The sequence below is a fragment of the Microtus oregoni genome, unplaced genomic scaffold (genome assembly GCF_018167655.1).
Source record: "Microtus oregoni isolate MIOR12 unplaced genomic scaffold, Mior012 000050F_005, whole genome shotgun sequence".
Lineage (NCBI taxonomy): Eukaryota > Metazoa > Chordata > Mammalia > Rodentia > Cricetidae > Microtus > Microtus oregoni.
In genome coordinates this window covers 1,012,326-1,156,504 of record NW_024543229.1, presented here as the reverse complement: position 1 = coordinate 1,156,504, position 144,179 = coordinate 1,012,326, and the positions used below count along the sequence as shown (strand labels likewise).

At 40.0% G+C, this 144,179-nt stretch overlaps 1 protein-coding gene across 4 annotated transcripts; it reads left to right on the top strand.

The window, feature by feature from the left end:
• The first annotated feature begins 62,646 nt into the window (after positions 1-62,646).
• LOC121436875 (long-chain-fatty-acid--CoA ligase 4) lies at positions 62,647-133,069 on the top strand. 4 transcript variants are annotated; one of them, XM_041636777.1, is made up of 16 exons: positions 62,647-62,865; positions 95,419-95,471; positions 105,027-105,557; positions 105,807-105,984; positions 107,906-108,015; positions 111,194-111,332; positions 112,735-112,885; positions 112,995-113,118; positions 114,562-114,633; positions 116,781-116,920; positions 117,982-118,154; positions 122,052-122,126; positions 123,352-123,543; positions 125,532-125,646; positions 126,458-126,615; positions 130,266-133,069. In XM_041636777.1, exons 3-16 carry the CDS (start codon positions 105,207-105,209, stop codon positions 130,421-130,423), a joined length of 2,136 nt encoding a protein of 711 aa, XP_041492711.1. In that variant the 5' UTR covers positions 62,647-62,865; positions 95,419-95,471; positions 105,027-105,206; the 3' UTR covers positions 130,424-133,069. The 4 variants fall into 4 exon arrangements, with proteins under 4 accessions (XP_041492711.1, XP_041492712.1, XP_041492714.1 ...); XM_041636778.1 differs by having other exon boundaries at positions 95,419-95,475; XM_041636780.1 differs by having other exon boundaries at positions 62,648-62,865; positions 105,321-105,557.
• The last annotated feature ends 11,110 nt before the right edge of the window (positions 133,070-144,179 follow it).

The window sequence follows — 144,179 nt, the reverse complement described above, 5'->3', positions numbered from 1 at the left end:
TCTTGAAAGAGTCTGCGAGACATTCTGCAGGACACAACAGATAGTGACTGAACTGACTTTGAATTTTCCTGCTTTATGGAAATGTCTGATGGATACCATGGGCCTGAAGGCTGAAGATGGATGCCCCAACGGTACAGAGGAACTTTGGGTGACTGTCCAGGTAGCGAGATGTCTCTGTCATTTCTAGAGTTTTAAAAGTTGCTTTATTCTTGTTTGCTTAGGTAGTATTGTATCTTTCTGGAGTCTTTGATGGAGTTAAGAATAGTTAGTTATAGTTATAGTTTTCCTTAGTTATGATAAAGATTATTGTAACTTTTACTTGATAACTGTTTTGTTATATGTAATTTTGCTATGTTAAAGTTAAAACCTTTTTTTTTTTTTGTTTAAACCGAAAAAGGGGAAATGATGGAGGAAGGTCATTGGTTAAATAAAAAGAAACTGCTTGGCCCTCATTGGTTAGAAGATAGATGGGAGGAGTAAACAGAACAGAATGCTGGGAGGAAGAGGAAGTGAATGCAGACTCCACAGCTCTCCTCTCGGGAGCAGACGCCTCAGAGAGACACCATGCTCCACTCTCCTGGGCAGATGCAATTCAGCTCTGACCCAGGATGGACCTAGAATCTTCCCGGTAAGACCGGTGCTCACAGATTATTAGAGATGGGTTGATCAGGATATCAGAATTAGCCAATAAGGGCTAGAGCTAAAGGGCCAAGCAGTGTTTAAATGAATACAGTTTGTGTGTTGTTATTTCGGGGCATAAGCTAGCCAGGCGTCTGGGGTGCCAGGGACACAGCCCTGCCGCCCTTATTTACTACACAGAGATCCACCTGCCTCTGCCTCCCAAGTGCTGGGATTAAAGGTGTGTGCCACCACTGCCTGGCTACATGCAGTATTTTTGTCAGTATTCTTTTTATGACAATTGTTACTGCTAATTCAAGATATTTTAGAACCTTGAATTATATAAAAAGCAAATTCATGAACACAGGAAATACTGTGTTTCAGTACTCCATGATATCGTAGACAAAAACACTCTTGTGGCCTCCTAATCTAGGAGTCCTAGCTTGTTTCAGGACCTCCTTGCTGAGCAGAAGACCCTTAAGATGGCTGATAACATTCAAGGAACTTCATGGCCTTTATTCAGGCCATCCTTACTTTTCACCATGTTGTGTTTCTAGGAATCACATCAAGGCACCACCATTATGAAGCAGGTTAGTGGGTTTCTCTATGAGTGACTTTCGGATTAGATGGTATGCTCCTGATTAAGCTTTAATTAAATCATAGCTATAGTGAGTGAAGCAAATATGCAACAACGATAAGCTTAATCTGAATTGTTCTTACGTAAATTATTTTTCAAAAACCAACGCGATGCACCTGTAGTAACAGACTAAGCAGCACAGACGATCTTCGGATGAGATGCAGTATTCCTCTTCCCTACACTTGGTGACCATAGCAATCCTAGCAGGTGTCTTTGTTTTCTTCTTTATTTGCTTGTTTGTTTTGTTTGTTTTTAAGGAGGAGGCCTGAAAGATTCACCATTAAATATGATATTTATTTTAAGGTTTAGGTTGATATCCTCTGTCAGTGAAAGTTCAGTTTTATTCACAGTTTTCTGAAGGTGTGGGCTGTGTTTTAATCAGAATTAAGTGTCAAGTTGTAGTAAATATTATTTTCTGCATATATTGAAATGTTTTCCATCTTTAACCTATTTTTTAACCTATTAATGTGATTGTGTTGGTAGACTTTGTTGTTGTTTAAAGGCAGGGTTTCTCTGTAGCTTTGGAACCTGTCCTATCACTAACTCTGTAGACCAGGCTGGCCTCAAACTCACAGAGATCCACCTGTCTCTGCCTCCCAAGTGCTGGGATTGAAGCCATGTGCTACCACTGCTCAGCTGTGTTTGTAGACTTTTTAATTCTTTACAATTCTGACATTCTCAGAATGAACACTACTTAACCATCATGCACTTTTTAAAAAAACTTATTTTTATATATGTGAATGTTTGCCTGTAGGTTTATATGTGGCTGCCTTGCACCTTCAGAGTCAGGAGCATCAAAGCCCCCGGAAGCAGAGTTACAGACAGGCGTGAGTTGCCACGTGATTAATGGGAATCAAACCAGGATCTTCTGGAAGACCAACCAATACTCTTAACTTCTGAGCCACCTCTCCAGCCACCAACAACACTATACTTTAAAAAATACTTCACCAAGCCGGGCGATGGTGGCGCACGCCTTTAATCCCAGCACTCGGGAGGCAGAGGTAGGCGGATCTCTGTGAGTTCGAGACCAGCCTGGTCTACAGAGCTAGTTCCAGGACAGGCTCCAAAGCCACAGAGAAACCCTGTCTCGAAAAACCAAAAAAAAAAAAAAAAAAAAAAAAAAAAAAAAAAAAAAATACTTCACCAATATGGTCTTGCTACCATTTCTTTTTTCTTCTTGTTGTTTTCTTCTTCCATTGATAAGGATCAGACCCAGAGCTGTGTGCATGTTAAGCACGTGTTCTACAACTGACCCACATCCCTATTGCCTGTGTACTTACATTTCATTCATGGATTGCAATGTCTCATTTTCATCTGTTTAACTTGAAATATAGCTTTTAACTCTGGCCTAAGTGTACATTCCCCTAGAGTCAGAAGAACTCACATAGTGAGATCTTCATGCAGCCATAACCCCTTTTTCCCAATGTAGCATCCTGAAATAGAGCACTGTTTCAACCAGGAAGTAGACAGTGCTACAGTCGAAATAGATCATTTCTATCAGCACCAGGTTCCACTTCCCTTCCTTCTCCAGCCCTTTCTGTGACTCATCATCCCTGGCAACCATTAACTTTCAGTACGTCTAAATCATTGTTTCAGGGATGCTGTACAGACAGGCACGGAGGCACATGTTTGTAATCTCAACACTCTGGAGGCTGAAGCTAGATAACCAGGAATTCGAGATCAGCCTGGGCTGTACAGCAAGACCCTGTCTCCAGAAGTAGAAATAATAATTCAATTTTTAATAGTCATATGAATGGAATTTTGCAGTATATATTCCTGGGGGAGGTTAGTTTTTTTTTTTAATTCAGAATAATTCTCTGGAGATTCATGTGGTTTTTTTATTTGTTTGGTTTGGTTTTGGGGTGTTTTTTTGTACGAATGACTCTTTCCTGAGTAGTATTCCATGATATGAATGGGCTGGAGTGTTTGAATATTCACACACTAAGCAGTATTTCTAGTGGGCTACTATTGTGAATACAGTTCCTGGGAACATTTATCTCCATGTTTTGGTATGGATGTAAGTCTTTATTTCTCTGGGATAAATGCCTAGGTGTGAAATTGCTCTGTCACATGATAGCTGTAATTTTGCTTTATAAGAAACTGTCAAACTGCTTTCCCAAGTGTCTACATTTTACATTTCCACTAATAATGTACTGGTCATCTAGTTTCACCATATCTTCATCAACATTTGATGCTGTTTTTAAATTTTAATCATCCTGCTAGTTGCAATATCTCATGGTGGCTTAAGTTTCTACCTCTATAGTGGCTAATGGGTATTAAACATTTTTCATGGCTTCATTCATTATGTGCATACTATTCTTTAATGAAGTATTTGTTTGCTTATTTGGCCACTTAAAAGTTTATATCATTATTTTATGTATATGAATGTTTTACCTAAATGTATGTCTGAGCACTATGTGAGCGCCTAGTTCTATTGGTGGCCAGAAGGGGAAGCTGGATACCCCAAAACTGGAGTACAGATTGTTGTGAGCCACTATGTGGGTACTGGTAAGCAAACCCAGATCCTTTGAATGCTAAGTCAGTGTTCTTAACATCTGAGCCATCAATTTAGTCCCTATGTTTTTTTTTTTACTTTTGCGTTTTTAGAGTTCTTCATACAGTTTAGCTAGTAGCCATTGTCAAACGTATAGTTTACAAATATTTTTCTTCTCTTGTGTAACTTATCTTTTTATCCTCTTCACAGGAATTTTAACTTTTTTGAAACATTTCTGACTGTCCCAGAACTCCCTATGTAGATGGTCTTGAACTCACAGAGAACCCCTGCCTCTGCCTCCCGGGTGCTGGAACCACCACGCCTGACCAAAACTCTTTGTCCCCAGAGTATACATTTTTATTTTTGCTGAAACATACTTGACTTCTAGTCTTATGAAGTGTGCTTTGATATCAAGTTTAATAGCTCTTTAACTAGTTCTCAATCCCAATGATCTTCTACTGTTTTTTGAAAAGTTTTATAAATATGCATTTTAAATTTAAGCTTATCGTCTACTTTTACTTAACTTACATAATGTGTTGAGCTTCAACTGGGATTTTTTTTTCAATATCTGGTACTCTGATATCATTTATTGAAAAAAACAAAACGGTATTTTTTCTTTATTGAATTACACCTATTCCATAGCCAAAGGTAAATTGGGCATATTGGGGGGGGGGGTACTCTGCTCTGTTCTATTAATCTTTGTGTCCATTACTTTACTAATACCATACAGTCTTTGTGAGTTTTTGTTTGTTTGCTTTGTTATGTTTGTGTTGAGACAGTCTCACATTAGACAATAGACTGGCCTGGAAATCTCAACTTTCTTCCTTCAGTCTCTCAAGCATTGGGATTACACATGGATACCACCATATCTGGCAAATCACATATTATTTTGAACTATTTATTATATATGTGTGTTTTGCCTGCATGTACGTCTGTGCCTGGTGCCCATGGAGGGCACAAAAGAGTGTCACATCCCTTGACAGTGGAGTTGCAGATGCTTGTGACCCATTACGTGGCTGTTAGGAATCAAACTAGGCTCTTCCGAGAGAGCAGCAAATGCTCTTAGCTGCTGAACCATCTCTCCAGCACCAAATCGTACACATGCTTCATTACTGTAGTATGGCAGGATGAAAAATGATGCCACTTAGATGTTTACACCATTACCTGGGAATATGTTACTTAACATGGTGAGGAAGACTTTACAAATGTGAAGAAGTGAAGTACCTTGAGATGGGAAGGTTGTCCTGGATTATCCGAGAGCTATGACATTCAGTGGGAGGGAAGACATTTAATGATGGGGTTGGAGAGGAAAGTGACAACACTGTGGGCACAAGCCAAGGGGCACAGCTGGCTGAAAAAGACAAGGAACCAGATTCTCCCTAAGAGCCTCTCCAAAGGGAATACTGCCTTGCCAACACCTTTAGCCCAACGACACTGGTCTAAGACTTCTGCCCTTCTCAACTGTGATTGTTGTTTAAAATCATTTAATTATGATAATTTGTTCCAGATGCAATAAGGAGTTAATAATACATGGAGCTATCCAATTAGCCTGTTATTAGACAGATTCATTTTTTTTCAAAATTATTTTACCTATTCTGAGTCTTTTTGTTCATATAATTTTAGGCTAACCATGTTTATATTACTTATATGTGTGTCTACAAAAAAATGCCTTGTTTGATAAACCAAAAACAAACAACAACAAAAAAACCCAGGGCCCTACACATGCAAATCCTTGTGTTAAGCTTCTCTTTGTACTCCTGGTTCCTAGTTGATAAGGCTGCAGTTTGTTTCTTTTTCTTCACTTTCAGAAGTGAAGTTTTTAATAATCCAACTTAATTATTAGGTACAAACTGACAGAAGGTTTGACCCTATCATCTTTCATACATTAAGATGCGGAGTGGATGAACAGGCTAGATAGTATTGTTAAATATTATCTCCAAAATAACTGAACACATTATAAAAGTATCTGAAGTCCTAGCTTTAAGGAGATATGACATAGAAATGCATTTAAAACAGTGCTTACCTTTTACTATATTGCATTGTTTATATTGTACTACAATAATTCTACAATTTGCTTGATTGCGTGAAAAGGACAATTGTGTATCATTTTCCCCCTGGACAAGTAGCTTAAATAACAGAATGTTTTTGTCTAAATCAGAAACCTAGCAACTCTTAAATAACAGAACGTTTTTGTCTAAATCAGAAACCTAGCAACTCTAGAACTACACTAAGGAGAGCCAGACCCACTGGAGCAGGGCAGGTGATATGGAAAGTTTCCAGAACTTTCAGTTCAATAGGTACTTGTGATCCAAGGAGAGGACCAGTGGGTAGCACATTCATAAAGCACAACAATATGCAATAAATAAAGAAAAGATTGGCACTAGAATGATCTCACTTGGGCCTAAGTATGGGCTCCCCAGCAGCTTTAGATAGTGTACTCATGGGAGTGTTGGGCTGTAGCCAAAACACTTGTAGGGATATGTGTATTAAGTTGCAAATAAAACAGATTCAAATTTCAGCAGGCATGCTGGAGGAGGAAGGCAGAAATTAGGGATCAACTCTCCCAGTTCTACTGTAACAGGGATGACTATCTTAACCAGGACGGTTGCCCATAGTTTTGAAACTTTAAGAACTTCAGAGACAAAGTAAATGCCTTAGATTACTTTTTTCTTTTATAGATTCCTTTTATCTTGAGAGTGCTGTGATCTTTCTCTAAATTTTAAGAACTCAACAAATTATCAGCTTTAGCTCTTCCCTCCCTTTATGTAGCTGAAAATTTCGTACTATAAATGTAATAAATGAGAATGAGCACATTGTTTGATATAAAATGACACTGTCCATGCAGCGACAGATATGAACTTGCCATAGCCTCTCTACATGTTTTGTGGTTGAACTGAAATGGGAAAAGAAATACTTCCTAATTAATACATAAAATATTTTCACATTAAGCAAAGACAAAATGTTTAAAGAGGACTGAGGGATAGTTTGCTTACACAGAGGTTCTGACTTTTGAGCCATTAATCCAGTGAAGGAAGCACTTTCATAAACTGAAAGGAACACGAGCATCCTCTATAGAGCCAGGGAAGGCTTAAAGAGAGCTGACAGTTTCACTAGCTCATACCAGTCCTGTGATAATCAGAAAAAACTTATTCTGCCAGGCATTTTAGTTTTGTTTTGTATCGTTTACATTAATATGAGCATGACTTCTCTGCTGTTCCAGGATTGTCCACAGAAAACTTTCTCATACCTGAATACTATGTTTGCTCATCAGCTTTCTATTGTGAGGACAATATACCTGAGAGAATCAGGCGTCAGTTCACTGTCACTTGGTTCAATTCTTTCTGGGTCTGTAAAGACAGAAGATCGCATAAAGTGTGTGTGGTATATGCTGGGCAGTGGTGGTGCACACCTTTAATCCCAGCACTCAGGAGGCAGAGGCAGGCGGATCTCTGTGAGTTCAAGGCCAGCCTGGTCTACAGAGTTAGTGCCAGGACAGGATCCAAAGCTATAGAGAAACCCTGTCTCGAAAACAAAAGAGTGTGTGGTATTGCAATGCTGTTCACCTCATGGCCACCAATGGGGATTGGATGAGCAGGAATAAAATATTCTTCTCAGGGTAAGTCCTGAAATAACCTACTTCCTCCAAAATGACCTGCTAATAAAGTTTCTACCACTTCCCAATATCTCTTTCAACTACAAATCCATTCATATCAGAGCCCTCATGAGTCAGCATCTCCTGAAGACCCAAACCCTGAATCCTTACACAGGGAAGGAAGCTTCTGTGTGGGAGCTTTTGGGGGATGTTTTGGATGCAAACTATTAACACTATCTTATGTTAATTGCCTAGTGGCTTACATAAACTCTAACAGATTCCTTCTGAGTTACTCTTCTAAAGACACAAATTTAATGTTTCTTCGCTCTAGAGCATTCAGAGACAGAGTGACTGCCTCTCACAGTCTATTTTAGGACCACAGGTGGCTGCAGGGCAAGGGTCCTCCAACAGAGTAGGACTCAGGAAGGTGAGAAATCAGCCACTGAAGTCAACACAGAGAAGAGATCAGAAGTCCAAGGAGCTAAACAAAGTGAGAATCTCTGGTAATTCTTAAATGAAAAGATAGGGAGGGATCCCAAATCAAGAATGATAAAGGGTTTGGAGGGCAGTGACCATGGGTTTTTTTTATCAGCTGTAAACCAGCTGGGTTAATCAGTTACCGAGTTCAGCTGTATCCTCCCAAAAGATGTGTTGAAATCCCAAGACTCTGATCAGCACCTCAAAATGTGACCTTATATTGGGAAAAAAAAGGCTCACTGCAGATGTGATTAGTTAAGATGAAATAGCAGTAGAGTAGGGTAGCTTCATAAAGCGATATGATTTATCTCTCTCAAAGATGAACAAGAACACTCTGTAAAGATCAACACTGAGATTGGAGTCTTGCAGATACAAGCCAAGAAATGCCTGGGGCTGCCTGACGCTGGAAGATGAAAGACTAGACCTTTCCTCAGAAGAGGAGTCTTGTGATTGTGAGTGCTTAGCCTCTGGAACTGTTGATTTAAGCCCTCTTGTGATGTGAGGCTTTGCTACGGAAGCCTTCTGAAAGGAGCCATCACCATCTAAGCTCTATGTCCACACTGACATTTCTGCTAGATGTTGTTTCATCACACAGGCATATATAAAACAGTAGCTCAGTGGAATTTATGTTGATCCTAAGTCGTCAACTCTTGCTTTGGCAAAAGCCACAGCTTGCTTAATAATTGATACTTCATTCTGATTCATGAAGAAAAATCAATGCCTCCAGTCCAAGATGCTGTGCTGTAAGACACTGCTCAAGGGTTCACAAAATTGATGCCTTTCAAAATACACATTTGACCCAAAGAGGACGCAAAATACCTACTTGCAGAAGAAAAAAAAACAGACAAGCAGCCTACATGAAGTAAAACAGGAAGCAAGCAGAGAGAAGTCGGTCGGCAGCTAGAAAGAGGAAATCAGAAGATGCAAGAGAATAAATAGTCTTGTTTTTAGAAGTATAGGACCCTCACCCCATATTCTCAAAGGGGTGAGAAGAAATTTCCTGGCAGAATGTTTTCCCAGGAAGATAGTGGCCTTCTCCTCTCCCACCCCGGAGATTCCAAGCACAAAGTCACTTAGCTCAGCCCAGCCAGCCACCTGATACAGGCTGATAAAGATGGCTTAACTCAGAAACAGTGGCCTTGCTCTAAGAACAAGGAAAAAGCTGACTTAGCAAAATGGGAGGGAGCAAAAGTTTTTGCAGCCGTGCCAAAGCAGCTTCAAAGATTCTCTTTGTAGTTAAGCCTTTAAAAGCTTATCTCGGGGGCTGGAGAGATGGCTCAGTGGTTAAGAGTATTGCCTGCTCTTCCAAAGGTCCTGAGTTCAATTCCTGGCAACCACGTGGTGGCTCACAGCCATCTGTAATGAGGTCTAGTGCCCTCTTCTGGCCTGCAGACATACACACAGACAGAATATTGTATACATAATAAATAAATAAATATTAAAAAAATAAAAGCTTATCTCACAGAGGAGATACAACTCTCTACCTCACTATAACGGGAATGGAGATGAGTTCCAAACATGTCTGTATTATGCTGATTAAACCTTGTTTATTACAGTCTGAGCCTCTCTAGTGGTCTCTCTCTGGGGGTTGTAATCTGGGCACAACAGAAACCTTTTGTAATTCCCCCCAAAAAACAAAGTCTGAAATAAGATAGAGTATAGAATGCATACGGATATAAATAGGAAAAGTAGATGAAGACTTCTTCTATTCTGGCTCATACAACTAGTTAATAATTATAATTATTTAGTTAATGTGAGATACAACCTGTCATGGCCTCCGAATATCCCTGCATAGCTTTAATGAGACTGCCAAGAATGCAAAGCCCTCACTTATCTTTAGCTGGGCCTTTGCTCAGAGATTTGGTAGGAGGCATATAACCAGGGCTGGAGAGATGGCTCAGTGGTTAACAGCACTTGTTGCTCTTGAAGGAAGACTCAGGTTTGCCTCTGTCTCAGTTAAAGTTTCTATTGTTGTAACAAAACCAAAAAGCAAATGGCAGAGGAAAGGGCTTAATCAGCTTACACTTCCACATTGCTTTTCGTCACCAAAAGGAAGTCAGTGCAGGGCAGAAACCTGGTTGCAGGAGCTGATATAGAGGCCATGGAGGAGTGCTGCTTACTGACTTGCTCCCCATGGCTTGCTCAGCCTGCTTTCTTATAGAACCCAAGGTCAACAGTTGGGCTCTCTACCATTGATCACTAGTTAAGAAAATGCCTTACAGTTGGATCTTATAGAGCCATTTTCTAAAAGGTGGCTTCTTCCTCTCTGACTACTCTAGCTTGTGTCAAGTTGACATTAAAACCAGCTTGCACAGGCTGCTGTCACCCACATGGCAGCATACAACCATCCATAAACTCCAGTTCCAGGGAATACAACACATACAATAAAAACAAACAAGTCTTTTTTTTTAAAAACCATATACCCTGAAAGAGTAGGCAACTTATTTTTCAAGACAAATAACTGGACTGCTCCTTACGTACTGTGTAGGCTATACATTTCAAAAGTTCTGTGTTCCTTGATTTGTTTGCAAGTTCACCGAATGTTCAACATCTCTTTGGGTTCCCACGTGTCATTTGCATGGGACTTGAGGGCAAGGAGAACCAATGTGAAAATGCTGAATCTTGTGATATTGGCTGTGTTCAAAGTAAAATCCTTTCATCCCATGACAGTTGTAATGATTGTCCTGTCTCTTTAAGAGACAAGACATGCCCACTCCCTCCCCCATCTGCTGAGAGAGGCTGATCTTCAGCTTCTAGCCTGAGTTCTCTCTCTTTTCCAGCTCCCTCTCCTAGAGGCAGCTTCGGTCTCTCTCTGTCTCTCTCTGTTCTTCTCCCCTTCTCCCTTCCCTTCTATAACTACTAAATAAATATTCAACCTCACTCTGCATAGTGTGCCTATCCGTCTGTCTCTCGCCCACCACAGCCACATGGCTTGCTCTAAGGGATGCTGCCAGCGACCAGCCACCTTCGGAGACCTAATGCATGGTCTCATGCTCTGTCCCTGCCTAGGACTGGCTGCTCTCGAGACCCCCTGCCCACTGCCTGCCACTGATGGTGATACTGCAGCAAGCTTCTCGGAAATCCTGTAGCAATTTTATTTCTCCATTACAACAGCAGTCTTGTGTTTTCTGCCACAATCCAGGATTTTGTGATGAGTTAGCTTCCATGGAGATAACAATCCCAGATGCTGAAAATAAAAACTCATTGCTATCTATTCTGACAAACATAGAAACAGATCATAATAATCTAACATAAAAACACTATTTATCAAGAACTTGCAATATGCCAGGCATGATGTACTTTACACAGATAATCTCATTCAATAACCAAAAAATTTTTCTTTCTTTCTTCATTACTTTTTTCTTTCCTTCTTTTTCATTCTCTCTTTCTATTTTCCTTTTTTGTTTTATTTTGTTTTTGCTTTTGAGACAGTGTCCATCTGTGTTATTCTAGGTGACCTAGAACTCACTATGTAGAACAGGCTGGCCTTAAACTCACAGAGATCCACAGGCCTCTGCTACCTGACTACTCAGATTAAAGGTATGTGACATTAGGCCCACAAACGTTTACTAAGAAGTGACATGAATTTCAAAAGGTCACATACTCTTAAAGTGACCATTATCATTACTACTCTAGTTCATGTTGTATTACTGAGAAGAGACACTATGATCATAGAAACTTTTATAAAGAAAAGCATTTAATTGCAGACTTCCTTAAAATTTCTGAGACTTGGTCGTTTACCATCATGGCAGGGAACAAGGAGTCATGGCAAACGTGGTACTAGAGAAGTAAAGAGTGACATCCTGGTCTTCAGTCAAGGAAGGGGGGGGGGGGGGGAAACTGGACCAAGAATGGGCTTCTGAATGGTCAAGGCACACCCCCACTGACACACTTCAAAAAGGTCACACCTCATAAAGCTCCCAAGGCTATCAAAGCATTCCAATCCCTGGTGACTAAGCATTCAAGTATATGAGCTGATGGGGACCTTATTCAAATCGCCACATTCAATCTCCAGTCCCCATAGCCTTATAGCCATATCATAATGCAGAAATGTATTTGGTCCAACCTCAAAAATCCCATACTCTATCACAGTTTGAACACTGTTTAAGAGTCCAAAGTTTCTTCTGAGAATTGTGGCTGTCTCTTAATTGTAATCCCCTGTAAAATCAAAATCAAAAAGCAGGGCACAAACTCCCAGCTTGCAATGGCATAGAATACACATTACATTATAAAAGAAAGGGGAGGGAACATATTGAAGAAACACTGGACCACAGTAAGACCAAAATCCATCAGGGCAAATTCCAAATTCTGTGTCTCCATGTCTGATGTCAAAGTGCTGTTCAGATCTCCGACTCTTTCCAGCTTTGTTGACTGCACACACTTCTTTCTCTTGGTCTGCTTCCACACCCAGTCTGTAACTTTCATTGACAGATATCACATGGCTCTGGCATCTCCACTATCTTTGGGTCACCCAATCAACCCATCCTTAACAGCTTCACTCAGGACTCTCTGGACCTTTGTGCAGGTACACCCCTGACTCACACCCAGCCTCAGTTTTCTTACAGAGGGAGATTCCACAACCCCTTTCTATCCTTGACTCTAAAGACAGAACCACATGACTGAAGCTGCCAAGTTCTGCTACTTACTGGGGCTGGAACTTGGCCTCTTTGTTCAAGTACATTTTTTTTTACCAGCTTTCTGTTTTCCATGGTTTCCTTTACTGCTTTAGCTGTTCTCTAATTCCTTTTCACAATTTGGAAGCTTAGCTGGGTGGAGTCTTGCCCTGACCTCACTACTCTCTTTATTCCATCTTTATTCCATTTAGCCTCAGGCTTTTCTTCAAACTTTTTATCTTCTTGAGCACTGGATTTAATTATGCTTCCTTGTGCTCCTTTTCTTCTCAGACTATACATTTTACATTTTTAATGATAATTTAATTTATTTACTATGTATATGGCATTCTGCCTGCATGTATCCCTGTAGGCCGAAAGAGGGCACCAAGTCTCATTACAGATGGTTGTGAGCCATCATGTGGTTGCTGGGAATTGAACTCAGGACCTCTGGGAGAACAAGCAAAGCTCTTAACCACTGAGCCATCTCTTCAGCCCGCATTTGACATTTTTCCTTGCTCACTGTGCTCCTTTTCATTGTAGATATGCATAAGAGCACTCCCTCATGACAGAGCCAATACTAGGCTGTTTTGAAATCACTTCTGCCAAAGCCATTAATCCAAAACCTCTTCAATTTAGTCTCACACAGATTTTTTAGACAAGTTCAGAAAGTAGTCACATTTTTTTTTGCCAAAATATCACAGATATGATCTCTAGGCTACTTGCTAATACCCTTCATCCTAAAACTTCTTGAGGTGGGTTTCCGCAGTTTAAATCACCCTCAGCACTGCCTCCCATGATTCTACTAGGATGACCCATTAAGCTCTGATTAAAGTGTCCAACCCCTTTTCTAATCCAAAATTCCTAAGCGTTTCCTATTCCTCTAAGAAACAGCATGACCAGGCCTGTCACAGCACTATCCCAGTCTCTAGTACCAACTTCTGTCTTTTTAAAATTTTTTATTTGATTTACACACCAACCACAAGTTCTCTCCCTCCTCTTCTCTTGTTACATCCCTTACCTCCTTTCTTATACTCCCCCATCCACTCAGAAAGGGTAAGGCTACCCATGGGGAATCAACAAATTTCCATCTTAGTCACTGTTCTATTGCTGTGAAGAGACACCATAACCACAGCAACTCTTATAAGAGAAAAAACATTTAATTGGGAGATTGCTTAAGATTTTGAAGGTTTAGTCCATTGTCATCATGGCAGGGAGCATGGCTGCAGGCTTGCCAGGTATAGTCCTGGAGAAGTAGTTGAGAGCCACATCCTGTTCCATAGGCTGAAAGAGAGACACTAGGCCTTTTCTAAACTGAAATGATATACTTCCTTCAACAAGACCAAACCTCTGAAACCTTTTAATCCTATCAAAGAGTTCCTCTCCCTGGTGACCAAACATCCAACTACATGAATCTATGGAGCCATCTTGTTTGAACCAACACACTTACTATTTATTCCTTCTTCCTTGAAAAATCCTCCATCAGGCTTTACTCATACCTTCTTATTGTTGTTCCTTAGTTCTACCTTCAAAAGACCACCATTTTTAAAAGGTGAAAGAAAAGAAATAAAAAAGATAGTTAAAAAAAATGTGAAACTTACTGAATGTTCCAAACTATTTCACATCTCATTTTTACCCCCAGCGCAGTAGTCAAGAGCCCAAACTCTAGAGCCTGCATCTATTCAGTAGCTGGATGACCTAAGAGAAAATCTGTCATTGTCTCCATTACTATTTTAATAAAATAAGCTTTGATAATAAGAGGTACCTTTTAGGATTGTTATGAGGTTCAAGTGGGTTAGTAAAATGTACAAAATTTACAGCAGCGCTAAACATGTAGTCCTAATCCAGCAAGAACTTGCTATTAACCTCATGTTTCTGAAAGCAGAATAGTTCTGAAACTGGGCCTCCTGCCATATAAGTTCCCAAATGGGGGTGATTGTGCCAGCCACATTCAATCTCATCATTATCCTCAATCGACTATTATCATTCAAAAAGAAGACAATGTGATTATAACAGAAGAATATGCCATTTTAATAGAAGAATCTACCCCATCAAGGACCTACCAATGCTAGGTGTAGCAAGTAGTCCAAAGAAAATTTAAGCACTGCCCTGAGCAGTAAAAACATTACAGTCTACCATAGGCAATATAACCAGTACATAAAGCATCAAATAGCTTCTTTATCCTTTATCTTTTTCAACCAACTGTTAATACCTGGAAAGGAGAACTTATGAGACCACACACTGAACTAACCACAAAGCAAGGTTATGTCATGCAGCAACTCTAGCTGAGACTGAACAAACTCAACCTGCAAAATCAGCTTATTGGAATCTCTGCCCCTTTTCATCCACCATCCTAAGTCTCTGTGTACAGACCAACTTCAACACAGTGTGACCTAAATAAAATGCACATCTCCACCTGATGGCCTCCACTGCAGGATCATAGCTACATTTCTTAGGAAACACCGTTTGGCGAAGCATAGTTTCTTCTAGTCCTCTATATTCTCCGTTATCACAGTTTTGTATCAACTCTTGTGCTTGGGAAACCCTGTTCCTCTCTACTTGGTTTCCATATCAGCAAAAGTGACCTGTTTATCCCCAACTCATGGACTGAGTATAAGGAAGTGCCGACCTCTCTATAATCACGTTATTATCAGTATATTGTTAATTCAGAGAAGGGTTAGACAAACAAAGTTTGTATGGTAGAAGTAAGAGTAAGGTCTTAAAGCACTGGCAACATTTTCTTGGGAAGAGGAGGAAAGGTTGAGAACTCTACTTGCTTAACACTTTCTGCTTTGCATAATTTTTCCCATAGACTCGTCCAATTTTTGGCAAGCCTTTGAGGCAGTCAAATAGGAATTCTTATTATTTTATCACATAGGTGTATCCTGATATAGTGATTCTAGAGCCAATAAGCAGAAGCTATTAACCATTCCACCTCTCCAAATCTGTCCCTGAAAGGAGCTTAAGCATGGCAGCCATGACTGCCATGCACACATATAAAAAATGAGCAGGGTTTAAAATTATATTTAGGGGCTGCAGATATAGTTTGCTGATAGGGAACTCACCTAATGTGAGTGAGACTGAGTTCAATGCCCAGCAATATAAATTTTAAAAGATTACATTTAATTACATTTAATTCATTATTAATGAGAGACCCAAAGAGACGTCATAGCCAGTTCATAGGAGTAGTTTGCAGTCCTCATGTGCATATGGAGACTAGGAAGGTGGAAATGAATTTGTAAATGGGAAGCAAAGTATCTTTCTCCATGATGGGGGAAAAGAAAGTCAGTTGAGCTTCCAGAAGTCTGTATTCTTCAACTTTTAGGGGTGTAAATTTGCTCAAATGAAAGGAAGTAGCAGAGTTGGATAGCCTGGAAATGTCTTCTTTGATCAGCTCCTGTTTATTCTTTCTCCCAGTCTCTTTCAACAAATCGTCCCCTTTACCATCTTACGATATAGCAAGAAGTCCTCCCCTGTGTGACAAAGTCATTCAGGGAGGGCTGCTCTAACTCAGGGTAATTCCGAGTTTAAGAGAGAGCAGATAATCAGGGTATCAATGCTGTTAAATGTTAGATGGTGGTGAGTACATTCCAGCTGGAGCAATTTCATGAGCCGCAAACCTAGAGATTTAAATCCCTATTTGTTTACGCTTCTACCTAACACACATTTTAAAATGAAACAGGAAATTGTAATTAATATTTTGAGATGAACTGGAATACATTTTTTTCTTACTCCCAGAAACTGTGAGTACTGTGTGAGCAGACAAGACACTTTACTGAGGTCCTGATGGAGGGTTTAAGCAGTCATTTATGAGTGTCACATGTACATACAGATACATGAATATGTGATGTGTCCTTTAAACTATAATTACTCACATGATGTGATGCACATACTAATACATAAAAGAGGCCTCCTCCGAATGCAGCCACCTATGTGGTGATCTAAAGCCTTCCTGCTTCCAGATGCCCCTGCTGCGTTCTGTACTTTCTGATACCCTCAACATTAATACTGCTGATCTTGGGAAAGAGCTCTAGAATGTTTTTAAAATGTAACAGACTCGCTGGGCGGTGATGGCTCATGTATTTAATCAGAGCACTTGAAAGACTTGTGAGATCAAGGCCAACCTGGTCTACAGAGCTAGTGCCAGGACAGACTCCAAACCTACACAGAGAAACCTTGTCTTTAAACAAACAAACAAACAAATAATTAACAGACTCTTTGAAAGAGCACTCAGGAGAGTGGGATATAAGGTTTAGAATGCAAAGATGAGGCTCATGAAAGATGCCCTGTAGGAAATTTTGAAAAGTCCTAGTAATGCCACGGGAGGGAAAATTACTGGAAAGTAGGATCAGGGTCAAGAAGGGCAGGAAAGGAAGCTTAAAAGGATAAGATGAAAAAGTTGACGATTGCACAAATTTGTGCTGGCCTTATGGCAGTATGTAATGATACAAATAAATACATTAAGAATTACCCTGAGTAGATCTCTGTGGCACACACCTGTAGTCCAGGCTACTTGGAAGGTTGAGGCAGGAGGAAAATTTGAGTCCAAAAGTTAAAGGCAAGTCAGGGCAAAAGAGCAAGAGACTGTGTCAAAAAACAAAACAAAACAAAACAAAAAACATACATACACTGTAGAAGAATGAGGCTCAAAGCGCCAAGTCACCAATTGTATCTGCTTGAAGAGTATTTGGTTAAGAATTGATACTCTGGAACCAGAGGTACAAATCAGGCATTACCTGTAGAAAAACCGGTTTATCATCCAAGATTAAAAACATAAATGCAAATAGCCAAGAGAGCCATCTTTAATGTCTTTTGAATCTTCAATATCTTTGGATCAAAGTGGTCATTAAATTTCTGGGGCACTGTGCTGGAGCAAATGAGCAGGCTTTGTCCACATGGCATTTATAATCTCAAGATGGAAGTAGAGAAGGCAAAGGCAGAACTGGAAAAACAGATACTTTATGTTAACTTAATAAGTTACATACTTTCATTGAATACAAGCAAGAAGGTAAGTGCATTGACCAAAGAATCCAGGGAAGAATCTAGAATGTGCAGTTGGTGGCCCTTTTCAGGCCATATCTGTTGGTGATAAACTTTTTTAAACTATTCAAATGATGGGAAGGAGCTGATAGAATCAACTTTTAGCAGAATATTCAGAGGTAGGATTTAAGTGAATGAAGCAAATGATTCATTTTAGGCAAACAATTCCATTTATACCACAGATATTTAAGATATTCTGATCACGTGCTAATTAAGCATAATTAATGTATCTAGCATTACTTTTTTTAAAAAACAGAAAGTCATAATTAATTTTATGGGATTCACATGCATACACATTCCTTACTGGCAGAAACTGGGTCCACTAGAAGAGCAGAGAAGATATTTTATTAAAGTCCTAATGAAGGGTTTGTGCTGGCATGCACCTATGAAAGTCCCATTTATATCCAAATGTGTGAATATGCTGCTCATCCCTTAAAATATAATTATATATGTATGGGAGACAATATTAGTAGTGATGCATAGACCTGGCTTGCCACGTAAGCTGCCACCTACATAGTGTCCCTCACATTTCCTTGGGGGAGCATATACTAGAGACTCGTTGTATCTCTGTGGCCTTGTCCCCCTTTCATACCCTACTGAGGTAAAGAGAGACACCTGAGTAATGGAGTTTGAGAGGGAGAAGAGAACGCTCTGTTCTGCCCTGCCATTTGTGGTTGTTGTCCCTAAGGTTTTTATTGTGGTCTGCTCTGTGCTTGTGGCACAGGCCTAGGCTTGTTCCCCAGGTGGGTGAGACGTCTTAATTTAAGGGTTAGGCAAGGTATCAAAAAGAGTTGAGGTCATACCCATTAGCAGCGTCCTCCAGTCATGATTTATAACTGATGACTTCACAGCATTATGTGACTCTGGTGTTCATGTCTCAGGTGCTTTCAAACTAGGAGGAAATGATGTGGTACTGATTGTTCTCTTACAATGCAGCGAAGTCATGAGAAGACTTAACAGAAGTAGAGAGAGCCGATAAAAGGGATGGGCAGAAAATTCCCACAAACATCATGGAGGAGAAGCACTAAGCTCACTGCTTCAGTTTGCTTACCATAGGATTCATCACTGGGGCTATGCTGTTTTGCCCACGGCTTCTCCAACTATTGTGAAGTAACACTTTTTCTTTTCTTTTTCTTTTTTCTTATTTATTTATTTATTAAAATGTCCATCTCCTCCCATTTCCCTCCCCCTCCCCCACTCCTCTCCCCCTCCCTCTCCAGTCCAAAGAGCAGTCAGGGTTTCCTACCCTGTGGGAAGTCCAAGAACCTCCCCGCCTCCATCCAGGTCTAGGAAGGTGAGCTTGATCAAAACAGACTAGGCTCCCACAAGGCCAGTCCATGCAGTAGAATCAAAACTCAGTGCCATTGTCCTTGGATTCTCAGTCAGCCCTCATTGTCACCCACATTCAGAGAGTCCAGTTTTATCACATGCTCCATCAGTCCCAGTCCAGCTGGCCATTAGATCAGTCCCATTGTCTCAGTGGGTGGACGCACCCCTCGTGGTCTTGACTTCCTTGCTCATGTTCTCCTTCACGAAGAAAACACACATTAGAGACTTAACAGCACACCTGAATCCTCTAGGAAAAAAAAAAAAAAAACAGAAGAAGACTCACTCAGGAGGAGTAGAAGACTGGAAATAATAAAACTGAGAGATGAAATCAACAAAATAGAAACACAAAAAGCAATCCAAAGAATCAATGAGACAAAAAGCTGGTTCCTAGAGAAAATCAACAAGATTGACAAACCCCTATCCAAACTCATCAAATGGCAAAGAGAGAACACGCAAATTAATAAGATCAGAAATGAAAAGGGGAACATAACCACAGACACAGAGGAAATTCAGAGAATCATTAGATCTTACTACAAAAACCTGTATGCCACAAAATTGAAAAATGTAAAAGAAATGGACATTTTTTTAGGTAAGTACCATATACCAAAGTAAAATCAAGACCAGGTGAACAATTTAAATAGACCTGTAAGTCACGAGGAATTAGAAGCTTTTATCAAAAACCTCCCTACCAAAAAAAAAGCCCAGGACCAGATGGTTTCTATGCAGAATTCTACCAGAACTTCCAAGAAGAGCTAATACCTATACTCCTTCATGTATTTCACAAAATAGAAACAGAAGAGTCATTGCCAAACTCCTTTTATGAAGCTACAGTTACCCTGATACCAAAACCACACAAAAACTCAATCAAGAAAGAGAATTACAGACCAATCTTAACTCATGAACATAGGTGGGTGGAGTAGACAGAATAGAATGCTGGGAAGAAGGGAAATGAGGTCAGATGTGATGGAGCCAGCCGCCAGGTCAGACATGCTGAATCTTTCCCGGTAAGACACCACTTTGTGGTGCGAAACAGATTATTAGAAATGGGTTAGTTAAGATGTGAGAATTAACCAAGAAGAGGATGAAACTAATGGGCCAAGCAGTGTTTAAAAGAATACAATTTGTGTGTTGTTATTTCGGGTGTAAAGCTAACCATGTGGGAGCCGGGCGGGATGAAAAGCAGGCCTGGCCGCAGTTCCTTCTACAGACTCCCCCTCCCATATCTCTCCCTTTCCCTAGTTCTTCCACTACTAATTTCATGTAATTCCTAAAATTATTTTTTATTCTAGCTCTCACATATGAGAGAAACCATGTAATACACTTTCTGCCTCTGATTTGTTTTGTTTAACATGGCTTTCCATCCATCTTCCTGCAAAAACCATGATTCCCTCATTTTATATGTAGATACCACATTCTTTATTTATCTGTCACTGGGCTCAGCTATTATTGTCAATAGTGCCACTATAAACACGAATATGGTGGTCAGTCTTGATTGTCAACTGATATGATTTAGAATGATCCAGGAGACACCTCTGGGTGTATATGTGAGGGCATTCTCAGAGAACTTTAATTAAGGAAAAGACCCATCCTGAATATGAGTAGTATGTTTTCGTGGATTAGGGTCCAGGACTTAATTGAAAGTGGAGTGGAGCACCAGCATGATCTCACCCTGCTCTCTGACTGTAGATGCATCTGTCTCATGTTCCCACTACTAAGTCTTCCACGTCAGGATGGATTATAGCTTCTCAAACCTTGAGTCAACAAATCTTCCCTTTCATAACTTGCTTTGGGTCATGTATTTTGCTATAGCAAAAACAAAACATAACTAATATAGAAAAATTAGCACCAGTGGGTATCTGTGTGACTGCCAGGCCATATCATTTGCAACCTTCAGAACTGGTTTGTAGAAAGAATTTGGAGGAGTTTGGATGTGCAGCCCTAGCGTGCTGTAAGCGAAGCTTCATGGGCCACTTTGTGGTATTGTGGAAGACCAGGTTGCTGAAGAAAGTCAGACACTGAAAACTATGCTTACAGGGTTTCCGAGGAGAGCGAGGTCTCTGCTAGAATTTGAACTAGAGGCTATTTTTTTTAAACATTTTGACAAAAATAAAAACAATGTGATTGCTTTCTGTCCATGTCCTGATAATTTGAGTGAGGCTGAATTCAAAAGTAAAGCACCTAGTTGTTGATTGAAAGAAATTTCAAAATAGCATAACATTCAGGCTTTGGTGTAGTTAGGGATCACTACTCCTAACTTGACAATGAGAGGTAGAAAAAGCTACAAAACATATTCACTTTGGTGAGTGAAAAAGTGTAAATAAGGTAGGAGTAGAAAATGGCTGTAATTGTTAAAAAGATTAGAGACATTTTAAAAATTTCTTTTGCATGTTTGTTTGTTTTATTTTTCTTTTGACAGGCTTCCACTGTGTAACCCTGGCTGTCCAGAACTCACTCTGTAGATCATGTTGGCTTCGAACTCACAGAGATCCACCTGCCTCTGCTTCCGTAGTGCTGGGAATAAAGGTGTGCACAACCACCACCACAATTCAGTAAGATTACTGCCATAAAAGAAAAACCTCTCTTACCTGAAAGGTAAGAAATGCACCCTGGGTACTGGAGAGATGACTCCTCAGTTAAGAGCACTGATTGTTCTTCCCAGAGGACCTGGGTTCAATTCCCAGGACCCACAAGACAACTCACAACATTCTGTAATTCCTAGAGGATCTTATGCCCTCTTGGCTTCCATGAACATGACACACAGACATAGATTTTGCCAAACATTCATACACCTAACATAAGAAATGTTTATAAATCTAAAAAAAAAATCTCTGAATGTAAAACTCTACCCGTTGGAGGGCCCAGTTCCTCTGCAAGTCCAAATTAACTTTTTCTTCTGTAAGTTACTTTGGGTCATGATGATTTCATCACAGCTACAGAAAAGTAACTAATATAATGTGATACACAATTTACTCCCTACCCCCCCCAAGCCATTTCCCACTGTGATTTTTTTATTCTCTTATATTCTGATAAGATACCAGAAATGACTATTTGTTTTTGCTTTTGTCAGGTATTTATTTATTTGTGGATTAAACATATAATCTCTTTTGGAGACTATTCTATGTGCTGATGAAGATAACATATTCTGTTTCCAAAGAGTCTGGAATGTTTGGATGGAAGCTTCACCCTAAACCACCTCCCCTGGAGCTGCCCCAGTCCAGACTCCACCCCCGAAGAAGCCAGCCAAACAATGACCAGTCCCCAGAAATGCTCAAAACCACTCCCACAGGGTATTTAAACTGTCCCCCAGAGAATGAACACATGCTTTTCTGGTCATCCTTTCTTATCTCCTATCTGGAGGGCTGGAAAAGCATTCAGAAGTGTGGTATCTATTAAACCTGGGTCTTTTCTAATTGATTTCTAATTCTTTCTGATTTGGATTACTGCGTCAGCAGAGAGGCTTATTTGGGTGCAGAAACTTTTCACCCCCTCCCAAGTGCTGGGAGTAAAGATGTGCACCACCACACTTGACTCTACCTCATTTTTTTTTTTTTTGAAACCAGGTCTGTCACTGAACCTTGAACTTACTGATTTTTATTATTAGCTGTTCAGTTTGCCCCTGGGATCTTTCTGCCTCTGCCTCCTAATTCTGAGATTGTAGTACACACCACCATGCCTTGCTTTTTACATGGATTCTAGGGATCCAATTTCAGGTCTGCATGATTGTTTGGTAATCACACTTTACCCAATTAACTATCTCAGCCCCTGGCAGATCTGTCTCTTGACGAGAGCTAAGCATTGGATATATATGGATAATATGATCTAAATTATCATATTAGTGTCTATCTGTCCCCTTAGGTTATGTTTATTTTCTCAAATTGGACTATAATGTTCAATGTGTGTGTGTGTTTAATATGCATAACAATATATATTATTATGTCTTCTTGATGGATTCTTTTCCCTTTATCTATAAGTAGAGAACTTCTTTTGCTTTTTCTCTTTTGACTGATTTATTTTTGTTTGGAATCTTTTTGTCACATCACTGTTTAGTTACTCAAGATTGTTTTTGGATTTTGTTTGCATGAAATATCATTTTTCCATACTTTCACTTTCAGTCTGGGAATGTCTCTGTGGGTGAGGTGACATTTTTTGCAGGCAGAAAATTGGTGAGTGTTTTTTTAATCCAATTATTCGGTTACCATTTTTTGACATTCTAAAAATATTTATTTCAAGATTCCAAATAAATGCAATGCCAACTTCAGCAATAGCAAAGTATAAGTACATACATCAAGTAATATCTTTTCAGTGTTGCTTTGCCATTTTTCTCCTTAGTTCTTAGTTTCAAATACTATCAAACTGAGCAGGACAGTGGTAGCACACGTCTTTAATCACAGCACTGGAGAGGCAGAGAAGAACTCTTTGTGAGTTCAAGGCCAGCCTGGTCTACAGAGAAAATTCCAAAATGGCCAGGGCAACACAGAGAAACCTTGTCTCAAAAAACAAACAAAAAACTCTCTAACTGATAAGGAATTTGAATAAATCAGACTGCATTATCATCCAGTAATTGGAATAACTAGGTATTTGTACTTTCTTTCATCCAGATACTGGTGAAATCAAGGCAAATAACCAGGGGCCTTGTAAACGTTGAACCTCCAGGTAGCACTGAGTCATCCTTGAGAAGCAGGTGTGACTCTCCCACGTAAATTGTAGAGCCCACACAAGCGAAGTAATCAAAGTCATTAGTTAATGAGTAGATCTCTGTGAACATCTGCAATGTTCCTTCGGAAAAGAAAAATTCTTAGAACTCATTCAATGCACTAGATTAACTCGGAGTTGGAGATGAGGAGGTGGAGGGAAGTGGAGGATGCCCTGGAGCACGGAATGTACCTAAGACTGGGAAGTAAAGCATGCCAAATGGTCTTGCAACAGGGTCAAGAAAATATTTATAATTGTCAGAGAAATGGCTAACTGTTCCAGTTTCTGCCCCTCTTGGCATTCTCTATTCTGTAATGTTCTGGCTCCAAATAAATCCACATCTTTTAATTAGAAAAATAAAAGGTCATTTTAAAATGATTGAATGATTTCTGAATGGTCTAGAATTTTAATTATTTCCCAGTATCTAGTGAACATGCTTCTCAATAAGACAGAGTTAATCAAAATTTTGCTCTCAGTTTTCTGAGCTGTTCTGTGTTAGGATCAAAATGGAGGCAGTTTGGAGCACAGGAGCTGTCTACATTTTGCCTCTGACCTCACTGGGGCATCGGATTTCCTTTTCTGTGGTAAACTGAACTGACCTTGTTTTTTCCCAGCTTAGTCTGTACAAGCTGTAAGTTTTATGTTCCGTATTTACTTGAAGATGCTACTGTAGAACTCTAAAATAACTCTAAAGCCATTTCTGACAACTCTGAGGCCCTTCAGCATTACTGCAACCCCCTTCCTGGGAACCAGGACCCTGGTAACCAACCAAGTGTGCACTGGAGCTTTGAGTACTTTCCATCCCCTTTGCAGTCTTTCTTCAATAGACCCAGACCCTAGAACTGGGGTGAGATGACCTGCAGATAACCCGCAAGTGTTTCTCCTTGCTCAACCCTGCAAACGCCATAGCACTGATTTAGCTGATCATTGAATGAACTAGTCAAAATAATTGACAAATGATTTCTGAACTCTCCCTTTTGATTCTGTACTACCCCCCTTGGTTCTGTGGCTTTTTCCTTTAAAAGTAGCCTGTACCAGCTATTTGGGGTCTTTCTGGCCTCTCTAATGCTGAAAGACCCTGTCATGACAGAATTAATAAAATCCTCATGCTTTTACATCAGCTGTGGTGTGAGAGATGGTCTCTTGGGGTGACTCCTTCTCAGTGATTGGATTCTAGGGTCCAACACTACCTCATCAGTGTCAGTTATGAAGGGAACACTATCTATTGACACGGAGGAACCCAAATTCTTCAGATATTTAATTTTTTCATTTCTTTTAAAAATTTAATTTTCTGAAATTAAAATATATCACTTCTCCCCTTCCCTTTGCTCCCTCCAACCCTTCACATGCACCCCCTTGTTCTGTCTCAAATTCATGACCTCTATTTCTTTCATTGTTGCTTATGTATATAAGTATATTATGTATTTACCTGACTATGTACATACAAGTTTCTTAGTATGTTTAGCATTACCTATGTGTACTATTTGCAGACTGACCACTGGTATTGGATAAACAATTATGGGATTTCCTGAGGGAGACTATGAAACCTGCTCCCAGCATTGCTTCCTGTAGTTCTATGTTGGTGTTTCTTTGGGGGTTCTCTTTTTTGTTTTTTAGACAGAGTCTCACTATGTCCACCATGTTGGCCAGCAAACCATAGAGATTCCCCTACCTCTGTCTCCCCAATGCTGTGACCACACACGACTAAACTTAGTGAAAAGTTTCTGTACCCCAATAAACCTCTCCACCAACGCAACAATCAAAATCAAATCAATTTAGAAAAAGCCCAGGTTTAATGGATCCAATGCTTCTGGATGACTTTCCAGCCCCCAGAGAGGAGACAGAGGAGAAAGACCAGAAAACTATGTGTCTGTTTTCTGGGAGGCAGTTTAAGTACCCTGTGAGAGTGGTCTTGAGCATCTCTGGGAGAGGGGTTATCATTTGGCAGGCTTTCTGAGATGCAGCAGAGTTTGGAGAGAGATGGGGGAGGGGGCTTGGAGTGGAGCTTCCCGTGAACATTCCAGACTCTCTGGATATTTGGATGCCAGGGGCTGGGGAGAAGCTTCCACCTGAATACTTAGTTTTTATGGGGGTGTATGCTAGATGACATTTAGGGGAGAAGGGTGTAAATTCAGGGCATCAATAGGTAGTTTATTTTGGTCACATATAATTTTAACAATTATGAGACGCTGTGATTTTTCATGGATGGTGGGTGGGTGGGAGGGACCAAATGAAGTCATAAGAAATAAGAATGGGAAGAGATTTCTTACACTGTTATATTAAAAAGAAAGCTGGGCTGGAGAAATGGCTCAGCTGTTGAAGGCTAGGCTCTCAACCAAAAGAGAAAGCTGAGTGATGAATAAGGCATTTTCCTCCCAAACCAAGGCCATCTGCCTGATTCTTGGCAGAACTGAGCATGGAGCAAGGATATTAAGTATAAAGTTCTCATTGTAAATTAAATATCATTCTTGTTCTTTAGTAATGGGTAAAAATCTAGAAATTTACTTAGTATAAGCTGTCAGTCCTTGGGCATTCTGAGGTGAGTAGGGAGGATTGTTAACTAAAATGAAATGATTTTCTTGCTACTGTCAGCCTCCTGCTGTGTGCTTTATATGCATTTGCATTAAAATGATCCATCTCACCTGGAAAATCTGGCTCGCCCCAGCCACAGATTTAAATAGAACTCCAGAGACAGAAAATGTTAGCATAGCCTTTCAAGGGGAAGTTAGCCTTTTAATAAGACAGTGGCAAATGGTTTCTATCTGGAGGTCACATTGCTGTGTTCAGTTTCTAAAGTATAAGACCTTGACTCTGCTTCAGAAGAGCGCTAACACAGCTTTGGCCAGAGTGAGAGTATGTGGCTAAAATACCTTTGAAACCTAGAGCCACCATGCCCACTGCAGAAGCAGCTAATGCTCCCATGGCACTTATTCCCCACCTACACCGCTAAGACCATATGCCACAGATGAATCACTTGACTTTCTCAATATTTGAGGGATTTTTGGGGGTGGGAGGTATGTGTGTATGTGTGAAGGGTTTGTTCACTTAGGCTTTCTACCAAGTGGCATATCCTAGTTACTCTTCATGCCTTTGTGACAAAATGTCTAACATATACGGCTTCAAGGAGGAAAGATGGTTTTGTGCCCAAGGGTTTCATTGTGTTGTGACAAGAAATATGGGTAGAGTAGCAAGATGTAAGAGAAAAGGGAGTAGCCCAGTACAACATTTAGCCCAAAGAACCTGCCCTCTATGATGTATTAATTCCAGTCCCCACTTCTTACTGTTTAGCATTCGTCAATAATCATACTTGGAAGTCATCAAAGGGTTAATCCATGCATTAGTTCACAGCCCTCATGATCTATTATCAGTTCTGGAAACTCCTCCACAGACATAACCAGAGCTTTGCTTTTCTAGTATCCTAGGCATTTCTCAAACCAGTCAAATTAGTCATCACAGAGCATTTGACTGTGTGAGAGTCCTTTTTAGCTAACATGTGGTAACTGCCTAAAGCCTCGCTAGCCTTGGTTTTCAGCTGAGTAAAGATTCTAGTCCAGGAGAAGTTTGTAATTTAAAATCACCAAGTCAAACTCTGCCCATGCCCAAAATCACCAAGTTAAACTCTCCCCCAAGCCCAAATTCTCTCTCTCTCTCTCTCTCTCTCTCTCTCTCTCTCTCTCTCTCTCTCTCTCTCTCTCTCTCTCTCTCTCTCTCTCTCTCTCTCTCTCCCTGTGTGTGCTGCCAAATAATGACATGGAGCCTTCATATTGATTATAAAAGCTGGCCTTAGCTTACGCTTGCCCCCACCTAGCTCTTATAACTTCAGTTAATCTGCTTTTATTAATCTACATTCTACCACTTGTTTTTTTAACCTCTTCTCCATTTTTGTACATCTGACTTATTCCGAGTCTCCTGGTATCTCTGGTGTAATCCGTGAACCTAGATTCCTCCTCCTCTTCCTCTCTTTCCCTGGAAACCCCACCTGTTTCTATTGGTCATTAGGCTCTTTATTAAATCAATCACATCAATATATCTTCATACACTGTACAAATATTCCCCAATTGTGTCATTTTCAAAAATTTTATTAGCATATATTAATTATACCCAATGATGAATTTTATTATGCTATTTTCATGCATGTATATAATGTATTTTGACCACATTTATACCCCCAATAAGGTGCCCCTTGTGCCCTACCTCACTCCTGCTGATCATCTTTTTCTCCTCAATTAGTTCCTTACCTACTTTTCTGTCTTAGTGCACACAGTGCCCCCCCCCACGTGTGTGTATGTGTGTGTGTGTGTGTGTGTTGTGAATCAAGGATTTAATTAAGATTAATTGCTGGAGCATAGGTGAGGGATTATTTACAAAAGCATAGACAACTACCCGTGACCACAATACTAAAGAAAATGTCTATACCTCACCCAATACCCTTTAACTAATTGCCTTTGAGACTCAGGGAGAGGTGTCCCATTTATAGATGAGCATTTAGGTCTCTTAGTCTTAGCATTCTGACCAGTTATGAGTCTCCTACAATTGCCCATTGCAAAAAGAAACTTCTCCACCAAAACCTGATGATAGAACGAATCTCTAGACATCCATGCCTATGCCTAACTTGTCTTATTAAATCTTCCTAACCTGGAAGGTAAGGAAAGTAATAATATCACCACAAGGAGACAAAAATCAAAAGAATAAACAAATTCCTTAGTATACTGTCTCCAATTCTTCCAACTGGAAGGGTAACTTGAGCACAAAAGGGGAATTCTCTTGTTCATGTAACTGAGTGGTTCCTGGCAAAACTGAGAGAAAGACTTTACAGACTAGAATACAGACAATGTTGCCAAAAAAGAGAAAATTGTAATGTTTGTGTTTCCCAATTTGGGTTATTTGGCTCAACATAACATTTAGTTCTATTCAAATAATATAATTTTACTTTTTATCTTTTCTTTATCACTGAATTATGCTCCTTTGTGTGCATATGTGTATATGTATGTGTATAACATTTTATCTATTATTTGTTGGTGTGTATATAGATCAGTTCTATATTATGCTTACTATTGTTGTCAGAGGTTTCTGTCCCATGAGTCCTGCAGTAATTTAGTCCCAAAGAAACACACAGAGGCCTACATTCATCATAAACTGGTTGGCCTAGTAGCTCAGGTTTCTTATTAACTCATATAACTTACATTAGTCCATAATTCTTGTCTGTGTTAGCCATGTGGCTTGGTACTGTTTTTGGCGAGAGAGCCACATCTTGCGTCCTTTGCATCTGGGTGACGACTGCAGACTGATTCTCTCTTCTCCCCAGAATTCTCCTGTTCCCATTGGCCTGCATCTACTTCCTGCCTGGTTGTCCCACCTATACTTCCTTCCTGGCTACTGGCCAATCATTTGTTGACTGAGGTTTCTGTCCTGCCTGATTCCAGCAATCGTTAACTCCCAAAGAAATCACACAGAGGTCTACATTATTTATGAATTTATTAGCCCAGTATCTCAGGCTTCTTATTAACTCTTATAATTTATATAAACCCATAATTCTTTTCTGTGTTAGCCACGTGACTTGATACCTTTTTTTCAGCAAGGCAGTCACATCTTGCTAGCTCTGTGTCTGGCTTCCTCTCTGTCTTAATGATGACTACACACTGACTCTCTCCTCTTCCAAGAATTCTCCTGTTCTCATTGGGCCACTTCTACTTCCTGCCTGGTCGCCCCACCTATACTTCCTGTCTAACTACTGGCCAATCAGCATTTGGTTAAAAATAATACAAGTGACAGGATAAAAGACCATTGTCCCACAACATACTATCAATAGTGTCCCCCCAAAAAATGAATATACAGGTATCTCTGTATTATGATGACTTAGATTTCTTTGGATATATACCCAGGAATAAAATCAGGTATGGGTTGAAATTCACATTTTAAGGTGAGCCACTTATAGACTTTCATAGGACCTTTGCATAGATATAAGTTTTCTTTTTGTGTGTGTGATTATTTGACTAATGTTTGTCCCCATCTTCACCTGATGTGATTATAAATTACATATAGGGGACTAGATCTGTTTTCACTTGGCATTATAGATCAGGTCATAGCATCTGGCCATAGTAAGTGTGTTGCAAGTATGTATCAATGAAGGAAAGGATAAATGGTACTCTTGTAATGTTTTCTCTTCAGCACAGGCCTAATAACATTGATGACAACATAGGTGGAGAGATCTGCTTAGCTTTGCATTTCTTAAACATATCTCTTCTGCAATTCTTTTATTCTTTCTGATAATTCATCTAGAGTGTCCATTAGATCTTTGAGAGGCTGGAATAACTATTTAAAGCATGGCTACATTCATATGCCAGCTTCCAGTTTGTTCTTGCAAAGGAAGTTTTACTGGATAAAGCTCTTCACAGAAAATGTCTGCCAATCCCTGCTTTCCACAAAGAAATGTATTTGTTGGGACAGCATCTTGGGTATCTTAGGCTTGTCTTGAACTCACTAGGTAGCCAAGAATGACCTGGAATAAATGTTCTTCCTTCCTCGACCACTCTTTCTGCTGCCTTTGTGACTGCATTCCTACCAGAAATGTGTTTTTAAAGTCCCAGATCTGTGATTAACTTGTACATATTCCTGGGCTTCCTAGTTAGTTATCCGTATAAAATGGCAATTGTGTATGGGAGCTTGACACAAAAGTTATACTGGGAAACTTACAATCTTTCTATGCCATCTTCACAAAAAAGTTCCCTTTGATTTGTGGATGGACTTGCTCCATACAGAGCTGAGAATTTTGACTGTTTTACACAATAGCAGCTAACTAAATTTTCTTTTCTTTTCATGCTTTCTTTTGACCCTTCCTCTTTCCTTCCTTCCTTCCTTCCTTCCTTCCTTCCTTCCTTCCTTCCTTCCTTCCTTCCTCCCCTTTCTCTTTTTTTCCTTTCCTCCCCTTGCCGTTTTACGTACTTAGATGTAATCCTTCCCCACTTCATACATGATAGGCAAACATTCTGCCATTGAGCTATAGCAACTTCTCAACATTTCTAATGTACACCAGGTTCAGTTCTTAGCACCTTGCCCACAGATTACCTCATTTATTCTTCCCACCTCCATAGTGTACAGAGCATGGTTATTTTTGCTTAAATAGATTAAGACAGTAAGATACAAACAATAGTTACACTGCATACTATTGTCACACTGATTATGTAAGAACTTGAGACAAATAATTTGACCTGAGAACTTGCTCAAGACTACATACTCTTAACGACTCTGTATTTCAATCTGCCTTTTCTCTAAAAGAGCATATTATTCACAATTTCTGAATCAAAAAACACTTTATCATGGTATAGTTTTTAAACAGTACTGCCCTGTTTCAGGTTAAGATATATAAGGGTTTTTCAAATCCAATGCTCTGTGGATTTGAATGCACACCCATAGATTTCAGTTGATGAATATCTTTATCATTGGTGTAAATTAAATGACAGTGAGGAGCAAGAAAAAGGAGGCCAAGCCATCTTTAACAGAATTGTTACTTCATCCCAGCCCATTGTCAAAGAAAGGAAATGCTCTGGGTATTGGTTTCACAACCTGGGGATCTGGTTACCTCTTACCAGTTAAGCAAAAAGCATAAGTATCTCAACAGGTTGCACACTTCTCCTTGAAAATAGAACAGAAGCAAGCACTAATCGATTAGTGCTAAAAACGAAGTCAAAATAACACATTCTATATGCTTAAAACCAACAAAACCACATCCATTGAATAAAACATGACTGCAGCATCTAACCTATTTTATTTCGTTTTCTGATAGATTTAACAGTTTTCTCCAGAACAGTTCTGTCATGACTTCATCCAAAGCCAATGGTTGGCTCTACTTGGCTTCTTTCTAAGTTTTAATCACAGTTATTATGGGTTCAAGTTAGTTCAGTGTTATCTTCTGACAGATAATCCTTCTTCCCATAAACCATTCACGTGATCCGAAGATATGGGAGCAGAAGACAAACAACCTAATTACCTAAACTCTAACAAACTCAGGATCTCCTCTACTATCAGATAAGCCATATTGTTTTATGGTCACACACAGGTCCCACTCTATTTTATGTGATAATAGCTTTACCACTGGAGTCGGCCCTGACAACATGAAGTTCCCACGTTCCCATGCTTTTTTTTTCAATGGACACACTTTATTTTTATTCTTGTAGTCTATTATGACACTTGGCTACTGGAAAATCTATTCTAACTATGCTAGTAGCCATCCCCAAATATTTGATTTGATAAGGCTACTAGTTTAAGGAGCATGCAGATGATTTGTCCAGTTCCCACCAATAGTCTCATAATGTTTTAATGACAGAGTAATGTATAAAACTACAGGGCTTTTCAACATGGGCAGATTTAATCAGAAATTCCATTGCTCTTTTGCAAAAATGGCATAAAGTGCTTTTGCTATGTGAAAGTATATAAAAACTCCAATGTTGCTCCCTAAAGTTTTGCAAATTATTTATTACACGCAGAAACATATTTTATTTAGTGACCTATTCTATTACTTAATTTATTTATTATGTGTGTTAGTGTATGTGTGTGTGTGTGTGTGTGTGTGTGTGTGTGTGCATGCCTTATGGAGTCCTTTGTCTCCTTCTGCCATGTTGGTCTTGCACATCAAACTCATGTCATGCTGAGGGGGACATGCCTTTATGTACTAAGCTCTTTTGCCAGTCCCTTAATGACCTATTTGAATTCTTTAGGTTCCTGGTTGTCAAGTACTGTATAAAGTGGGACTTTTTTCCAGGCAAAGAAACAGTAGAAATATTATTCATCAATTCTTTCATTCGTTCATTCAACAATTATTTACTTGTGCCAGCCTATATTACAGTGGGACAATCTGGTGGAAGAAAACTCTGCTCTTGTGGAGCTTACATTCTTATTAGAAAGACAACAGGAAAGTAAACACAGAAACTGGGGCATACTCAGTGGTAGAATGTTTGCCTAGAAGACACAAGGCTACACCACAGAGAGAGAGAGAGAGAGAGAGAGAGAGAGAGATTCTTTATTTAGCATTGTAAAATACTGACAACAAAAATGACAGTTAATAGTAAATGCCATAGAGGGTAGCTGGGGAAAGCCTCATGGTGGTGTGGTGTATAGGGTATAACATTGCTGAGCTTTTAGTAAAGTGAGAGATGTCAGGGAACTGAATTCAAAGTGAACAGCATCAGTGAAAACAGGTGGGGTAAGACACTTCTTGAGATTTTCAAGGAACAGCACAGAAGCTGAAGAGGCAGAAGCCAACTGGAGGAATAGGGGCCTGCCACGAAATGAATGAAATGAAAGACCACGAACATCTGGCAACCCGAGGCACTGTGTAGTCCACTGGCTGGGACAAATCTTTTGAGTTTATCATATGATAAAGAAAAACCTAGTCTTGGTTTTGCACTTTTTTATTTTAGAGTTTCTAAATGTTTTATTTTGATATCTTGATATTTAATTGTGGCTGTTGAGACAGATTGCATGTATCTGAATTAGCTTAGAAGTCTTCATTTTCACAGGAAACATGATTCAGAAAAGAAATGTGAGCAGAAATAACAGGAATTGATGCATGTATGGTGTAACTGTTATCACTGACAGGCTAGCTCTCAGAAGAAGGCTTGGTTTTGGCACAATAATATCTGACATTTAAAAAATGTTTTCAGATTGGTGATCTCATTGGACTCTCAGAACAGTCCCCAAGACGTGGGGAAGACAGGTGGCATGCTGGTGGGGAAAGGGGGGAGTTTGTGTAGCTTAGCCCACAATTATTCAGCCCTTGAGTCATTATAGGAGACTCAGACTCCTAACTCTAAACACACTCATTGGCCCCCAAAATGCATCATTGAGTAACTTTTTGACTCAGAGGTCAGCAGTCTGAATCGTCCAAACTATTAACTTGTTTCTCTTACCTCCCAAGTGCATAAACATGTGAGCTAACAGCGGAGGAGGAGACCTTGGTTTTTCCCCCTCCTTTAATTTAAAAAAAAAAAAATCCCCAGACTAGAGTCATAGACAGGATGCCTGTATGTCATCTTTCAAAGCACAGCTCTGTGCTCGAAGAAGAGCTGGGTGGATAGGGCACTGAGCACCTTGAAGATCACAAGAGTTGACTGCTCGGTCCATTTCCTACCCTGGCAGACATCACTCTGAAAGGGGGGGGGGGGGTAGCTCAGCTCTTTGATTCCTAGTTTTATTTTATTTTGTTGTTCTTTTGTTTGGTTTGGGTTTATTTTTGCTCTGTTCAATAGTTTGACAGGTTAAATGTATGTCATCTTATTCTCCAGCCACTGTATGTTAGTATTTTCCTAACAATAGTTGATAAAAAGTAAAAGTAGCCCTCCCCCACACTGGCGCTGTCACCTTCAACAAATGAAATGCCGATCTGGACTCTCTGAACATGGCGAACTATGAGGGCTGATGAGACGCAAAGGACAATGAATGGCACGGGGGTTTGATCCTACGTAATGTGATGGCTTTGTGGGAGCCCAGCCAGTTTGGATGTTCACCTTCCTAGATATGGACGGAGGTGGGAGGTCCTAGGTCTTACCACAGGGCAGAAAACCCTGACTGCTCTTTGGACTGGAGAGGGAGGGGGAAAGGAGTGGGGGGAGGGGGAGAAGGGTGGGAGGAGGGGGCGTAGGGGGGGAGGGGGGGGAGGGAAATGGGAGGCTGGGAGGAGGTGGAAACTTGTTTTTTTTTTTTCTCCATTTCTCAATAAAAAAAAAAGAAAAGAAAAGAAATGCCGATCTGACAGGAGAGCCCATTTTGGACAGTGACAAAAAATTGGGTAACCAAGGAAAACAGGGAATTCCAGACTTTGAAATGCCAGAAGTGAGGAAATAATCCATGAGTCAGTAAACTTATTTTGTGGCATAGCCTGGGGCTGAATTCTCGGTTGTTTCCAACTTCATCTAGACTTTCTCCTTTGGCAAGCTTCACATGTCCCTTCTGTTCTTTACTTCCAAATCAAACCTCCCAGCCGACCTTCCGAATACTGTATCCAGTTGCACACTTAGCCTTTCTTGTCACAAAGCACGGGCAGACTTCAAATAGCTTCCTTCCCTGTCTTAGAGTCTTGTCCTATACAGTTGTCCCTAGGGATCCTTGACTACTTCCTATCCCCAAACCTGGGGTATCTTAAGGCTTTTTACCCCTGAAAAGTATTCAGAATGAATTTCCTTCTTTCCGTCTCCATGGTCTCTGGGGAATACCTCGTGTTACCTAGACTAATATAGCACCCCCAATGCTCCAGCATCTATGTTCTCTCCCTTTGAATCTCCTATGATGTTATTGCCTCAAAGGCAGTTTTTCTGGGATGATTGCTAGAGCACCCTCATGGTAAAACTACCATGGCTTCCTCTTACCATGCTCTGACCATAGGCACCAAACTCTTATGTGGCCTACCAGGGCCTGTATGATCTGGCATATGCTTGTTTGGCAGCCTCATCTTGAACTCCTTCAATCTTCACACTATCTTAAAAAATAAACAAAACAAAACGGCAGTGATGGTGGCACATGCTTTTAATCCCAGCACTTGGGAGACAGAGGCAGGTGGAACTCTGTGAGTTTGAGGCCAGCTTGGTCTAAAAAGTGAGGTCCAGGACAGGCTCCAAAGCCAAACAAAGAAACCTTGTCTTGAAAAACCTAAATAAATAAATAAAATAATTTTTAAAGCAACAAAACAAAACAAAAAAACAGATTCTCTTTGCATACCCCAAGCTAGCTGCTAATTTACAATATTCCTTTCTCAATCTTTTGAGATGACAGAAGTCGGTCACCACCCCCATTTCATCTTTACATTCTTGGCCATTTTGCTCCCTTTGGATGTAGAACGTTCATGTATTTTGGTTTCTTTGTAAGAACTAAATACTAATTTTCTGTATTTCTCAGCTCCCTCTTAACTATCTTTCTGATCCAAGCAAGTATAAACAACGACCTTAAGATAGCTTTTCTTGAGCTGTGCAGTGGTGGAGCCCGCCTTTAATCACAGCACTTGGGATGCAGAGGCAGGCAGGTCTCTATGAGTTCCAGGTCAGCTTGACGTATGGAGTGAGTTCCAGAACAACAGAGAAACCCTGTCTCAAAAAACAAAAAAACAAAGGAAAAGGAAAAACAACAAAAATAGAAGCTAGCTTTCCTTGCTTCCCTGACTAGGTCATACCACACAGCACTGTGTGGTATGACATCTTGAAGGCTTTTTAAAAAATTCAAAATAATTTATAAAATGGTGGTGGTGGTGCATACTTTTAATCCTAGCACTCAGGAGGCAGAGGCAGGTGGATCTCTTGAGTTCAAGGCTATCCTAGTCTCTAGAGTGGATTTCGGGATTGCCAGAGCTACACAGAGAAACCCTGTCTTGAAAAAAACAAAAACAAAGACAAAAATAAACAAAGAAAAAAAGAATTTATAGATCTATATCAGGGAATGGTAGTCAGATGGACAGAACTGTATAGCCTTTTCCTTCCTTGTCAAAGGCCACATCACTAACCTGTTAGCAAAGACTTCTCTTCCCTTCTCTTTTCTCCACTCCTTGCCACCCTACATTCTGCTCCCCTCCTTCCTTCCATTCCCTTTCCTTGTTCTCTATTAAGCTCTTGTAGTTTCCGAAACAGACTTGTGCTATGCACTGCTGATGGGGAGAATATTTTTTTTTCAACCAATTGTTTTTAATGCTTTTTCTTGGGCCTGATATCATCAGTTCCTACAATATTTCCCAAATCTGCCTAATTCTTTCCATGCCCATTTGCCAGACTAGCCCAGCCTCACATGAAAACTTTATGATATGACAAGCCACAGTTTTAATTGGTCCTTTTATTTATTTATTTTTTAATTATTTATTAAAGGTTTCTGCCTCCTCCCCGCCACCGCCTCCCATTTCCCTCCCCCTCCCCCGTCAAGTCCTTCTCCCTCGTCAGTCCAAAGAGCAATCAGGGTTCCCTGCCCTGTGGGAAGTCCAAGGACCACCCACCTCCATCCAGGTCTAGTAAGGTGAACATCCAAACTGCCTAGGCTCCCACAAAGCCAGTACGTGCAGTAGGATCAAAAACCCATTATCATTGTTCTTGAGTTCTTAGTATATCTGGAGAAGACAATAATCAACTTTGTATGGAAAAAAAAACCCAGGATAGACAAAAAAATCTTATACAATAAAGGAACTTCTGGAGGCATTACCATCCCTGACTTCAAACTCGATTACAGAGCTACAGTATTGAAAACAGCTTGGTATTGGCATAAAAACAGAGAAGTCGACCAATGGAATCGAATAGAAGACCCAGACTTTAACCCACAAACCTATGAACACCTGATTTTTGATAAAGGAGCTAAAAGTATACAATGGAAAAAAAGAGAGCATCTTCAACAAATTGTGCTGGCAAAACTGTATGTCAATCTGTAGAAGAATGAAAATAGATTCATATCTATCACCATGCACAAAACTCAAGTCCAAATGGATTAAAGACCTCAATATCAGTCCGAACACACTGAACCTGATAGAAGAGAAAGTGGGAAGTACTCTACAGCACATGGGCACAGGAGATTGCTTCCTATGTATAACCCCAGAAGCACAGACATTAAGGGCAACATTGAATAAATGGGACCTACTGAAACTGAGAAGCTTCTGTAAAGCAAAGGACACTGTCACTAAGAGAATATTGTATAGAGTTTTGTGTTGGGTTTAGATGGCTCTTGTTTAGACAAAAGGGGGAGACAGTGGGAAAACCTTGTTAACCAATTATCTTTAAGAGGTGGAGCCCAGGTAAAGTGTGGTTTTCTGGGACCAAGGAAAAACCTGTGCCCGGCTCAGGTTCACCCCCCCCTCCCCCGCCATTCCTGCGGGACACTGCTGTGCTTGGGCTGCTCGTTTCCTGTTTCGTGAGTTTTACCCTTATAATAAATAAAAATATAATTGTTGTATCGTTTAGTTAGCCTGGTTATTTCTGGTTATTTCAAGGTGCTGTAGGCTGGAATGGAAGTCGAAGTCACTGCACAGTCCAGGCTGGCCTTGACCTTGTGACCTTGTGACCTTGTTACCGAGAAGCTGAGGTAAATGTCAAACCCTTACCCCATACCTTTTTTCTGGTGGCTCCTGTCTCTAAAAACAGTCAAGTCACTTCCTGCTCTTCCAAGTCCCACAGTAAATGGGTTTGTCTGTCTGAAGAACAGTCCTTCCAAGTTGCCTACCAACTCAGGGGCCTCAGCTTTGGATAGCCAGCCTTCCTTCACAGAGCTGCTCTTCCAAGGACAGGCGAAGAAGTAGATGACCTCACTGGCTGGTGTTGTGGGTTTTCATAGCTTACTGTATGTCTCCACTCCCTAGATTCATGTTCATTGAGGGCAAGATTTCACCATGGGGTTCCCAGTGCTTACCACAAAGCCATGTTTCCAACAAACACTTGTGGAATGACTGACTGACTGTGTTCCAGTAAATTGGGTCAGTACTTTTTTCACAGAGTACTAAGTAATGGAAAGTTTAAGCATTTTAATTCTTCCTTAAACTACTAACTAAATTGAATATCCATGTCCAAATTCAGATACTTTCCTAGGTTTTATTTTGGTATTTTCTGTGATTGAAACAGAAGACTCCTGCCAATTTAAATACCAATGTTATGAGAGGAATAAACACAGTTGTGCAACTAGAATTCCTAATGTAAATCATCAAAAATATTGTCATCTAATTGTGCCACTGGAATAATTTGTTAACTTTTTATTGTGCTTTCCCTTCTTATAAATAGATAATAGTCTTAAAAAACAGATCTAATTTTAGAATAAAATTGAACAGAAAGTACTTTTGAGTTCTTACATGCAACCTGAGCCTGCGCATGCACAGTCTCCCACTAACATCATGCTCCAAAGTGAAGCTTTCCTGCAATTGATGGATCTAGCCTAATGCATCCTTATAGCCCAAAGTCAATGGTTTGCATTGTGGCTCACTTAATGCAAATGGAGTGAAAATTGTTTTCTCTGTACCTATTGATAAGATTAACTCATTTCCTTTCTTTCTTTCTTTCTTTCTTTCTTTCTTTCTTTCTTTCTTTCTTTCTTTCTTTTTTCTTTCTTTCTTTTTTCTCTCTCTTTCTTTCTTTTGTTTTTAGTTTATTGTGAAATTACATTAATTGATTTTCTTATATTCAAACAAACTTATAGATCCACCATATAATTCTTTTTGTTAGACTCTATTTGCAGATATTTTATTCAGGAGATTTATATCTATGTCCATACAAGACTGGTCTGTCATTTTATTATCAGTTAATGTCAGTCTGATTTGGATATTAGGAAAACACTGGCCTTTAAAAGAGAATAGAAAAACTTATTTTAATTTCTTGGTACAATCCATCAGTGAACACATTTGGTTCTGCACCTATCTTGGAAAGTTATTGATTAGTCATTCAATTTTAGTAGGTTTAAAAATAGTCCACTCCTATTTGATTCTGTATTTCTTCTTATGCATTTTGGCAGAAGATAGGAATCGATTCATTCTTTCTAAGATATCATTTATTTTTAGGTTTTTTTGAGACAGGGTTTCTCTGTAGCTTTGGAGCCTGTCCTGGAACTTGCTCTGTAGACCAGGTGGCCTCGAACTCATAGAGATCCACCTGCCTCTGCCCCAGAGTGCTGGGATTAAAGGCGTGCGCCACCACTGCCCAGCAGATTTTCTTTGCTTTATTTTGGTCATTGATATCTAGTTTAATTCCACTGTGGTCTGAGTGCATGCATTTTGTTATTTCTATTATTTCAATTTGTTCAGATGTATATAATGACTTTGAATGTGGTCTGTTTTTTGTATATGTTCAACTGGAGATTTTAAAGTGTTAAACCTGCTTTAGTTAAAAGTGTATAATAATCTAATATTATTGGGTGAAACAATTTATAGGCATCAACTTTTCTGAGATAGTCTTGCTATGACTCTCAGGCTGGCCTCAAACTCAGAATCTTCCTGCTTCTGATTTCTAAGTGTTAGAAGTACAGGCTTTTGTCACCATGGCTGCCTTGTAGATATCAGTTGTAGCCAACTGATTGATGATGCCCCTGAATTGAACTATATGCTTACTGATTTTCTGCATGTGATGTGGCTATTTCTGATGGAGAGCTCTTCAAGTCTCCAACTATTTCTCCTTACAGCCTGTTAGTTTGGTGTGTGTATTTGAATGCACTTTTGTTAGGTGCTGTTTTGTATAGTAGTTAGAATGATCTTTGATAGCCATGCTATCAGTCTTGAATGAAAGGATGTATTAGGTGTAGAGCAAGCAAAACTAAAGAACAGATAGCATAGCTGATAGATAGAAACAGCAAACGATCCTCAAATTGGGAGTTCACAACACCCAGCAGAAGCCAGGCACTGTTGGAGCATGCCTTTAATCCCAGTGCTTGGGAGGCAGAAGTAGACAAGATCTCTGAGTTTGAGGGTAGCCTGGCCTACAGAGTAAGTTCCAGGAGAGCCAGAGCTACACAGAGGAACCCTGTCTCAAAACAAAACAAAAAAAAAGGAAAACAAAATAAAAACAAACAAACAAACAACAACAAAAATCACCACCCAGCAGAGACATCTTGACTGAGAGAGCAAGGAAACTTCATCAAACCTAAGGCTCACAAACATCCGGCAGCAGTCGCCTGGGGAAGTGGAGGCAGTCAGCTAGAGTTCCCCATTGGGCTTCTTCTCCAAGGTTAAGCTTCTGACTCTCCGTTTCCACCATAGGTATTTTTATGCTGTGGGATAAACTCTTTTGGAAATGTTTTCTCCTAGCTGTTCTCAAAGGCATGAGTGTTTGTTCTTGGGCTATTTTTTTTCCCTTCCTGAGTTACAGAGTCATGGAGCCAGCATGACAGAAGACGGTGGGGGAGCAAGGGGGGTGACATAAACATGCCATGAGTCTGAGATGAGGGTACCCTCAAACCCACACCCTGATTTCAATAAATGTAAATAGCATATGACAGTTTACCAATAGATTGTATATTACAGGCACATACACATTAAGGATTGATATATAATCACAGAGAATTTAGTTATTATTTTGTAATGGCCTTTAAAAAGCATGGTAATTTTTCTGTCTTTGATATCCACTCTCTCTAAAATTAACATAATTAGGCTGGACAGTGGTGGTGTACGCCTTTAATCCCAGTACTCGGGAGGCAGAGGCAGACGGATCTCTGTGAGTTCGAGGCCAGCCTGGTCTACAAGAGCTAGTTCCAGGATAGGCCCCAAAGCTACAGAGAAACCCTGTAAAAGAAAAACAAAAATTTTTTAGCATAACTACATAGCTAGTCAAGATTTTGTTTACTATCATTGTGAGATTTCCTCCATACTTTCACTTTAAATTTGTGTGTCCTTATATTTACAATAGGCTTCACACACACACACACACGTTTTTTTTTTTTTTTTTTTTTTAAGACAGGGTTTCTCTATATAGCCCCAATTGTTCTGGAACTTGCTCTGTAGCCCAAGATGGCCTCGAACTTAAAGATCCTCCAGCCTCTGCCTCCTGAGTGCCGGAACTGAAGGCGCACACCACCATGCCTGGCCCTTTTTATGTTTTTTTTTTTTAATTTTTATTTTTACTTAAAAATTTCCACCTCCTCCCATTTCCCTCCCCCTCTCCCCATTCCCTTTCCCCCTCCCACACCAGTCCAAAGAGCAGTCAGGGTTCCCTGCCCTGTGGGAAGTCCAAGGTCCGCCCCCCTCCATCCAGGTCTAAGAAGGTGAGCATCCAAACATGCTAGGCTCCCACAAAGCCAGTCCATGCAGTATAATTAAAACCCAGTGCCATTGTCCTTGGCTTCTCAGTCAGCACTCATTGTCCGACACATTCAGAGAGTCCGGTTTGATCACATGCTCAGTCAGTCCCAGTCCAGCTGGCCTTGGTGAGCTCCCATTAGATCAGTCCCATTGTCTCAGTGGGTGGACGCACCCCTCGTGGTCTTGACTTCCTTGCTCATGTCCTCCCTCCTTCTGCTCCTCATTTGGACCTTGGGAGCTCAGTCCAGTGCTCCAATGTGGGTCTCTGTCTCTAGCTTCATCCATCGCCAGATGAAGGTTCAGTCCGGATGGAACTCCTCAGCCCTTTTTTATGTTTTTTAAAATTAAATTTTAACATATACAGTAACATATTTCATTATGGTAGCTTCATATATATGTATCATTATCATAATAGGCTTCTTACAGGGGAAATATAGTATGGTCGTGTTTTTCTTTTTTATTTTTTTCGAGACAAGGTTTCTCTGTAGCTTTGGAGCCTGTCCTGGAACTAGCTCTTGTAGACCAGGCTGGCCTTGAACTCACAGAGATCCACCTGCCTCTGTTTCCTCAGTGCTGGGATTCAAGGCACGCGCCACCACCACCTGGCTGTATGGTCTTGTTTTTTCATCCAGTTTTATATCCTCTTTTAATTAGTGTATTTAGAACCTGATCATTAATAATTAATACAATTGGGCTAATGTATGATATTCGTTGTTATTTTCTATTCATTGTCTTTGTTCTTTGTTCATCCTGCTGACTTCCACTCTTTCTCTGATGTTAAAAAAATTTTATTTCCTTTTTAAAAACTTATTTTATTATTTTATGTATATGAGTGCTTTGCATGCATGTGTGTCTGTGTACCACATGCATGCCTAGTGCTCACAAAGGCCAGAAGAGGGGGTTGGATCCCCTGGAACTGGAGTTACAGTTTTGAGCTGACATGTATGTGAGTCCTGGGAATCAAGTCCAGGTCCTCTGCATCTTAACTGCTGAGCCATCTGCCAACCCCAGTCATTTAAGTTTTAAATGGCTGTTTTATACGAGTCTATCATATTTGCTCTCAGCATATCAATCACATTAAAAAGGTTTTGGTGGTCTCCCTTGACTTTACAACATAATTTTATAAATAACTCATTCTTTTTCCTTAATGTGTGTGCTTTCATACATAATATTTGCTTTTGGTTTTCTGTTGAAGTTGCTTTTACTGTGTAACTCAGGTTCTTTGAACTTATGGTTCTGTCTTCATCAACCCAAATGCTGGGATAATAGGTATGCACCATCACCTTGGCTCAAGCCACTTTCAAATAATCCTCCACTGTTTCATTACCTTGTATCTTTTAAAATGATTACAAATATGTATTATACATAGATATAAATATGTATTACATATGCAAATATTTAATACATTGTCACTATTATTATTTTGTACAAGTATGTCATCTATTAGATTCAGTGCACTCACACAATTTCTTAGAGAATCAGATGCTGTTCTAATCTCTATATAAGATTTCTTCCTTTGACAGTGGTGGTAGACACCTAAATCCCAGAAAGTAGGAGGCTGAAACAGGAGGAACAGAGTATGAGGCCAACCTGGGCTATTAAATGAGTCCCAGGTTAGCTGAATAGTTAGATAGAACTTTTTCCTCTGTCCTCTTATATTCTTTCAGATATTTCTTCTTTCCTTTGATTTTTGTAGTATCTTATGCCTAGCTACATAGTGGTTTTGATTGTTTATTTGCTATTCATCCTTTCTGAGTTTCTCTTAACTTTCTGAGTGTATAGTTTTATACCTCACAGTAATCTTGGTTAAAAAAAAAGAGACATTATGACATGCTTCATGTTTTTTCTTGAACTTGTGATCCTCCTACCTCAGCATACTAAGCATTAAGATCACTGGTAAAAGCTAAACCTGCTTGACATTAAGCATTTCTTAGGCATTGCTATTTAAAATGTTTTTCTGTTCCTTTCTCTTTCATACCCTGATATGTCATATCCTTTAGAGTTGACTCATAGCTCTTGAACATTTTGTTTTGTCTTTTCTGCAGGGTAATTTTCACTTTGCTTTTTCAGTTTGAGATGTGTCTGTTGACATATCTTTTAGCACAGCATTCCTCCCTCAAGTTAAGGTTTCTCTGTGTAATAGTTCTGGCTATCCTGGACTACTTTTGTAGACCAGGCTGGCCTTGAATTCACAGAGATCCACCTTCCTTTGCCTCTTGAGTGCAGGGATCAAAGGTGTGTGCCACCATTTTTCTAGCCAAGCACAACAATTCTTGACATAGATGTGTTCGTTTTATTAACAAGATTGTGATGGCTATTCCTGGTTGTCAACTTGGCTATATCTGGAATTAACTAAAATTCAAAAGGAGGGACATTCATTCATTCTATAAGTTGTTACTTTAAGGAACCCTAAATCTTTCTCACATTGTCCATCTATTCAAGTTTTGATTTGTTTGTCATTTGTCTCAGTTCCAGAGATAGAACCTAGATTCCCACAGTGCCATGTATACATATTACCAATGACCACCTCTAACCACACTCATTTGTCCTTATTCTTTGTGGTAGTTTGAATGAGTAGAACCATTTGAGAAGAATTCAGAGGCATGGCTGTGTTGGAGTAGAAGTGGACTTCTTGGAGGAGGTGTGTCACTGGGAGTGGGCTTTGAGGTTTCAAAAGCCCCAAGCCAGGCCCAGTGTCTCTCTTCTCTCACTGCCTGCTGCCTGCAGATCAGGATGTAAAGCCCTCAGTTACTGATCCAGCTCTATGCCTGTCTACTTTCCACCATGATAACCATGGAACAACCCCCTCTAACTGTAAGCAAATCCTGAATTAAATGCTTTCTTTAATAAGAGTTGCCTTGGTTGTGATGTTTTTTCACAGCATTAGAACAGTAATTATGACACTGGCTTATGACTCTTTCTACAGGATCCATTAACATATGAATCATAGCTGTTTTAAACTGACAATCTGATCATTCCAACTTCTGCCATATACAAGTCTAAGTTATGGTACTTGCTCTGTCTCTCAAACTTTTGCTTTTTGCCCCTCCCTATACTTTGTATTTTTTTTTTTTTTGCTGAAATCCAAGCATGAAAGCAACTCTGTTAATGAACATCTATGAATTTGATGGTGAGATGGGGTGGGGAGAGGAAGCATTCTCCAGTCTTATGAGTACCTCTTGGTCTATTATTGATTCCATGCCCATGGGCTATGAATCTCACATTTCTCCCTCAATCTTGAGTGAGACAGACTGGCTAGAGTTGGAGCCATTCTGTTTTTCTGTTTTCCAGATCAGTTAGATTGCAATAACAGTCTGATAGCTTAACCTCTGGTAATAGTTTCTCTTGAGGACAGGCCTTGGAAGAAACAGAATATATTGGCATTTTTCAAAATGTTTAGTCTTCCCTTTCCCCTATGGGAAGCCCAGGGTCCCCAACCCCCAGCTTCAATATGGGAACCTAGAAATCCTGAGGTATATCTTATGGAATTCCCAGTAAATAGATTTGTCCACACCAAATGTGCATAAATCCTTCAATTACAGTTTAGATGTTTTTTTTTCCTGTCCTATATTCCTTTGGAGACTTCTAAGATAGAGCTCTGTAAAGGAAAGTTGCCACTCTCTTCGTCTCCCTGTCTCTACAGTTTGGGAGACAATGGCATTCCTTTTGACTCTACATCTCTGACATCTAACAATTATTGTTGACTCCCCCCCCGCAGTTTGTTCAGTATTTTATTTATTAGGATTAAGTAACAACTTGCACACTCTACATGCTGGGCAGGAAACCAGAAAATATCTGTTGGGCCTTGTGATAACATGAGCACAGACATCTTTGCAACTCTTAGATAAAATTCAGAAAAACAGTAATCTATGTTGAAGAGTAAGATATTGACAGGCTAGAAAAATACAGTTTTTATTATATATTAATTGTTCAACTGAACAAACAGATCTGATGTCTTTTTGGCCATGCTTAAGTTTTCCACAAGGGAAGAATATCAAACTTGGGGTGAGGCAGCGATAATGGTTTGCTTTCAGAATACAGAGGCTACATCCCAAGCTGCACTTCATTTATTTGTACTGTGTTCAATTTCTGCATGATAACTTCTTCTCCTTGTGTTATTAAAAGACAACATTCTTGGTTGAGTCCTCCACATGTCAGTTAGTGGCTGGATAGTCCCTTAGTGGTGCAATATCCATGCTCAGATGTATAAGAAAATCTAGTGGCCTTTTCCTCTAGTTCTTCATTGTTTAAATTTCCAAAGTTCTGTTTTAAGTCACAACCTGCAAACTCCCCAAATGCATTATCACTTTTACTCAGCATGAATATTTTACTTCTGTAAGGCCAATTTTAGTTTCCTTCTCCATGTACTCTGTTCATGTTCATTCTTGCTCATACTGTCTCTTCTACCAAATTACTGTCCTGTTGTTCTTTCTATGAAGTTTGCCACCACTGTAGCAGCCTTTAGGGGTTATGTCCTTCCTTTCTTCCTTCCTTCCATCCTTCCTTCCTTCCCTCCTTCCCTCCTTCCCTCCTTCCTTCCTTTCTCTTTCTTTCTTTTTATCTTTCTTTCCTTCTTTCTTTATTTCTTTTTTTGTTGGGGGAGGGAGGTTCAAGACAGAGTTTCTCTGTATAACCCAGGCTGTCCTAGAACTAGCTCTTGTAGACCAGGCTGGCCTCAAACTCACAGAGATCCACCTGCCTCTGCCTCCTCAGTGCTGGGATTAAAGACATATGCCACCACTGCCCAGTTATGTTCTTATGTTTCTAGTCTGCTCCTCAGCACCTCTCTATACTGTGTGTGTGTGTGTGTGTGTGTGTGTGTTCATGAGCATGAGCATGAGTATATTTTAAATAACTGCTTTATGTGTTGTTATAAAATGGATATATCAAATAATGTATCTCTTCCATATGTCCCACATCAACTAGTGCAGAGGAAGACACATAGCAGCTTTTACATGGTCTTGACTTACCTGATTGTTGTTTGCCATGTGGGATTTTTCTTGCTATGAGTGGGAAAGACTGCAATCAGAAACAATTCTTGTTGTTTTGCCTCACTTTGACTGTAGAGTATTTCTCTAGGAAGAGGCTACCTGCAGAGTTACCAAGCTTAGTTTTCATAAGTGGAAACTGCTGAGACATATACCAGATCTAGCATAGATTCACTTTCCTTCATTTAAGGACTTCTTTTTAGGAAGATCCTGGTTTGCCATTTGACTTCATGAATTTCTTAGAGGCAACAGTAATGTGGTTATTAAGTAAACTCAAGACTCAACTCTGATGACATTTGGATTTGTCTTAGTCAATGTTCTATTGCTGTTAAGAGACACTATGACCATGGCAACTCTTATAAAAGAAACCATTTAATTGTGCTGGCTTACAGTTTCCGAGGTTAAGTCTATTGTCATGATGATGGGGAGCATGGTGGCATGCAGGCAGACATGGTGCTGGAGAAGAGCTGATAGTTCTACATCTAGCTTGGCACAAAGCAGAAAGAGTGAGTGACCTGGGCTTCTTTTGAACTTCTCAAACCTCAAGGCCCACCCCCAGTGACACACTTCCACCAACAAGGCCATACCTACTCCAATTAGGCCATACATTCTAATCCTTGTTACTTTTCTATTGCTGTCATAAAATACCATGACCAAGGCAACTTATAAAAGAAGAATTTAATTTGGCTTATGGTTTCAAAGGGTTAGAGTCCATGATGGCAAAGGAACAACTGTTGTTCACACCTTAATCCACAACCACAAGGAAGAGAGAGAGAGAGAGAGAGAGAGAGAGAGAGAGAGAGAGAGAGAGAACTGAGAATCTCACATGTCTTTTGAAACCTTCAAACCTACCCTCACTGGCACACTTTCTCCAATAAGGCCACATCTCCTAATCTTTCCCAAACCGTTCTACCAACTGGTGACCAAATATATGTGCCTACATATATTCTCCTTCAAATCAGCACAATAGGTTTTATAGAAATCTTTAAATTCTCAGGCAACTAGACAATGTGACTAGAATTAAAGGACTCTGTTTATAGTCATAAGCCATTTGTTGTAGGCAGAGGCTGATCATTAGCTTCCCTGATAATCCAATATAATCACATAGAAACTAATTAATTACAATACTGTTTAGCCAATAGCTTAAGTGTATTTCTAGATAGCTCTTACATCTTAAATTAACCCATTTCTATTATTTTGTATTTTATCACGAGGCTCATGGTTTACCCACAAGGTTCTGGTGCATCTGTCCCCTGCAGCTTCAGGCTTCATGGTGTCTCTCTGAGTCTGCCTTCTTTCCCCCTCTCTCTGCTTGGAATTCCTGCCTTGCTCTATTCTGCTAAGCCACTGGCTGAAACAGCTTTATTCATTAATGAATAAAAGCAACACATATACAGAAGTACTTCCCACATCAATTTGTCAATTGATAATGGATCCTGTAATTCTTAATGTTCACTAGATTTTAATTGGTACTCATCACATGCAACAAATAACATCTTATATGGACATGGTCCAAGGTTTTAATCTCAACATTTGTGAGGCAGATTGTGGAGGTTTGAAAGAATATGGCCTCCAAAGGGAGTGGCACTATTTAAGAGGTGTGGCTTTGTTGGAGTAGGTATAGCCTTGTTGGAGGAAGTGTGTCACCCTGGAGGTGGGCAGTGAAAAAGCTAGTGAAGATGTAATTGAATGAGGGGGCCATGTTTCAGTCCCAGTAAACAACAGAACTTTACATCTTTGGCTATGTGGTTCTGGCTTTAGAGTTAAGGATAGAAGAAATGTGTTATGGAATTTATCTCTGCATCTAAGAAAAGCTGCTGAGGCGAGGCATGTGTCAGGGGTGTCCTTGAAAGAAGGCTTAGAGAGGCTATTAAGTGAAGCTGTAAAGTTGAAGCCTGGATGACCTTGGAGACCCCAAGATATAGAGATGCCAGAGCCATGAGATACCTATCCAGGAAAGCTGTTAACAGAGAGTGGAACTAACCTACGAGAAAAAAGTATGTTGTAGTCAACAGAGATGAAAGGAGTTGGCAATCTGAAGAGTGTTTTGACATTAGATATGGGGATGCAGAGTTTGGAGTTTGTCCAGCTGGTTTTTGAGCTTCTTTTTGTCCAGTATTTCCTCATCAGTCTCTCTTCCCTGTGTTTTGGAATGGTAATGTCTATCCTGTCCCGTTATATGTTGGAAGTATGTAATTTGCCTTTGATTTCAGTTTTACAGGTGAATAGAGTTAGGAAATTGCATGACTCTCAGAAGAGATTTTGAATTTTACACTTTTAAATAAGTTTGGGACTGTTATAGATTATGGAGACTTTTGAAGTTGGATTGAATGCATTTTTACATTACGATATGGCTATAACCCTTTGGGGGTCAGGAAGTGGAATGTGGTAATTTGAAAGAAAATGGCTCCCCCAAAGGGAGTGGCACTATTAGGAGGTGTGGCTTTGTTGGAGTAGGTGATGTCTTGTTGGAGGAAGTGTGTCACTGTGGGAGTGGGATTTGAGGTCTCATATATGCTCAAGCCATACTCAGTGTGACACTCAGAACACTTCCTGTTGTCTGCAAGATGTAGGACTCTCAGCTACTTCTCCAGCACCATGTCTACCTACATGCCGCTATGTCCTATCATAATGATAATGGACTGAATCTCTGAACTCTACATGAACCACCTCAATTAAATATTTTCCTTTATGAGAGTTATGCTGGTCACGGTGTCTTTTCAAAGCAACAGAAACCCTAAAACACAGATGCATGCAGATCTCTTCAAATTTTAGGCCAGCCTGTATTACATATGGAGTTCTAGGACAGCTATGACTACATAAAGAGACCCTGTCTCAAGACTATAATTAACAAAACAAGCCAAAGAAAATGAGATGGAAAAAAAAAATTGTTATATAAAAGTTGCAAAACTCTGGATTCTCAGGTATTAGCTTTTACTAGGAGCTTTCAGCTAGGAACCGAATGAAGCAAGGGTGCCTCCTGAAAAATGTGTTTGTAGAAGAATACTCAGAACTTATGAAGGGAGATAAAGGAAATATAAGCTAGAGGACTTTTCTGAAGACAGAACATTCTTATTGATTTGAGGGACTGTGTGGCAAATATGGAGGATCACAGCAGTAGCCAGTTATTATGCTGTTAGACAAGATAAGCTGAAGGGCTTTCAAGGGAAATCTCAGAGGATGATGGCTTAGGAGACACATGGTATTTTTCTTTTCCCTTCTCTCTTTCTCCATCTCTCCCTCTCTCTTTCTTTTCTTCTTTCTGTCTTTTTGAAGTCAGTTAAGCTTCAGCTTAACCGACACTGCACTACACAAAATAAAGCATAGTATACTAGGGGGAGAGGAAGAACAAATCAAAGGAGGGAAACAGTAATATGAACAGAGACATCACTCCGCAAAGAGCATCAAACCTTGAGTTAAGTTAAGCCTTAACTACTAGTTAAGATTGCTTTCTCTGCACAAACTGCTATAGAAATGGACTGAAAATTGCTGGTGTTGGCAGACATCACAGATTTGAATGAATTCTATTTCATTCCTGTACTTGAAGTCTTCTCATCCATAAATGAACAAACTGTTTTTCTGTGACAAAGCAGCAATAACAGAAAGACTTATCACTCTTAAACTGCATTTATTGCAAGGCCAATGAATTATAAGAAATTCTTTAAAGTCAGTCATATCATTATGCGGAGTCCCAAAAATAGAAAAAAAAAACTTATCATTCTATGTGACCTTTTGGGTCTGGCTTCTTTCACTTAGCATACTACTGTCAAGGCTCATACATTTCACAGCATAGATCGGCATTTCATTTCATTTCTATCAATGAGAATATTCCATTGAATGGATACAATAAATCTGGTTGTACCTGCTGATGGGTATTTGAGTTGAAAAATATTTGACTATAGTTATACAGGTTTGCTTTTGTAAATAGTGTTGCTATGGACATATGTGTACATTTGTTTTCATACCCATTTTCAGATATTTTGGGTAAACATTCGAAAATGAAGTTGTTGGGTTATTCAGTAACTCTAAGTTTAACATTTTGAGGAAGTGGTGAAGTATTTGCCTAGTTAGCTGCACCAGTTTGCTTGTAGAAATGTTGCTTATGGTTCAGTTATGAAACCTCTGGGACACTAAAGAGGTAGGCAATGTGGCCCAGAAGGATGAATGTTGAGCCTAGAGTACAGATATGACTGTTTCTTTTTCCAGTTCTGAAACAAGTAGCTCATAGCCTTGCATCAATTGCTGACTCTCTTGGAGTCTCCTTTGGAAATGAAAAAAAGGATTTGGACTCTAGACAAGCTTTAAAGGATGTTGCAGCCCTAAAATTCCATTCGAAAAGTTTACTGTTAGTTACTTCACATTTCAAAGGCGAATCCATATTTTTTCTTGTTCGTGTTTTGTAATAATTGAAAGCTTGCTTCAGTCAAAGCTGTATCAACAAAGCATGAGCCTAGGAACACAGACCTTGAAGTTCCAAAGCCTCTTTTTGTTTTAGGTACTATCAGAGAGACTTGAGATAATTGGATTGGTGATGATGTGCTCTTGGCCCTGAGGTTCTTAATCTGTGTTGTGCAATATGTGTCATATTTTTTTTTTTACCAAACATGGTACAGCTAGTTCTGACAGGACATAGCTGTATTTTCTAGCCCGTAGATAAAATATTTGGCATCTTTCAAACTTTTCCAGTCTTAATTCCATAACTTCTGTGATCTAAAGTGATGTCACTTTGACTCTCATATGATCTGACAGTATGTTTCTGTTTCCTACTTGGAGTACTGGTTTTGCAATACCTTCCTCCCAACCCTACTTGCATGAAGGAAAAGTCATAAAAATGCTAATGTGACCCCCTGCCACCAATGAGACCTCTGCAGGCTTGCTGATGTAGGTTCAGATTAGGGTCAACGCATCTACCTTTGGCTCTTTGTTCCAATGCAAGAATATAGACAAGTTTATGCTCGGCTGTACCTAAATGTAGCATAATCCTGCCTAGGTAGTGTAATGGTAAAGTGAAATGCCATTACCAGCGGCTGCAGAAACGCTGCAGATGCCCAAGCGGCGGCAGTGGGCAGTGGGTCATGTGGTGGCAGACAGTGAACAGTGGGTCCCCAAGAGCATCCAGTCCCAGGCAGGGATGGCACAGTTCCCCTGAGTAGCTGGAGCACGTCACAAAGAGAAACAGACAGATGGACATGCCACAAGACCACTCCGCATGTCTCAGGAGGCGGCTGGTCCCGGGTGGGTGAGAGACAGAGACATGGATAGGCATGTCATGCAGAGTGAGTTGGGAGTGAGTAGGCATGTGAAAGCAATTTAGACAAGGACCATTCTTCTGTCTATCAGATGAGCAAGACGTTCTGATTGATATCTTCTTATTTTGGAAAGCATATGAGGAAACTCTCTCTCTCTGTCTCTCTTTCTCTCTCTCTCTCACACACACACACATACACACACAGACACTGGCTGAGGCTTTTTCAAAAGAGTCTGACAAGATCTTTAAAATTGTAGAATGTATATCCTCTCTGACATCATCTCTACTCTCTGGTGTCTCCTTACAAAGAGGTTTTGTTTTGTGATTTTGCAGCGGTGGGGATTACAAAATCTTAGGGTACTGTGCAGTCTGGAAAGTATTTTACCACCAAGTTGTATCGACAGCATATCTAAAAAAGCTTAGCCAGATACCAAAAGATACATGTGCAAAAATATTAATTGGAGCACTATTTCTAAGAGGGAAAAACTAAGTAAAAATATGTTATTAGATTTATTATTTTTATTTTTTGTGTGACTGTTTTGCCGCACCTATGCTATGTATGTGTACCACATGCATATTTGGTGCTGCAGAGGTGAGAAGAGGGCACCAGAACCCCCAGAACTGGAGTTACAGATGGTTGGGAACCACCACTTGAATGTTGAGAATTAAATTCAAGTCCTCTGCAAGACCAATAACTTATTATAAATGACTGAGCCATGGTTCCAGGCCTCAGGGAAAATTCATAAATGTTCGTGTTGAATGAGCTCTTCAGAAGGTTGAGGTTTTTCACAGATTCTGAAAGCCACCTACCTAGGTAGTCTGGATTAGAAGGGACTCTCTTCAAATGGATAGGTTCACCTTTAAAATATTTATTTTAAATTTCTTCTCATGAAAAGGGTCTAGGATGTTAGGGGCTGGAGAGATGGCTTAGCGGTTAAGATTGCCTCTCTGCACAGGATCTAGGTTCAGTTCCTGGAAGTAGGCTGTTATGAAAAGAGGCCTTGCTTCTCTTTTAGGTGGGTGCATACGTGTATATGGTAATAATCTAAAACATACTTATTCATCCACATTCATGTTTTCCTAGGTTGATGAACATGCAGGATTTTTGTCTGGTTGTCCACTGTTAGAAATAGGAATATCCTAGTTTGCTTTGCCCTGTTGTGATGAAACATTCATCAAAGTCAGCTTAGGGGACTCAAGGGTTCCTTCCAGCTCACAGACCACCAAGGGAAGCCAAGGCCGGAACATGGAGGCAGGAACTGAAGCAGAGTTCACAGAGGAGTATTGTGTACTGACTTGTTCCTCATGGCTTGCTCTGCCCAGAGGTGGCACCATCCCTAGCGATCTGGGCCCTCCCAAGTCAATCATTAATCATGAGAATGGTGAGAATGGAGCTCAAGAGATAGCTCTGTGGGTAAGGTCATTTGCTGCCAAGCCTGACTACCTGAGTTCAGCCCCCAGGCCCACATGGTGTAAGGTTTCCCTCTGACCTCTATACCCACACGTACAAAATAGACAAAACAAAACAAACAAACAAATGAGCACTGCCCACAGACTTGCCTATGAGACAATCTGATGGAGGTATTTTCTCAATTGCGGTTCCTTTTCTCTGAAAAACAGCCATAAAGCAAATAAACTAACTGTTAGACCAGGATTAAAGGAATGAATGTGTGTGATATGGTCGGTTCAATGGTTGTCATAGAGTAAATGTTTGGTAAGTGGCAGCTTTTATTATTTAAACTTATCGCTAAATGTTTTCTATTTGAATAACAGATACATTTTTATAGCCTGCGTCATATAGAGCCCAAGTAAAAAGAGATTGTTTTTTATCAGCATTTTAACTTAAAGGATTACAGACTGACAATTTTGACATAATTAGGGGGATTGTCTATTTCATAGAATTCATAAACTAAGGGAATATTGGGACATTGTAGGGCACAGGGGACAGCATTCTAGGCAGACATAATTTTGTGAAAAAAGTAGCTCAAGGATTTTCGACCTTATATTTAATTTAAAAAAAAAAGTCAGTTGACAAATAAGAACCTGAAGAATTTCTGTTCAGTGCTGTTCTTGTAGCTTCCTTCCTTTATTTATTTTTAAATCCTCCTGTGTAAGATAAGAACACTGCACCTGAGAATTGTCTCAGACTTTTCGTCACTGAGAAAAAGTACCTGACAAACAAGTTGAGAGGAAGGGCCATGTTTTGGTTCATGGTTTCCGTTTGTCCTAGGCTTTGTTGATTCTATTTGGAAAGGCAGAACATCATGGAGGCAGGAGTGCTTGGCAGAGGCTGTTCACCTCCCAGCAGCCAGAAATCAGAGAAAGGAAAAAGTAAGGAAAGGACCTAGGGGCAGGTGCGACCAATAGCAAGACCCTCTGTGACCTACTTCCTCTGCCTAGCTCCTGTGGCCTTCAGTTCCTACTGCTTCTCAAAATAGTGACACCAACAAAGGACCTAGTTCAGTTCAAATGTACCCTATGTGGTACATTTCATATTAAAACCATACTAGTAAATCCTAGCCACCATTTCTACACAAATATTACAAGCAGGTATTTTAGGAGCACATTTTCATTTAATCTTCCTTCTGATGAGTCTTATGATTGAGATATATATATTACCTCCAAATTGCAAGTGAAGAGGCTGAGGTTGAGAAACAGGTCGCATGATTCAGTGTAGGATGGTAGGCCTAGGTTCAAATCCCTGATGGCTTTCCCTCCTATAATAGTGGGTGATTCTGAGTAAGGCACATTTAAAGATGTCCTTTTACTAGCCATTTAAGATTGTAACTTATTGGGCTCTTCTTGTATGTTAGAGGAAAAGGAGAAGGGATTTGAGTCAGCTACAAAACTGGTGATTTGTCTTGTTAATCTTACATGACTAGGTTAGAAGCACAAAGATCATTTTCTTAGATTTGATGACTACACTCTCTTTCTCTCATAGTCTTATGAACAATAGATTTTTCTTCTCCTTTTTGGGAAGGTTGCTAAAGCAATTTTTAAAAAACCCTGCCAAGACTTATTTAGGGGACATAGGAGTTTTTAAAAAGGAGTTTCAAAGGAGACACTGAACTGAAGTTCCATTGGATTTCGCATGCCAGCAGCTGTGGGCACTTGAATGCGTTCAAGCACGTGTTCAACCTGACCTTGGGGTTGGGTGCGTGGGGTACTGACAGCTGATAGATTCGTGGTGGCGGGGTGGGGGGGGGCTAGTTGTTTTTAAAGCTGTGGTCTTGTGTAAATTGATCAAGCTCCAGTGGGTGGATTATGAAAAAACAAAGAAGATATAAAGTTACGAGAGAGGGTAGGGAGTGGAGGGATAAATTCGGGAGGAGTTATGGAGAAGAGTGGGGGGTGTTTATGAATAAACTCACTGAATAAAACTCTCCAAAATTTAATTAAATATTATATTTTTAAAACATAGGGTCTTTATAGAACAACTTATGAAGATCCGAGTCATACAAACAACAACATTAAAATTCCTGTTTTAGGGCGTTAAATGACTTTCCATTTGCTTGGGACTTTCAGTGAGCCTAAAAACTGATGAAATATATTTGAATAAAAATAAGTGATTATTAGAAAAGATAAAGCAGTGTTCAAAATAAAATTTATATCTAACGAGTACACCTTTGACCATTTTGTGTTGTTTTTTTATTTATTTGATAGAAGGGATCAAATCCAGTGACTTACAGCTGCTAGGCTGTGAGAGCCAAAGTTACTATGCCTACGAGAACCGTGAAACAAAACTCTGCTCAGCAAGCCTCTTGCCAAGGACAATGCTGTAGGCTGTTGTTTATGGGAGATAACAAGCCACATGTTTTCATTCCCATAAACAAGTTTGTTTGTCCCATCTGCTCTAGATGGGCTTGATTATATGTGGGCAGGAGGCTCACATGCAGGAAATACATCAGAATATACACACACTCCTGATTGGATGTAGGTTGGAGGTGAGTTAGGATGTATGCTTGCTCCTGATGGACCAGACAGGAAATGCAATGAATTATGGGTTTTTCTTCTTAAGATGTTGTAAACCATGACTCAGGACCATTTCCTGGGAACCTGGGTATGGACCTGGCCAGAGCCCATCCACCTGACCAGTATTTAATTAAAGCTTGATTCAAATTTGGCTTTAAATTGTGGTAGTGGTCTTATTATTGATCAGAGCAATTAATATTTTCTGGAGGCCCCCTGTGAGATTCAGACCATCCACCCAAATTTTAAAGCTGGACCTTCACTCCAGAACTCTGGGGCTGAGGGCCGCTTCAGGAGGCATGTGCCTTGAGACTTTCCAAGGCTCCAAGGTTGCCTTCAGTTTACAGACTGTTGGAGTGAGCTGCATGTTGAGAGATGCAGCAAGCATCAGTGGAGGCTTCCTGATGAGTCATAATCTCGGTCTGCTTTGTGGGATCCCTATCTAAGAGGTGGAGGGAGTTCAATAGGACCCTAATATTCTCCTGTCCAGGGTCTGAGATATATAAATGTCTGAGGATGTGAAAGATTAAATAAGTTCTGAGGTCCTCAGAAAATGATTTAAGATGTATAAATGTAAGTTGTAAGTATGTAAATAAATGATTTAAGGTATATGAAATTTCTTTTCCCTTCTAAGATGTTACACTAAGATTCCAAAAGTTCGGAGTTTTAAAATTGATCAGTGGAGTTCTGACAAGCTGGCCAAACTCTGACTCCCTACTGCTTAGTCGCAAGCTCAAAATTCTAAATTTCCTTTGGTTGTCTTCTAAATATAGACTTAACAGTGCTTCTCATCAGGTTTAGGACACCTCTGTCCAATCTATATCTAGCTCTCTGGACAGAGGAAAAAATGTTCACATGTTTTAACTCCAAAGGTGAACTCCAGCTATTTTACAGACACCAATCACCTGCTTTTTCTACAGTGTGGATTTCAGTATAGATTAGTAATGCTTGATACCTTAAATGTCTATGTTTTTTGAAAACTGAACAAAAATTCATGTAAGCTTCAGAGTATCTGGGGAAGACATAAGACTTGGGTCTACTTCTTATAGGCCAAAGGGACTCTAGATAAGAACAACCTAAATTTCCTCACCTGTTTATCCTGAGGATGGTATTTCTTCTTTTCCTGTTCTTGGGACTTCTCTTCTTCCCCAACTAGTAGGACAATTGGACCTGAAAACTCCAAATGTAAGATTTTCCTTTAAGTCCCTAAACGTTAACTTCTGTCCCTAGTCTATATCTGTCTCATCAAATTTCCACTTAGCTGACAGACACATCTAGGCATCATCTGCTGACTACAACCTGCTCCAAATGTCTGAGAGCCCTGAACTTGCTGAAAGCTGATGCGGTCCAACTGTTGCGAATGCTTCCTGTCTCTTCAGCTGGGTCGGTAAACCAGATGCTTCTGATGAATGTCTCATTGCCTCAATTCTCTCCTTGCCTTTGGCTAGCACTCCAGTCTTCCTGAACCCTGACAACAACAGCCTAAACAACAATTTCAACAGGAAGTAGTTACAGAAGAAAGTATGTTGCCTCTTATTTCCTCATCAGCTGGAATATTAGATCAAAAGGAAACTCCCTATCATATGGGACAAAATAGCTACCAAAAGTGCCTATTGGAATACCAAGAAAGGTACCTGTTAAAACCAAATAGACCCAGACCTATCAACAGGTAGATTCACTAGCTGAAATAGTTCTGTAGTGTGATAGGGCACTCAACCTACTCTGTGTAAAGCAGAGAGGTGATTGTATAGCTTTAAGAGAAAGTTGTTTCTATATAAACCACTCAGGAATCATTAGAAATAATCTGGCTAAAGATCAATAACACCGATGACAACTTATGCTGGAGAGGTTGTGGGGAAAAGGGAACACTTCTGCACTTCTGGTAGAAATGCAAGCTGGTACAACCCCTTTGGATGTCAGTGTGGCAATTTCTCAGAAAATTAGGAAACAACCTTCCTCAAGACACAGTAATACCACTTTTGGGTATATATCCAAAGGATGCTCAATCGTGCCACAAGGATATGTGCTCAACTATGTTCATAGCAGCTTTGTTTGTCATAGCCAGAACCTGGAAACAACCTAAATGTCCCTCGATTGAAGAATGGATAATAAAAATGTGGTACATTTACACAATGGAGTACTACACAGCAGGAAAAATAACGACAGCATGAATTTTGCAGGAAAATGGATGGAACAAGAAAGCATTATTTTGAGTGAGGTAACCCAGACACAGAAAGACAATTATCACATGAACTCACTCATGGGTGGTTTTTAAACATAAAGCAAAGAACGCCAGCCTACAAACCACAATCCCAGAGAACTTAGACAACAATGCAGACACTCAGAGAAACTTACATAGATATAATCTACATGGGAAGTAGAAAGTAGAAAAAGACAAGATCTCCTGAGGAAATTGGGATCATGGGGACCTTTGGGGAGGATGAAGGGGGGAGGCAAGAGGCAGGGAGGGGAGCAGAGAAAAATGTAGAGCTCAATAAATATCAATTAAAAAAACCAAAATTTTAAAAAAAGAAATAATCTGGCTGTACTTGGAAAAGCATCATTGCATAAAAGGGGAACTGAGATGAAGGAAAGAACTGGTCCCCATCTCATTTCCAGGTTCCTTCTTGATAGTAACCCTGTCAGTCATTTCAGGGCCTTTGGACCTTCTTCTGGTGCTAATTACTGTTGATTCTTGCATCATTGGTTCCTTAACTAAATGATAATTCCTGTCTGGGCACCATTAAGCTGATGGTTATTAGATCCCAGTATAAACAGATATCTGTCACAAAGTCAAAGATTTGACTCAGGACACAACTCAAGGGTGGAATGTGAGAGCCAAAGTCACATTTTAATTTTTAATTACTATGCCTAAGAGATCCATGCAGCAAAATGTCTCTGATCTGCAAGTCTCTTGCTCAAGGACACACAGTTCCTGATGTGCTGTAGGCTATCGTTTATGGTAGATAACAAGCCACGTGTTTTCACTCCCCTAAACAAGATTGCTGTTCCCACCCGTTCTTAACGTGCTTGCTCACATGTGGGCAAGAGGCTCACAAGCAGGAAATACAATATGGCAGGATATACACTTCTCCCTGACTGTTGGATGTAGGAGGCGCATCAGGATGTATGCTTGCTCTTGATTGTACCAGATGGGAAAGGCAATTTGTTATAGGTTTTCCTTCTTAAACTGCTGCAAACCATTACTCAGGGCCATGTCCTAGGGACCTAGGTATGGACCTGGCCAGTGTCCATCCACCTGGCCAATATTTAATTAAAGCTTGCTTCAAATTTGGCTTTATACTACTAAGTAGTGATCTTATTCTCGATTGGTGGGATTAGCAGGAAGGATTAATAGGCAAGTGCGGTATCACTGAACTGTACCTTCAGCTCTGTCTTTGACCAGTTTTGAAAAGTCACTTAGTTCATTATTTTGTTCACAGTGAGATCATCGTCTGAGGTTTCTGATTTCACTAGGTGCTTCAGACATACCACTAAAGCAAATATTTTGCCTAGTTATTAGGTCTGTAAAAATAATGTTTGTTAATGGCAAGGCAAGCTCTTATGTATAATTTGTGTATTCAAATATTATTACAGAGTCCTGCTGCTTGTTATTTGGGCTCCAGGAGGGAATTATTCTAGTAACCCAAGAAGTGAGTTTAAGATGCAAAGACGTGGTACGTAGTCAGTGAAGAACAGTTGTTTTCTGGCCTTCCATAAATAACTAATGCCAAGAGCAGCCTGGCTATCTGTTTCAGCTTCTCATTACACAAGAGCAAAGCTAGCAAGGCCCAAATATCAGCGTCTGCCAACAGAGCAGCCTTGTTCAAGTCTATTTAGCTTCTAGAGGCTTTCTTTTTCCTATTTTTTTTTAAAAAATAGCTTTTAAATGAAGTTTTAACATTAGCATACAACGTAATAAGTTTCATTATGACCTTTTTATACATATTTTGCTCTTATTTGTCCCTCCATTCTACTGTTCTCACTCCTTCCTCTCTCCGGTGTCCCCTCACCCCCACCCCATAGTACCTTTCCTGTTTTTCTGTCGTGTATATCTTCCCTTTTATATTGTATTTTGAATCTGGACAATTCTACCTTATGTTTTTCTAACTCTCCCTTTGTGTCAATTTGATTTTGATGAGATGCTGCTGCCTGTGCTTCACAGAGAGCCCCTGGGAGTGACGGGAATTCCAAGGTCTAGGACTGGCTAGTTCTGTGACTGGATAGATTGTTTCTTTTTTTTTTTTTTATTATTTATTAAGGATTTCTGCCTCCTCCCCGCAACCGCTTCCCATTTCCCTCCCCCTTCCCCGATCAAGTCCCCCTCCCTCATCTGCTCGAAGAGCAATCAGGGTTCCCAGACCTGTGGGAAGCCCAAGGACCGCCCACCTCCATCCAGGTGTCTTAACGTGAGCATCCAAACTGCCTAGGCTCCCCCAAAGCCAGTATGTGCAGTAGGATCAAAAACCCACTGCCATTGTTCTTGACATCTCAGTATTCCTCATTGTCCGCTATGTTCAGCTAGTCCTTCATAAGGCGATGAAAGGAGACAGAGACAGAGACCCACATGGGAGCACCGGACAGAAATCTCAAGGTCCAAATCAGGAGCAGAAGGAGCCGGAGCACGAGCAAGGAACTCAGGACCACGAGGGGTGCACCCACACACTGAGACAATGGGGATGTTCTATCGGGAACTCACCAAGGCCAGCTGGCCTAGGTCTGAAAAAGCATGGGATAGATTGTTTCATTTGCATCTGTTCCTCCCTCTTTCAAAGATAGTAATCTCCCATCTTCCTAAGGCATTAAAAAAAAAAAAAACTGCGTTGGCTCTAAAATGTCAGACAGCTGCTTGGGGGAGGGACAAAGGTTTTGCTTCAGGGTCATAGGTCTTAGAGGTGTTTTCTTGCTTCCTTCCCTTCCTTTCCTCCTCTGCTCCCTCCCTCCCCTCTTTCCTTCCTTCCCTTCATTGTTAGTCAATAGAGTGTGATCTTGAGACAGACTTTCATTTTGTAGCTCAGGCTGGCCTCAAACTTAGATCTGTTTCTGTCTCCAGAGTGCTGGGATCACAGACCTGTGCCATTATTCCTGGCTCTTGGTTTTGCTCTTTAAAAAAAAAAAAAAAAAGCGGTCCTGGAGGTACTGTGGAGATATTTTTTTCATTTGCTTTTATTTTTGTTTGTTTGTAGTTTTTGTTTTGTTATCTTTTTCTTTTTTTGAGATGGGGTCTCGTGTAATCTTAGCTGACCCAGAACTTCTCTGATCCACCTGCCTCTGCCTCCTGAACGCTGGGATTAAAGGTGTGCACCACCACACCAGGTTTTCTCTCTTGCACAGGTGGCTTTACTTTCTTCTTTATCCTAAGTGTGGTTGGTTAAAAGTGCAGGAAAAGATCTGGTAGATAATAAATTTGACAAGAACTGTGGGCACTAATTAATAGTTTAAATGATAAAGATTTTGAAAATACAAGTAGCTTTTTGGTCTGATATCTATCTATCTATATATATCTATATCTATATGTATCTATATCATGTCATATATATCACATATATATAATGAACACATACATGTATGTGTATATGAACAAAACCCAATAGCTCCCTTCCTTTACACCTCGTAAAGCTGGAGGGACTTCAGTAAGCTCCTGAGGAGTATTGTATTCAGAAGAGTTAATTTAAAAATGTCTTGGCTATTTGATGCTGACGGAAACTAGAAAAGTCTTCTTTATTTAGAAGTTCTTTTCCTGCTTGCTCTGACAGGTTGAGTTATTTGGAACACTGGGTCTGTACGGTACCTGGGTTTTAGTTCCATAACTAAACTTTAAGTTTGCTGCAGAAGTGGATGTTTGTTCCTCCAATTTCTTTTGTATTAACTCGAAGATAAATGACAGGTCTCTGTACAGTGTAGGTCCCTGGTAGAATATATAGCCAGCTAATAATTATCTGTTTCTGGTATTACAACAAGATCTCATAAAAATAAAGATGACAATTAAATTTGTTGTTTGAAGTCCTGAACTTTCTAGGTCACTCTTGAGAAAGGAAAAGTACACGAAATGGCCGTGGGCACATTGTATCCAAGTTGGTGGCTCTGGAGAAAATAAAAAAAGCACTAGAGCTTTGAAATAACAGCTTAGGAACAAACTGAAGGGCTCTGCTCTCAGCCAACCACAGGAACAGTTTGTGCCCTTTGAGGTGCTCCTTAAAACTCAAAAGTCAAAAATTTCACCTATTTAAGATCCAGATCAAAACATCTGGGGATTATTTTTCTAGGTCCTCACATATGATTATGATACACATTAAAGCTTAGCTACTGTAGCCAGCCATCTGGGATGAGCAATTGTGTGCGTCCTTGTGTGTGCCACACAGTCATTCTATAAGAAAAATGAAAACGAGTAAGTAAAACACCCACAATAAGCAGAAGAAAGCAGCCAGTTCACCCTTATGCTTATGCGTCATAGAACTAGAAGACTAGTTGACATTTCTTTCTTTGGGCGGTATATTCTTGGCAGTTTGTTGTGGCGTATTCGCAGTTACAATCTGTCTTGAAGCCCTGAGATAGTCTCTGGAATTTTATTTAGAACAATAATTTTTCAACTCTTTGGGGAGGAAGCAAGATGATCTCGCAGTAGTGACCTGACTTTTTTTTTTTTTTTTTTTTTTTTTAATCAGTTGTGGGCTCTTTTTGCCTTGACCGAGTGACTTGCAAAACCCTGGCTTCAAGAGACATTTCTTGAGCCTGAGGGAGCAAGGATCTTAATACTAAGGATGGGTGGTTTTTGGCTCAGGCTTTCAGGAGCCAGAAGCCAACAAACTATAGGAAGCACGAGGTAGTCCAAAGATAGGTATCTACTAAGGGCAGCTGGAAGATGACCTGGGGGAACTTTTATCCTGGGTGGAGCCCTGGGAAGCCCGCTAGGGCGTGGGCTTGTTCCGCAGCTCCCCGCCTTCGGGGGCCAAGCCCTCGCGGGAGCGGGAGGTTCTGCCCAGCACTGCGGGATCTGCATTGTAGCCACTGGCTCCTGGGAGCCTTTAGCGACCCGCGATCCCTTGGTAGCACCCCTCCTCCTTCGCAGCACCCACCACCACAGCGGGCTCCGCCTCTTTGGCGATGACGTCCTCAGCGAGCGGGGGCGGGCGCGTGGGTGGGCCGAGCCGGCGGCCGCCTGCGATTCGGCGGGCTCAGCCACACCACCGCGCGCCCCCGCTCCGCCCGCCCCTCCGGGCGCGTCTTTTCCGGGCTCGCGCCGCGCCCCGCCTCCACTGGCCGTCCGGATTGCGCGCGCGCCGCTGCGGCTTCTTTTATTTTTTTTTTCCACTGCTCTCCGCGGCGCGCCCCTCCCTGCCAGGCACCTCCAGAGCTAGCGGGCACGCGGGTTCGTCTCTGCGAGCTTCCTTCCCCTTAAGGCCGGACCGAGTGGCAGAGACGTGGTGCACGAGGCAGCAACTTTGGGTGAGTGATCCTAGGCTTGGGGAGGCTGCGGCCGCTGGGTCGGTGCCCGGGAGCCCCCCCCCCCCCCCCCCCCCGCCCCAGATCCCTGGCGGGCTCCGCGTTGTTCACCTGAGCTGACTGGAGGTCGGGGGCGCTCTGCTTCCCGGCAGTGGCCGCTGGTTCCTGAAGCTCCTCGGATTCGGGGGAGATAACCACTGTCCCTATCTCCTTGGATGCTCTCCGGGATCTTCTAGAACCCCGCCTGACTCGTCCCTGTAGCTCCCTGTACCCGAGGGCCATGAGAACTCTTCCTTTAGGGGGTACAGGGCTTTGCCAGGACTCAGTTGACTTGAGCACACAAAAGTGCCTGCTAGACCTCCAAACGACCTTTAGGGCGCCCCTAGACCTCAGCTCCATTTTGTCCCCTCCCAGTCACTTTGTAACGGGGTCCTGGCGCGCGCGGGTGTGTGTGTGTGTGGGGGGGGGGTGTTTCTGGCTCTAGAAACATCTGCCCTCTCGAATTTTTTTTGGGGGGGTGTACCTTAGGTTTCGATAGATACCCTCTCAGCATCCATACCTTTAGGTATGTGAGCAAACAGCTGGATCCTAGCTGAAGCATGCATGGTGTGTTCTTCCAGTCTTCATCCCCGCGTTCAGTAGGTATATTTAATATTAGGTTTATTCACTTCCTCTTCCTCTCATTCGAGTTCCGAAAAGAACTGTGGCCGATGTCTATAGACAGAGAAACCTAGGAGAATGTGATTCACTGCCTAACCGGCAACATACTTGAAATCAGACGTCATTTCTCATTTTTACCCCAGCATCTCTTTCGAAGACATTTATTTTTCATTCTCTTGAAATTAATTTGCTCCTTCGTACTTTTCATCTTAGGAGAAAAAAAAAGTCAATCCTCACTCAGAGAAACTACGATAAGGATCGGAATAAGGGGAAATGAACCTTGCTGAAGAAGTAAGCCGTGTGCTTTACTGGTTAATGGTTTAATCACCCAACCACTAAGTTTCCTCTTCTGTGAAAATATGCCCAGCTGTCATGCAGTTGGATTCAAGCATAACCGAGGTTCCTTCTCGTGTTTCTCGGACCTCTAAATTCATGCTTAGTAACACGTTGCTACGGACATTTAGCCTAAGAAAAGCCATTTCCCGTGCTTTCTTGTAACTTTAGTTTTTCTTTTTTCACTTCCAACAAGCAAGGCTTCCAAATGTTCTTGATATAAATCAACAAGTTGAGATCAATTACAGTGCTGCTACTAAGCATGTCAAGCAAAAATTTAAATGTAAGGCCTCCCTTAAATTGCAAACTAGCTCATCTTTTCAGCCGAATCTGCGAAAGTGCAAAACATGCTAGACTCCTATTCGAATGAACCCTCTCTGCCACTTCCATGGAGGAAGCAGCATTTATAGTGTACTTAATACTCGCAAATTGGGATAAAGGACCTTGACATAAAAAAAAAAATTCCAGAAGGGTTTATTGTACTGATTTAAAAGTTTGAGTGAGTTCAGCTTTGTGGGTTCTTTAAAACAGTACTCTTAAAAACTAAATCAAATACATCTTTTGTTGTTGTTGTTGTTACTGAATTGGGTAGGGATGTGGTGGGTGGAGAAAGAACAAAGAATCTTGCCCAATTAGGTGCAAGAGACCCGAATCCAGACTCTGGAGACGTTCAGATTCTAGCCTCAGCTGTATCTAACTATAGCAACCGTTAACAAGGAAGGCACTTTCCTTAGTTTTCACATATATAAATTAAAATAAGGCTATGCTTGGCAGGATGATTCATAAATCTCTCATGTTGGATTCTGTATTTTGAAAATAATGATATTTTTATGCATATATATGTATTTTAATGCACTTCACATTAAGGCTGTGGCTGAATCTTGTTATGTCAGCATAGAACATTTTCTCAAAGGTCTGAATATCAAGTTATTCTTAATTTTTAATTCCTCGTGACTTAATGAATTACTTCATGTGGCAATACATAAATTCACAAGCAGTTTTACACATGTTAGGTTAACTTCCACTCCACTTGCGGGTGAAAAGTGTGGACACCGCACTGGATTTTAGACGCCCGTTGGCCATTAGAAACTTGTAAGAGGATGTGGGGGCATACTGCTTCAAAATTATAACTGGCTAGGAACTTTAAAAGCATACACAGAGGGGCTGGAACAATGGCTCAGTGGTTAAGAGCAATGGTTGCTCTTCCAGATGTCCCAGGTTCAATTCCCAGCATTCACATGGCTCACAGCTGCCTGTAACTCCAGTCTCTAGGGATGGATCCAGCGCCCTCTTCTGGCCTCTGTGAGCACCAGGCGTGCATGTGGTGTAAAAACATGCATGGAAAATGCCTAGACACAAAAAATAAGTATTCAGCTGGGTGGCAGAGGCAGGCAGAGCTCTGTGAGGCCAGCCTAGTCTACATAGAAAGTTCCAGAACAGCAGGGCTACATATACATAGAAAGACCCTTTCTCAAATAGCAACAACAACAACAATGGAATATATTTAAAAAACCAATTTTATAAAGCATACGCAGACATCTCACTCATTTTATTTATAAATTCATCCCACTCTCTTGTTCTTAGCGGCTCATGTATTTTGTGGTAGACCTTCAGGATATGATGGTTAAGAGAACAACACCTATTCTATGAAATTGTAATCTGAGAGGATGGTGTGGTTTTAGTGAGACATGGACATGTACTTTATTTTTATAAAAAATAGTAATAGCCAAGTCAGGATGAATAAGTTCCCCTCGAAGTTAAACCTCAATAGGGTAGGAGATAATTGTATTATATTGTGGATTGTTGGTTCTTTTGGATTGTTGGTTACTTTTAGCTGTTTTTGGTTTTATTTTTTGAGACAAGGTTTCTCTGTGTAGCCCTGGCTGTACTGGAACTCACTCTGTAGAGCAGGCTGGCCTTGAACTCCTCAGAGATCTGCCAGTCTCTGCCTTTAATCTGCTGGGATTAAAGCCTGTTCCACCACACTCAGGCTCTCCACTTGGTTCTTTGGGACATTGTATGTTCCCCTCCCTTCCTTGATTTTTCTCAGGAAAAACATAAGTTTTGTTTTTCCACTCCTGCTACTGGCTGATAGTATGCTTTTTATACCCTTTTCTTTTGATTATGAATTCTGGTGTTGTAGGTTATACAAATAGTTAATAAGAGATAATACCCCGTATCTGATTTTACCTGATGTTAGTATCATGAATAATTATATAACAGTACAACTAAGAAAGTTGAAATAGATATTGTGTGTCCATCATATTCACATTCTACCAGTTTTTCCTTTCATTTTTAAAAATTTATTTTCGTTTTTAATTTATATGTATGCATGCCTCCTGTGTGCAGAAGCCCACCTAAGCCAGAAGAGGGTCTGAATGCCTTGGAGCTGGAGTTATAGGAATTATGAGCTGCTTGGCATAAGTACAGGGAACTAAACTCTCATTTTCTGCAAACGAAGCAAGCATTCTTAACTGCTAAGTCATTTTCCAGCCCCAATATTTCATCACTTTCAGTGTACAGTTGTCCATGTTTAGTTCTGCATAGTGTTGCCATGTGTAGCTTTCTGTGGTCACTCCAGGCGAGTCACAGAACGATGCTATCCCCCAAGGATTCTATGTGTTGCCTTTTAATATTTACTGTCGTCTTCTGTCTCGGTGATGTTTCCCATGTCCCTTCTTGTCGCTTCAGGAATGCTAAATAAACAGGAACACAGGCCTACCACTAGCACAGTTCCTTGGAGGTCCGTGAGATGTATAGAGGGAATATACTCCTAATCAATAATCTTTTCATTATTGAAAATGATGAATGGCTTGTCATAGTTGTGTGTTTAACCATTCACCTATCAAAGAACCTCTGATGTTTCCATTTATGAGCATGATTTTTCACTTCTGGGTTAACTGTCTAAGAATGCAGTTGTCAGGTAATACAGTAGTTACATGTTTAGGTTTCAAACTGTTTTTTTTTTTTAAAGTACTACCAGTTTTATATTCCCGTTGTAAATGCTTTGTGACTACTTTTTTCCCCTTAGCTATGTAGTGGTATGTGTAGTTTTATTCTAATTTCCCTTTTTCAAAGATTTATTTATTTACTATGTATACAGTATTGTGTATGCCTGCAGGCCAGAAGAGAACACCAGATCTCATTACAGATGGTTGTGAGCCACCATATGGTTGCTGGGAACTGAACTTAGGACCTTTGGAAGAGCAGGCAGTGCTCTTAACCACTGAGCCATCTCTCCAGCCCTCTCTAATTTCCCTTTAACTATCACTATGTAGTGATATCTGTCTTCATAGTTTTAATTTATAATACTCCGATGGCTCATGATCTGCATTTGGTACCACTTAAATCTTTTTTTATTTGTTTACTATATTTTTGCATTTTTTTTAGATTTTTGAGATTGTAATTTTGTGTTTTGAGACAGTCTCTCTTAAGACCCTCCCTTGCACTGTTCTGGAACTCTTTATGTAGATCAAACTGGCCTGAACTCACAGAGATCTGTCTGCCTCTGTGTCCCAACTACTGGGAATAAAGGTGAGGTCTGCCTCCTTTGAGGGATTTTAATCACAGTGTTTCTCCCTTATCTTTCATCACTCCAAATTCTCCCTCACTACCCCTCTCTATTCTTTTAATTCATGACCTTTTTTTTATCGTTATTGCATATGTGTGTGTGCACACATCCTCTAAATATAATCTGTAAGTCTGTATACTGTTACTTTGTGTTTATATTTCTAATCCAAATGTATATATATAAAACACTTGCCTACCTAAGACTCAGAGAATATTGGTGGAGGGGGCAGAAAGTGGATTCCGTCATATGTAGTAACATCAGAATCTATACCTGTAAATTCTTCCCAGCATGACCACCCAAATGTGAGCTAAGCAGAGACACCAACAAACATGCCAAAATGGACAGGGACCAGGACTCAACCCTACACAAACTACAGGCAACTGAGTAAAGCTGGGAGCAGGAGAGGTGGTCCTCTGCCACTGACCACCCCGGCCAGGTATGGGGGGTCTTGTGGGACATGGTTTCTTGAAGATCAGATGGGTAAGGATTCAGCGGTGACAAACAGAAACAAACACAGAGGCAGTTTGAAGCTGAGTGCATTTTGCAGCTCTCAAACAAGGGTTTTATACAAGTAGAAGAGGTATTACAATTTTTAAAAGATGTGTTCAGTGAAGCAGTTACAAAGAACAATTATCATAATCACCTGGCACAAGAAGGCACAAAATCAATCAGGTATTACATTTCCTAGACAGTGGGTTCAAAGAATCAATTGCAAGTGGAACAGATAACATCAGTTGCCTGTAGTTTGTGTAGGGTTGAGTCCTGGTCCCTGTCCATTTTGGCATGTTTGTCGGTGTCTCTGCTTAGCTCACATTTGGGTGGTCATGCTGGGAAGAATTTACAGGTATAGATTCTGATGGTTACTACATATGACGGAATCCACTTTCTGCCCCCTCCACCAATATTCTCTGAGTCTTAGGTAGGCAAGTGTTTTATATATATACATTTGGACTAGAAATATAAGCACAAAGTAACAGTATACAGACTTACAGATTTATATTTAGAGGATGTGTGCACACATCGCAATAACGATAAAAAAACAAAACAATTCGATAAATCACTTATAGTTAATGAATGACTCTTATGTCCTGATCAAGTTCATAAATTTTCATGTGTAATCCTTAACTAATGTCTAACTTTTATCTTCTTAAAAATCTTCAAAGTTCAATTTAAAACTATACTTAAACAATGCTTTCTATACCATAATGTCAAAGCCAGCCTCATCTACAAATGCATAGCCATACAAATTCATATATTGTCGGGAGGATAGTCTATCAAAGTATTATTTTATAATTACGTAAATGATTATGAAGCAAAGCACTGAATCTCTTAGAGAAGAGGTCATGGCTAGTGACCCCAGTTCAAGGGGGTAGCTTCTTGGCCCAGGCTATCATGAACATCTCGTAACTATAGAAAGGAAATAGAAGCAGACAGACTGCCATGAGAACTACGGCTCAATAACTTCTCTCCGGCTAGAGAGTTCCACAGCCGGTTCCAGGAGACTTCCATTTGGAGTCAAATGCCTCAGATTTTACTGGGGTTGGTTTGGCAGTCCGCCCCAGGGAAGAGCACACCAGTGGATTGTCCAGTACCAAATGGTCAGCCCTGAACACACTACTAGGTTTTTGAAAATTTAATGTTTGAGAATTTCATTCGTCAGTACACTGACTACTGTCATAGTCGCCCCTACACTACCAGCTCCTCCTGGATCCCCCCTTCCTGTCCCAACGCACACGCACATGCACACACACACACACACACACACACACACACCCGTGGAGCCTTTCCACTTCCATGAACCTTTTTTAAAAAAATAACCCACTGAGTGCCACGAATCCATGGCTTTGGTGGCATCCACTGGTGTATGGACAACCTACCAGACCACTGCTAGGTCTTCAGTAAAATGTCTCTCATCCCTTTGTCTATTTGCGGGTTGGATTATTTGAAATTGTTGAGTATTAAAAGTTCTTTGTGTATTTTAAATACTGATCTTTTGTTGTTATATGATTGAAAGTATATTCTTTTAGTTTGTGGCTTGTGTTTCCAACCTCTTCACAGGGAGGTTTGCAGAACTTTGTACTGCTGAGACAGTAAATACATCTCTTGCAGGAAAAAAAAAAACATAATATACGGTCTGTGCTTCTGGTCTCAAGGGGATCTTGTATACTTACATTATTCAAGTTTACTCCTTTGTGTTCAGCCTTACATCCCCTTACTTTTTCCTGCAAGCAATGTATTTACTGTTTCAATAGTTCAGAGCTCACATATGTTCTGTGACAAGTGGCTTTGCGCTTCACTATGTGAATCTGGTTATACATGTCCTTACCGTACTAAAATGGCTGTTCTCCTTTAGTGCCTTAAAATACAATGTCTGCTTTACCACTTGTCAAACACAACATAGAATTAAACAGACGCAAAATGTGCCAAGGAGATTTTGGGTTCCATTATCTAAACTGAAATAGTTTGACAAAACTATAGTTTTTCAGCAAAGTTTTTTTTTAAGTTATCTAAAGCACAAAGTTTGCTTTCATTTAATTAAACACAGCGTGAGAGTTTATTCCTGCATTTTGAGTAGTAAAGTTACGAATCTCAATTCTATTCTTAGTAGGCTTTTTTTACTTCTCTAATAGAATAAGACACTTAAATTTGTCCTCACTGTATATTTTTCTTTTACAGTCACTGATTGTCATTTATTTTAACTGTTTCTTTTGTATGGTGTAAGGATAGAGGCCAGGACCCTACTTTACCACCAACCCTTAACTGTTTTTGCAGAGAATATTGGCTGCTGGTGACGCTTATACTATCATAGTTTAAAAATTGTGTGTGCCTGTTCGAACTTGCTAGACTAGTGATTAGTTTGTAAGAATATTCATGTTTATGGTGGTACTGCAGTAATCACTTGTCTGTTTGTGGCTTCCATATCTGCTCCAGTAAGTGTGCAGTAGGGTGTCAAATTCCTACTAGAAAAGAGAGCAAACTGGTGTAAGTCAAGGGACAGAAAAACACTCCTGTGGCCAAATCCTGTCCACCACCTGTTTCTGTAAATAAACTTCAGTTGGAACATAGCCATATGGCTTCATTTATGTATTGTCTGGCAGTATTCACAGGGACCCCGTGGCCTCCTAGGTCTGTTTACTCTCTGGACTATTAGAGAAAAAATTTTGATGAACTCTCAGATAAGGCAACTTTAACTCTCAGATAAGGCAACTTTAACTGGGATTAATTTCTTCTATTTTGTAAAGGAAATTTTTATAGCCTTTGCTTTGCTTTGAAGTTTGTGTTCATTTTCTTCACCAAGCCTGACAGTAGAATTAAGGCCTAGTTAGAGAACTAGGGAGATTGCCTTCTGTTGTTGAGGTGTGGGCTATTTCAGAACGAATGTCAGTTTACTGCATGGTATAGTACAATTCTAACAGGCCTATTGCAGTCGAATTATTCCAAGCCAAACCTCTAAGGAGTGAGCGAGACATTACTGCAGTTTTGCACCAGAAACTGCTCTGTAACCTTTAAGTACATAGGAGGAGGCTACCAAGTTGACCTTCCGCTGTGCTTTATTATTTTGTTTGCACAACTTCCTTCTTTTGTTAACTTGACACTTTAGTTCTTTTAAGTTTCCTAAGTGTCATGCTGAAAATGAAAATGAAGTTAGGACATTCGACTGCACATTTGGGAGGAAGTAGATCCCATCATATGCAGAAGTATAGTAAACATATTTTATAAATACAAATGCATATTTTAAGAATTGTGAAAAACATAAAGATAGTGGAACAAAGTCAAAAGGGCGAGTGGCAGATTTTTGAGGGGGGACAGCTTCTGAATATGCTGTAGAGATTTTAATTGACTTCTCTTTACGTGATTCACAGTATTAAATGATGATTTTCATTCTTTGGTAAGAGACGCTATAAACTGAACAATTGCTGCTAGTCCAGTGTGCTTGTATGCCTACCAGCTGGGCTTATCGGCTTTACTACCGAACCTGGATAGTTGGTGTACATACTAGTGCTTATGCATGTGTTTGCTGGGGATGGAACCTACGGCCTTCTGCATGAAGTGCTTCACCACTGATCTATATCTTCATATTGTGTTTTTAAAATATATGATTTAATATTTTATAAACAGATAAAATATGAGTGGGTGTAATTGGCATTTTTACTGAAACAAGTGAAATGATATGCAGTGTGTGGGAGTCACTTCACATCACATGGCAGGTGGGGGATGGCGGTGGGGGATGGCGGTGGGGAGTGGACATTGAAGAAAACAGTTCCGCTATGGATAACGGTTGAAACTGATGGTGATCACATTAGGTCCATTATTATGAATAACACTGAATTGTTTTAGGAAGAGTGAAAATTGCTTTAAAAAAATGACACAATTAGGTACGGGTAAGATAGTATATATTTTATGTAAATACAGAAATTTGGATGTAGTCCGCATGGTTATTGCTTTGTAAGTTTCTTCAGTTCCTTGACATTTGTATCCCAAGAATTCAGTTTAAATTTCTTTGCAATCGGGAGAAACAAACGTCTTGGCTTCTTGGACCTATATCAAGAGTTTGGAGAATGAGTGTACTTTTGCCACTGATAAAGTGAAATGAAGATAACCTGAAATGTTTGCTAAGTGATGCATTAAGAATAGTTTTTCACTTGCATTTACCTTTTATATTAACGGTTCTAATTCAGATTAGATAAAGGGATTTTTACATAATAAGCATAATATGTAATGAACCTATTGATCCATAGGAAAGATGTATAGAAAATGTTTTTCTTGAAGTATGGATGTGAGCTTAGAAAAAGCACCAGAGGGTTGTGAATTGATATCTTCCATCTAAATAAGTAAAATGAATATAAAAGAAAAGATCCTCAGGTTTATCAGATTTACTAGGGAAATGTAAACATTTGCAATAGATACATTGCTAGAATTTAAATATAATACTTTGAACAAATGTATACACTACGTAACTTTTTAGTAAAGAATATCTAAATCCTCTCATTTAAATAGGTACGCATATTTTGGCCAGGTGTGGTGGTGTTTGCCTTTAATCCCAGCATTTAGAGGCCAAGGCAGGGAGATCTCTGAGTTGAGTTGGAGGTCAACTTAACTACATAGTGAGCTCTAGGCCAGTCATGGCTACACAGTGTCTCAGAAAATCAAAAATGAATATTTTGCTGTGGTACATAGTATCCTAGAACAAAGAGAAAAAGAAAAATTCCCATCAGAGAGACCTAGATGAACTGACACAGGAGTTCTAGGGTATAGTAAAGGAGTCACAGTACGTGGTGCACCGTGATTCCATTTATCGAAAGGTAAACAAACCTTATCATGTATATAGACAATAAAAAAGGTGTGATTGATAGCATACTGCAGAGTAGTTATCCCTAGAGGAAAAGGGAGTGGCATTAGAGGAAATCTGCTATTCTTTATTAAATCAGTAGTGTATTTAACTTTTTTTTTTTTTTTTTTTTTTTTTTTTTTTGGTTTTTCGAGACAGGGTTTCTCCATAGCTTTGAAGTCTGTCCTGGAACTAGCTCTTGTAGACCAGGCTGGCCTCAAACTCACAGAGATCCGCCCACCTCTGCCTCCCTAGTGCTGGGATTAAAGGCGTGTGCCACCACCGCCTGGCGACGTATTTAACATTTTTAATTGCTGTTTTATTGGTAGTTGTACAAGTTAATAAGAAACATATGCCCACTGGAGGATACTTATGATTACTATATAGCATATGTAATGGTTTGTACTGAGTGAGCATTCAGGTGGTTTATGAAATGTAACTTTTTCTCCCATTGAGAATCTTTTTTTTTTTTTTTTTTTGAGACAGGGTTTCTCTGTAGCTTCAGAGCCTGTCCTGGAACTAGCTCTTGTAGACCAGGCTGGTCTCAAACTCAGAGATCCACCTGCCTCTGCCTCCCGAGTGCTGGGATTAAAGGCGTGCGCCACCACTGCCTAGCAAATCTTTTATTTTATTTTTTATTTTTTTTTATTTATTTATTTATTTTTTTTTTGGTTTTTCGAGACAGGGTTTCTCTGTGGTTTTGGAGCCTGTCCTGGAACTAGCTCTTGTAGACCAGGCTGGTCTCGAACTCACAGAGATCCGCCTGCCTCTGCCTCCCGAGTGCTGGGATTAAAGGCAAATCTTTTAAATTATTCTACTCTGATAAGAATACCATGTTACCTTTCTGATATAGATGTTTGTATATACATGTGTGCATGCATACAGACACTTAGTATTCATAGATATAAGCATCTATACTGTCTACAAAATGAATTCTTACAATACATACTGATTTGTAATTTTCTTTTTTTCATCGTGTACTGTAGGCATTTTTGAGGATTGGTGACTATGTACGTGAAAGAGATACCTTATGAGTAAAAACATACGCACACTGTTGTGTAAATATAGTATTTTTGTAAAAACAGCTGGTTTCTTGGGCTAACTGTAATCTTGGGGGGAAAGTTAGTCACCAAATGACCAACAAAATTTTATATTCTCAACGTCAAGCCAGTTCAGATGATTTTGAATTAAAGTATGAACAAGTTGCGATTTGTGTCACTTTATGATGGGACTATATTCTGAGAAATGTATTGGTTGCTTTCATCCTTGTGTGAACATCATGGCTTATATTTATGCAAAGCTAAGTGGTAGAGCCCATTGCATATGTAGTGTACATAATTGCATTCTGGGGTTCAAATATGACTGGAGCACAATGGGTTTGCTTACACTAACAGCATCACAATTGTGACTAATGGATTTTTCTACAGCTTTACCAGGATATAAGGATTTGTAAACTTTTAGTCCACCATCAAACACACATACACACACAAACACAAACACAGACACGCGCGCACATGCACGCTCCTTCTGTTATGATGGTAATGTCTATACAGACCTAACCTGTGTTAAAATTGTAGTTAAAAGTCAGGGGCTAAAAAGTGCATGCTATGCAAACATGAGGGCTGAGTTCAAATCCCCTTGTAAAAAATTCCAGGCAAGGTTGAATGACCCCGTGTAACCCCAGTGTTAGGGAGTACGGTGAGGTGGAGATGGCAACAAGCCTAGTTCCAGGTTATGTGACAGACCCTATCTCAAGGAAGGTGCAGAGGAGTAAAACAAGACACCCATGCCTCCTGGCTTCTGCATATACATGGGCTTGCTCCTGCATGTACATACACATGTGAACATATGCTGTGCACACACATATACATAGATTCCACACAGGCACAAAATTCTTGCTAAAGTGATGAGGTTTACGTGCAGTATTTGGAATGTCATTAACTTCTTGTGTGTGAACTTGGACTTCAGTGAAAAATACTCAAATTGAACCTGTGTGCTCATTTTGCTTAAAGAAGAAAATGGGTAGCTGTGTCTAGATTGTGGATAAAGTTGTATGTGATAAAGGACTTTATTTTGCAATTTAGAAAAGTAAAGAAAATCTAGGTATCTGTAGCAACATGAATCTTTGTCTCTGATAGCCCTGTATGTGGTATACACAATTGAGAATTGTGAGAAACATGTTAGAGGATCGACTTTGATTTCACTGATTAGAGCATGTGTGTCTGTATAGTGGTTACCTATGAAGCATTAATTAAACAAATAAGACTCATTATAGTCTCCTGAGTTGATGCTGTGGGACCTAGAAGCAAAAAGGTGCTATTTTTGTTGTTGTTTCTGAGCCTTGGTCTCACTACACCGTCCAAGAACTAACTCACTGTGTACTTTAGACTGGCCTCAAACTCATGGCAAGCCCCCTGCCCTCGCCTCTCAAATGCTAGTATTATAGGAGGATGCCATCAAGCCTAGGTAAAATATATTATTTTTCATGATTTTGTTCCTTTAATAATTTTCTGCAAATTTGGTAGGGCATTTTATTTAAAAAGACTACGTGTAGACAAGGGTTTTCAATATTTGTTTTGTTTTGTTTTTTCTAGACAGTGTTCCTCTACGTAGCAGGTCTGGATGTCCTGAAATTCAGTGTGTAGACCAGGCTGGCCTCAACCTCAGAGACATCTGCCTCCGGAGTGCTGGGATTAAAGGAGTGTGCTGCCACCATCAGGCTACTCCTATTTTTCTATTACGGTGGTTGAAACAGCCCAGGTTTCAAGGCTGTCTGTCTGCCTCTTCGCCTCTTGGAGTTTGATTTCATAGCAGGAAGATTCTCCACTCATAGGTGCAGTTATAAGGTCACAGACTTTATAGGAGCAGCAACATAGTGGTTCTTTTCTGACTTGATTAACGAGAAAATGTCTTGAAAAGTTATACTGGTGAATTCTGGTGGTTGTGAATGAGGCTAATGCAGCAGGTAAGGGGGGCATACTGAAATGCCTGTTTACCTGTCTTTCTGCTAATTTCCTGTTATGTATAGTCCCATTATCGTCATACTGCGAAAAAGTAATGCCTGGCTTCTGCAGAGGATCACTCATCTAAGAAAACCTGGAAAATTCGGACTCTTCTTGTGGTCAGACTTTTCTTTGGGCCACCAGCTCACAAATAATGAAATGGAGACTTATTAATTATGAAAGCTTGGACTTAGGTTAGGTTTGTTCCCAACTATCTCTTATAACTTAATTTACTCCATCTATATTGGTCTACATTCTATCATGTGGTGTTACCTTCCTTCTATCTTGGACCTCCTGTTTCCTCTCTGTGTATCCTGGTGTCTCCTGCACATCCTAGATTCCTCCTCTTTCTCTCCCTGGAAATCCCACCTATACCTCCCTCCTGCCTAGCTATTGGCCTTTCAGCTTTTTACTCCACCAATTACAGCAATACATTTTCACAGGGTTACTGCTGAGAGGCTGGCGAGCATTTCTTGTGCTTAGAATTTGCTAGGCATTTCTGCTTCTCGGTTGAATAGAAAACTTAAGAGCTCTCAGACAGGAAACGGGAACTTGGGGAATGAACTGAAACGCTGGTGGTGGCTTTGAATACAGAAGATAGAAGGCACAGTCATAAGCACTGGGATGAATCCAAGGAGAAGAGGCTGCATTCCACATGGCCGCTGAAGCTCCGTAGCTTCTGGAGGAGTCGAGAAGTTAGAAGAGTAGTTGAAAATCCATAGCTTTACTGAAGGATAGGACTAAGTACTAGTCTAGTCATAACCCTTGCCAGGGAAATATTGTTCAGAAAAGTAGAGCAAAATAGGCCAGGCATAGTGATATTTGTAGAGTTGGAATCAGAGACTTTCTTTCACCTTTGGTTAATTGCAAGCTTAGTTGACCATGACTTTAAGGTCTTTGGAATATTTAGGGTGCAGAGAGCATCAGGTCCCAACACAAGAACAAAAACGTTTCAGAGAGTGTTGGGATTTTCTGTGCCCACACAATTTTTTACAGAATGTATTCGTTGCTTTTCTGTTGCTGTCATAAAATATGAGCAAAAGCAACTTATGGAAAAAATTTTTCTGGGCTGACAGTACTAGAAGGATAGGAGACCATCGTGGCAGGGAGGCATGGCGGCAAGAGCAGACATGGCCACAGGAAGCTGGGAGATTACATCTTTAGTTTTGAACAATGAAGCAGAGTGAATTGAAAGTGGTGCCTCTCAATGGCCACCTGAATTGTAGGCTTCCAACTAGGCTGCCTCACTTCCCCAGACTGTGCCACCAACTGGGGGCCAAGTCTTCTAATACCTGACCCTGGTAGGGGGGCATTGTCATTCAAACCGTCACACAAAGAAAGGTTAGGATTTCTTGGAAGCAAGTTGTTTTCTGTAATTGGAACCTAGAAAAGGCAAGGCTCAGGTGCACCTTTTGTGAGTTATGCAACCCTTAATTGGGAAGCCATGTGGTGTTTGTTTCCAGAAATAGAAATGTTGGCATTAGCATCTTCATTCAAACACAATTATACGAGGTATACCTCTTTTTTTTTCTTTTTTTTTATTGAGAAAAGGAGAAAAAAAAACAAGTTTCCACCTCCTCCCAGCCTCCCATTTCCCTCCCCCTCCTCCCACCCTACGCCCCCTCCTCCCACCCTTCTCCCCTCCCCCCATTCCTCTCCCCCTCCCTCTCCAGTCCAAAGAGCAGTCAGGGTTTTCTGCCCTATGGTAGGACCTAGGACCTCCCCCCTCCATCCATATCTAGGAAGGTGAACATCCAAACTAGCTAGGCTCCCACAAAGCCATCACATTACGTAGGATCAAAACCCCGTGCCATTGTCCTTTGCGTCTCATCAGCCCTCGATATACCTCTTTTAAAAAGCTAAATGACTGATCTCCTAAGGATGTTACAATTCAAAACAACCCCCAGAAATTTTTAGACTCTTTTACCTAGATTTTGTGTTTAGTGTCAAGTATATAAGACCAGGATTTTTATATGCAACTAAGTTTTTAAAATTATATATATGTATATATGTTTGCATTAATTTTTAACATTTTCCTGATTACCAAGCCATTAAGTATTAAATTATTTATAGAGTATATTTCTTTTCCAAAGAATTCCTCTTATCTGCAGTTTCACTTTTTAGTTTCAGTTACCCATAATCAGCCTGAACACATTAAATGGAAAATTCCAGAAATGAATAATTCATGAGTTTTGAATAAAATTTCTCAAAATATCTTGTTATTTTACTAATATCTAGTGCTGGACATCTCTCTCTCTCTCTCTCTCTCTCTCTCTCTCTCTCTCTCTCTCCCCAAATTCTAAGTTAAACTTTATTATAGAGATGCGTCTACAGGGAAAGAGTAGTGTAGATGAAGTATGGTACTGGTACTATCCACAACTGCAAGGATGAAAGGAATGCCTTGCATTATCCTCCATGGTAACAGGGGTGGGTGCTGCTCTTCCTTATAGGTGCTATCCTTTTAAACTACAGGCTAATTTAGAAGAGACAGCTGCAAAGCGAAAACCTTTGCAGTGAATCTCCTACCTTTTTTTAATTCCTGAATTTCTTCCTTTATGTTTTGAGGTTAAGGTCTCAATATGTAGCTGAAGTGACCTGGGACGCCCTTTTTATTATTTGTGTGCATGTGCCTTTGCACACATGGAGGTCTAAAGCCAATTCTTGAGAATTGCCTCTCTCCTGCAACCTAATGGTCTCTGGGGACCAGACTCTGGTTGTCAGGTCAGCACATGGGTTTCTCTGCTCGCTGAGCCCTCCAGCTGGCCCTATTCCTGTGTGTGAGCAACATCACGTCTACAGCTTAGCATCTCTCCATAGTTCTCTTGGGATTTTCCTAGGTAGAACTGAATAATTGGTCATTGTCAGGTCCCAAAGAACAAATACCAGGATGAAAAAGATACTTGTCCCCCTATGGTGGTAGGAGTATAATACTGGGGGGCAAGTAGACATAAGGGCTCCACAAAAGGTATGTGTGAGGAAACATTACTGGTGCAGAATAGCTGCCCAACTCTTATCTTATCTCTGTGTCGTCCTACATTTCTACCATGTACTCTGGTTACTTGGAATATTTCTCTGTAATGATTGGCCTATTGCTGCGATGATAAAATTTAGTAAAATGAGAAATTTGTTCTTAGCTAACAAATTTCAGATAGCTGGTGCTTTTCTCAAAACAACTTTACCTGTAAGGACCATAGTATCTTTGTTTTATTCATAGGGGGCTAAAGTTTCCACCTGTCTGTCTTGAACTTGGGGAGTCTTGTCTTTAATTGAAGGGTCACATTGACCCAGACACTCTTCAAGGAAAGAGGAGGTGAATGATGTAAAAGGTCATTACCAAAGAGGAAGTGACGGTGTCAGTCTGTACTCGAAGTACCTTGAATTGGGAAAACCAGAACTTTGCAATTCAGTTCCTGAAGTCACCTGGGAAGAAGGAACCACAATTGAGAAGAAAGCCTCAGTCTTGTTGCCCATTGACAAGTCTGTTGGGGTATTGTTTTGATTTCTGATTGATGTGGGAGGGCCCAGCCCACTGGGGCCGTTGCCATGCCTTGGTAGGTGGTCTTGGATTGCTTAAGAAAACAGGCTGAGCAAGCCTTGAAGAGCAAGCTAGTAAGCAGCATTCCTCCATGGCTTCTGCTTCAGTCAGTTTCCTGAGTTCCTGCACTGACTCCAGGCTGTAAGGTGAAATGAACCCTTTCCTCCCCAAGTCATGGTGCTTATCACAGCAATAGGAGAAAAAGTAGGGCAGCTTCTGTGGGCTGGCTACATTGTTATGAAGTGCTACAATGTTTAACTTGATGAATGAACACATTCTCCAGTAACAATCTGCAAATGCGAGAGTATTGTTAGATAAACTGCAATGGCTTTTGATAGGTAGCAAACAGCTCATTTGGAAATAGTGACTCTGTTTATAGTTGGTTTTCAGCAAAAATTCATTTCTCTAGTTTTATGTTATTCCTAGCTAAGAAGCATTTTAAGTCATTTCAAATGTTTTCTGATGGTTACAGCATTTTATTACAAAATCATGGAAAATATTTCTTTGGTTTAGAAGAATGACTGCAAGTTTAAGGTGGAAAATTAGTTTTTACTTGTGGTCAGATGATGGCTTTATTTTTTAAGGTTTATTTATTTTATTTATATGAGTGCTCTATTTGCATGTACAGCTTTATGCCAGAAGAGGACATCAGATCCCACTATAGATGGTTGTGAACCACCATGTGATTGCTGGGAATTGAACTTAGGACCTCTGGAAGAGCAGCCAGTGTTTTTAACCACTGAGCCATCTATACAGCCCCTGCATTTTAAAAAACCAGTCAAACTTGTGATTTTTTTGCCTCATAACCCTAAACGGTAGGATTGACTTCTGCCTCTTGGGTTAAAGAAAAGAAATGGCAATTCGAAATTGTTCCGTTAACTCATTTGACTTGTATGTCCTGTAGACTGGTTCTGTAAGGTGTGTCCTTACAGAATTTCACCTTGCCACAAGATGATGTCATCTATAATGTTCATGTTTGAGCACTGCATGACTGAGTTACAGCAACAAAAGGCAAAACCAGTTCCTATTGTATACGACTTTATAGTGGGCCAGAATCTTAACTATCCTTGTTCACCTTTGGTCCAGAGACTGCAGGTTATATACCCTGCTTGGAGTTTAGTTCTTGGCCATGGCTGCAACCATGCCCTGTGGTTGTTAGAGCACCCCTTCCCTTTGGTATCGCTGGCACTGCCCCAGTGTTGCTGAAAGACTAGGATTTTACCTGGGCTGGGCACCTGGCTCTCAACCTCAGTGTTCGACTTTCAGGCACAGTGGTCCTGGAAACTGTAAGAGAAGGACATCAAAAGATACCTTTGTGTTCTTTTTTTAAAAACTCCAGTCTGGAGAGAGCACTAGTGGTTATGTGCTCTTGCAGAGGATCCCCTTCAGTTCCCAGCATGCACGTGGCAGCTCACAGTCCTCTGTAACTCCAATTCTGGAAGATTTAGTGCTGTCTTCTGATCTCCATGGGTACCAGGCATGCCAATGGTGGACAGCCATATATTCAGGCGAACCACTTGCAAACATGAAATAATCTAAAAAGATAATCGTAGCTGCAGGTCACTCTCACATAGCCAGCTGAGCTCATGGTGATGCATGACGAGAGAGCATTTCACAACATCCTCTTGTGCTACTGACCCTGGCCTTGCTTTTGAAGAAGGTTAAGCAACAGATTGCCCCATCTACATGAAAGGACAAACTACCTTCTTTTACTGCTGTTGTTGACATTGATTACAGATGCTTCAAAGAGGATTGAATTACTGCCTACTTTCAAGGAGACATATTTGAGATTAAGTAATCACAGACGTCACTGCAAAGGGATGTCTTAAAGGCACTTTCATTGTTGATCCAGCAGATGCTAAAATGTATTAGGGCTTTATGGACAGTATTCACCTATGAAATATTAACGCTTACTGACTGCTGTATGTGAATACACAGCTCACCTTCCTTAAACAGGGTTTCTTTGAGATAGAAGAAGGCTTTTCCTCTGCTTGACATCTTCTAGTAATCTGCCACTTCACTTTTGATGTGTTCTTGTTTGTATTTTATCTATTTTGCAGTGCCAGAGATAAATGCTATATGAATGCTTTACCACTCAAGCTGCACCCCCACCCCTAAGCTTTGCTTTTGGCACTCTGGATACGTGTCTTATACTAAAGCATTTTAAATACATAGGCAGTAAAGTTTCCTGTGCAGATGTTCCACCATGGATTTAACTAACCTATTCCAAATTTTACACTTGCTAAAATAACTAGACTGGAGTGTTGTTTGTAAGTTGGCTAGTCAATACGTGAGATTGGTCAGGGCCTTTAAGCTTTCTGTCTGTGGCTTTTTGAGATGGCATTTTTCATTCCTCTGTGTTCTTTAGAACCTCACATTCATTCTTTGTTATGCATGTGTTTTCATGGCCTGACATTTACATCAACTTTTAAAATAAAAATTGATTTTTAAGCAAGCCAGATAATACTCTCCTCATTAGTGATTGCAGGTATAACTGGATACCCCGTAGCTCTAACTTTAAAGGTCTGTACCATGTAGTTGGATGAGTGAATTTTCTTATAGGTGACCTTGTCCTGTTGTACCTCTGTGTCTATATTAGCTTGCTGTCTACTTAAAATGTTTATTGAGTACTAAGTTTCATGAGGGCAGAGCATAGTTTATGCTTATGGAATATTTCTTGAACAAATGCTTGCTCATGCATCTGCAACTACTATGGATTTGGAAAACTAGGTGTTTTTAAATGTGAAGTACAGCGGGGCAGTGGTGGCCTTTAATCCCAGCACTCAAGAGGCAGAGAGGCAGATGGATCTCTGTGAGTTCGAGACCAGCCTGGTCTACAGAGTGAGTTTCAGGACAGCTGGAGATACACAGAGAAACCCTGTCTTGGGGAAAAAAAACTGTGAAAGGAAAGAACTGTTCGATTCCTTCCCTATTCAACTCTCCATGCAGTGGTGCTTGCAAAACCCAGTCAGTAGACCCCTTAATGATTTGTTTCCTGCTTCCTTAAATCTGGTACAACAGGGTAGTATTACTTGAGTATTTAAGGATGACCCAATGATAAAGTCGTCTCTACATTTTTGTGTTGTAATGTTAGAAACTTTGAAGACTTCTTTCTTATAAATTAAAAGTGTATACTCCGGCTGGGTGGTGGTGGTTCATGCCGTTAGTCTCAGTATTTGGGAGGCAGAGGCAGATGAGGTAAGTTTGAGACCAGCCTAGTTTACAAGAGCTAGTTCCAGGACAGGCTCCAAAGCTACAGAAACCCTGTCTTGAAAGAACTAAATAAACAAAAAACAAATAAGTAAACAAATAAATAAATGATTAAATGAACGAATAAAGAGCGTACTCTTGTCTTTTTAAATGTGATGTTATTGTGATGTTATTTCTTTGAAATGAACACTTTTAAATTTTGAACATTCTTAGGCTCATAGTAAATATCTTAGAGATAGTGCTACTGTCCATGTATAAATGGTGCTGTTGCCCCCAAATTTAACACTGTATACAACATGATAGAGGCAAAACAATTATAAAAGCTAGAATTCACTTTGTATTTCCTAGGTATTATTTTCTGTTGCAGCATCCAAAATTATACATTTATTTTTAGAATATATAAATAAAATTATAAAAATAAACAACATATATGGGTAATCCTTTTACTCAAGAGATACCTGATATTTTAAACAATTTTATAGACATATTTGTCTATGTTTTTTCATATAGAGAGTCTGAATTTCCCTAAAAGCGAGGCTGCTGAACATGTGCCTTTTTTGCAGATAAATATAACATTTATGGCTTGTTTCCTTGATAAACTTCTCTTTTATGTTTACTGTTTTTAATAAAACTTATTCATTTTCCTAAGATATTTTGTTGTATCTATTTCTTTGTTCAGCTGATTCATTATTACACTAAGTACAAGGCCAACTGTGTATGTGTTTACTGTTTTCCCACCTAACGAACCAGAGAAATGTGACCGTCAGCAGTTGGACCATTTAAATTGGTGGGTCTTTAAAAAATGTATGCAGTGAATTTTTTTCCTATTATGTTCATTTTGGTTGACCGTGAAGTCTGCAAATGCTTTGCAGGGTTTTTTCGATCTCCCTTTCTCCACATTTAGACTAGGGAGCTGACGCGAATCTTTAGGCCAAAGTGCCAAGCAGACTTACTTCCACAAGCCTCTGCTGGACAGTGTCCTTAAGAGCTACTCCAGCGGCTAGAGAACTTACACTTGAGTGTGTTGCCCATCAAAACAAGAGAAATAGTTTATGCAGCTTTCAGGTTAAGCTTTGTCAAACAGCCTGATAGTTCTCTCCAGGGTTCATGTCTGTATTGGATAGCTAGTGACAATGGTGCCACCAGGTGGCAGTTTATAGGCATGCAGCTATTATTGCTTCAGCATTTGCCACCATTTCAAACACTTTTTCTCCTATGCTCTTCTGTGTTCATGGTTTTATCTCTGTTTCTTTTCTATACTTGTGACACTAATTCTGCAAGATTTGAGCTGATATTCGGGGAGCTGAACATTAGGTGGGCAGTTGGCTCTGATAGTCTAGTTAAATAGACTTTGGAATATGAGACGTGTTATTAATAATAAGTGTAAACATCCTGAGCAGATTCTTGTTTGCTCTGCTTTATGAAGTTATGGTTCTTTGCATAAAGGGCGTATCTACTTTGTACTTGGTAAGACTATGAACTTTGCTGTTTTTAATGTAAAACCTCTCAGTGTCTGAGAAGAAACAACTCCTATAAAGATGTGAAGAGGCACATGCTTCAACCTAGCATGAAAGCTGTAACTTAGAAATTCTCCTTGAGCCAGGCAGTGGTGGAGCACGCCTTTAATCCCAGTTCTTGGGAGTCAGAGGCATGCAGATGTCTGTGAGTTCGAGGCCAGCCTGGTCTACAGAGTGAGTTCCAGTACAGCCGGTGCTACACAGAGAAACCCCACCAAAGAAGTCCTCCTTGATTTCTTCTCTCCATCATCTGACTTATAATTTCATACAGTATTCATTTAAGAAAGACTCACTGTGAATCTGCTCGGAGCCTTCACTGCATCTGTATGGGGTCCGAGTGGTACAGTGGTGATCAAGACCAGCATGGCCTCCATCTTCAGTGGGAGAACCAAAGCAGGAGAACACAAACTCACAGAAGTTTAAGTCAGTGTTCAAGGGTGCTTTGGGGCCCAGTGTCAAGTGCACATGGCATAAATGGGCAGTCAGAGAAGGCTTTCTACCAGTACTGCTTAAATTAAGCCCTAAAGGAAGCTAGAAAAAGAATAGAGTGTTCATGGCTGAAGGAAAAATAACGTGCTAGGAAAGGAGGCAGATCGACTCCTGCTTGCTGTGCAATCTGCCTCTCAGCTCCTTAACCTTGGGAGGAGCACTCAGTGCACTTGTGAGTGGGTGGTCTTTTCTCTCATTTTTTAGTATGCTAACGATGCAGCTGCCCTGGAGACCCAGGTCATTAGCATTCCAGCAACTCTTCTCTAGGATCTGCATTAGTTTAGAAACAACCGGATTTGCTTTGTCATTGGCTGGTAATCAAGCAAGCAGTATTTGCTGTGCGATGCTAAGGTTCCCAGAGAATTATAGATGGGAAATTAGAACTGGTTATATTTGTTTACAAAACAGCACAAAATGTGCGTTATTTGCAAAGGTAGAAATTTTGTTTGATTGCTGAAGTTAGCTTGACAATTTTTTTTCTGTTTTTTAAATGATAAATCGGAACTCATTTTAAAAATATGGACTATAGTCTTTTAAACCCATATGAATGTAAAACAAGCAAACTATAAATGGAGATAGGCCATTCCTTCCAGTGCATCTGACTTATTTTAAAATATAAACTTTTAAGATGGGAACTTTACTTCAATTTGAAATCAAAAATTAATCTGTCACTCTAGATTTTAGCTGAATTACAAATGTTTGGTTTTCCATAAACTAAAATTTTAGTAGATGTTGTAGAGTGTGTGTGTGCTCGTGCATGCATATGTGAGAGAGAGAGGGGGGAGAGACAGACAGTAAGTTTAATGGTATATAGCTAGTGCTCTCATTCCTTACATATCACACATGGCTGTGGGTTCAAAGAGGAGTGTGTACCTGGGAATGTTTTGCATAGTGAAGGCTAGCTTTGGCTACTGTGGCCATACATCCTTACTTGCTGTATGTAGGAACCAAAGTAGGGTCTAACTAGAGACATCTTAAGAGTATTTTTCCAAGAAAGGGAGTTTGATTCTACTGTCTGGGACGACAGGCATATAGGTCAGTGATAGTCATTGGCAAGCTGGGAAATGGGATCACCCTAATTTGAATCCATTCTCAGTGGATCATGTTTTTGGATATAGCCTCTCATGTGTGTCAGTTCCATGCAGTTACATATAAGCTGTGGAGCCATGGACATGCGTTATTCTTTAAGTGAATCTTTTGTTGTGTATTGCAAAAAAAAATCCTATGCATAGCACTTGTGTTCCTTTCATAATTGTCAGTACTGTGGACTTCCTGCAGCTAGGCCCTTCGAGGTTATTAGAGGACACTTTCATAGACGCGTTGGCCATACAGGAAATGAGATTACGTAACGATACTTTATTGTTGCCTGAAACATTTTGGAATGAAAGCTTTGAGGGAAAGAAATTCAGCCATCCGAGCCCTGCTTTCTGAAGTCAGCCTGTGTACATTTTGCAAGATCTCCCAGTTGCATAGAATGTCTGAAGCAAGACTGTGTTAGGCAAGGGGCTAGCCTCCGGAGTCTGGATATTTGTTCCCAGAGACCAGATGGTAAACAAGAAAGGATTATATCATTCACTACTGAAATCCCCTCTCTTCAAAGACTCTCTAAATACCAGTGTAGAAAGGAACACTCTGGGTCTAGTACACACACAGACATTGAAAGAGTAGTTCTTACAGGTTTCATAGATACAGGGACTGAATCTGGACAGCTAGAAATGTTCTCATTACAGAATGAAGGAATGTATGATGTGTTACCAACTAAGTATTATTCAGTTGTCTTCTATTATTTGTGTACCTGTTTGTTTTAACAGGAAAGGTAAATGGACCTGTGGTACCCACAGAAATGATTCACACTTTCAACTGTGTGTGGAACGCTTCATGGTTGTTGGCTTTTTGATACCGTCTATTCACTTAGTGGTAGTTAAAATATTTCTGGGGGTGACTCATGTGGAACCCAGGCAGTAGTGTTTTTTCCTCTCCCCACCCCGCCCTTTCTTAACTAGCATTTATGTGTTTGTGCTGAGGGATGAAGCCAAGGCACCTACCTTAGTCTTAGCAAACCGTTAGCATTATAGTTATAATAGGAAATATTGTGTTTATTTGACTTTGAATCTAGTTTAGAAATGGAAGTGTCAGCTGGGCGGTGGTGCTGCATTTCTTCAGGAGGCAGAGGCAGGTGGATCTCTGAGTTCGAGGTCAGCCTGGTCTACAGAGCAAGTTCCAGGACAGCCAGGGCTACAAAGAGAAACCATGTTTTGAAAAGGGAAGGAAGGAAGGGAGGGAGGGAGGAAGGAAGGAAGGATCCAATCTACTTCTGTTAGTAATTTAAACTCAAAACCAGCCAGGTAGTGGTGGTACATGCCTTTAATACCAACACTCGGGAGGCAGAGACAGGCAGATCTCTGAGTTTGAGGCTAGCCTGGTCTACAGAATAAGTTCTACGATAGCCAGGAGTATTACACAGAGAAACCTTGTTTCAGAAAAGGAGAAAAAATAAAACAAAACAACTTTGTTGCTCTTAAGTATCATTTATTCCCATGAGTAGGTAGGGTCAAACACCTTTGGGGCCATATTGTTGCCAGCATACACACATATCAGCATACGTTAGATGTAATTAAAAGACTCTTGCCAGGTGTCTACCATATTATTAGTGATAGATACAAGGAATACCTTCTCTGTGGACTGTAAAAAGTGTAGGAAAAAAATGAAGGTTAAACTTTAAAAAGCCATAATCTCGTTCTTTACATTTTGGGGTGTTGCTTAGGTGAATTTCAGAGTGTTATACTTGAAGCTTCATCTCAAATCAGATTTATTTCCCATGTCTTGGATATTTTCTCATATCCACAAACACTTCTTTAACAGTGGTGCATTTGGTACCACAAGTACATCACTATGTTACAGTCTCCCTTTGAGGGTCTTTCCTAATGTTCCCATGTCTCTACCACAGTGGTGGCTGTGTCTCACTGTCTTTTGTATGAGTGTATGTGTGCATCTCCATCTCTTATTATTTTTAATTCTACAAGTATAGTCTTAAGCTAACAGTCGTGAGATATGACTTAAGGCCTCTTGCCACACATTGCCAAATTCCTTTCTATAAAACATATGCCAATTTATACCCTTAATACCCTTTTTTTTCTTTTTGAGACAGGGTTTCTCTGTGTAACCCTGGCTGTCCTAGCACTCTGTAAACCAGGTTAGCCTTGAAGATCTGCTTCTTGGAGTGCTGGGATTAAAGGCATATACCTGGCCAATTTCTACCCTTTTCAACATTATATAAAGGTCCTTTTGTCTAATTTTGATGTAACCATTTTCTTTTTGTTGGCCCTACTTTGACTGAAATTATAATGTGTTCTTACCTATTTCAGTAAGTAAAAGTTCCTGGAGAACTGGAAGTAGATATACAGTAAATACTAGACCCTAAGGAGCTGGTAGTTCCTGATCATACTTTCAGAATTACAGAACAGGCTCTAAGACTTTGTTTCTTTCTTTCTTTTTTTAAAATCTTTTTTTTTTGTTTTTTGTTTTTGTTTCTCTGTTTTTTTTTCGAGACAAGGTATCTTTGTAGCTTTGGTGCCTGTCCTGGAACTAGCTCTTGTAGTCCAGGCTGCCCTCGAACTCACAGAGATCCACCTGCCTCTGCCTCCTGGGTGCTGGGATTAAAGGTGTGCACCACCACCGCCTGGCAAGACCTTGTTTCTAAAGACATATTTTTTCTTATATCATTTACAGAGGAAATTGCAAAATTTTTCCTAAATTATTACACCAACCACTCATTATATTAGTCATTTCTGTGATTATACCTATTTAGACATGGTGTGTGTGTGTGTGAGAGAGAGAGAGAGAGAGAGAGAGAGAGAGAGAGAGAGAGAGAGAGAGAGAGAGAGAGAGATCTATATAACTTCTGAATAAATAACAAATCCACACATTTTGTGAAAAATTCTATTGTAGTAGCTAAGATTTGCTAAGTAGCATGTACTTCCTTGAAGTATTGTTCAGTTCTTTAATATTTTAAATGAAAGCTTGGGAAGCCCAGGCTCATCCATGGTATCAGGACACCTTTTTGGTGTTTTGAGGTAGGGTTTCCCTGTTAACCCTGGCTGTCCTGGAACTTGCTCTGTAGACCAGGCTGGCCTTGAACTCCCAAAGATCTGCCTGTCTCTGCCTCCAGAGTGCTGAGTTTAAATTCGAATGCCACCTGCCTGGCTCAGGACACTTTTTGAATCAGCTTGCCAGGCAGATACTTGGCAGTTCAGTGCCTGCTGTTCTACAGTTTGTTGCCTAAGATGTTTCAATTATGACTGTGAGGTGATGGCAGTGTTCATCTCTTCAAAGTGTCTCTCACCTAGGGTGCTTCAGAAAAGGTCAAGCAGGATCCACCACTGATAGCAGAACAAATAAAGCTCCCTCACGTAAAACTCTCTTAAGAAGCATGTGCTGTACAAACCTCTAAAGGAGAAATGAGTAGACTTGTTCGTTATTGTCGTTGCTACACATGCTGTTTAGATTCACTGTAAGTTCAAGAACTGTTATAGCTATATAAACAATTGTTCTACAAATAGATAGCAATTAGTATCCTATCTTTTAAGGGTTTGGGGCATGATTGGTATATAAAAGTTGAATATATTTAATGTTTCCAGTTTGGCAAGTTTACAGATAAGTGAATACCATAAAATCGCCACACTGTCTGTACAATAAACCAATCTAGCATCTGCTGAACTTTCCTCTCATCTTATTATTTATATTTGGCTGACAAGAGTAATACTCTACAAAAGTTTTCTCTGCAAGATTTCAAGTCGGCAAGACAGTATCGTTATCTCTAGTCACCATATTGCAGAATAGATCTCTAGGAATTATCTTGCATAACTGAAACTATGTGTTTGTTCTTTGACTACTACAACTTTATTTCTTTCCCAGATCATGGTAACTACTGTGCTAGCATCTGCTTCTATGACTTTGGCTATTTTTGATTCCATACACAAGTACTATGCCTCGCTTAGCATAGTGCCGTAGCATAATGTTCCTTGATGTATCTAGGAGAAGAGTTCCCTTTTAAAACTGAGTTTACTTCTTCCAGCCTTATAATTTATTTATTTATTTATTTATTTATTTATTTATTTATTTATTATGTAGTTTACAGTATTCGGATTGCATGTATGCCTGCACCAGAAGAGGCACCAGATCTCATTACAGAGGGCCGTGAGACACCGTATAGTTGCTGGGAATTGAACTCGGGACCTCTGGGAGAGTGGGCAATGCTCTTTACCACTGAGCCAGCTCTCCAGCCCCTCCAAGTCTAATGTTTCGTTGAGGTGTTGTGTGGCCTGTCATCCCAGCACACAGAAGGCTGGGGCATTAGGATCGCCAAGTCTGAGACCAGCCTGGGCTACATAGAAAGAATATACCTAAAACAAAACACACAAACAAGTAAATAATCAAAACTGCTTATTTTGTCTCTGAAGTCCTTAACGTTGTTGGTAAGGAGTGAAATTTGTCTACAAGAAATTTACCCTCCTGTCTCAGTTGAAGTCTGGAACTGGCCTTTGTAGCTTAGACAAATCTATATCTAGCTGTGTACTAACTAGCTGGGGGAGACGCCATATAAAATAATGGGTAGTAATAGAAATTTTTCCTGGGATGAATTTCTTTGGGCATTAAAATTAGAGTTTGCATAACATAGATATGGTTCTAGCATAGAAATATGACTTCAAAGTTGATAAGTGTAAATTTTATTAGAATACTGTAGATTTAACAATGCAAAGAAATATTGACATTGCCATGGTATGCAATACATATGTACTTTCAGCATGAAAAATAAAAATAGTGAGACAACACTAAGAATTTTGTTTAGTTAAAATAAATTCTCATTTTTCTCAAATATAGCAGTAACCTTTAGTCTTAAGTATGTTTTCTAAATGTATCTTGAATAGAATGTAAAAAAAAAAAAATCCTACCTGAAAAATGGTTTCAAACAAATGAAGGTTGATGTGAACCGTGAGGGAAAAAGTAATGGTTCACACCAGAAGTTAGTTTCTGTTATTTGTCCTCTGAAATAATCGATGTTCTTTTCGTGACAGTGGGATACAGAGATAAGACATGGCTCTTGCTCTTTAGATCTTAACACAGGGCAGAATCCCTCAACTTAAGGACTATTGGAGAAGAGTTTTAGGAGATCAGAGAGGAGCAGACATTTAAACTTGTGGCCATGAAGGTATTCTTAATAAAGGTAGCTTTGGAGCACAAGTCTGGGTAGAAACAAAAACATGAACTAAAGTTTCTAAAACAAGGGCACTTCTGAAAATGGGATTTTAACAGTTTTTCAGGTAGTAAATGGTTTCTTTGGGGCAGAGTACATAGATTTTTTTTGCTTAGTAAAGTAACAAAGTATGGAATCTATATTATTGTAGGCTATTGTGCACTGTTGATAGAACTATAGATACAGATGTTCTTCAAGGCAGTTTGTACTGTATGTCAGCAGACTCCCCACGCATATTCCTGTTGCCTTCCCTCCCCACCCCCTGGAAAGATATTTGACTTGGTAATCTTGATTTAAGGAATACAGGGAAGAATTTTATAATCTTTTTTGTTTTTGAATTTGTTAACGGATTTAAAGAAACTGCTACCCTGCAGGGAAGTGAGAAGATGACCTGGAAATCAGAAAGGAGATCTCTTACTACTAAAAAACAACAACAAAAAACAAAACAAAACAAAAAGAACCACCTTTGACCAGAAAGCATTCAAATTGAAAAGAAAAGCTAAAACTGGTGGCAGCAGATGCAGAGACCCACAGCCAAACACGAGGTGGAGCCAGAGGGGTCAAGGACATCATGAGAAAATGGCCCACAGAATCAACTAAGCAGGGCTCATAGAGACTGAAGCAACAAACACGGACCCTGTATGGGTCTGAGCTAGATCCTCTGCATATACCTTATCATTGTGCAGCTTGGTGTTCATGTGCGACTCCTAACAGTGGAGGGGGTGGGTCTCTGACACTTGCCTGAGCTTGGGACCCTTTTCCTCCTACTGGGTTGCCTCATTCAGCCTTGATATGAGGGTTTGTGCCCAGTCTTATTGTATCTTTGTAAGGCCTTTTTTGTGTATATCCCTGGAAAGCCTACTCCCTTTTATTGAAGGGAAACGAAGGAGGAGGAGTAGATCCAGGGGAGACGGGAGGTATAGGAAGAGACTGGGAGGAGTGGAGGGAGGGAAAACTGGTTGGGATGCAATGTATGAAAGAAAGAATGAAAGTTTAAAAAAGAAAAAAAAAGCTATCTGAGAAAAACATTTACAGTAGTTCAGACAAAAAATTATTTCCATAATATGCAAAGGATTCTTGATCAATCAGCAATGAATACCTAAGTAGAAGTAGGGAATTAGGCAGAGGACATGAACGAGACCTGCAGAGTTGAATGGAAACTGTTTTAGTACATGCACAGCTCAGTGCAGTGTCAGCGAGGGTATGGGAAAGCAGCACACTGATGGGTTATTTCTGGGAAGTGGCAGGCTTTTTTTTTTTTTTTTTTTTTGAGAACCTGTTTATTTGCTGAATATTTTTTAGGCATTCACAAAAATATATAAAAACACTGTGGGTCTTTCCCACAGATTCACTTAATCTTAACACCTTACATGCAGTAGTATAATCATCAACACTGTTAGAGTGGGTATATGCACTACCAAATCACAAAGTAGCGTTTCTGCTAATCTTTTTCAGCTTTAGTTTACGGCCTGGGGTCATGTCACCTTGTTCTACCTCTTATTCTCCTGTTACTATAATGCCTTTAAAAAATTCTCTATGCTAGGACCTAGCTCCTCACGCTTGGAGGCCAAGTGCTGCATCACTGAGCTATATCCACAGTTTCCCAGCCCTGATGGTTTGTAGATGAGATTCTTCAGTTTCCTCATGGAATGTCCTTAGTTTGGACTTCTCTGATGTTTTATCCATGACATCTTGAAGTTATTAAATTTGGGCAGCATTGCCTTGGGAACACTGTGCTCTTGACGATGCGTCATACCAGGAGACACATGATGATAAGTCTCACTGCTCTCATGCTAAACTTCTTCATTTGGTTTAAGTTGTGCAACTAACTGTAAGTTACTGTTTTTCCTTTCTCATAACACTGTGGGAATGAAATTATGTATCAAGCCAGGACTTGTGGGATGTTGCTAGTTCCTGTAACTAGTGAAGGTAGCTGTGATTAGTTAGGGGCATGTCAACTGGGGTTCTCTGGAGTCAGATTTTTATTTTTATTCTTCTGTTTGTTTGAGGCGGGGTCTCACTATGGAGCCCTGGCTGACCTGGAACTTACCATGTAGACAAGGCTTCTCTTGAACTCACAGAGACCCACCCATCTCAGCTTCCCTAAGGTGTATGCCACCATGCCTGGCTTTTGTTTTTATATTTATAATAAATATCAATGTTCACATTCTATTTTATCAATACATATTTGAGTGGATACTTTCGAGATCCTGAATTCCAATTTCAACTTCCCAATTTTTCCTGTTGGTGCTGGCATTCATCAGTTGATGGGTATGAGCAGGGCCCGTGGAGTCCAGAAGAGGGTATTGTTAGATCCCCTGCAACTGGAGTCAGGGGCAGTTGTAAACTGCCCAGTGTGGGTGCTGGGAACTGAACTCGGGGCCTCTGCAAGAGCAATAAGAGCTTTTAGTCACCACTGGACTGTCTCTCCAGCTCCCAATTATACATTTATTTTATGGAAAATTTGGAAGATACTAAATTTTCCTGGAAATACAAAAGCATACAAATATTCAAACTGCTAGTTTTAATATTTGGCATAAATAGTACACATATGTAAAACTCAAACATGCGTGTATAATAGAACCATAATTGGTTTGGAGATCAATATTTTAAAGTTTTAAGCTGTGTTCCAAGACAAATAGAGGATTATCTATTTCCCTGATAAGATAAAACACCATTATTGCTTAGGAAATTGTTTTGAATTGGTCTCGCTCGAGTTTACTTTGAGGTTTGAATACAATGTGCCGATTTCCTTGCTGTTTTTCCATTCAACTCTGAAACATCCTATTTTCAACTTAACATTGATGCCTGAGACATTAATTACAGGAGAGCAACTCATGCCTGGAACCATTTCAACAGATGCTATCACAAGTTTAGTATTTACTTGACTTTTAAAAGAATGTTTTAAAATGATTGCTTAATAGACTCATTTACTTCCAGAGAGGCCCCAAACCAAACACTGGGATGGTTTGTTTCTGAAGTCTGTTCCCAAATATGAGGTTATCTAAAGGTTAAGAACACTTCCATGTATTTGTAACACTTTGGGATCTCCTTTGGAAAAATTCATTTGTTAACTCTCTCATTAGCTCTGTGGATGTTGTTTTTTTTACCCTTGTGTTTGGTGAATTAGAATTTCTCAGTTCTGTGTCTTCCATAATTGTCCATCTTCAACACTGTAGTTTTCTACCCCACCAGATTTATTCTGTAGAAGCAAACCATATTATATTCTTTCAGTGTGGGAAAATTTTGCTAAGCTAAGACATTTTAGCTTTTTTATTGTTGTGGTCCTGCTGCAGCCTGGGTTCAGGTCCTTAGATGGGGAAGGGGTGTTGGCATGAAGAAATGAATTGTCTGACCACCAGATGAGTTTTACGGAAGTGGCTGGCCCCAAATAGCTTCAGCCGTCTTTATTTATATGTCAAAAGCAAGCATGCTTTTCCATACTAGCAAACAAGTTTTCCCATCCTTCAGTCTTAACCTCCAGCAAAACCAAATATGTTTTCCCCCATTTTTTACATCAAAACAGCTTTAAACCAAAAACAACACTTATCATTTGCTAGCTTGGCCAAATATTATGTCAGGCCTCTCTTGCGTCTTTTTTTTTTCAAAACTAAAAGGTGATAAAGTTAGGGCTAGGCACACATTTTCAAGAGTAGCAAACCCGTTCAAAAACAGTTACAGAAATAGGGGCGATCTGCCAGCATTGAATTAGAACAGCTCCTGGGGTCTGCAGTGACAGCCGACATCCCCAGACAAGAAACTCGAGAAACGTCAACTCCCAGAGAGTTTTAGGGGAAGATATTCGAGAAAAACTGGGGTTTCCAGGAATGATCACATCTGTCTCATGCGTGATTGACAAAATGTCACTAAAACTGCCAAGAAAATCATCAGTCATTATAAGAAGAGCATGCAGACCGCACAGTCCCAACAGTATTCTGCACTGTCCCCAAAGTCCACTGGTTCTTGCCAAGTGAGTCTGTCCCTGTGGGCTTTTGCCTCATCTGGAGCCCCCTTGGAAAAGCACGCGTAGTCTGCAACTAGGCCGCATGGCTCCCAACACCTATGTTAAAAACCCTTGTATATTCATGAGGAAGAGAATTCTGAGTAAGGTTTGCTTTATAATTTTAGCAAAATTATCCCTAAGTCAAATCTGCTTATGATATTCTGCATAGGTTTTCTATATTACATGAGCTCTATGTTTATTTGGCTAGAATGAGACTGGGAGGAGGGTGCTATATTGTGGAGGGAGCCGGGGAGGGTTGAAGATTAGTTCTGTTGTATAGGGAATTCTGGCTAGGTTAGAACATGTAATTTGATTCCTTTTCTCTGGTGGGCAGCCATTACATCCTTCATTTTCCTATTTGGTGCTAGGTGTCGCCGCTTTAGTTGTTGGGAAAGTGGGACCAGCAGCCGAGACCTTTAGAAAAGGACAAGAGGCTGCTGCCCCTTTGAGTGAGCCCCACTCGCTTAGCTCACCTGAACTCCTAATGTTACTACTTCACTTCCGGCACTCATCTTAGTAGTTCCGTATTTTTGCCTCTGGTGTCTGGCTTTTCCTGAGCTAAGGTGCTCAGAGATGTGAGCTGTCACCTGGGTTTCTTTGGCGAGGATTCATGTCCCATGTCACAGTACTCATAACTCTTGTCTCTCACTGCAGAATCAAATCGCGGGAGATATACCTGTTCTTCTTAAAAGGGAAAGAAGACATCTGTAAGTATGTGTCCTTCAGGACTTAAAATGTATAATTGTATCCATGTTTTGAGGCTATTAAGGGAGCAATCTTACCAATATCTATAATGTTAAAAAGGCAATATTTGGGAAAGTAAAACGGGAAAACATGTTTACTTTATGTAACGTCTAGAATTTCAACCACATGTAATTCAGTTGTAAAAGGAGAGGACTAGTTAAATCCTTTCTTTGAGTCATGCATGCCCCAATATGGAGGTCCAGAGTTCCAGTTCTGAGTACCAAGGTGTCCAGGCTATCTTTTGGCAGGCCGAAGAGCTTCCTTGTCTGTAAACGGGGCTGAATAGCAAGCACACAGCCACTGATGCACCGTAGCAGTGAACGCTCATCTCAGAGATGGAAGCTTATTATTGTACCTTAGTGGCTATTTCTCAAGCTGACGTTACTGAGCGGATGCGCACAAACTTAACTAGCAGCATTGCCCTTCACTGAGGTGCTTATTTCCGGACTGTGATGTGGAGAGCCAAACAAATGCAACAGAGCCCTTGAAGTCATCATGTCTGAGACTTAGAACTGGAAAATCACCCAGATCAGTGGTTCCCAAATGGGATTTGTAGGCCAGTGCCAGCTAGTGGAGAGGTTTTTACTAGGCCATTCTGGAGCATGGCTAAAAGGAGCAGTAGGCTTGCATTCTCTTTTTAAGGCTAGCTATTTTCAATGTAAAGGCTATGCTGGTCTCAATTGGGAGAGGTAAGCATGCACTTTATTGTATAAAACGACAGGGACTGTAAATGCTAGGGGCATTTTTAACACCCATACCTCACAACAAAATAGCTCTCTGTGGTTATGCTTATCCTTAAAAACCAAGCCTGTCTTTGATGTGTTGAAATGTGAATCTAACTTTCTAATTTTACAGATGAGAAGTGACAGGCTCATTTGTTTCAAACCTGACAGCTCAGCGACTCTGACGCTGCCTCTCTCGTATTTCTGGTCTTCTACGCATTGATTTCAGTGTACTAAGTTACGACTTTGAAACAGAAGATAAGAGTAGCTCTTCTGTGCTAATGACTACTTTCCAAGCATGAGAAATTCAAAAGACTTAATGCTCTTACATGCCTAAATTGATGACCTCTCGTTGGTTCACATTAGGAGAATCTTAAACGTGACCACGGATGAGGCCAGAATTAGCTATCTGGGAATTCAGGTCCCTCAGGCTCTGCGCTACTGCATAATTGAAAAACTAGGAGGCTGATCAGTCTGCTCAGCTTTCCCTTTGGAAAATAGGTTGCTGCCATTGGGAGCAGTGTATCAAACCTGTGGCACTACCTTGTTCTTGCATGTACACCGACATGCACAGGTACACACTTACAGCAGCTGGCCTTGGCTAACCCAAGTGGAGTCCATCTTGGCTCCGGCAGAAAACACGCTCTAGCAATTGGCAGCTATGTTCAGGAGCTTTCAGATCGTGCCCTGTGGCACTTTGGAGGCTCTCCATCAATTGTCATAACTTTGCTCCAGCTATCTCAGAATAGATTTCAAAACAAAACTAATTTCCTTATTGCCTTTGCTTACCTTGCCTCGGTGAAACATGGGCCAGATAAGCAATATGAATGTAAGAAGAAAGAGCAGAGTGAAATATATTCCTGACCTTAGCATGGAGATGCTAACATTAAGAATACTTCTCCATGATTTTTTTAATATTTGACTTTGTATGATTTTGTTGTTCAATGAAGAATTTATTATTTTTTTAAATTCAGAAGCCCCTCTTGGTGAATTGTTAAGGTAAAAGTGGCATTGGGGAATTTCTCCTATGTGCCCCTTTCCCCTTTACTCTCACTGATTGGCCATGACATTCTAACAGGTTTATTAGTATTGGAGTTTTTGTGCTTTTTAAAAGATCTCTTTCTTTATTATGAATACCATGTCCTGCCTGCCTGTATGCCTGCAGGCCAGAAGGGGGCGCCAGATCTCAGTACAAATTATTGTGAGTCACCTTGTGGTTGTGGGAACTGAACTCAGGACCTCTGGAAGAGCAGTCAGTGCTCTTAATCACTGAGCCATCTCTAGCCCCCCCCCCCTTCTTTTTTAGACAGGGTTTCTCTGTGTAGTCCTGGAACTTACTCTGTAGTCCAGATTAGCTTTGAACTCACAGAGATCTGCCTACCTCTGCTTCTCACTGTGATCAAAGGCATGTACCACCACTGCCCAATAAATTCTGTTTTTTTCTTTAGTCTTATTCATAATATCTATGTAACACTAAAGATTGAAGTGTTCTTTAAAAAAAAAACAAGAACAGTGTGATAGAAATATACGTCAGGATGGTTAGGCAGCTAGACTGAAGAGACTTACTTGGCCTCTTTATAAGAAATGGTTTAAGACTTCGTTGCATAATTTTTAGCAGTATAAAGTACTAGGAAACACCATTGGCTAAGAACCGGCCTATTAAACTGCCTCCACCCTCCACCTCTATCAAGTAGGGCGTGTGGTGTGTGTGTGTGTGTTTTAAATACTTAGTTGCAAAATTCTGCCTGTAACACAAAGGCATTCCTGTGGAAAATGTTACTGGTTACAGGGATTCTTTTAACCTAATTCAATTGTTGACAACTATCCTTCAGTTGTGAAACTTCCTTATAATAGGTAAGGTAACAGGAGATAGATGCATAGCTTACAGACGGACTGTGCAGTTCTTATTTAATAAAAACATAGTCACTGTAATGACTTTAAAGGTCGGTTCTGTAGCTGTGCTATTTTTGTTAACATATGTTAAAATTAAAACTAATGTGTTCCAACCGAGGAAGCACTTTGGACAAAAAGAAAGTCTACCCAGCAGGTCATTATTTGGGCAACAAGGCTTCGTGCACAGGAGCCTGTAGAAGTTACTCCTGTGCTGCCTTTCTAGGACCTTGACATCGTCTTTGTGCTGCCTGCTTCGCTTTTAGAGCCTCAAACCTTTCATAGTTCTTTCCAAATACTTAACTCCCTGGAAGCTTTTCTCTTTTCACAGTGTTTAATGAACTTGGATTGTAATATCATGCTGTGCCAGTAGGTGGTGCCACCTGCTAATAGATTTTTTCCAAGTTCCTTAAAACTTTGGATTAAATTATATACAATTACTAACTGTAAGAATACATATTTAAAAATCAATTGTGTCTCTTATCACTTAGAATGAGTACTAGACATCTGGTTTTATGCAGTATAGATGTGAAGTGTGTAGGCAGTAACATTGGCTCCTAAATTACCATATTTCAACATACAGAGATAGGATCCCAATTATACTAAACTGTGACCTAGATAAGCCATCTGATGCATGCTGGGGATCCTCTTAAGGCATTATGGGAGGGAGGGAGCTCTTTCTAGAGCATGAACGAGTGTCTTCGCCATGGCTGCTGGGGTGCTTGCTTTTCTGGGAAAAGCTGGGAAGAGACTGGCAGGATGGCAACTTCAGGAGTTAAAGCTTCTCCAGGTGATGAAATAGACAGGTTTGGTTAATCTTAAGAGAGACACACTCAATGATCAGTTGTACTCATGAGATGCTTTAAAGCAAAACGATAACTAGTTAAATGTACATGTTGGTGGAGGGGAATGTGTGTGAGCATGTGTGTGCTTGTGAATGCGCACAGATACACATGTGCAAGCGCACACACATACACACACGCTTGTACATTCTCCAAGTTTTTAATTTTGCCGAGTTTAAGTTTGATTATACGAATTATTTGACATTGATTAAAATGACCGTTGCTTTAGTCTTATAATTTGTATTTGAGTCTGACCAGGGGAGCCTGATCTATATATTCCATGGAAAGATTTGGTGTTAGCTAATCACAGCTCATTTATTGTCTTAAAATGTTAGCATTTTGTATGTTTTAAAGTTAAGCTGTAATGTATCTCCTTAAAGGTTGATCTTGTTTACCAAGTGTAGACATCCATTTTGTATGTGACCATTCTCATGTTTCAAATTCAGAATAGCTATAAGAGTATGTGAAATAATTTTTTACAAAGCACGCCACCCTTTTATAAAATCCTTGATGATGCAACATCTATTTAGAAATATGATCTTTTAAAGTATAGCAAGTATTCTTATCTGTTTAATCTGTTGAAATTTTATAATTTTATGATTCAATGTTTGGTAGCTAGGACTGTGGGCAAATTATCTTTAGTTGATGTTTAATTTATTCATAAATAGTATGTGACTTGAAAATTTGACTAAAATAATATTTGTATAGTTGATTGTTGATTTTCAAATTGATTTACTAAGCATTTTCATATAATCTTGGTGCAGTGTTTCTCAACCTTCCTAGTGTTGCGACCCTTTAATACAGCCCCTCATGTTGTGGTAACCTCCAAACAGAATTCTTTTCGTTGCTGCTTCATAACTGTAATATTGCTACTGTTGATGAATTGTAATGTAAATATCTGGTTTGCCACTGCTTGGGGTCGCAACTCCCAGGTTGAGAACCACTGTCTTAGCGTGAACAATATACGGTGCTGGTTTGTTATGGTGGTGGCAGATGCATTGATCTTTGCTTCGTTTTGTTCATTTCTAAAACTTTAGTAAAAAGGATCTTGGCATTAATCATCTTAAACTGGTATTGCATCACACGCTTCTGGTGGAGAAATTTCTTTTAAATTCAGACTTTACACAGTATGTAATGTTTACTTTGGGCCCTAGAGCTGGATGTATCGCTAATGCTTTTTGTGTTTAACCTGTCTCAGGGTGTTTGAAGTAACTGGAATGAAATACTTACCAAATCTGACTTCAGAACAAAAGTAAACCAGTTGTATCTGATTCTTCACTACACCTTTTAGGATTTTCTAGCCATCTGAAGGGCTTTGGCCTTGCCCAGTGCTTTTGGAGGAAGGGCAAATCAGTGCTCTCAAATCATTGCCATTATTTCTTCTTGTATGAGGCCTGCCACTCTCACCTACTTCGAGTTCCAGTCTGAGCAGATGGTAGAGATATGGACTTGCAAGTGAATAACTTGAGTCTACTCTCCTCAGCTGTGCTAACTTTGGCTAACTGTACCATCCCTGAGTTTCCTCTAGCTGTAAAGATACCACCTTAAATTTCCCTGACTAATCCAATGACCATGTCTGTCTAAGACTTTCCCACAGTAAATATGTATGAAAATGCTCCCCACCTGGACTAGCAGAGGTCTGAAGCCACAATTAACTCTTCCCATGGGTGGATCCTATTCTGAAACAGAAGTCCATCACCTGGCTTCAAGGACACACAACTCAGTTTGGACCCTATTAACACGAGGGTGCAGTGTGGTCTTCATACAGGAAATGGCAGCATACCTTCCTGCTCTTATAACAGCAGTCTTTGCGCTCTGTGCTGGAGAGTCTTTCTAGTTTTATGTTTTCATTAAACAATCAATAACTTTTCCAAGTTCATTTTAGTTACCAAAGATTTTAAGAGCATTGTGTTTTCCAGAACTTTGACACAATATTGTCTTAACGTATAGCTGAAGTTAAGTATACTCAGGTTATTTTGTTTGTAATTTCAGTTTCTAATCCACACCACTTCCGTGTATGTTTTTATTCAATACATTTTTTGAACAGCTCTTGTGGTTGGCGAGGTTTCAGCAGCAAACTGCCTCTTTATGAAGTCTCTATTCTAATGGAGACGTAGACAGTAAGCATGAAAACTAGGACCCAGTGGTTTATTAGTGGGAGGTGGTGAGGAAAAACATCAAGTGAGAAAGGGACTGTTTAAATGGGGTGACTAGGGAAGGTCTAACTGGGAAGGTGGTATTACTTGATTAAATATAGAAAGTAGGCAAAAAAAAAAAAAAAACAACGTACGTGGGTATCTTAGGAAAATAATTCAGGCAGAAAGAATAATACAGGCAAGCCCTGAGTCACAACATAGTATAGCCCAAACAGTAATGAACACCTGGGACTGGAGCAGTGTGCCAGGGGAGGGCGCAGTAGGGAGCGAACTCAGAAACACACAGGGAATACACTAAAAGCGGCAAGGCTGGCTAAGACGCAGCTGTAGAGAGAGCAGTGACTCTGCTTTGAGCCTGCTGAAATTTTGGCACTTAAATGACTTTTACCATTGAGGACACTGTTGATTATTCAAATTGGAAGTTTCAGGGGACTTCCGGGCTTATTTGGGAATCATTACCATATGTGATATTTCACTCTGTGAGAGGAAATGAGATCGGCACAGGTATGAGCGTAGCTAGAGAAGCAATTAGGATTGACCACTGTACTATCGAGGGATCGGGGAAGCAAGGGAGAAGTAAGGAAGGCTTGGCAATGCCAGCAAATAGGAAGAAAGTGAAATCTGCTGTCTTGGGGAGTGAATGGAAGAGATTTTAGGCAAGAAAGGAAACTGCTGTGTTAAAGGGTGGCCGTGAAGGAAGAAGACTATGGGGCTTTAACTGTCCTCTGGGTCAAATGGCGACACTGGTCAGAGAGAGCACCTTAGATGTGTTGTGGGGGACAAAGACCCGAGTATAGTGGGTACCAGAGAAAACAGACGTGGAAACGGGGTGATGGAGTACACAGACAGCTCTTTTTTAGAATTTCCTTCTTTCATTCATCCTTCCTTTCTTCCTCCCTCTCTCCCTCCCTTCCTTCCTTTCTCTCTCTCTCTCTCTCCTCTCTTTTTTTTTTTCCTTTTTGGTTTTTCGAGACAGGGTTTCGCTGTGTAGCCCAGGTTGTCCTAGAACTTGCTGTGTAGACCAGGCTGGCCTCAAATTCACTGAGATCCTCCTGCCTCTGCCTCCCAAGTGCTGGGATTAAAGGCGTACACCACCACTGCTGGTTTTTTTTTTCTTCTTTTAAAGATTTCTAAAGAGAAGAAATGGGGTATAGCTGAGAGTTAGGTATTTAAAAAAAAGGATTGTTTTCAAGATGAAATAAATGCTAGGCTGTTAGAAGAATGCCAATGGGAATGATTAGTAGAGCAGCAGATTGACTTGTAGACAGGCGTGATGTCCCGATAAAGGGATGGGAACACTGGCATTTCTTCCAGTCTAGAAGAGAGCTGAGCTTATGCCATAGATACATGGAAGTGAGTTCATTGCTAATGATTCAGGACAGCAACTGAGAATAATAATGTAGAGGAGTAAATGGAGATCTGAAGACAAGGCAGCAAATTGAGAAGCCTAACACAGGGGTTTCTGTGTATCTTCAAGTGAAGCATTCAGCACAATAGTGTGTTCCTGCGAATTAAGCCGCCTGGGCCCAGGTGCAGGTTAGCATGTGATTTAGCTGAGTCAGTTAAGCAACCCGAGTGAGTCCTGAGAGTAGGGCAGAGGCCAGTTCTGATTACTCGGGGATTTACGTAAGGAAGACAAAGCGTTCCCCTCAAGAAAACTACGACATTGATAATTCAGATGAAGCGGCTGCCGCAGATCTTTTCAAGCTTTTACCTGTTCAAAGCCACACTTGATAGTAGACACTGAGGCCAGACATGACTTCTCGCTCAGTCCAGCGTGCTCATTTTCTGAGATGCCAGATTTGTAGATAACAGTTCATTTCCCCTAGAACAAGAGCAGTTATTCTTTTTTGTGCTAAACACTGAAGATTATTGTAGAAGGTATTTCCCTTCTACCAAGACGTAAAGCGAGCATGTATAAAACATTATATAATATAATATATATATTATAGTTATTGCTATTATAAATGATTTAAAAATACAATGTATTTATAGTCAATTATATAAGTGTCTGAGTTCATTTTCTATTTCTTTGTATTTGGTACCCTAAGTTTGCTAATTCCTTATTTGAGAATGGGGTGGTACTGTCTCTTACGGACATTGTATAAATTTGAAGACATGCTTCTTGTCTTCAATTATTGTCCCTGAAAATGTATATACTCAAATATTTTTTTCAAGCTGCTTCTCTTTTGTACTTTTTTATACAGCTATTAAGAACTTATTTTTTAAAAATTATGCATGTGGGTAGCTTGTCTCGGACTGACTGTCTTTTACAACTTTATCAAGGAGTAACAAAGTACCTTTGTTACAAGAAAGAAATGTTGGAGCCAGTCTGGTGGCACATACCTGTAGTCTCTGCACTTGGGAGACGGAGGCAGATGGATTTCTGTGAGTTTAAAGCTAGCCTGATCTATGTAGTGAGTTCTGGGCTAGCCAGGAATACACAGTGAGACCCTGTCTCAAAAAAAGATGTTGGTCTGTGCTTTAAAGTTAGCCGCCCAGATGTGTGGAGGTGATGATGTAATAAAGTAGCAGTGGGGAGGGTAGGCATTTTTAGTGATGTAGGAAAGTAGATGAAGGGAAGATTATTTTAGACTTAGGCAGGTAAAAAATCTCCGATGGAAGAGTGATCTTGGGTGTTTGAAGGCTGGGCTCTGCAGATGCTTGAAAGCTTACTTGAGGTGAGTGACTAGACAAACTCGCCAGGGAGACCAAAAAAACAATTTCTAGGTTTAGTGTAAATCAGAATGGAAACTTGGAAAATCCCAGATAAATCACCTAGGCCCAAAATAGTAAGGTAAAGGTTGTCTTCTATTTGGGTTCTTGAAGTGTTTTGAGGAATTCCATGAAATTATATATATATATATATCTTCATGAATCTGTGATGAGTAGCGTTCACTGGGTTTTCAAAGGATTAATTTCTTTATTTCTTTTAGAAAAGTAAGGCCCATTGATTTAGTCTGATCACAAAAGATTGCTCAAGTTTACATAATCAGGGAGTGGCAAAGGCACATACTGAAACCCAGTGATCAAGTTTCTTGTTCATTTCACCATACTGAGGTTCAGCTTGCATCTAGCCATCACCAATCCCTTGTGGACTCTTGGCCATTTTGTGTTCCACTGAACTCTCCTTCCATCAGTTGTTGTGCTGCGCAATGTAGTCTAGTTGAGGATCACATCGGTGCCTTAGGAGTGAGGTTCCGGGGACTTCTAAGATCATAGGACGTTCTAAACCTCTCCTTCACCTAGAATAATTCCAGGGCGGTACATGGGCAGTCCACATGAGTTGCTATTTAAAGATATTGTTTAGCTGTTCTCCCTGCTCCCACACCCCATCCCAATTTGAACAATACTAGATCTATCTTATATGCTGACTGCATATATGAGTATGTTAACTTACAGGGCTAGGACTTAACACTGTTTCAGACCTATGCTTCTCCCAGGCAGTTGGTACAGTTTTGAGCACAGTATAGTCACTAAGAAAGAACTCTATAATTGTATTCTTCCCATTTGGGGAAGATGGTGATCAGCATTATCTCTCAGAAATTTACCTTAATAAAGAAGAAAGGATAATATCTCTTGGGTCTTCTTCACAACCTCATGCACAGATGAGAGCATGAACGTAGTATTGCTTGCCTGATTTAGAGAAGAATATAGAGTACTCTTATGACTCAACACAGAAAAAAATGAAATTCAGAAGTTCTTGCACTTAAAAAAATGTTTATGTCAATAATGACAAAACTTGAAAATGCCAGCATTTCATGCCAGTTGCTTCATATTTCCATATCAAATCAGTTATATAAACTAATAAAGGTCTGAATATTTAAATTAATTGTGCTACCAACTTGCTAATATTCTTTTGTTTTTTTTTTTCTATTCTCTGCCTGGTTCGTTGTCTTTACCTACAGGTGTACTTTATTGTCGGCTTCCAAAGATTACTAACTTTTATCTGTATCACTAAAATTGAACTACCTTGGCTATACTGCTACTCTTGCTACTGCTTCCATTATTGCCTTCTCCAGAAACCTAAGGCTTTCAGAAGCCAAAGAATAACAACAAATAGGCGCCATATTAGAAGCCTTTCCACTATGAAACTTAAGCTAAATGTGCTCACCATTATATTGCTGCCTGTCCACTTGTTAATAACAATATACAGTGCCCTTATATTTATTCCATGGTATTTTCTTACCAATGCCAAGAAGAAAAACGCTATGGCAAAGAGAATAAAAGCTAAGCCCACTTCAGACAAACCTGGAAGTCCATATCGCTCTGTCACGCACTTCGACTCACTAGCTGTCATAGACATCCCTGGAGCAGATACTCTGGATAAATTATTTGACCATGCCGTAGCCAAGTTTGGAAAGAAGGACAGCCTTGGGACCAGGGAAATCCTTAGTGAAGAAAACGAAATGCAGCCCAATGGAAAGGTTTTTAAGAAGGTAAAGCATTTGTGTCTTCTTTATTTGTTTTAATGACGGGTACAGGCCTTTTAGGATTCTTGTCATAAACCAAGTGCACTTTAAGAATGCTGGCCCTGTAGCACAGGCCTTGGTAATGAACTCTCAGAGGCCTTATAGTTTCTGAGTATTAACACAATGGGATTTTTCAGAGTTCCATGTTTTGAATAGTATTGCGATTGCTTGCTTGAATAAATGCTCTGATAGCGGAAAATGTCTTACTTTTAACAGTTAATTCTCGGGAATTATAAATGGATAAACTATCTGGAAGTGAACCGCAGAGTGAATAACTTTGGAAGTGGACTCACTGCACTGGGTCTGAAGCCCAAGAACACCATTGCCATTTTCTGTGAGACCAGGGCCGAGTGGATGATTGCAGCACAGACCTGCTTCAAGTACAACTTTCCCCGTGAGTGCCTTGTGCCTTTGACGGGGGCGGGAGGAGCGTTGCTTACATGGGATGTCTGTTCTGAGATGCTTCTGTGTTCAAAGTGGGCTGATAATATAACTCATTGGTAAAGCATTTTTATAGCATACTTGAGATCCTGGATTTGTTCCTCAGCACTGAAAAAAGAACAATTACACAACACACACACACACACACACACACACTTGAAACAAAGAAGTGGTCCTTAGCTAATTTTCTGTGTGATTGTGTCCAGAAAAACATGACTAGGGGCTAAGAAGATGGTTTGGTAGATAAAACACTTGCTGTGCAAGTATGAGGATCCGAGTTCAAATCCCTAAAACCAACATAAAGCTGACTGTGGTAGCATAAGTCTGCACTCTTAGCTTTCCTAAGGTAAGTTGAGAAGCGGAGACATGAGAACCCTTGGAAGCTCATGGGCCCACTAGCCTGTATGCACAGCAGAACAATAGCAATAAGAGACCCTGTCTCAGAGTGGGAAGTGAAGACCAACACCCAACATTGTCCTTGGATTTCCACACACAAACATACCACGGGCAAATATGTGACCTTACACACACATGCACACACGCATACACACTTAGTACATATACAGAATAGATAAATTAAAATAAACTAATTGCTCCTCTTAAGGATATCAACTTCTAAGAGTTAGTTTGGGAACTGAGACCTAACTATGTATAATTCAGAATTTCATTTTTAAAGTAGAAATGAATGATAACTAGAGACTGTACAGCAAAAAGTGATTGTTTGCAAATATGTAGTTCGTTTTTGCAATTTGAACCCTCTTCTTTGACTTCCTTCATTTTACATACAAAGTCGTTCGCCAGCTAGAACTGGCATCAGAGAGAGAAATGGAGTAAAACTGGGTCATGTTTCATGTAAATGGAACATTCTCCCACAGCAGTTTCTGGTTGCTAGGCATTTGTTTTTGCCATTGTACAAGCAATACATTTGTTTCAAGATTTTTAGTTTTAACTTTTGTGTCTATGAGTATATGCCTACATTTTATGTAATTGCACTGTGTGCGTGCTTGATGCCCGAAGGCCTGGAAGTGGAATTGCTTATGGGCGTAAGCTGTGGATGTTGTGAACTGAACCTTTGTTTGCTGCAAGAGCAGCAAGTCTCTTAGCCACTGAGCCTCTACAACCTCACGGACTAAGTTTTAAAAATTGAGTTCATAGACATGCCTGTTGTACCCTAAGTATTTGGATCTTTCAGGAAATAGAGTCCTGAAGGTTAAGTGTAGGAATCAACTTCCATTTTAAACAAAGGTAGATGCTACAAAAATGTTCTCATATGTCCTGATCGCTCACCTTCAACAAACAGTAGTGAAAGGTGCCTGCTACTGACTGTACAGGCTATTTCTAGTTACTAGCTGAAAGCCGAATCTCCCTGTCTGTTCTAAGTTCAGCGGATGTTACTCAGTTTTAACTGATTTTGCTGTTAGTTTCTTCTATAGTCTGGTGAGTCCTCTGGAACAGATCTACCAGCCTCGCCCAAAGTATGGAGATCACCAATGGGATTAGAAATTGAACCCACTGGGAAAGCTTTTTGGAAGGAGTAAGGGCATTGTTTGTGGGTGACCTTCTGACTTGAGATCTTGAAAATTTTCTAAGATTGGCTTATCCATTCTTTTGGGCAATGAGCAGTGAAAGGGAAGTCATTGCTGGGCTGACCTCTGACCCGACTTCTCCCAGGGCCTGTTGGCTTTAAATATCTCAATTTGATTCCTGGGAATTTGTATGACTAAGTTTGAGGTACCTGGAGACTATGAGATCAAATCACATCATAAAGTACTTTTGTGTCTGTGGTGTTGCTGTCCCTAAGGCCTGGCTTAAATAACATATCAGCCTCAAAGGTGTTAAGTGTACAATTTTCATGTTTACTTTTTATTATGTAGTCGTGACTTTATATGCCACACTTGGCAAAGAGGCTGTAGTTCATGGACTAAATGAATCTGAGGCTTCCTATCTGATTACTAGTGTTGAACTTCTGGAAAGCAAACTGAAGGTGAGTATGAAATTTAATTATTTTAAATTTTAACCAATATATCAAAACATGCTATGTGTATAATATATGTGGTACCATGTGACATTTCAATATATGATCACATTCTGTAATACTCAAAACATCTTAAAACATGTTCCCATACACATTTTTCATTTTTTATGATGAACACATTGAATATACTTTTGAGCTTTTTGAACTATATGGTACATTATCAGTATAGCCATTTTGCTATGCAGTAACAGCATATCTTCTTGCTCCATATTCAATTTTAATTTAGTATCTATTAATCAGCTTCTCTATCCTGCCACTCCCCCTGTACTAGCCAGTCTCTACTAACTATTATTCCACCCTCAACTTCTTTGATAAGGTTTTCTTACATTCCACATGGATGAGATTATATGCTGCTTACTTTCTGTGTCTGACTTATTTCACTTACACTAATGATCTGTAGCTGCAACCAAGTGGTTGTAAATGGAAGGCTCTCATTTTGTTTATGTCTGAATAGCTTTCCAGGGTCTATGTGTAACATGTTTTCTTTATCCATGCATCATTTGATAGACTATACGCACTCCTTGACTATTGTGAATAGTAAGGTATTGAACATGAGAGTATACATGTCATTGACATAGTGGCAGGATTTCTGATAGTAAGATTGTTGTAGTCATACAGTAATTTTATTTTGAAGTTTTGGAGGACCTTCTGTACTGTTTTTTTTTTTTTTATAATGGCTATGTTAGTGTAGATTTTCATCAACAGGGTAGTACAAGGATTCCCCTTTCTCTACAGACTTACTGGGAGGGCCTTTTGCCTTTTCCGTGATAGTCAGTCTCTTGGGAGAAAGGTGAAATTTCCTGTGGCTTGCATTTCTCCGATGATTAGCGATGCTGAAGATTTTTTCTTCTATGTGCTGTTTATTTGTATGCCTGTTAGTGAGCCGTTGATGTAGCTGTTTTCCATTACTTGATCTTTGGCTTGTTGCTGCTGAGTTTCTGGATATATACTATGTATCACATGCAGGGTTTGCCATATTTTGTCTCTTATCATTCTGATTATTATTTTCTTTACTGTTTAGAAACTTTTCAGTTTCACATAATGCCATTTGTATGCTTGTTTGTTTTTTCTATGCTTCTGCGGTTTATCCAAACACTAAACAAAAACAGCAACAATGAAAGAGACCTTTGAACTTCCGTGTTCTGAAAGCTGTTTTCCAGTCTGAACCACCTCCCCGGGCCCTGTTGAGCCTCCTGTAGAAGCAGTTATCTTCACCTTCATCTTTTGTATTGAAGTCCATTTTAGTTATCTCACTTCTTTGTTATTTCTTTTCTTTGGCTATATTTTTGGGTTTGATTCATTGATTTCCCATGTTTTTGAGACTTGACAATGGTTTGTTGCACTTTCTCCTTTTTTAATGTAGAATTTGATTTACTATAAACTTCAATTTTGATACTATTTTTTGTAGCCTGTATATTTTAATATTTTATATCATCATTTTCATTTATTTCAAGAAAATTTTAAATTTCGTTTTGATTTTTTTCCATTGTTTAAGTTATTTAATGTTTGTATTTGTGTAGTTTATAAGACTTATTCATTATTGTACTGTGGTCAGAATAGATACTTGACATACTTTTCATTTTAAAAGTTCATTGGAACTTGTTTTGTGTCCTGTCCAATTATTTGTCATGGATTATGTTCCCTGCATTGGTAAGTGGGGACATGGTGTAGGGAGTATGGGAGATATGGGGAGGAGAACTGCAAAAACACATTTTGTTCAAAGTATCATGCTATGAAACACATTATATAGTGATTTAAAAGTGAAAAATTATTTTAAGAAGAAAATGTTTATTGAGCAGCTGTTGGAAGTTTTGTAGGTGCCTATTAGGTTTATTTGTTCTAGATTTTGTTGTTATTGACTTTCTGTATGGATAATTTGTCCATTGCTCAAAGTGGGTTTTAGGCTGTCGCTATATTGAAATCAGTCATCCTTTTTCTGAATACTTGTTCTATGCATTTGGTGCATATATATTTAGAATTGTTTTCCACTTGCACAATTGATCGCTTAATTTTTTTTCTTTATTCATTTGGGGGGAGGCACATACCACCATGTACATGCCTAAGTTAGAGAACAATTTGAGGGAGTTGCTTCTTTCTACTCTGTAGGATCTGGAGATCTAACACAGGGCATCAGACTTGGAGGCAAGCACCTTTACCCATCAAGTCATATTTGCCAACCTTGATTCCTTTATCGTCATTTAATGAATGGCCTTCCTTGTTTCTTTTTACTGATTTTGATTTAAAGTCTATTTTACCTAATATATAGTATATGCATGTCCTTTGAACTGTGAGTTTCTTGTATGCACCATATATTTAGGTAATCTTTTATTTATTTATTTATTTTTTGAGACAGGGTTTCAAGATAACTTTGGCTATCTTGGAACTAGCTCTGTAAACCAGACTGACTCACAGAAATCCATCTGTTTCTGCCTCCTGAGTGCTCAGATTAAAGGCATGCGCCACCACTGGCCAGCTAGGTAATCTTAATTCATTCAGTTATTCTGTCTTTTGACTTTAATCCATATGCATTCCAGTTAGCTATCAGAAGGTAGGGCTTTGCTACAACCAGTTTGTGGGTCATTTTCTAGTTTTGTTAAGGTCTTATCTCCCTCCCTTAAAATCCTGTGTGTGGTTAAGTGGTTTACTGTAATGATATATTTTGGACCCTTACTTTTTATTTTTGTTTGCCTATCATTGGTTTTTGCTTTGTGGTTACCATGGAGCTTACAAAAGTACATTTTGTGACAAGCTACATTAAGATGTTAAGAGATAGGCATATGATCAGAATGATAAGAAACAAAAAGAGAAAATATGCTATTAAGAAAAATATACATGTACTCCTTTTCTGCTGCATTTAAAACTTTGTCTTGTCTAGTTTTGCATTTTTTTATGTTGCCTGTCCCTTAGTACCTTAATGCTATTATTTTTGAATATTTTGGTCTTACCACTTTTCATCCTAAAGAGATCGGTGGCTTATTTAATATGATTACAATATTAGAGCATTCTGAATTTGTCTATAATTACCACAGTGAAATTTACTTAGTGAACATTTTCTAGTCCTATCAGTTAATATTAATTCTGATAGCATGCCAAATTGAATAGCTTGGCTTTTATTTCCATTCAACAGGCGGCCTTATTAGAAATCAATTGTGTTAAACATATCATTTATGTGGATAATAAGACTATCAATAAAGCAGAGTACCCTGAAGGGTTTGAGATTCACAGCATGCAATCAGTAGAAGAGTTGGGATCCAAGCCAGAAAACTGTAAGCGAATCAGTTAATTTCCTCATATATTTGTGTTTGTTATTTTAGCAGATTAATAAAAGAAGTGCCGTTAGTAAAAATGCTTGAAGTAATCAAGATTGTGTATGACTGGAATTTTCTTTTCTTTTCTCCTGAAGAAGGCAATCTTGACTGAATTTCTTGAAGACAGCAAGCAGAGTTTAGGTTAGAGATGAGGCAGGTTTATTTTCTTCAAAAACAATGGTTGGAATATGCATTTGTATCATGGAAAAGAAGCCTAGGGGACAAATATTTTAATCTTTTTACTGCTCTGGACAGTAAGCATGCCTGTTACTCACTTTAGAAGAGTACATCCTTTGAAAAGACAGTCCAGAGCAAGCCAGTGCCTCTTCTGACTTGATGCACAGAAATGTAAGAGATCCGTGGAGATTGATACTGTGAGGTTGGTGCGTATTTGACTGGGAAGTTGTGATCAGCAGGGTCTGTTACTGCCAGTTCTGATGATTCACCCGAGCATGACACAAAAGCCCAGAAGATATCTTATCTATCCTCACAGTTTTGAGTCAACATGAATCGCTGGCATCCATATGTATCCAGGATAGATAGGATTCATATATTTTGGGGATACTAGTTTACCTGAGAGTCATTATCATAATGTTCCATCATACTTGCAGTTAGTATATATAGAGATATTAGATATGTTGTAGTCTGTGATACCATACCTGAGTAGGTAAAGTATTATTATGAGGACAAGTTTTGCATGCTTACTCAGAAATAGACAGATGAGAAATGTCATATTGTGTGCCTGGTCTGAGAAGCACATACTGTGCCAGCAAGTACCAAGTTGCTGGTGTTCCGTCGATCCTCAGATGGGTCTTTGTCCCGGAGCCCATCAATGGCCATGAACATCCTGAAGGAGCAGTCAATGTAACCTGTTTAAGTATATAACTTTGACTTTGGTCCTTTCAGTGGTATACCTTGTCATCACCCCAGACAGAGTTTCTTTGTGTAACAAGTCTGGGTTGTCCTGGATCTTGCTCTGTAGACGAGGCTGGCCTCGAACTCAGAGATCTGCCTACCTGTCCCTCCTGAGTGCTGGGATTAAAGGCGCACACCACCATGCCGGGCCCTGAACCATTATTTAGAGCTAAGGAATCTATACAGGATGCTATCCTCTCAAAGCCTTCCCAGTTCTGTACATAACTCTGTGAAAAGGCTAGATCAGATGGGGCTTAGGTTGAAAATCCTGAAAATAGACCAGATTGAATTTGAAATCTTTCAGTCAAGCAGAATTTGATAACCGTTTTTACTGTTTATTAATCCAGGCTAATTTTTGAAATCTGTGTCATTATGTAAAATGAAAATACCTTGTCAAGTAATTTACCTTTTAAAGTGAAGAAAATGTACTTTTTTGTTTGTGTAGCAAGCATTCCTCCAAATAGACCAACTCCTTCAGACATGGCCATTGTCATGTACACCAGTGGTTCTACTGGCCGACCCAAGGGAGTGATGATGCATCATAGCAATCTGATAGCTGGAATGACAGGCCAGTGTGAAAGAATACCCGGACTAGGGTAAGAGGACCACTCACCTTCTTTAGAAATATATACTGAATTCATTTAAGTTATGAATTTAAAATGTCTTTTCAACGTGCTTAATCTTGTTTCTCTTACTTTATTGTAGCCCAAAGGACACATACATTGGTTACTTACCTTTGGCTCATGTGCTGGAATTGACAGCGGAGATAGCCTGCTTTACCTATGGCTGTAGGATTGGCTATTCTTCTCCACTTACATTATCTGACCAGGTGACAAACTCTGTCTTTGTTCATGCTTTATTTAGTACCAAGGTCCCTGTGGCATTAAACATAGCTTTCCACGAATAATGTGGTACTAGCGTTGATTCAGGCCAATATTTTAAAATTACTTTGAAGTAATTACTTTCATCTTTGTATATTAGATTTTACTCTGGAGAACTTATAATGGAAAATAGATTCACTGAACCATTGGTGTACTGTTTAGGACTTTTAACTGGCTCCTGGGAAGAGGTGTACATTTTAGGGTCTAGTTTTCTTCTGAATGTATTCTGGACCAGTGCCGCTAGCCCAATCTTTAAATAGAAATTGATTAAAATTACATGTACAGTTTTTGCTTTCTTGTTTTATTTAGCCCCACATTTCAGGTTCCTCATACCTATGCGACCAATTGCTATCGTGTTTGACAGCACAGATATCAAATATTTGGCCTTTGCAGAACATTCTGTTGGCTAGCATTGTAGCATCTCCAAGGCCTGCCCTCAGCTTTACATTGACCCAGGTTCTGCCTTCTCTCCTGTTCATAGCAGAAAGCCCAGCAATAGACAGCACTCACTCATAGTTTAGGCACATTTGAAATCACACACAGAAAACCGCTTTAAGAGAAAAATAATTGCATTCTACCAGTAGAACCTATGTGATACTTCTTGTGGATTTCATTGCTTCTCGAGAGCAAGTTTTCTTTCTTTTATTAGACTGGTTCATATATCATTTATAGGAGATTATTATTTTTATCTACTTTTTTTTTCAGTGAATGACTATTAATCTTCTACCTGTGATTAATCTGAAATTTGAAAACCCAAGTGTTATTTATGCATGAAAGAAATTGTGCACATTGATGTGTATATATATGCTTGCTGCCACTTGGCCACTGGCATGGTCCTTACTGTGCTACTAACCAGAATATTATCAAATTATTATTTCTTTTTTTTTATTTTCGAGACAGGGTTTCTCTGTAGTTTTTGGTGCCTGTCCTGGAACTAGCTCTTGTAGACCAGGCTGGCCTCGAACTCACAGAGATCCACCTTCCTCTGCCTCCTGAGTGCTGGGATTAAAGGCATGCACCACCACCTCCCTGCCTTGAAACCCTGTCTTGAAAAACCAAAAAAAAAAAAAAAAAAGTCTTCAGTTCTGTTTTAGTTATAAATCTCCTTTAATGGGGCTTTGAAAAAATTCTTAATTCACTAACATGTCTAATTCTATGTTTATCCTGGATCAGTTTCTCTTCTAGGGAAGGCTGTGATGTGCTAGAAACCAAGCCAACAGAGTAAAATAGAAAAATCATGTACTCTTTGCATTTGCACTAGATGCCATAATAAAAGATTAAATCCTATGTGTAAATTCTGTCCTTGTTATTAATACTTGAATTAGACCCACACACACGCATTTTTGCTAACATCTGTTTCCCTAATTGTATTTTCTTTTTCATTAATGTAGTCCAGCAAAATCAAGAAGGGAAGCAAGGGTGATTGTACTGTACTGAAACCCACTCTTATGGCTGCTGTTCCGGTGAGTACAGAAGGGTCAGACAAGTAGAAAAGAGTCACTCGCACAAGGTCTTGCTTACACTTCTAATTTTTTTTTAAAAGGTAATCCCTTTAGGTATTTGTGTACACTAGCAGAGTAATTTTACTTTGAACTGTTGGCATAGATGATCCTTAAAACCGTAGAAATGACAAGGTTGGAATGTATACTGTGAGTGTTTGCTGATACTTGGAAATTCAAGATGAATTAGAGCAGAGGCACGCTCCTAATATCTTAAAGCAGAAATGTGCTGTCTAGATCATTTTGTTTAATTTTGTAACTAAAAGCTAAGCAGTCCTGCGGCATCGCTGAGTACCGAGGCAGTATTTCCAAGGTTCTGGGACAGGTTGGTGATACAGCTGCATTTAAGGGGCAAGCAGCTCACATGATACAGTATCTGACCTGTCATCTTCCTGTAGTGCTTCCTAAAGAAATCTACTGATTTCCCAAAGCTCCCAAAAGAGTAATGTTCTATTTCAGATATGTAAAAATTCTTTTAAGAGTACTGGCTGCTCTTCCAGAGGTCCTAAATTCAATTTCCAGCAACCATATGGTGGCTGACTATCATTTGTAATGAGATCTGGTGCCCTTTTCTGGCCTGCAGACATACATACAAGCAGAACACTGTATACATAATAAATGAACAAATAAATAAAATATTTTTAGGAAATGGCTAAGACCCCTGCCATATTGTAAGAGAGTCACAAGGTCATAGTAATAAAGAGAAAAGTATCACGATTTGATTCAACACAAGTATTTTTCTGCTATATGAAAATACAGAAATTTATTTGAAATAATTTTTTAATTATGAGAGCTGAATGAATTCTTTATTAAGATTTTTGCACACAATTTTACTAAATTTCTTTGAGAATAATACAGTATATTTTGATCATACTTTGCTCCACTTCCTCAATTTCTTCCAGATCTACTTCTGTATTATCTCCCTACCCACCCAACCTCGAGTTTTATGATTCATTTTATTGTTGATGATGTTGTTTTGCTTTAAACTATTGAGTCTAGTAGTTGTGCCCGGTTACTCTTGGCAATGGGACCTGTGTAGTTGAGTTACCCAGGGTTACACCACTGAAGAAATCTGACTCTCCCTTTTCCAGCAGCAAATGCTTCTTAAACTGCCAGTAGGATTTTCTGCCTTGCCTCCATGATGGGATTTTGTTTGGTTTGATCTTGCATAGATCTTTGACATGTTGCAATCACTGTGGGTTGTTAGAGGAAACTGCCCAGACGTGTCTGGATTTCTTGAAGTTACTGCCACTTCTGTCTTCTATGGTCTCTCTACCTTCTCTTTTGTGAAGATCGCTGAGCTTGCTCGCACCCCGCGCCACCCCCCCCCCACCCCAAGCATCCACAGTCTGTTTTCTTCAAGCTGATCAGTTGAGGATCTGTTAATCACTTTAGGGGTTTGTTTTGTTTTTTAAAGATTGTAGATCAACTTAATATCTTGAACCAAAGTAAATCTTACACTTGCATTGAGTCTTTTTAAAATTAAATTTTTGTTTTTATTTTAGATTGTGTTTGTTTATAGGGTGTGGAATGCTAATATCTATTATCTTTAGTTTCTTAGATGTAGTGAACAAGTCAGTAAAATTTGTTCTGTAGTGAAGGAAATAGGTATGTCCATTATTCTAGATAGACCTCTGCCTAAGAGGTATCAATGTATCATCAAACCAAGACTATCTTTAGTGATGTTGTTGTAGAAGGAGCTGAGCAGGCCTGCTTTTCGTCCCGCCTGGCTCCCACATGGTTAGCTTTACACCCGAAATAATCACAGAAACTGTATTCTTTTAAACACTACTTGGCCCATTAGCGCTAGCCTCTTCTTGGCCAATTCTTATATCCTGATTAACCCATTTCTAATAATCTGTGTAGCACCACAAGGTGGTGTCTTACCTGGAAAGATTCAGCATGTCTGACCCAGCGGCTAGCGCCATCGCATCTGACCTCACTTCCCTTCTTCCCAGCATTCTGTTCTGTCTACTCCACCCACCTATGTTCTGACCTACCAGGCCAAGCAATTTCTTTATTAATTAACCAATGAAAGGAACAGACAGATGACCTTCCCACATCATGTTGTAATTTTTTTCAGATTGTTGAATGTTTTGTTTATCTTGCAGGAAATCATGGATAGAATTTATAAGAATGTTATGAGCAAGGTTCAAGAGATGAATTATATTCAGAAAACTCTATTCAAAATAGGATATGATTACAAATTAGAACAAATCAAAAAAGGATACGATGCACCTCTTTGTAATCTGTAAGTACATTTCAAAGACCCTGTAGTTTGAACCTGTATCGTGTTCTGTTTAGTATGGTGTAGTTTGGAATTCAATTTTTGATAGTTTCCAGTCTGGCTTCAAACTTCTTGACCTAAGTGGAACCTGCCTGAGCTTTCAAAAAACCTGGCACCATGAGCATGTATCAACGTGCTTATAAAGTTTTGTGTTTTGAAATCTAAAAGTTGACCGAGTAAATGGCAAATTCACTTGGCAAATTCATTTAGTTTGATTACCATCATAATTAAAACCTCAATTTAGTCTATATTCTCAGTCCTACTGTTTATACAAGAATGAATAGACTGTGGACTCTGAATTTGATACTTTGACTAATTTTAATAATGAAAAGTAATTATAAATGGGTCTATTAAAGAAAACTGAGCTGGATAGTGGCGGTGCACACCTTTAATTCCAGCACTCGGGAGGCAGAGGCAGGTGGATCTGTGTAAGTTTGAGGCCAGCCTAGTCTACAAGAGCTAGTTCCAGGACAGGCACCAAAGTTACAGAGAAACCCTGTCTCGAAAAAAAAAAAAAAAAAAAAAACTGGAATATAGTTTTGAATAAAAACATTGAAGTTTAAAAGTTTGTGTGTATAATATATCCTCATATGTACTCACGAAAGCTGTTTTCTGAATTGTTCTACATATTGTTTTCTCTTTTATTGTGTTCATAAAATTATAGTGAGTTAATGAACATAGCATTTAAAGTGCAGCAGTGGAGTTTTTCATGAGAAGGCTCAGAAGATGAAGATGGTTGACTGAATGTTTCATAGAAAGCTTAAACCTTTTCCCTTGACATCATTTTCTTTTGTTAGCATGTGTCAGAGTATGATCCCAATACTGCACATGTGGATTTGAGCGATGGGATGCTTTTCTGGCTAATGGAGAAGGTGTTATTTGCTGTTGTTGCCTCCCATTACCATATTATTTGGAAATGTCTGTGTTTAGCCCGTTTGGAGAACTTTATCACAGTTTTTCAGTTAGCTGGGTACCAAGAATAATGTGTGGTAGTGTGACTATCACTTCTTTCCGTTCTTTTCAAGGTTACTCTTCAAAAAGGTGAAGGCCCTGCTGGGAGGGAATGTCAGGATGATGCTGTCTGGTGGGGCCCCTCTGTCTCCACAGACACACCGGTTCATGAATGTCTGCTTCTGCTGCCCCATTGGCCAGGGATATGGACTGACAGAGTCATGCGGTGCTGGCACAGTTACTGAAGGTAAGCATTGTTCATGTCCCAGCATCACTGAGACAGCTGAGCTTACTGTAGAATTCCTTTTTTCCTTTTCAAGACAAACACAATTCCTTTTAAGTAATGCAGGGTTTGTTATAAGCATTAGTTTCATAAATTGCTTAAAGTATCATGTATCTACCCTTGATTTTTAAGCCTCATAATTCTGTCATGTTGGTTTAATTTTCCTTCTGTAAATACTTTTTAAAAATAGTAATTTTGATTCTATCAAAATGTCATATATTAATGCAACAGATTTTTGTCATATCTATACACCACTACATCCCTCCAACTTCCCCTATGGCTCTCCACTCTTTCTCCCCTGCTTTTATTATCGAGAGCCACAAGTCCACTGATTTGTAGGCAACCTAATAAATAGCCAATAGCTCCTTTGCCAAGGGTAGAGGCTCGGGGACCTTTTGGAATTTTGACTGGCTTAGTCCTCTGCAGGTCTTGTATAGAAAGCATAGCTGCTGTGAGTTGATATTTACAACAGCCATGTCATGTTCAGAAATGATCATTACACACACATACACACAGCCACTGGCTCTTCCCTGCTTTCTGCTCCCTCTGAGATGTCCCCTGCACATCAGATGGAAGAAGATGGTTAGTGTTTGGTGGTTCTCAACTTTCCTAATGCTGCAACCCCTTAACACAGTTCCTCATGTTGTGGTGACTCCCAACCATTTTCTTTGCTACCTCATAACTATAATTTTACTTCTGTTATGAATCATAAAATTATTTTTGGAGGTAGAGGTTTGTTGAAAGTGTCGTGACCCAGAGGTTAAGAATCACTGTTAGAGATGATTCCTTCATGACGGAGCTCTCAGAGCTCCTTACACTAGGCACTTAAAGCCATTATGGTTCTCTGAATTAACCACTACCCACTGCAAGAAGAGGTTCCCTAGCCAAATTTGAGAGTAGCACCGATCTGTGGGTATGCACTCAAAATAGAAAGTTTAATGATAATTGCCTTGCACAGTTGTGTTCTTGGAATGAAGTGTCCTTCCTACACCCCACTTTTTAACTTTGTCTTCTGTTACCCTCGATTTCCAAAGGCAGGGTGTCTCAGCCTTGAACCTATTCACATTTTTGGACCACATAATTCTTTGTTTTTGCATTCTCTTGTCCACTGAAGGGTGTCAACAGTCACATTGCTAGTAGTAACCTGCCCACCGTGTTGTCAAAATGAAACCTATCTTCAAATATTGCCACCTGTCTCCTTAGCACACAAAAAATCATGCCAGGTTGAGAAACATTTTTTCTGGTTTGAACCTGTGTGGGTTTGTAATGCCTCGCAGTCTGAATTAATATCTGCATTAGCCCAGTTGATACCAGCTTGTAACGGGAAAAATTTTCTTCAGTAGAGTATTATATTCAAGGACAGGCCTCGTGCTCAGGAGTCTAGACAAAATGGACTTTTGTGTGCGTATGTGCACTTTTTTGTGTGTGGGGGGGGGCATTTCTGCAGCCTAGGAACCTTTTTTGAGTCAGATTACTATCACTTCCCACTGGTTATGTCCAAAATTAATACTCCTTTTCCAAACTGTCAAGTTATTGCTAAATTATTTGCCTGTGTCAGTATTATTACGTCTTTAAAATCATTCTCAGAATTAATCAACTTTGAAGTCCTCAAACTGTTTACTGTCTTTAGCTTTCATCAGATCTTCCCATTTGTTCACTAGGTTGATCTTTCCCACCCTTATTACTTCAGTTGGCTCTGAAATGACAGCCCTTACTCCATCCTCTGCTTTGATTTGGCACATCTACCCCACGCACCGCATGGCAGATCAATTGAATCTAAACATACCTTTACCTAATTTTTAATGTGTATTCCATCTAGCACTCATGCATCTATCTAGCCTGTCTTCTCTCTCTAGGCAAGTCAATCGTCTCTCTCTTGACATAGACTTTGGTTCATAACCTCACTATATTTCTTTTCTTTTGGAATGCCCTTTTTGTTGGCTAGTCATAGCTAGTCATTGTTGTCCAACTTTTATATGGTCTTTTCTGGCTATATCATTTCCCACTGGTCTTTCTGGTACCCAGAGTCTTACAGTGCTTGTTACAGAAGTCTCCAGATGAAAGCACAGCCAGTGAGCAAAGCAATGCAAGTACTCCCAATGCAGATTAGAGAGTGTGGTCCTAAAAGAGGGAACATACTGGTAGATTTTAATGTGTGTGTGACTATATCTGAGGTAGATGTATCCATGGGGGTATGGTGAGCATAAGCATTATGGAATGGATTTTTTTTAATTTTTGGGGTTGTAATTTAATTAAACATTACATTTTTCTTCTCTTTAGCCCCTCCAAACCCTTTTTATCCCCCTCCACAATCTCCTTTGTTTCTTTTCTCCCTATGGTTGCCTAGAAAATCCCACAAAATGGGAATGTGAGTTGTCAAAAGTCACAATGTAAATGACATTGTGAATCCAAAGTTTTTTGAGGATCCTTAGGTTTTGCACATTGTGGGAAAAATGTCTTGGCTTTGATGCAATGGGAACAGCCTATGCTGTTAAATATCAGGGACATTTAATCGCAAAGGACATTCTCACTATCATGAGACAAAGCATCCGAGACACAGCTGCAGCTTTCCTGGTTCTCTTGTGTTTCTTGGTTTTCTCATATCTAACTCCTTTTTGAGACTACTCAGTGTCCGGTTATTGATTTTATGACTGTCTGTGGGATAAGATAACTGGTAATTTTCCAACCTGGAGCTATTTGGTAAAGGCTGGAGTCTGGACTTGTCATAGGCTCTGTTTAGTGCTGACATCCTTCTAGCTTCTCAGGTCATTTCTGTCATCACTTGTACATGCAGACAAGGACTTACGTGTTCTCCATACTGTTTCACATACATTTCTCCCTGGGTAGCTTGCTGATGGTCAGGTTTCTGAGGGCTGGGTCTCTTCATCTTTTGTATGTTAGCTCACAATGCTTAATATAGTACTGGATTCATAATAAGCCATCTGTGAAGATGTGATTATTGCTGAGAGTAGTCACAGATTGCCAAGGAAGGGCTAATTAATGCCATGATGATGATGATGTTTGAGAACAAATAAAAAGTTTCTTGACCATTCTGTTTGTGACAAGTATTAGTAAACACATTTAATCTCTCCAGTATGCACTTATATGAAGTCGGTGTTTTTATAGGTGAAGAAATGGAGACTAAGAAATTCATAGTGAGGGGACTGGAGAGATGGCTCAGAGGTTAAGAGCACTGGCTGCTCTTTCAGAGGTCCTGAGTTCAATTCCCAGCAACCACATGGTGACTCACACCCTTCTGTAATAAGATCTGGTGCCCTCCTTTGGCGTGCGGGCATACATCGAGGCAGAATGTTGTATATATGTATATTTATTTACTATGGTAAATAAATAAATCTTTTATTTATTTATTTATTATGTATACAATATTCTTTCTGCGTGTATGCCTGAAGGCCAGAAGAGGGCACCAGACCTCCTCGTTTCAGATGGTTGTGAGCCACCATGTGGTTGCTGGGAACTGAACTCAGGACCTTTGGAAGAGCAGGCAATGCTCTTAACCGCTGAGCCATCTCTCCAGCCCCAAATAAATAAATCTTTATAAAAAAGAAATTCATAGCGATAGATCAAGAATTCCCATCACATTCTTTCTTAGCAGAATCCTGAGTAGATAATGATGGACCTAGTTCTTCACTTGTAGCAGAACTTTTTTTAAAATGTAATCATCAAAAGTATAGCCCAGAAAAGCAAGAATGCACTGCAGAAATGGAAATCCTAACCCTGAAAAATGAAGAGTTGGCACTCCCCCATGGCTTCTTCTGTCATCTTTTTAGACTGTTTCTGGTGGCTTTGTGTGGACTTCAGAACGATTGTCTACTGATGATTTTGTCGCCTTTTCTCCCACAGTTACTGACTATACTACTGGAAGAGTTGGAGCTCCTCTTATTTGCTGTGAAATTAAGCTGAAAGACTGGCAGGAAGGTAAGAGTGTCCCACAAGATCGAGTGGCTCTAGATATGCTGGAAAAGTCTGCATGCACCCTAGATGTCTGCAGCCTCAGGACTGCCTGCTGCCTGGGATTTTTCTCTGCTCGGTGGGGGACATGTCTAGATTTTAGCCACTGTGGTTTTTTGTGTTTGTTTTTTTTAATTTAGGAAATACCTGATGGCAAGGTGAGGGAAAGAGTCTGATTGGATCTTTCCCTGGCAAGATCCCGACCTTAGCAGATTTCTGTAGTCATTACTCATCTATGTAGCTATTTGCAGTAAATATTTACACAAATACTTACAGAGGCAGTGCATTTAGAGGAAGCCAGAACCATATACATACTATTGATAATTCTTATTACAAAGAGCTAGAGACAGAAGTAAACCGATTTTTCTATGATGGACATGATAAACCATAATAAATATACATTAATTACAGCAAATTGGTTTATTAAATAAATAGAGAGCCTTGCTATGCCAGAAAGAATTGATAATAACTATCAAACAGTGATTGTCTTGCCCCTGTTTAAACCCATAAAATTTCCCTCCACTTCCCATGGCCTCCATTTCTCTCTTGCTTAATGGTATTGGCTTCCTTAGGTACTTGCTGTCCCTTACCTTTCACTGAAACTTCTCTGAGCATAAAACCTGAGAAGTGTTGATAGCACACATTGATGGTTTACTTAGAACAGCTTTAAGTACTGCTCTTGTTTGGGATGGTTTCATCGTATGAGTCCTGTGAACTCTAAGATTTAACTATGTCCTCTGTGTGTCATGGCAGGTTTGGGTACGAGGTTTTTCAGTGGTGATATTGTAGAGTTCTCCAGTGCCTTCAAATTGTTCACCTGTTAGACTCCTGTAACTGACTAAATGTAAGCTAAGAGTCTCCCATAAACACAATATATAATTAAGAATAGCAAAGCTTTAAGAATTAATGAAGGGTTTTTGAGATGAATGACTGAGTGGCTAAGTGCACTTATTTCCAAGCCTGAAGTTGATCCTCGGGACCCACATAGTGGCAGGAAAGAACCGGCTATCGCAAGTTTTTCTCCGACTTATGTGCAATGTGGCACGTGAATATATGTGCAAGAACACGGGCGCGCGCACGGGCACACACACCCAATTGTAATGAAGAATTTATAAAAGCAGATAAATTTTGCTTTAGGATAATAATTGATTTCTTTAATTTAATTTTTTTTAATTAAAAAAATTATTTCTAGGTGGTTATACAGTTCATGATAAGCCAAATCCCAGAGGTGAAATCGTGATCGGTGGGCAGAATATCTCCATGGGATATTTTAAAAATGAAGAGAAAACTGCAGAAGATTATTCTGTGGATGAAAATGGACAGAGGTGGTTTTGCACTGGTGATATTGGAGAATTCCATCCTGATGGGTGCTTACAGATTATAGGTCAGTATATTCTCTTCTCTATAGTATCTTTCATTTTGTGACTTCAGTGAGCCTGAAAGACAATATAGGTCCGTTCATCCACAGGGTCGATGGATTAATTGGTTACAACTTTCTGCAAGTTACTTTACTAATGCCCTCATGCTTGAGCTCTATCTTTACCCCAACCTCACAGGGCAGCTGCTGGTGTTGGATGAGTTTATAAATGTAAACTGTTCAGAGAAGTAGTTGAATCTTTTTAAGTAGTAGTAATAGTGGTAGCAGTCTTTGAGGTGGGGAAAATGGACAGGAAAAGAAATAACTGATTCAGTGGGTAAACCAGGGGGCCAGAGGTTGAGGCATTGGATATCCTTTTTTTTTGATCACTTTCTGGCTTATTTTGTGACATTGTCTCACTGAACCTGAAACTCATCAATTTGTCTGGACTCCCTGACCAGTAATTTTTAGGAATCTACATGTCTATGCCTTTTTCCCAGGACTGGGCTTATAGTTACATGCCACTGCCCAGCTTTGATGCGGGTGTTGGATATCTGACTAAGGTCACTATGCTTTCATGGCAGGCACTTTATAGACTGACCATCTCTGTAGCCCATGTGTGTGTGTGTGTACTACAGAATTTTTATTATGTTAATGCCGTGCATACAACCTTACAATTGTGCCTTATAGACAAAAGTAAACAATTGTGATCCAAATATATAAATATTGTTAACACAGATATGCACATAAACCATGCATGCGCACAAGATTTTCACAGTGTTGCTATAGGTTTAAAATGGAAAAGGAAGCCGTTAGATTTAGTAGAATGTCAGAAAGGTTCATTGTAGAGAAGTCCCTGTCACAGTCTTTTTTAGAAAAGCAATTTGTTTTACACACGAGTATAGTGCATGTTGATCACAACCCTCCTCCCTCATCCTCCTACTCCCCTGCCTCCTTGCTATTGCTCTTGGTAGGCAGCACATCATTCACGCAAAGGATTGTCAGCAGGCTGACAATGATTCAAGTTGAGGCATCCTATGACGGTACTTTCTTGTGGCACTGTCACTTTACAAAGAAAATGTCAAATGGGGAAGATGGGAATTAGCATCTGTTGAAGTGCTGATATGCAAGATACTATGACATGCTTCTGGGAGGTCGGCAGCGTGATCCCTGCCATAAACGAGGTGGAAAGATGTTAACTGAACCGCCAACCATTGCGGCCTATACCAGACGAAGCTCCCATTCGAATTTAATTCTCCAAGTTCTGTTTTTTCCCTTACCTTCACTATAATCAGTTCGGAGAAGATGATTTTTACTAACCTTTTCATGCAGTGTTTTGATCAGGTTTCTACTTCCTCCAAGTCCTCTCGGATCTTACCCACCCCACTTCGTGCTCTCAAACACTTGCACACTCTTTCAATGGGGGTAGGGAAGAAAAGACCATGGAGTCTTCTTTTTCTGTGTGGGCTAACTACTCTTAGGGATGGGGCCTGCCCTGCTACGTGGTTGATATACCCAGTGACACTCCACTGGAGAACTGATTGGAGACAGACTCTTGCTATATACCTCAGACTGGACTTGAACCCACTATGTAAACCACACCTGTGCAGAACTTACGACACTCTTGCCTTACACACCGGCTGGATCTTTATAAGAATACCTGAGTCACTTTTTTTTTAGTGATATGCATGGGAAAATTATATATATGGCAAGATTTTAGAGGAAATGCCTTTGTAAATAAAGACTATGGCGATAAAATTGAAATAGAGTCAGAATTGTGCATTCCTTAATGAAACATTGTGAATCTGTATTTTTTTTTCTTGAAAATAGATTCTTCGTTCATACAATACATCTGACCACAGTTTTCCCTCCCTTCACTCTTCCCAGCTGCTCCTCACTCCCCTCTCCCCTGGATTCACTTCCCTTCCATCTTCCTTCAGAAAAGAGCAGGCCTCTGAGAGACAGTGACCAATGTCCTATTTAACCTGCGGATCCATATTTTTTTATGATTCTAGATCGTAAGAAAGATCTGGTTAAGTTACAAGCAGGAGAATATGTGTCTCTTGGGAAAGTAGAAGCAGCCCTGAAGAATTGCCCACTGATTGACAACATCTGTGCTTTTGCCAAAAGGTATCTCTTTGTTTATTTGCTTGCTCGCTTGATTTCTTTGTGTAGCCTTGGCTATTCTAGAACTATCTGTGTAGACCAGGCTGACTTGTGCCTCTCAAGTGCTGAGATTAAAGGTGTGAGCCACCACTGCCTGGCTGGCGACTCTTTTTTTAAAAGTATTATATGTATTTGTTTATTTGTTTGTTTGTTGGGGGTGCTCATGTGGGTCAACTTGTAGGAGTTCTCTCCATCACCATGTGAGTCCTGGAGAACAAACTTAGGTATCAGGCTTGATCACTATTTTGCCAGCCAAAGAGTAGTTGTGTTTTGTGCTTCAAATATTTACAGTATTAGGAACATTATAAAATCAATTTGGTTGTGTATAAGCATGCAGATACCATCAAACTCCACTTAGAATTTTGATTTGGGTTGGGAAAATTAACATGAATGTTCTTGGATTTATTTAACAGCACAGATACCATTTCAGTAACATATTATAGTTTTTTATTAGACATCTACCGTGTCTTGCTAAGTGTCTATTTAACTTATGCTGCAAGTTCTTTCATGTAGGATTCATAGCAGCTGAGACTTAGCATGAATAATTTCTCTAAAAGTTTACTCACCCCATGATAATACACAGTTAATACATGATGGGGTGAGTTTTTAGTTCACAGTTTTCTAAGTTAAAAGCCTGCAAGATTGAGCCACTTGCTTTTTTATTAATATCATATAATATGTATATTTAGAATTACCTTACTGTACTGTTACATTGAATAACTCACAAGTAATTTTGCTCATTTTGATTTCTGTTTTATTATCTAATTTTTTTCAGTGACCAGTCCTATGTGATCAGTTTTGTGGTTCCTAACCAGAAAAAGTTGACCCTTTTGGCACAACAGAAAGGGGTAGAAGGATCTTGGGTTGATATTTGCAATAACCCTGCCATGGAAGCCGAAATACTGAAAGAAATTCGAGAAGCTGCAAATACTAGTGAGTAATGGAATTGCTAAGCTGTTGAAGTCCATAACACTCACCTAATCAATATTTTGTAAATTGCACTAAAACATTCATGCATGTATATAATGCATTTTGGCCATATCCACTCCTTACTACTGCCATTTGGCCCCCTTAAAACACTTCTCTCCCAACTCTCTAAAACCTCAAGTATTATGTGTATATAAAATCAAGTTACCAATTAAAGAATATGTAATTTTTTGTTCCTTGAGAATTTTTATCATGTATATAATGAATTTTAATCATATCTATACACCTTAAACTTCCCTCCAATCCTCTCCAGCAATGAGTCTCCTTTCTAACTTTATGTCCCCCCCCGCCCCCCATCATCTAGATAGGATTTCTCTGTATAGCTCTGACTGTCCTGGAACTAGCTCTGAGGACCAGACTGGGCTCGAACTCACCCACACAGATCTGCCTGCCTCTGCCTCCCAAGTGCTCACTTCTTTCCTTTTTACTAGCCTACTAACTCCAGTTAGTACTGCTCACCTGTGTGTGAGTGTGGGGGCCACCCACAGAAGTGTGGGCAATCTATCAGTGGCCACACACCCCACAAGAGATAGCAACTGCCTGAACTCAACTAAGGTTGGGGGCCTCGTGAGACCCTCTGCCGTCCATTTTGAAATTTTGACTGGCTGGATCTTCTATAGGCTTTTGCAGGTATAACCGTAGCTGCTGTAGGTGCACTTGTTCCACGGCTATTTCTCATAGGAAAGAGCCTTTCAGAGCTCTCTGCCCCACATCCTCCTCTGCTTCTCTTTTCTAAGCATAATTGGACTTTCCCAGCCAGTGCCTTTCCTCTTGTTGAAGTCAATAACTTTATTTTTATTTGAAACAGTATCTCATTGTGTATCCCTGGCTAGCCTAGCGCTTACTAATTAAATCAGGATAGCCTGAAACTTGGAGTGATCCTCTCACCTCTGCCTCCCAAGTAAAGAGATTATTTTCAGGTATTCATTTTTCAGGAATGGTAGAGAGTAACCCTGCATTCCCTATGTTGAATTGCAAGCTATTTACCTAGTTTTTAATCTGTCACTTAATTTTAAAGATAAATAACAACTTCCTAATTATCAGTTAGCTATAATTGTCAAATACTGGACAATATAGAAAAATATAAAAAAATAACTCAATCCCCTGGCGATTGCCTTCTGGTGCATCCCCTTGACTTTGTCAGAATTGTCTGCATTTTTGAAGTCAGTAGCTGTATAATTTTATTATCATTTTGTATGTCTAAAGTTTTTTCAGTATATAAATATTTAATCTGTTTGATTTTTAGGTGAGTAGCACTTTCTTCCACTTTAATAAAGCTTAACACATCTTTTCTGCAAAATAATATTTTTGAGTGTGTATGTGTTCAGGTGAGTGCATGTATGCTGGTAGACATGCTTGTGGAGGCCAGAGATCATTCCTTGAGAAACATGTACTTTTCTTTCTTTTCAGTGAGACCTATGACTCCCCCTCAGTAGGCTAGGCCTGGAACGCCAGGGGTTTCCTTACTTCTCCCCAACTCTGAGAGAGCAAGTACATGCCGCCACACCCAGCTTTTCTAGTAGATGTTAGGGGTCAGACTCAGGCCCTCATACTTGTGTGACAGCAGTTTAGTACTTGAGCCATCTTCTCAGCCTGTGTGGGACTGTTTTCTTGGTGTGAATTCCTAGATTGGAATTTTGGAGACAAAAGGAAATGACATTAAAGGTTTGGTTTTTTTTCTCCCAAATACTGAAGTAGTCCCCATATCAGGAAAGCTTCTCTAGCTTGTGGGGAAGAGAGGGTTCAAGACAGGGTTTCTCTGTAACTTTGGAGCCTGTCCTAGAACTAGCTCTTATAGACCAGTCTAGCCTCGAACTCACAGAGATTCGCCTGCCTCTGCCTCCTGAGTGCTGGGATTAAAGGCGTGCGCCGTCATACCCACCTGTTCCACTGGCTTTTATTTCTGTTAAAGACATATCTGCTGCCATATTTCTCTTTATTTTAAAAGACAACAGATTTCATTTTGGTTTTAAAATATAGGTTATAATCTTAGTTTTTTAACCTCAATTTGTCTATTTTCTCCTAAGAACTTTCTGAACCCTGAATGAGCACTATAAAAATTTCAATAACTGTTTTCTATGAAAACAATCACATTATTAAGGTGCTTAAGTATATAGTGTGCCTTGATACTTTGTTCAAGGTAATCAATAACTTTTATGTTACTGTCACCAGGCTCTGAGAACTTTTGACACACATTCTGATTTTTCTTTCGATGTAGTATTTCATAGACTATTTCACCGGAAGTGTCCCTCCAGTTATCCTTAGTCATTCTTTTGAGACTTCTAATGAGGTAGAAGTTACTTGAATCGGTGTGTATTTAACTGTATGAAGCTAACTGGGGAAAGCAAAGCTGAATTGTATATAGAAAGCAGAAGAAAAATCCCAGGTCCCAGCAGACTCAGACCCCCCATAGCTTTCCTGCTTGGAGTGAGATATGTTAATTAAAATAGATGATTTGCATACTGAATGATAATCATAAGCCTGTAACTAGCTCCGAAGATCCCAGTTTCTTCCCCTGGCCTATATGGGTTGCACATTTATGTTATATGAGCGCTCTCTCTCTCTCTCTCTTCTCTCTCTCTCTCTCTCTCTCTCTCTCTCTCTCTCTCTCTCTCTCTCTCTCTCTCTCTCTCTCTCCCCCCCCTCCCTTTCGCTCTCCAAAAAAAAAAAAGCACTTATGCTGCCACCTGCAGGCAATACTTTATAAGTCTCAGTGTTATTCAGAGGAAATGCACTTATAAAATTATTTGTTCTTCATTCCTCTTATTTTTCTCATTTGCTGGCAGTTCTTTCTGTTATTGTCCATTTCCCTCAATACAGAACAATGATTGGGAATTCCCAGAATGAAACCCCTCAAAACATCCTTTTTTATACTTTAAATGGCAGGCACTTCAGCTAATAATGAAATATATGAACGTCTAAAAACACGCTTTTGTTCACTTGGATACAGCTGAAACGGTGTACGCATCTTGGTTCATATTTGATTATATAAGTCAACTTATAAGGAATATTCTTCTAGAGGTTTAACTTTTTTATGAAATGATCTAATAGAATTGTGTGTATTTATTGAGGGCTCTTGGTCTAGTCTACAGGTCACAGTCAATAAAACAAAGACCCTAATTTCATGGAGCTTGCTTTGTAGTGGTTGAAACAAATACATAATGTCTTTGCAGGCAAATACAGGCATTGAGCAATGTGTAGTCATAATATAAGACCACACAAACACACATTGGGAGGGGACAAAAATATCTACTCTTCTTTTTTGTTACAAGTAGTTAGAGGAATTCTGGATGTTAATAGACACTTAGATGGAAAGCTGTCCCAGGCAGAGAAACAGAAGTATGAAGCCTGTGAAGAGGAAGATGTGCTGTGAGTCTGTGTGAGCAAAACTGTCCCTACAGACCTTGGCAACGGTGATGATATTGTTAATAACTGTCTGACACATCAATAATTGAAGTTTCTCTTTTATTATGTCTAAGCTGTTGAGTCTGATATGTTTTATTCATTGTTTTTCTCTTTCCATTCTCCTCCCTTCCTCCTTCTTTCTATACTCCTTGCCTCTTTCCACCCTTCTCTTCTTTTTTTTTTTATTTCAGTGAAATTGGAGCGGTTTGAAATTCCAATCAAGGTTCGATTAAGCCCAGAGCCATGGACCCCTGAAACTGGTTTAGTGACTGATGCCTTCAAGCTAAAAAGGAAGGAATTGAAGAATCATTATCTCAAGGACATTGAGCGAATGTATGGGGGCAAATAAAATGGCGCTCTCTTATTTACATTTGCACGGGAGGCGGCCTGATGGTTTTTCAGTTCTATAGTTTAAGCCTTTGTTGATCTATCTGTTAGAATGTTATATTTGTTATGTCTTCTAAAGATATCAAAACAAAGCAAAACAAAAATCAACCAAAAGTGGTTAAAATAGTTGTATCTACTTTAACTTAGTTTTACGTAGTTCTATTGAAGCTGAAATTGAAAAGACATTTCCCTTACTTTAGTTGTGTTATTAATTTTAGAGCAGAAATTCTGTTTTTAAATTAGGCTTAGATACACTTGTTTTTATAAAGAGAAGATACTTCATGCTAAAGTAAATAAATTGGAGTTGAAGTAGATGTAGTTGAGGAAATTTACAGCTTCCAATATCTGTTGTCTTCCTAGTTCAGAAGTTCCAATAGTAATCATGACAAAATTATGGATTAACACTACTCAAAGCAGGAGTGCCGCAGGACTTTAAAATTCTCTCCCAACTATTTACCTTGAAGGAGAAAAAAATCAGCTGTAATATAATATGGAGTCAGTATCTTAGAAGGTATTATTTTAAGATCATAATTGTCATGTAGGTTAGACATAGAATCATTACAATTTTGTGAATAATTACAGTGCCTGAAGTTAAGAATAAAACAGCATATACATACCAAAAATATCCAATAACATGTTTGAAGGGAAGCTCAGCTGCCCTTTTGGATGCCTGAGAATCAGCACCTGTAATTATCCGAATGTCTTAAGAGGAAAGTACACTTTGTAAAAGTGGCCTTTCTGTGTGTGATCTAGGGAAAGACAGAAACGAAGAGGAAAATGGCAGAGTCCATTGCAATTCAACAAGATGCATTGTTTTTCTGTTAGGAAGCTCATGGAATCATAAAGCTTCGAATCTGGATCCTCGCATAGCCCTGAACCTGGGAAAATAGGTTTAGACTCTGAAATTCTCTTTGATAGTGGGCTTGTTTTTTAAAAGGCTCTTGTATTAATTGTGTAATTTATGGTCTGTTTGCTGTTGCTGATTTGATTCTTGATCAGTAGTGTGCATCTCAGAGAGCCTTTCTTTTGCTTTCATTGCAGCAAAGCGGGTTATGATAAATGACTTCCTCAAAATCTCATTCAAACCTACGGGTGATTAATTGTTTTGGATGAGCCTGGGGAAGTTAAAGGGAAGAAAACACTGTTACCATTTTTCCTGTTTGTGGAGAGTTAGAGACTGGAAATGCTAGATTTGGGAGGAGGGCAGAGTTACTTGATTAAGGACTGTCTGTGCAGTAACCTGGGGTGTGGGTTTCTTTTTAAATCTTCAGTTAAAGTCTGAGATTATATATTCTTGATAGATATTCACACTTGAACCATAGTTACTGTAAAAAGCAAAAATTCTTAATACTGTTATTCTTTGCACTTTTTCGTAATCATTTTATACACATACGTGTATATATATATGTTGCTTACATTGTGTTGTACAGATGTGGGCCACCACTGCAGCAAAATGAGTTCTCTGTGCTCTAAAATATTTATAAAGAAATTATTTAAATGTTATGTATATGGTGGTAATAAGAAAAAAAAGTCATCTGGTATTATAAGCAACAGCGAAGGTTTTTTGTAAAAATTTCTTTTCAGTGTTCTGCAAAATAAAATTGGAGGCAAGTTTTCCCTAAAGTTATATGTGAGTTTTCTCATGCTTCCTCACTTGCCTTTGAAGTGTGAAAAGACATTATTAGCAAGCGGACTACTATTCAGATTCCTGCCCCCTGTGACTCCTGTAAGGGTGGTTTTCTTAGGCTTTTCCAATATGTGTATTCATTTGGAATGGTGACTTTCAATGTGAGTGCATGCGTACTATCTTACTTCAGATAATTGCACACCACCCTCCCCATCTCCCAAAAGCTGGAACACTGCCAACTAATCTGGTGACTGGGTCCTTAAGAATCACAGAATTAACACTTAAGGTTGGGTGCTGCTAATTCTTCATGAAAATCCAAACACGTTAAGGGACCAGGGAGATGCCACTGCCCCCTGACTTTTCATCAGAAATATACATGTTTATGTAAACAGAAATATTTTCCATTTTCATAGTGACTTTTTAAGTATTTGAGCCTAAAGATTTTGATCTCCATTTTTATACCTATTTAAATTGTTCACAGTTATTACATGTCAGCCATCAAATAAAGCTGTACTTAATATTGATTTGAAGTGTGTGCATTTTAAAGTTGAACACTCATGATTTTTGCTTTAATTACATGAAAGAGTCTTGTTTCCTTGATATTTTTATTCATTTTTTTTCTGTAGACTGGAGGTATGAATGATTGATCTAGTCTGAAGCGAGGGAGAGTCCTGTTTCTTTGTTCATAGAGACTGATTAGCAATCTTTGCCTATACTTTCCGGGAAGCATATGACAAATGTTTCTACAGTGACAAGCTGAGAACAGGATAAAGACTGGGTGGCATTTGGGAACTGGAGAGAAATAATTTTAATTATGAATGTAGTTACAAATTTTGTATTCATATTTGTACTTTCTGTTAAAATGCACGATTATAGGATTGTTATTTAGATTTTTTGTGTTTACCCTTGAAAAGCTTTGTTTGTTTTTATTTTTAAGTTTGCACTTGAATCTTATGAAATAAATCCACCTATATTATCAAACCAACTTGTTCTTACTTACATGTCGGCATAAGTCTACATTTGAATGTTACCTAGGCCTTTTAAGTAGTATGTTTGGGTATGTGGAATTACATTAAGTGGTTAACCTAGCTTGTATTAGTCCCATCCATTAGTTTGGTTTATTTGAACCCAGGGCTATTACTTTAATACAGTGAGTTGAATACCTTGTAATACTGAAACTGGGACAGAAATAGTTATGGCACATGAAATTATTGGTAAATTCTAATAAATATTCATTAACTATAGGCTAAATACCTACATAGAAATATGTGAGTTATATCATGATACACAGACATACATGTTACATTAATAACCTCTATATTTTGTTTTTGAAACTCTGGTCTGGTGACTTTGGGCCTGTTAGCATTCCAGAGCTGCAATTCTCTACCTGGAGAAATGGAGAAGATTGACAACAGGATCCACTCCATAGGTTGATAGGACAGTTGAAAAGAAGTAATCCATGTGCAGGATTGCCAGGACTTTAAAACTGAAATGGTTTTGCTTTCTGAAGGCGGGCCAGTACTACACTGGGCTTGTCTTTTAAAAATATCTCTCTGTATGCGACATTTTAAAACGTTGGGACAGTTGAAAAGAAGTAACCCATGGAAAGTGTTTAGAGCAAGTCCTTCCATTAGCTATTATGATAATACCATAACCAGACCATTGATTCATCTGTCAGGTGGTCCTTCTATTAGCTATTATGATAATATCATAACCAGACCATTCATCTGTCGGGTGGCTTGAAACTACCGACCAGCACACCAGGGGCCTTAAAGAATTCCCTCTCTTTGAAGAGTTTGTGGAAAGATGTTTGACCCAGACTTTTTCTGTGCCTAGCTTTGTAGTCATAGGCAAGCACCCTCCGTCTTCCTCTCTGACTCTCTCCCACCCTTTTCCCTTTCTCCATCCCTTTCTCTTGGAGTCTTTTGTACCTCTCAGATGTAGCCTCTTAAAAGTTTACTATTTGGTGCTGAGGATGGAAAATAGGGTCTTGCACATTCTTAGGCAAGCAGCCTGCCACTGAGCCACATCCCTATCTCACCCTCCTTTGGTGAAAGTTGGTGTGTGTAGCCCAGGTTGGCGTCATGTTTAGAATCCTGACTAGGCCTCCCTTGTGCTGGGATGACAGGTGTCCACCATCACATACTAGACATTTTCTTTTTTTTTTTTTCTTTTTTTTGATTTTTCGAGACAGGGTTTCTCTGTAGCTTTTTGGTTCCTGTCCTGGAACTAGCTCTTGTAGTCCAGGCTGGCCTCGAACTCACTCGACATTTTCTAAGACAAGCCCAGCACAGCACCAACCAGCCTTCAGAAAGCAACACCATTTCAGTGTTCAAGTCCTGTCAAGTCCGATTCTATTAGATTCCCTCTGTCTCTGAACACAACACTTAGGAAAGGCACCTGAGCTTGGTCTAGTCCTGCTAGATGCTACAGGGGACAAGGACTCTTGTGCTCACCTCACATGTAACATGCTAAGAGTTCCTGCCTTAGAAGCAGAACTGTGAGGAGACAGTCTCCCTCTGTCCACAGAGGCCCTTTTGTACTTCAATATCTGGGAAGACTTCTTTGAAAGCCCCCCAGTATCAGACTAGACTAATGCAAGAGAGGCAAGTGAATCTCATCAAATTTTGCTTGTAACATGTAGCCTGTCAACCCAGACAAACAGAGAGCTCTGAGCCCGTGCACACACACATACGGGGGGGGGGGGGGGGGGGGGGTTCATTTCCAACAACCTTGGCAACTACGTGGAGATCATACACCAGAAATCTCCAAGAGATTCCATGTGTGCCTGAGATACTGGTGCCCTCTGCCTTCAGGGTGGCCCAAACTCCAGGCAGGTTGCGTTCTTACCCAATTTTCCCAGGGGATCAGCTTTTATTATCACATGTACTGAGCAGTGAGAACAGTTGAAAGCCCTCTTTTAGACACCTGTTCTTTCTTAGTATGGTAACACCTGGCCTGGTGTTTTCTTGTCTGTGGTCCCAGGCAGATTGTCATAGGCTCTTGGCATAAAGGCACTCTGCTAGTCTTAAACACTGCTAACATCTGTGCTGGCTACAGAGTATATGAGGAAGAAATAGACTTACGGGTGAGTGCAATTTGGATACTCTGGCATGTTAAGGACTTGCCGAGGAGGTGAACAATGGGGCCGCAATCAGAACTGCTCCTGCTGTGTCACAGGCAGTTCGGAATGCTTTGAGGCAATGGAAATCAACAGGTCCCATCATGTATTTAACGTATTGCTGGATGAATCGTGAACCGCTGAAAAGCATTACTGTCCAAGAACAAAGTAAAACATTCAGACAGATGGCAGTTGACGCAACTGGTCTTCATTTTCTCCTCAGCATTGAATTTCAAGGCAGGCCCTGTCTGTTCACTGTGGGAACAATTTCACGGTTTGGGGCCCGATTGCAATAATTCCTGAATGTTCCCGTATCGTTTTCCAACTCAGAGGCCTGCACCAAGATTCTTGCCACCCTCACAAGGAGACCTTCCCTGCTGAGGTACAAAGGAAGGGAAGTGAGCCCTGCTTGTCCCTTGAAGGTGTTCAGAATTGCCTTCCACGAGCACGAAGAGCAGAGAGTGACTGCTCCAGACGGTTGAAGTTCAAAGCTCATCTCCGGCATTATAGCTTTGGGGAAAGTAGGTTTGGAGTTCTCCCAGGTTCAGTTCAAAGCCTCTCTCCTGCTTCCAAAAGCACCTTAGCCTTACTGTTGAGAATGAAATAACAATCACTGTATGCTTAACGTTATATGCCAGGCTCTGTGTGCCCTAAGTACAGACATTTTTGTATACAACATCTGCCACAACCCATTGTACATGTAAGGAAAGTGGAGCACAGATATAGCACACAGTGACAGCTGCTAGGTGGCAAAGATGCACCTCAGGCACAGTTCATAGGTTTGTATGAGATTGGAGCTGCCAATTTCTTTTGTTTGTTTTTTGTTTTTTGTTTTTGTTTTGAGATGCGGTTTCTCTGTGTAAACAGCCCTGGCTGTCCTGGAACTCAGTTTATACACCAGGCTAGCCTTGAACCCACAGAGATCCACCTGCCTCTGCCTCCTTGAGTACTGGGATTAAAGGTGTACATCACCACCGTCCAGCTAGATCTGCTCTTTTTAAAATTAATTTATCTCTTTTTTTTTTTTTTTGCCTGCATGTATGTCTGTGTGAGAGTGCCAGATCCTCTGGAACTAGAGTTGTCGACAGTTGTGAGTGGCCATGTGGGTTCTGGGAATTGAACCCAGGTCCTCGGGAAGAGCAGTCAGTGCTTTTAACTGCTGAGGCATCTCTTGAACCCATGGATCTGCTATTCTTTAGCACTTTGCCTTTCTGCTGACCTCAACCAGTGTTTTCTGTACCCTTCTGTTATAATGGTCTGGCTGGAACCAGCCATTTCTTTGCCTTCTTGGGAATTTTAGCTCCACCTCAGCAGGAAACCGTCCTCTCTAGTTCGGAAGAGCCGGGCGATGGTGGCGCACGCCTTTAATCCCAGCACTCGGGAGGCAGAGCCAGGCGGATCTCTGTGAGTTCGAGGCCAGCCTGGTCTGGAAGAGCTAGTTCCAGGACAGGAACCAGGAACCAAAAAGCTACAGAAAAACCCTGTCTAGAAAAATCAAAAAAAAAAAAAAAAAAAGTTCGGAAGAAATGTGAAAACTCCAGTCTGCCACCAGATGGCGCTGTGGGAGTCCAAGTGCCCCTCATGCCTCCTCTTCCCATTCCTCTCCCACTGAATGCTCCCAGAAGCATAGCAACACATTGTTTTCTTCTCTTGTTCAGAGAAGACCGAGTGGGTAGGGGAGACATTTTCCCAGATAATGTCCGGGCAGGAATTGGCACAAATCTTACCAAAAATTTCATTTCTCAATCCCAAAGGGAAGGTTAGCCTTCATTCTTTTAGACGCATGTACTTTTTCCAAATACTTCCAAGTGCTCTGGATGTCCTTGGCACCATTAACAAGCTAGCAATAAAATCAAGAACTGCCTAAAGCATGAAAGGAGGTTGAGCAGTGGAATGAAAGCATTTCTTGCCTGGAAACATGGTATATTTGGATTCTGGTGGCTTTTGTATTAGTTAAATTTCTCCTATCTCCACCTTTGCTTTCTCAGTGCATGTAAAATGCAAAGGCTGATCAGACATCCTGCTTAAAAACACCTTTTTTCCTGTGGACCCAGACAATAGCAGGATTATGAAGATTTGCTTCAAATCTCAGCTTGGCCACCTATGTAATTCGGGGCAAGTTATGTAACATCTCATCTTCCTTACCTCTTGGGCTTCAGTGTCCTTACCTACACATGGGAATGGTGCTGCACCTACTGCCACAGGGCTGTCATTAAGAACTGACTGAGATTCTTCATGGAAAGTGCTTAGCACAGTGACAACATGCAGATACTTTCAATAACAGTGGTTATTCCACAGGGCTGGTGCTCACATTTTAGTAACTTGCCTGGTTGTTCATTTAGTGATCATCAAACCTGAGGGCACTGTAAGACCTCAAAGCAGACTTTTCTTTCTTAGAAGTACAGAGGCGAGTTCATTTCATAGATGCAAGACTGGTGTAGGAGGGTCTTCTCTCTATGTGTTGCTTTCATTGGTTGAATAAAGAAACTGCCTTGGCCTTTTGATAGGGAAGAACTTAAGATAGGCAGGGAAGACAGAACGGAATGCTGGGAAGAAGGACAGTTTGGCAGACGCCATGGTTCTCCTGCCTAAGACGAACACTGATTAGAATCTTTCCCAGTAAGCCACGACCTCATGGTGTTACACAGATTGGTAGAAATGGGTTAGATCAGGATGTCAGAGTTGGCCAAGAAGAGGCTAGATGTAATGGGCCAGGCAGTAATTTAATTAATTTCTGTGTGATTATTTTAGAACAAAGGGGCCCCACGCTCCTACTACACAAGATAAGAATGTACATAGGAATGAAGCAGAGGACTGCAATATGAACACTGTAATAGCTACTATTCTATTGCCATGAAGAGATGCCATGATGAAGGCAACTTTAAAAAGGAAACGTTTAGTTGGGGGCTTACTTACAGTTTCAGAGGGTGAATTCATATCATCATGGTGGGGAGCATGGCGCCAGACAGGCAGACATGGTGCTGAAGCAGTAGCTGATAGATTACATCTTCTTGGCAAATTATAGGCATAGAGAGCCAGACAGACTACGTCTGATCTGGGGTTTTGAAACCTCGAAGCCCACCTCCAGTGGACATATCTCCTCCAATGAGGCCATATCTCCAAATCCTTCCTAAACAGTCCAATAACTGGGTACGTACATTTCAGATATATGGGGTCCATTCTCATTCAAACCACCACCACACACAGTATATATAGTATTACTCAGCCATTCAGAAGAGGGAATCAGGCCATGTTAGCAAGGAGGGTGGGGCTGAAGGACTGCCTATGAAACCAAAGAAGGCAGACATAAGGCAAAGAATTGCTTGCCCTTGCTCATGCAGAGCCTAAAAGTTGACCTCAAAGTAGAATAATTTTTACTGGAATAGGGCGGTGGAATTAAGAATGGAAGAAAGGAAGGATGGATGCAACCCATGTGCACTATGTGCACTGTGGAAATACCTCACTAAATGCTTTCAGTGTGTACAATTAGGATCATTTAATTTTTTCTGTTTGAATTTGTTTTGTTTTGAGACAGGGTTTCTCTGTGTAACCGTAGTTGTCCTAGAACTTGCTTTGTAGACCAGGCTGGCCTTAAACTCACAGAGATGTGCCTTCCTTTGCCTGCTGAGTGCTGGGATTAAAGGCATGTACCACCACACCTGGCTACGATTATTTGATTTTTTTTTTTGGTTTTTTGAGACAGGTATTTGATTTTTTAAAAGTGTTTTTCAGCTAGGAAGATGGTTCATTTGGTAATCACTTGCCTTGTAATTGTGAGTCCCTTAGTTCAATTCCCAGGATACACAAAAAAGCTAAGTGTGCTACACATACACACACACACATATGTACACAACCATCTGCACACACATGAGCATATGTGTACATGCACACAGAAAAGAAGTCTTATGCATATAAAATCTATGTGGATAAAATAATCGTAGCATCCTTCTTCTGAAGTATGAGGCTGCTTGTTTGTTTCTCAGCTGCCCAGACTCTTGAAATAATCACACAGAAACTATTTAGATCACTGCTTGGCCAATCACTTAAGTGTATTGCTGGCTAGCTCTTACATCTAGAATTAACCCATTTCCATTACTTTATATTTTTCCTCAAGGCTCATGGCCGATGGGCAAGGCTGGTGGCTTATCTCTTTCTCCTCTGGCGGGCTCCAGGGCATCTTGGACTTGATGTCCTTGACTCCACCTACTTTCTCCCAGCATTCAGTTTAGTTCCACCCCACCCCCGTGCCCACCTCTATTCTACCATGCCAGGCCCAATACGGATTCTTTATTAGCCAATTGTATTCACAACATACAGAGGGGAATCTCACATCATCCTTCATTATTCTCTTATCTGTTTTATTGTTCTTCATAGAACTTAACACTCCCTCCCATGTATATACTTGTCATGTGTCTCTTCTAGCGGAAATATATATAGCTATTAAGCAAAGTCCCCTTTGTTTGGCAGCTATACTCTAGTCTTAGCATGCCTACCACTTAGTAAGTGCTCAATAAAATTTTCATTGAATAAAATATGTGCATGTTCGGTGTTGTTTTATTGTTCATCACTTTGAAAGTATTTAATAATAAAAATGAAGTGCATAGTGAGATGATTTGTTTGTATCAGGAACCACTAAACACTGAGTGGAACATGCAGTTTGTTTACATTTATAGAGCCTGTGTCCTCCTTATCTGTCAAGGGTGGTGGGGGCCAGGGAGCTTCTGCTACAGAGCTGGAGAGAGCACTCAAGACACCAGGTGGGAACAGCCTGGGGAAAAACCTGGGGGGGGGTCTCCTGGTCGGGAGACATTATCAGGCAGATGTACATCTTGGGCCCAACCACAGTGTTTGTGTCTCTAAGGACATGCATGCTCAGTAGCCATCTCAGAATAATAAGGCTTACATTAAAAGAATTATGCTATAAGAGTCTATTTATTATGACCTGCCATTAACAGGCAACACTAATCAACAATGAAAAAGCTTTACAAAATATTTGCCTCTAGATCAAGGAGGCAAGTGCTTAGGAGGAACTGAGTGATGGTAGTGACATATTAATATTTTTCAGTTTTTAAAATAATGTACAACTAATATTTATATAGTTGATTGTGTGTTGATTTTAATTCAAAAGGCAAAAATAAATAATTTGTAAATACTGAGATAAAAGTAAAGTGCTTAAGGGTGTGCTGATAGCAGATAATGGCTCCATTGGTAGAGGGTGAGCAAGAAAAGGGTACTGTCAGTATAGGACCTGACAAGCTGGATGGCTTGTGGCAGGCAAGACCCTCAACGTGAGTCTTGATATGTAGGGTAAAATGCAACAAGGCAGACAGCAAGCAGAGACCACCTGAAGCTTCTTCAGACAAGGCTTTGCACTCTAGTGCTTAGAGTGCAGAGACACAATTCTTCCAGATCTAGAATTCTGTCTCGGTTCTTTGTCCACCGCTCATCCAGCTCCCTGCTTGTTTCCAATTCACAAAATATGTAGCTGGGAGAGTTATAAATCCATGAACAGTTCATCTATGGAACTTACATGCTGATGTTACTGATGTGTCTCTAGCACCCAACACAGGGCATTGCACAGAGAAATGTGTAAAATGTGTTGGATGAATGCATGCTTGAAAGAAGGACTTCCAGAATGATGTGTTTCCAGTCCACAACTGGTACTTCATGAAATCGTTCCTCTTGAGAATCGTGGCTTTCCCAGCCATCTGGACTCCAGCAGTGTGTGCCATCTGTGCCTGTCCTTTGGCAACTAGCCAAACCCAACCAAGTTCCATTCATCCAGCTTCCATGGAGCTGCCCTGTTGGCAAGGACTCAGTCTTATGGAATGAGGAAAGCATGTCCTAGTTCATGGTGCCTCAATTGTATTTTAAAGACAAGCTGGACATGGGTCGGAACCTTTTCTAAACAATTTTAACACCCAAATATATTATTATAAATGACTTTCCTTTGCCAACACGTATGATTACCATTCAAGAAATAAATGGTGATGGATGATGAATAAACAGAAGATTATTTAGCAGGCAAGTAGGGGGAGCTGTAAGGGTGGGGAGGGTTAAGAAGGAATCCCTGTCTGACAGAATCAGTTTCATTAAGTGTGAAAGGAAGGACGAGTGGTATCTCAGACATTCAGGCCCGTCCTGGGACTGGGGTTTGAAGGGATGCTCAGTGTAGTCCCTGGTAGATAAAGGAAGCCAGATCCCTTCCCCCATGTGATAGCCTCTTTCTGACGATTACCCTATTTGAATTTGATTACTACTCATTTCTGCTTCCGTCTTCATATGCACATCCACACACCCAATGGGACTGCACCTTAGTAATTGACTTTTGTTTTGATAATGCTTTCTTTTTATGGAATTAGATGCACTCTTGTATGTCTTCAATAAACACTACTTCCATGGATTTACAAATTGTTTTTATACTATGTTACATGTGGCCATTTTCATTCAAGTACACAGCGTACTTTGAGCATATTCCCCTCCATGTACTGCTTTCTCTTTTCTTCTCTCTCCGTTTAGTTCTTCTTGTTCCCCTCGAGCAGTGGTTCCCAACCTTCCTAATGTTGTGACCCTCATGCTGTGGTGACCCCAACCACAAAATTATTTTTATTACTATTTCATAACTTTAATTTTGATACTGTTATGAATCATAATGCAAGTATTTGTGTTTTCCAATGGTCTTAGGTGACCCCTGGGAAAGGGTCGTTTGACCTCCAAAGGGGTCTCCACCCACAGGTTGAGAACTGCTGCCTTAGACTGTTTCTGCTTTCATGCCATCTACACATACATGGTGATATGAATCTATAAGATCTAGGATCAATAGTGAACTTCTAGGAACAACAGAAATATTACAACAATGAATCATTTAAATAAGTGATAGATCCATTGTCTGGAAGGTTGTCTAGAGAATGAAATTATGTTTTCAGAAAAGAGAGCGTGGCCTGGAGAAGTACACAGCATATTACATGAGAAGGATCGATTACTGGGACAGTGTACATGCATACATGGCTGTACACCTATGCAGGTGCGAGAACATGGACAATTGATTTGGGGATGCTTTGTGTTTTAAAGGATCTTTGTATTTAGTGTTGCGATCTAAATTTGGACAGAGTTGGGAGGCGTGCACTGTAAATGAAGTGGGTAGTACTAATGGGAATATGGAACAAGACTTCCTTCAGTCAGTAGCTTTCATTTTGTTTGCTTTTGAAACCTGCTTTCCACATTTAGCCCTGGCTGGCCTTGAACTTGCAGCCACTCAGTATGCCAGGATTATGGGTGTGTGCCACTGAACCTCACTCTTTCTCATTTTGAGCAAGGCAAAAATGCACAAAGCATTAGAAAAAAAACTCCCAGGAATTTTTTTCAGTTGGAAAGAAGAGAGGATGTCTATTGGTGGTCAGAACTCAAGGCCCACCAAAAAACACTGGGTCTATTAAAGAAGCCATGGGGAACAACTCAGGCTTCCGGATCTAAAGGGAATTGATTGCAGTGATGTTGGAGAACTATTCTAGCCACAGCAGGGAAGGTTGGGTTGTAAGCAGGGAGATTTGCCAAGAGACTCTCAGTCTGCGAGTTTGACCTGGGTAATGAGGGCATGGATTAAGCACATGGCAATAAAACCAGAAAGGAAGAAGCGGCTGGATCTGAGAGATGCTATGCAGAAAGAATCAGAGCTGGAGATTCACATTTGACTAAATACTTGCCAGGTAGCATGTGAAACTATGTAAAGCAGACACTTTCCAAGGAAATTGGTATTAAGAGAGGATAGCTGAGGGCTGAGTGTTTGGGGATCGCAAAAGTTAATTGAAGGAGTGAAGAAGAGGGAGGGGCCAACAGAGAAATCAGAGAATGATGGATCAGAGAGATAAGAAGAGAAACTTGAGAATGCAATGCCAGGCATGCCAAGGCTAAGACAGTGACAGGAAGGACTTGATGGCTGCCGTGTCAAATTTACCTTGCAGGTCAAAGGGGCAAACTGAAAAGAGACCTCTGAATTTGGCCATACAGAAAGAGAGATTTGGTAGAAAGTATTAGGCAAAGGAGGGAAGAGGGAGGAAACAGATGCAGCTCCCAGTCCCTACCCACATAAGGAAAGTCATGCAGTAGGGGCAAGAAGAAGGTCAGATCTTAGAATTTTGGTTTGTTTTGAGTCAGGGTCTCACTCTACAGCCATTGCTGGCTTGGAATTCAGTACAAAGATAGCCTGGCCCCAAACTCACAGAGATCTGCCTGCCTCTGCCTCCCAAGCTCAGAGATTAGTGCCACCGACACTTAGCCAGATCTTACAGTCTCAGCACTACTACTGGACTTCCTTAAATATGTTTCCTTTTTGGAAAATGACAGTAATATTATGAGCTCATGAAGCTATTGAAAAGTCCAAGGTTAACGGGTTATTCTTTACGTTATGGTGAGCATTTTTGTCTTACGTACCGTCCAAACCCTAGCTATTTTTAGGCATGCTTCAACAGACAGGAGGAATCTTTTAGTTCAACAGCTTTATCTCTGGAGAGTCGCTGCTTTGGAAAGTCCCTTGTGGTGCCTTATGGCATTCATCACTTTAGCAGTCATTCCCTGTTCTGAGCCCTGCTGAGGTGAGAAGCCTGAGGCCCCCATCCAAGTCCTGTGGAATGTCTCTGTGGCCTGTTACAAGTTGTGAAGCTGTGATATAATGGTGCCAACCTCATCTACACATCTCTAAGGTTGGGGGCCCCTGATGGGAGAGTGGTCAGTAGGGTAGCTGGGGCAAAGGTGCCAGCAAAGCTCTTTGAAACTCAATGGCAAGGCTGGAGAGGTGGCATGGCAGTCAAAGGACTTGCTGCTCTTCCAGAGGACCCAGTTCAAATCTCAGGACCTCTCCCTGTCCCCTGCCATGGCAGCTCACAACCATCTGCAACTCAAGTTCCAGGGGAATTGGTATCCACTTCAGGCCTCCCCAAGTGCCAGACACACATGTTGTGTGCAGAAAAACAT

Bases quoted from the DNA above. Each gene is read 5' to 3' on its own strand.
- LOC121436875 (XM_041636777.1), top strand. From the start codon at position 105,207: ATGAAACTTAAGCTAAATGTGCTCACCATTATATTGCTGCCTGTCCAC. The intron at 125,647-126,457 runs GTATCTCTTTGT...AATTTTTTTCAG, and splicing joins ATCTGTGCTTTTGCCAAAAG to TGACCAGTCCTATGTGATCA. The intron at 126,616-130,265 runs GTGAGTAATGGA...TTTTTATTTCAG, and splicing joins TCGAGAAGCTGCAAATACTA to TGAAATTGGAGCGGTTTGAA.